Source organism: Phyllobates terribilis, unplaced genomic scaffold, assembly GCF_046119375.1.
Source record: "Phyllobates terribilis strain yellow unplaced genomic scaffold, ASM4611937v1 Scaffold_52__1_contigs__length_9100884, whole genome shotgun sequence".
NCBI lineage: Eukaryota > Metazoa > Chordata > Amphibia > Anura > Dendrobatidae > Phyllobates > Phyllobates terribilis.
The window spans coordinates 3,358,505-3,502,683 of record NW_027362812.1 but is presented as its reverse complement, the minus strand read 5'-3'; the positions used below and the strand labels follow the sequence as shown (position 1 = coordinate 3,502,683).

At 46.9% G+C, this 144,179-nt stretch overlaps 2 protein-coding genes and 1 long non-coding RNA gene across 3 annotated transcripts; all 3 read right to left on the bottom strand.

Annotated features, from left to right (window-relative positions):
* Window positions 1-10,458: 10,458 nt before the first annotated feature.
* On the bottom strand, window positions 10,459-19,749 carry LOC141191741 (PIH1 domain-containing protein 1-like). Its single transcript, XM_073661668.1, has 6 exons — window positions 19,647-19,749; window positions 19,370-19,436; window positions 18,958-19,143; window positions 18,539-18,600; window positions 18,375-18,456; window positions 10,459-10,490 (listed from the first exon to the last, which is right to left on the bottom strand). The coding sequence occupies exons 1-6, from the start codon at window positions 19,725-19,727 to the stop codon at window positions 10,459-10,461; spliced, it is 510 nt and encodes a 169-aa protein (XP_073517769.1). The 5' UTR covers window positions 19,728-19,749.
* A 53,752-nt stretch (window positions 19,750-73,501) lies between these two features.
* LOC141191747 (uncharacterized) lies at window positions 73,502-78,625 on the bottom strand. The gene is made up of 3 exons (XM_073661674.1): window positions 78,351-78,625; window positions 75,080-75,211; window positions 73,502-74,221 (listed from the first exon to the last, which is right to left on the bottom strand). Exons 1-3 carry the CDS (start codon window positions 78,556-78,558, stop codon window positions 73,626-73,628), a joined length of 936 nt encoding a protein of 311 aa, XP_073517775.1. The 5' UTR covers window positions 78,559-78,625; the 3' UTR covers window positions 73,502-73,625.
* Window positions 78,626-78,636: 11 nt separating this feature from the next.
* On the bottom strand, window positions 78,637-124,017 carry LOC141191748 (uncharacterized). Its single transcript, XR_012265454.1, has 3 exons — window positions 123,795-124,017; window positions 116,463-116,630; window positions 78,637-78,750 (listed from the first exon to the last, which is right to left on the bottom strand). It is a non-coding gene; the product is annotated as an uncharacterized lncRNA (long non-coding RNA).
* Window positions 124,018-144,179: the final 20,162 nt, after the last annotated feature.

The window sequence follows — 144,179 nt, the reverse complement described above, 5'->3', positions numbered from 1 at the left end:
GTCCCGCCGTGAAGCACTGGGCATCTGTGCTTGGTTTGAACAGTCATTCTCCGCTGACAGAGTCGTTTACAGAGATCTTCTTTCCCATTCCAACAGCTTGCAAACAACCCACCATGGTATGAAAAAAATAATTATATCATCATCATCCAGTAAATGTGTCACAACTGCCAGCAATTGGCTACTGTGGACACATCAAAGCTGTGATGATAAAAGTTGGCAGAGGAGGACCGGTATCACGAGGTTGGCACAGACTTTTAATAAGGGAAGACTATTGGAAATCACATGAAATGCAAAAAGGTCACAATCCTAAACCACATCTGAGGGTCTCACCACTTTAGGTAAAGAGACTTCAGCCACCAGAAAACTTGGGTGTCCTACAGGAGGTTCCGCCACAATCATGTAATCTGGTTTCACGGGTGAACTGATAAAAAAAGGAAGGAAGCAGTATATTGCAAGGGTACACCATCAATTTATGATCTGTTGGGGTCAATCTCTAATATAATAAAGGGGCACTGATGCTGGTAATGAGGAACAGCCCCTTTCAGGGTCATTCCCTGCACATTGGCATCATGGCCTCCACTGTGCAGCGGAACGACAGCATAGATCCAGCAAAGTGAATGGGCTTAGCTGCAGTTCTCCTGCACAGTGAAAATCCGGGTAGCTGCCCCACACCAGCTTATTCTTTAAAAAGGGCAGCGGGGTTACTTCCAGGCTGCAGCCCCCTTATTCTTGGAGTCCAAGAAGTTGGATATCCTATATCTTTTGTAAGATGGGATTTTAAAAAAAGTAAATGCATGCATTAAACCTCAAAGTAACCCAAACCTTTCAACTTCTGAGATGAGGGACTTGCTTGGAGTTAGCTGGGAGGGTCTGTAGGAAAAAAATAAAGACCATAAAGGCATAATAGTTAAAACAAAAAAAAAAACAATGTCCACATTGTTCTTGCACCATAACAAGCCATTCTGCAACTTCCCCCATCTGTTGGGTTTAACCCATCACCACGAGGAGTGGCGCTCCCCCATCTGTTGGGTGTAACCCATCACCATGAGGAGTGGCGCTCCCCCATCTGTTGGGTGTAACCCATCACCATGAGGAGTGGCGCTGCCGCTTCTGTTGGGTATAACCTATCACCAGGAGGAGTGGCGCTCTTCATACTTTGTGTACCTAGAGGAAATGTGGTATTATAAGACATCCAATCAATTGAATGGCCGACCATGTACTGCATGGATGAGCGAGGAACATCAGAGAAGAAGCCGCCGATGCTCAACAGCAGCCTACTCTGTCGTCTTTTACAGACTGTATGCCATAGACTTGTACCTTAGAGTTGGGACTTACCCCATTATGTTCATTTCCTGAATCATCGGTTTTGATTTGGTTCTGATATTCTGTTCAAAAATGGATCCCAGGAACTTCCGATTTTTCGGCATTTTCCACTCTGAAGGGAAACCATAGATGATTAACAGGGTCGGACTGGAACTGAAACTCAGCTCTGGCATGTGAGAGCACGCAGGCCCGCCCGACGCGCGTTGAATTTGAAATATTTTCGTGAATGATTTGGGTATATGTCACAATAAAAATTGCTGCAAACTGCACTTTATCATCGATAGACAAAAACTGACATAATGTAAAATATAAAACTTCCTTCCAGGAAAATGTTAATTTCTTTCAACTGGAGGGACGGACATATTTGTAATATAGAGCTCCAAGTTCCCAAAAACACTATGTTTGATAGTACCAGGAAAAGCAGGAAAAGTGAATCCTTGCAGATTTGAAGCAGTTTCATGTCTATTCTTTCAGTATTTTTGCAGCGTTTCTAAAGAACGGGAAAAAAAAAATCTAAAAAAAAGCAATATCAAGGGGATTTTCCTGCCGAGCGACAGGTTTTTTGTGCAGAAATGTTCTTCCCTTTCTTTTTTGTTTATATTTTGTGTTATACACTAGTGGCGAAAATTGAGGTAACACCTTCAGTTTTTCACCATCACCAATATTTAATGGAGGATTTCACTGACCTACTTACTTGTACACACGCCCTCTTCTGCCATATGTATTCTATGTTGGTTTATAGTGACCTGAGTGTGATTTAAGACAGATATTGTGCGATTAAAATGCGGTTTTTATATTTTAAAGCCAGTTTGTCATCAGAAGGTAAGCAATTACATGTTTTCGTTCTCAAAGTGTGTAAGCGGTTTCAAGAGACTGGTTCGATAAAGAATAAACCAGGTAGAGAAAGGAAGAAGGCTACAAGTCCTCAGACTGATAGAAGAATTGTTAGAATCGCCCTAAATAACAGGAAATAAACTGATGTCAAGGAGCTTGTCAACACCGGAGTGACAGTGTCTGATCGGACGGTTCGACGACGATTGGTAAATGCGGGGTTAAGAGCCAGAATACCAGGTAAAAAGCCATTTTTGAAAACCTCACAGCGTCAGAAACGTCTGCAGGGGCCAAAGAACATTGTAAATGGACCATTGAACAATGGAGAAATGTTATATGGAGCGATGAGACACGCATATCCATCTTTGGCAGCGACGGTGTCTGCTACGTTCGACGACGACCTGGAGAGGACTGGTTGCCAGAGGGTACAATACCCACCATGAAGCCTCCTCTGAGTGTTATGGTAGGGGGCTGCGTGTCCAGAGATGCAGGTGGTCAGCTGCAGGTAATTGAAGGAACAGTTAATGCTGAAAAGTACATCAAGGAAATCCTTCAGCCTAAACTCATTCCTTCGGCACGTGATGTATTTGGTGAAGGGACACCGTTTATTTTAAGATGGAGCCCCATGCCATACAGCTAAAAAATGTCTCTCTTGGTTCAAGGACAAAATGTCCAGCTATTGAATTGGCCAGGAAACGGCCCAGATCTCAATCCTATTGAGAATCTCTGGGCTCGGCTCAAAAGAGCGGTGTCAAAACAGCGGGCTTCACACAAGCAGGAACTCATTGCAGCCATCATCAAATCATGGCTTCATATCATCACACCATCTGATTTACACAAACTGGTAGATAGCATGCCAAGTAGATGCCAGGCCGTCATCAAGGCCGAGGGCTGTCCAACTGAGTATTAACATTTAGTGTTAGATATGAAAATAGGACAAATCAATGGCTTTTCTCCCACAGTCATCTGAGTGACAATAGTGTCCAATTTGTTGACAAATGAACAAATTTCCTGCTAATATTGTGTTTCTATATGAGATTTTATTTCTACTTAAAAACTTTACTGTGAAATCAAAAACATTCATGAAATTTGTATTTGTATTGGCAAAATGCTAAAAATTCATAAATCTTGGGGGTGTTGCCTCAATTTTGGCCACTAGTGTATAGAGTTCCTCAGTATATTTATATGTTGTCCCCCATCACCTTTTTCATCTCTCCTTACAAGTATGCCTTGTATCTTAGCTAAAACACGGTAGTAAGTAGCATATGAAACCCTTTTATAATAGATAGTGTAGAATCGCTGCATATTTCAGGGTTATGCGCTCCTGAGGACTCATTAGTGCTGCCCTCCTCAGGCGAAACCTGTTTGTGACCTCGTATAATATGGGGCTAGCCGGTCTCACCTACCAGTTTGGGTCACAAACCCTTTTTTATTTGCTTTGATGTTTTACTCATTGTTTATTACTAGTGTTGAGCGAGCACTAAAATGCTCGGGTGCTCGAAGCTCGGGCCGAGCTCGCCGTGATACTCGGGTGCTCGACCCGAGCAACGAGCCCAATGTTAGTCTATGGGAGACTCGAGCATTTTTGCGGTGGCACCCCGGGCAGTCTTTTAAAAGCCTAACAAGTGCCCAAAACGATAGTGACAGTGCACAAATGACATAGGGACAGCATGGGGATCGCCCCAGGAAGCATTTCTGACCCCCAGATCACTGCTGTTAACAACGTGGTCAGAGGTATTAAGCCACTTTTACGGGCTCACAATAAAACGTTCAAAAACGAAAGTGAAGCTTTTTTCCTGTGAAATATGTTAAGGAACATCCTTTCCAGGGAAAAGACTTGTGTATAAGTTAAAATAAATGACCAAAAACAAAAATACTCCTCCACACCTTCGGCTATGTTCACAAGTAGCATTTTTTATGCGTTTTTGCACTTTTGTATTGCTTTCAACTATGACAAATGCATTCACCGTGAAATGTCATTTTAACATTTTACAACCTTATCTGGCCATGTGCTGTGTGACACATGCATAAAGTGCTGAAAAGACAAGGGAACAGCATGGGGAAGACCCCTGGAAGCATCTCTGACTCCCAGGTCACTGTCTAAAAGTGTGCCCATCATAAGTGATCCTTACCGCATCAGAAGATGCAGACTTGCAACTATCCCCATGGAAGTTCTAGTCCCAGGGCAGTGTTCAATTGTACCTCCACCATTCCTTGCAATACAAGCTCAAGTATGCAGCCTGCCACCCACCCACCCCCAGGCTGCAATACCATACTGCTTGCTTGCTTGAACTTGAAATTGGGCCTTTTAGGCATGTGGAGGCGGAATCTGGCCACCACGTCATGGCTGTGTTGGCGGCCTGGAATCCATACTCAGTCCCCAGCCGCCCGGCGGCCGGGTGTCCATACTCGGTCCCCAGCCGCCCCGCGGCCGGGTGTCCACACACGGTCCCCAGCCGCCTGGGGGCAGCCGGGTGTCCATAAACGGTCCCCAACAGCCCCTATTTCTCCTTGGAACATCCCCCCACACACTTTTCTTAGCCCGGCCTGCTTTAGGCAGCATTGGAAAAGCCCACCAGAGAACCAGACTCCTCCGGTGGGCCTTGACTTCTCCATCGGTGGAGTTGAGAGTGCCAAGGTGAGGAGCATGATGATGATGACAGAAGTTAGCATCTGCTATGTTTTCTTTTAATGCAAGTGTAAGTGTGCAGCCTGCCACCCACCCACCCCCAGACTGCAATTCCATACTGCTAGCTTCCATACTGCTAGCTTGCACTTGAAATGGGGCCTTTTAGTTTGGAGGAGGCCGAAGCTGGCCACTACCTCATGGCTGCTTCGGCAGCGAGGTATCCATACTCAGTCCCCAGCCGCCCATATTTGTCCTGGTGTGCCTTATACATAAGATTAAGCATGTATACCAAAACATTACCTGTGCCCTCCCCAGTGCATTTAGTGGGAAGGAGAGCCTATTCCGCTGTAGTGTGTGCATGCCAAACCCCTGTTCATGGTACATGCGAAGATGCCTCCCACCTTGCACCTGTCGTTGCAGACTTGCAACTATCCCCATTCAAGTCCTTGTCCCAGGGCAGTGTTCAATTGTACCTCTCCCATTCCTTGCAATGCAAGCGCAAGTATGCAGCCTGCCACCCACCCACCCCCAGGCTGCAATACCATACTGCTTGCTTGCTTGCACTTTAAATTGGGCCTTTTAGGCATGTGGAGGCGGAATCTGGCCACCACGCCATGGCTGTGTCGGCGGCCTGGTATCCATACTCAGTCCCCAGCCGCCTGGTGGCCGGGTGTCCCCGCTTGCTCCCCAGCCTCCAGGGGGTGGCCGGGTGTCCATACTCGGTCCCCAGCCACCCCTATTTGTACCGGTAACCTTTCCCACACTTTTCTTAGCCTGGCCTGCTTTAGGGCAGCATTGGCCGAGCCCACCGGACTATCAGACTCCTCCGGTGGGCCCTGGCTTCTCCATCAGGGGAGTTGAGAGTGCCAAGGTGAGGAGCATGATGAGGATGATAGAAGTTAGCATCTGCTTTGTTTTGTTGTAATGCAAGCGCATGTATGTAGTAGCGGCTAGGCCTGAGGAGGTCAGCGTTTTGGCGCATATCCTACCTCCTCCGAGGATTGCTGGATGTTTTCCTGCTACTATCCAAGTTCTATGACTCTCGTTAAAACAAAGCTTCAAGTGATAAATGATGGATGAGGTAGTGGCAAAGGAGAAAGAGCAGGAGGAACAGGGACCATTCACATCAATATCAGGCCAGTCAACCAGATATGTCTTGTAGGATATGTTTCTGTAACAAAAGGAGCGGTTCGGCTACACAGTTATAGGGCATACAGTGAGTGCAATGCCTACCAAAAATTTTCGAGGCACTCCAATGCCCCTTGGAAATGACATGGAGGTCAGAGGGCGTTAACTAAACCTTTTTTTTCCATTTATAGCAACTGGGTCTCCTGTGCACTGTTGGCCTAAGCAGTGAATGGAAGGCTTTCCAAAAATTATGAGGTACTGCAATGTCCCTTACAAGAGCCATGTGTGGCACCCCAGGGGTCTGGTCACCACAGTAATAGAGATTACGTCGGAGAGCAAGTGGGAGGTTTCCTGGTCAGGATCCCTTAAACATGCAACATCCTCCTGCCCCAGTCCTGGGAGGGGAGAATTCTGCCCTTATAAACTGGATCTGGGGCGGGGTTTAGTGAGTCAGAGAACAGTCAGAGTCAGAGTGAGAGCAAGGGAAAGTAACAGCAAGGAGCTCTGTAGGAGCTAGGAGCTAAAGACCAGGGGCTGGAAGCTGAGCAGAGCTCGCCCTGGCAGAAGACAATAGGAACCGGACACAGGAGTCCGAAGCTGTGAGGACTTATATATCCAGCAGCAGAAACCACCCGGCAGGGGATTTCAGGTCCTCTGGCCATAGAAGCCCGGAGGCTCAGTCACAAGCAAGGGACCAGCACCGCCTTCGTGGAGCGGAGGCTAACAGAAGGCCCCAAGTCACCAGCCATATGGGTGAGCACTACAAGGTACACTCAGGGACGTGGGCTACTTCTACCCGCTTACAGCAAGGTAGCCAGGAAGAGTGCAGACAGACGGGGAGGCCTACAACTCCACCTGGCCAGGGGAACTCCTGCTTGCTCACAGACTGACCAGGCCTCTTATGCTAGCCAGTACTCCCGGGAGGGTCTACCTTATAATCATCAGTAAAGACCCTGAACTGCACTGCAAAGACTCTAAGTCGTTCCTGCTGCGCTCGTGCACCATCACCCCCATCATCCACACTCACTGCCCTGAGGCTATACTCCTCCCGAGGGGAGTTATCCCATTCTATGCTGCGCGCACAACAACAGCCTCAGCGGACTGCCTCGCAGCGGTGGTACTCCCTGACCGCAATCCACGGGTGGCGCAGTCGGACAATTAACCTCAAAACCTAAGAAAGACTGCCACTGGTTTGACCAGCCTGAGCCACGGGACCGGGTCACTGCCACGGAGACTACAGACCCCAGAGACCCGGCACCGGGTATCCCACACACGTGTGCACACGGCCCAGGGGGCGAGTCACATGCAGTACAGCATATTACAAACATAAGTCCCATTATTGGGGAGTGGGTGTCCCATAGTATTTGCTTATACTTTCCAAGCAAAAGCTGCCAAAAATTAGGACGGAGCAACTTGCAATGCCTCTTACAAGAGCCATGCAGTACAGCATATTACAAACATAAGTCCCATTATTCGGGAGTGGGTGTCCCATAGTATTTGCTTATGCCTTGCAAGCAAAAGCTGCCAAAAATAAGGACGGAGGAACTTGCAATGCTGGCACCCTGGTGGTATAGTGGTGGTGGAGGCTGAGGATAAGGAGAAGAAGATAAAACAGCCGAAACGAGGAAGCGTATACCTATGTGTGGGTGTGAAGCGGTGCATGTGAATACACCTCCCGAAATAACACAGTGGATTTGACTTTATGTTACTCTGCTGTCATTTGGTGGTGATGAGAAGTCTGGCCCAATCCAGCCCTTGTTCATTTTGATAAGGGTCAGCTTGTCAGCATTGTCAGTTGACAGGCGAGTGCGCTTATGAGTTATAATTCCCCCAGCGGCACTAAAAACACGCTCCGATAACACGCTAGCGGCAGGGCAGGCCAGGACCTCCAAGGCGTACAGAGCGAGTTCATTCCAAGTGTCCAGCTTGGATACCCAATAATTAAAAGGCACAGAGGAATCACGGAGGACGCTGGTACGATCGGCAAGGTACTCCCTCACCATCTTTTGAAACTTTCCACTGCTTGTGAGAGTACCCCCGCGCCTCAGGGCCTGTAAGCTGGGCGGGTGTCAGAAAACTGTCCCAGAACGTTGACAGTGTTCCCCTGCCTCTGCTGGATTGGAGTTGCATCTCTCTCGCCTGTACGCCTTGGTTGGTCAACGAACTGTGACCTCTGCCGCTAGCGTGTTCAGATGGGAATTTTTTTAAGAGTTCTGCAGCAAGGGCCTTCTGGTACTGCCCCATTTTTGTAGACCTCTCCACCTCAGGAATAAGAGAGTGAAAGTTCTCCGTGTAGCGGGGGTCTACAAGTGTCACCAACCAGTAATGACTGTCACCCAACATTTTGACAACGCGAGGGTCACGGTTAAGGCAGCATAACATAAAGTCAGCCATGCGTGCCAGACTGGTAATGGGCAAGATTTCCGTGTCCTCACCAAGATGACGACTGACCATGCTCTCCTGCTCCTCCTCCTCTTCCTCCTCCCCCCTGTCCTCAGGCCACCCACGCTGAACCGACGGTATGACACTTGTACAGGTACTACCGTCTACAACGCATGATAGCAGCTCCTGTTCTTCCTCCTCCTCCTCCTCCTCTCCCTCATTGTCCCCCAATGCATGTTGGGATGAGATGAGGCTGTGCTGTGTGTAATCGCCCGCTATGGCTTCTTGATCCATCTCATCATACTCTGGCTGCAATGCCTCCTCTTTAATTCTCTGCAGAGAGCGTTGCAAAAGACAGACAAGTGGGATGCTGACACTAATGATGGCGTCATCGCCACTCACCATCTTGGTGGCCTCCTCAAAGTTTGTCAGGATGGTACATAGTCAGACATCCAGGTCCACTCCTGAGGTCTTATGTGTGGAGTCTGACCTCAATATCGACGGCCTTGTTGCAGCTGGTACTCCACAACTGCTCTCTTCTGCTCACAAATCCTTTGCAACATGTGGAGGGTAGAGTTCCAACGTGTGGGGACATCACACATCAGTCGGTGTGCCGGAAGCTGCAAACGCTGCTGCAACAAAGCAAGGGCGGCGGAAGCTGTAGCCGACTTGCGAAAATGAGCTGACAGGCGGCGTACTTTCACGAGCAGATCTGGCAACTCGGGGTCCGATTTAAGAAACCGCTGAACCACGAGGTTAAGCACATGAGCCAGGCATGGTACGTGTGTGATCTCACCTCGCCTCAGAGCCGCCACCAGGTTACGGCCATTGTCACACACGACCATGCCGGGATGTAGGTTCAGCGGTCTCAGCCACAGATCTGCCTGCTCTTTCACAGCTGTCCACAACTCACAAGCAGTGTGAGGTTTATCACCTAAGCTTATGAGTTTCAGCACAGCCTGTTGCCGCTTGGCGGAGGCAGTACTGCAATGCTTCCAGCTTGTAACTGATGTGGTGATATCTGAGATGGAGGCTGAACATGAGGAGGATGCGCAGGAGGAGGAGGATGCGCAGGAGCTGTACACTGTGGGGGCAACTCTGACTGACATAGGGCCAGCAATCCTCGGTGTGGGGAGGATGTGTTCCGTCCCAAGGTCCGACTGGGTCCCGGCTTCTACTATGTTTACCCAGTGTGCCGTCAGGGAGATGTACCGATTGCGGTAGGATTCCGTCTCCATCAGCCTAAAAGGCAGCATTTCCAATGCAAGCAGTCGTGAAATGTGCGAATTTAGGACTGTGGCCTGTGGGGCGTTAGCTGCGAATTTCCGCTTTCGTTCAAAGGTCTGGGATATGGACAATTGAACGCTGCGGTGGGACGTGGACGTTGATGCTGTTTCTTGAGAAACTGCCATAACAAGTGAAGACTGAGAGGAGGGGGCATCTTTACATGCAGTATGGACAGGGGATTGCCTTGCACGCACAACAGTGGAAGAAGCAGTGGTGACATCCGCAGACACTGGTCGTGGACCCTGGGTTTCGCCCCACAAAGTCGGGTGCTTTGCTGCCATGTGCCTGATCATGCTGGTGGTGGTCAGGCTGGTAGTTTTGTCACCCCTGCTGATGCTGGCATGGCAGGTGGAACATATGGCCTTTTTGGGGTTATCAGCAGTCTTTAAAAAAATTCCAGACTCTGGAAGACCTACCGCTTGTACTGGCAACGTCCCTTGTGTTGGTGTTACGGGGAAAGGTTGCCTGTCTTCTGTCTGTGGCCACCACACTGCTTCTTCCTGCCTGTTGGGGTACTCTGCCTCCCTCCCCCTGTGTGCTGCTGGCCTCACTCTGCATGTCCTCCTTCCACGTTGGGTCAGTTACTAGATCATCCACCACCTCCTCCTCTTCCACTTGCGCACCACGATCCTCCTCCTCACTTCCTGGCAATTGTGTCTCGTCATCGTCCACCTCTTGTGACAGATTGCCAACGTCGACTTCCTGTGGCCGTGGCTGTTCAAATATTTGGGCATCGCAACATGGGATCTCCTCTTCCACCACTTCAAGCGTATCAGGCGAGGGGCCCAAATATGGAAATGGTCCAGTGAACAGCTCTTCAGAGTGTCCAAGTGTGGGATCACTTGCTGTCTGAAAAATATACAAGACCCAGCACCACCTTATGATAAGACATACACCTGTGCCAAAGTCCCTGAGAAATAAATGGGAGAAAAAAAGCAAAGGGTAGAGCAGGCACCAAGCATAGTAAATAATCAAATATAGAGGCAGTGTATTGAAAACATTGTAGAAATTTTATTATAGAAAAGACATACAGCACCACTTAATTAAAAAGTACAATTAAAAAACATATAAGACAAGAAAAAACAAAAAAACGCATGGACAAAAATAATTTTTTGTTTTTTCTTGTCTTATATGTTTTTTTACATACAGTTATTGTTTACTGGGGTATACCACACTTTTTTAAATAGAGATATTTGCAGCTGAACAGTGAGCGACACACTCAAACTGTTTTTTTTTTAGATACCAAAGGCCCAAAACTGGATAGTACAGCGATTTGACCCGTGGAACTGCGAAACCACACTGGGATGTCGGGCCTACACAAGACTATTTTCAACAGATATATTTTTGTGTCATAGAATGGTAGAATTGGAAGGGACCTCCTGGGTCATCTGGTCCAACCCCCTGCTCAAAGCAGGATTCACTAGATCATCTCAGACAGATGTCTGTCCAGCCTCTGTTTGAAGACGTCCATTGAAGGGGAACTCACCACCTCTCGTGGCAGCCTGTTCCACTCATTAATCACCCTAACTGTCAAAAAGTTTTTTCTAATATCTAATCTGTGTCTCCTCCCATTTAGTTTCATCCCATTGCTTCTAGTCTTTCCTTGTGCAAATGAGAATAAAGATGATCCTTCTACAATGTGACAGCCCTTGACATATTTGTAGACAGCTATTAAGTCTCCTCTCAGTCTTCTTTTTTGCAAGCTAAACATTCCCAAATCCTGCAACCGTTCCTCATAGGACATGGTTTGCAGACCAGTCACCATTCTGGTCGCTCTTCTCTGAACTTGCTCCAGTTTGTCTATGTCTTTTTTAAAATGTGGTGCCCAAAACTGTACACAGTATTCCAGATGAGGTCTGACCAAAGAGGAGTAAAGACCGATAATGACTTCACGTGATCTAGACTGTATGCTTCTGTTAATACATCCCAGAATTGTATTTTCCTTGTTTGCTGCTGCATCACACTGTTGACTCATGTTCAGTCTATGATCTATTAGTATACCTAAGTCTTTTTCACATGTACTGTTGCTTAGCTCTATTCCTCCCATTCTGTATATGCTTTTTTCATTTTTATTGCCCAGATGTAGTACTTTGCATTTTTCCCTGTTAAAAACCATTCTGTTGGTTGCTGCCCACTGCTCCAGTTTATTTAGGTCTTTTTGAATCCTCTCTTTCTCTTCTCTAGTATTAGCTATCCCTCCTAGCTTTGTGTCATCAGCAAATTTAATCAGTTTACCCTCAATTCCTTCATCTAAATCATTGATAAAGATGTTGAACAATACAGGTCCCAGGACGGAGCCCTGTGGTACCCCACTTGAGACATTCATCCAGCTGGATGTGAAGCCATTTACAACCACCCTTTGAGTCCGATCACTAAGCCAGTTATGAATCCACCTAACAGTTGCCTGGTCCATTGCATACTTGGTCATTTTTACAATAAGGATGGTGTGAGATACTTTGTCAAATGCTTTGCTGAAGTCAAGATATACTATATCTACAGCATTTCCCTGATCCACCCAGTCAGTGATTCTGTCATAGAAGGAAATTAAGTTAGTCTGACATGACTTGTTAGTTACAAACCCATGCTGACTCTGGTTAATCACTTCATTCTTATCCATGTACTTACATACATGTTGTTTAATAATTTGTTCAAAGATCTTTCCTGGTATAGAAGTCAGACTCACCGGCCTATAGTTCCCTGGGTCCACCTTCTTCCCCTTTTTGAAGATAGGAACAACATTTGCTCTTTTCCAGTCTTCTGGGACTTCTCCTGTTCTCCAAGAATTTTCAAAGATTATGGAGAGTGGTTCTAAAATTTCTTCTACGATCTCCTTCAGTACTCTGGGGTGTAATTCATCTGGACCTGGAGACTTGAACTCATTTATGTTAGCTAAATATTCCCTCACAATCTTTCTGTTTACAGATAACTTGGATTCCTCTATTCCTTTAAAAGGACAGTGAAGATCAGTTGATGTTACATTTTCTTTCTGAGAGAAAACAGATGCAAAATAGGAATTAAAAAGTTCGGCCTTCTCAACATCCTCTCTTACCATTTCTCCATTTTCATCCTGTAAAAATCCTATAGCATCTTTGACTTTTCTTTTACTTTTGACATACCCCAAAATCCTTTTTTATTGCTTTTGACATCTCTTGCAAGCCTTAATTCATTGTCAGCTTTAGCTAACCTGATACGTGCCCTGCAGGATCTGCAGACTGCATTATAATCTTCTTTAGATATGCCTCCCTCTTTCCATTTAATAAACATTTCTTTCTTTCTTTTTAGCATGTGTTTAAGTTCTGTGTTCATCCATCCTGGTTTCCTTAAATGCTTCCCATTCTTCCTACTTTTCGGGATTGTTAACGATTGTGCTTTGAGAATCTCATTTTTAAAAATTTCCCATCCTTCCTGGACATTTTTGTCCCTAAGGACATCCAGCCATTGGATCCCTCCTATTCTCTTTCTGAGTCTCTTAAAATCTGCCTTTCTAAAATCTAACCTTGAAGTTTGAGTCTTCACATGTCTTCCTCCTCTAGTTATCCAAAATTCTATAATAGCATGATCGCTGCCTCCTAGGGTCCCAGCCACCTTTACCTCCTCAACCATTTCCTCCCTGTTTATAAGGATTAGATCCAAAGTAGCAGATCCCCTTGTTTTCTCCCCTACCTTTTGGAAGATAAAGTTGTCAGCAAGAGAGGATAAGAATTTGCTTGACCTGTTAGTTTTACTTGAGAGAGATTCCCAACAAATGTCTGGATAGTTGAAATCTCCCATGACCACTACGTCATATTTTTTGGAGAACTTGGTCATTTGATACATAAAGAGTTCATCCATATCTTCAGCTTGCCCAGGTGGCCTGTAGTAAATGCCTACAATGGTGTCCTTTCCGTTGTTCTCTCCTTGTATTCTTACCCAAACAGTTTCCACAGTACTCCCAGTCTCTGAAGCTTCAATCTCTGTGCAGATATATGCTTTTCTAACATACAATGCAACACCTCCTCCTCGTTTATCAAGTCTGTTTCTTGCAAATAAGTTGTATCCTTTTAGCCTTTTATTCCAATCATGTGTATCGTCCCACCAAGTTTCAGTGATTCCAATGACATCATATTCCTTTTCCTGCATTAGTAGTTCCAATTCTCCTTGTTTGTTGCCCATGCTTTGTGCATTTGTATAAAAACATTTTAGTTTGTGATTGGTTTCTCTTCCTCCCATATTTTTATTATTTAAATTGTTTTGTCTTTGTTCTTCCTTTCCACTTCCAGTAGCAGAGATCTCAATAGTATTTGTCAGCTGTATGGCTTTTTCTGGCCTTATGCTTCCCTTCCCACATTGTTCTAGTTTAAAGCTCTTCTGATGAGTGTAGCAAGGCGACTTCCAAATACATGTTTTCCAGTCTTCGTAAGGTGCACCCCATCTCTAGCAAGTAGTCCATCGTATAGGTAATTCATTCCGTGATCCAGAAATCCAAATCCTTGTTGACGGCACCATCGACGTAGCCAGTTGTTCACCTGTAGAATCTTATTCCACCTCATTGTTCCATGGCCATCCACTGGGAGGATGGATGAGAAGACCACCTGCGCTCCCAATTCTTTCACTTTCTTGCCTAAGTCTTCAAAGTCACTGCAGATGGTTTCCAGGTCCTTTCTTGCGGTGTCATTTGTCCCCACATGTATTAGCAGGAATGGGTAGTGATCTGTAGGTCTGAAAAGTCTTGATATCCTGTCAGACACATCTTTAATTTTTGCTCCTGGAAGACAGCACATTTCTCTTGAGGTTATGTCTGGTCTGCAGATAGCGGCCTCTGTTCCTCTTAACAGGGAATCCCCCATGACCACCACTCTCCGTTTTTTCTTCACAACATTCTTCTTTCTCCATCCAGGAGGATTCTGAGGGCTTACAAGGTTATTCATTGCTGGCAAAGTCTTATTTTGCTGTATTTCTTCATGGTTCTCCTGCGTGAGAGCCTGGTACTGGTTCCTGAGCAGTATGGGTGCTGACTGCCTCTCGATCCTCCTGCTTCTGTGGGTCACATGCTTCCATTCCTCTGTTTCGTCAGGTGCAGTTCGAATTTCTTCTCTTTCTGAATCATGAAGAGATAATTCTGCTCTGTCACAACAGTCAGGAGACACTACTGTTTTTCTTTACGGAAAAAAACTACCAAAAGCTGAATAATAGAGATTTTTTACCATGGGATGGCAAAACCACAGTTATTGTTTACTGGGGTATACCACACTTTTTTAAATAGAGATATTTGCGGCTGAACAGTGAGCGACACACTCAAACTGTTTTTTTTTTTAGATACAAATGGCCCAAAGTGGATAATACAGAGGTTTGAACCGTGGAAGTGCAAAACAACACTTCTGTTTCTCTAGCCTACACCAGACTATTTTCAACAGTTATATTTGTGTCTGAAAAATCAGAGACACGCTTTTTTTTGGGGGGGTGGGGGGGGACGGGGACACACCAAAAGGTTAATAAGACGGGTATTTGTACAGTGTGAAGGAGAAAAAAAAAAGGAGGATTTAGATGAAAAAAAAAAGGATTTTTCCTGGCCCCCGACACCTGGTGCTAAGTCCAGCAATATCAGCAACAGGAGCACACAGGACTGTAATGCAGCGTTTGCTGGTATAACCACTGTGTCTCCTATACAGCCTTCCTGCCTGGTATCTGGGATGGATATTAGTCCTGAAAAGGACTGTTTGTTTGTTCTGGCAGCCTTTACAGACCCTACACTAACTATTTTGCAGTTTATATCTCTCCCTAAATCAGCAGCGCTGTCCCTACACTGTCTAATCCGGAGCGACTGTGTCCAAGATGGCGGCGCCCCATTTTAAATACTCGAGGTGACGCTGTGCGGCCAGCCAATCACTGTAATGCCCACAACCAACATGGCTGCGGCATTACAGTGACTGGCTGGCAATCCCTGCATGTTCATTGGCTCTGTAAAGAGCACCAAACATGCAGGGCGGAGACCCGAGCTCCCGCCCGAGTAACCCGGAAATGCTCGGTGCTCGCCGAACATCCCGAGTAGCGTGATGCTCGGGCGAGTACCGAGCAGTGTCGAGCATGTTCGCTCAACACTATTTATTACGTTTACACCCAAAATCTCTCCTAATCCTGGAGATCAAACCTATGAAAGCAATTTATGAATGATCGTAACACCTCTATGAAGGGTAATTATCATCGCCTTCATAAATATACATTTATATGTATAAATACATATGAGGTCAATGCATAGTACTGGCACATGACTTATCACTTTCCAGGACCTTACAAAGCACCAGGAACATTCATAACAAGCGGAGGTGAAGCGATTCTGGCAACTTAATAGGAAAGTATTCTTTACAGTTAGAGCAGTCAGACTGTGGAATGCCAACCACAAGATATAGTAATGGCAGATAGTATAACAGCATTTATAGAAGGGCTGGATACTTTTTTAACAAAACATGACATTGTGGGTTATAAATAATCTAGTAATAGAAAATGTATAACTTTGGAGATAGACCTAGGACATTAAAGTTCAAACTTTTTCAACCTATGTAACTATGCAAGTATGCAGAATGCACATTAGGAAAATGCTTGAAATGCAATTCCCTATAATATTATTTTACAAGTAATTTCCTCTTAACTTTCTGCTTTGTAAAGTGCTAGTTATAAGCCCAATCTATGGATCTAAAAAGTGCAAAACACTCCTAAAACACTTGTACGTATGTTCTATAATCTGTATTTCTTATGGTGCCTAAGGGAAGCCGTAATGATAAGACTCCTGCTTGGTAACAAGTGCAGTTATTTGCCTCCATAATGAAAGTGAATTACAAATGATGAAAGGGTTAATACTTGGACCCTGCATCAGTAATAGCCCTTGTAGTAACCATGACAACTATTGTGAGGGCATAAACAAGTGTCATAAAGAAGATTCCATAAAAGAATGCCGCGCTGCCACGATCAGCGCCATTATTGATGATGCGCCTGAGGACCTTGAGCTTGACCACCCCACGTAATGTGCCAACGTTGGTGTAATTTGGAGGTTCTGGCAGGGAAAGGGGTTGTCTTCTTAGACACCCCGGGGGGAAGGGAATGTAACAGAGGGGGGGGTCCCCAAAACAAGATCCCCTTCTGTTACTATGTACAAATAGCTGCTCTTCTTTGGGAGTTCATGGATGGATCCTTGACTTTAATGGGTGATAAATTGGGAGGGGGAGGGGATATTCTTCCTAAGAGGGGTTATCCATAATGAGCAACCCCTGTAACCAAGTACCCAACTTCTTGAGAGACGGAGCTGGATCTGTAAGGGAGAAGTGGTAGATCCACCTGGGAAATCAGATCAACTAAATTCGTTCCAGCAATAAATGTGGTGACAGATATCGCAGCCAGATCTCTCCCACATCCAGTTTATCACATTAATAGTCTATATTTGTTATGTCGTTCCCTGTAAATATGTAGAAATTCTAAAACTCCGTCATATATCGGCACTAACTCTCTAAGACCAAGGGAAGGGCAGCCCTCCAGCCATGGTTCCCTAGAGGTTTCCTCCACAGGGGGTTTTCCTCTCCTGAGCGCTGCAGGGTGACTCTTCGTGAGTCGAGGGTTGTGCCATTTTCGGTGTCATGTAAATTTAAATAAAGTTGAGAACATTTGACACCTAATTGCAATGCTTTGTGTATTTATTTTGTATGTGTCTGATTTATTTTGTTTGGGAGTCGGGGTCCATCACACTTCACTGAGTCATACGTCTGGACATCTGCCGCCAGCAGTTTTGCCCCAGGGGTTGCCCCTGCTCTGGGGAGTTTGATGGAGCAGAGAAGACAAGAATTACAGCACTCATCCTCAGAATAAGGACTTCTATTACAGTACTACAAGCAGCTTCCTCACCTCATTCAAACAGTGAGTATTTTGGGCTCTAATTTACATCAGTATTTGTAAGCTGAAAACCAGAGGGGAACAAACACAGTGAAAAATAGTAACTGAAACACTTTCACCTCTTCTGTTTTGGATCCACTCCTGGCGTCTGCTAACAAATACTGATGCAAAATATCGCCATGGAAGTGCCCTAAATTCTTACGGACTGATTTGACTGTTTGAGTTGCAGTCAAGCAACAGAGGTTGCAAGCGTTAAAGGAGTAATCTGGTATCAAAAACCCCTGTCCCCCTTGCCATTTTTCTCTATCCTGAACCTGTGCTGCCTGCCCCGATCTCAGATTGTCTGACCTAGTCCTTGTCTTCGCTCTCCTGTGTCTGGTACCCTGGTACCTCCGGAATGCTGCTGCAGTCCAGGGGACTGCACTGAAGTGGTACCTGGTGTCTACCGGCGGCCCAGTCTAGCCTCACCACCAGAGGTTCTAGTGGAGACCCAATAGACATCTAGTCACAACCCTCCCGTGGGGCAGTGGGTCCATATCCACCAGCGCTACACCCACATAGCAAATGTGGTACCAATATTCAAGAAGGGGATAACATCTGAGCCTGGAATTTATAGGCCGGTAAGTTTAACTTGTACTGTGGGCAACATCTTTGAGGGTTTTCTAAGAGATACTAACCTGGAGCACCTCAATAAGATTAACTAATCTGCAAACTAATCTGAAAAGATTCTATGGGGAGGTAAGTTCTAGGTTGGACCAGGGAAACTTAGTGGATGTTGTCTATCTGGACTTTTCAAAGGCATTTGATACGGTGCCATACAACAGGTTGGTACATAAAAATGTTCAATATATTATATGGTAAACTTGCTCCACGAAAGAACAAGTCCTTGTGTGGTCGATGGAAAAATCAAGGAAAATATCAGTGATGCGGTCGTTACCTCTTGACAGCTCCATTTCGTACTTGTTCTCTAGTCCCTCCATGGCCACGGTGATAAAAAATTCCCTGAAAAGCTCATTATTCTAATAAAAAAAAATACAAAGTAAGGAGCTGACACAAAGGAGAGCAGACAGCTCGTATGTCGGAATAAGCAATTGCAGTTACCTTAATTTTCTCAAAGAAGGTGCCATTAATCACTATGTCGTACGCCGTACAGCCGCCTCCACCTGTAGGACAAAGTGCACCAGGACTTAGATACTTTGCGGTGCCGACTCAATCCATTGACCTTAGTAGGGCTGCTATGAATAAGTGGTATAAGTTCTTAAAGGGGAATCCAAGTATTGGACAATCCCTTTAAGTCCTAAATCTAAACCAAAAAAAGTTCAAAAGTCAACAACAAGATGTCAAACTTTATTCCGCAGACTGGAAGTGGACCTACCAGAACCTGTGGAGATGGCACCTTTGACCATTGAGGATTAGTAAGTTGTAATACTTGCTATTTTAACCCCTTTAAGGATATCTCTGGACTACCCCTTTAAAAAGAGACGCGCTGTATTAAAAAAACAAACAAAAAAAAAACGTACTATTATCAACTTCAACGTGGGGCTCTCCAAGGCTCATGGGGACTCGATAGCCGGAGGGATCATCAGATTCCAGGATGCTGACTAACTCCTGCTCCGTCAGGTCCGGGGCCGCTGGGATCTGGTTTGACTTGCAGATGTTAATAAAGATTTTGGTATTTTTGGATGTGCGAGTTTTAATGCAGAAACCTAACACAGAAATAAAAACAAAAAGTGAACAAAAACACAATAAAATCGGCAAAAGCCAAGCAGCATTTACATGTAATCAACTGTATAAGAAAAAACGATGTGACCCCCCACGTTGGTTGCATCATGTGACCGTTGCAGTCAATAAGACCCCACTGCCCCACTGTGGTATCTGTCACATAATATGCACAAAGTAATCTGGATAATAATCAGAGGACGCCCATCTCACCAGGCTGGGGTCTGATCTGTCTGCTTTCTGGTAAGTTCGGTATTCTGCTCTGTATCTCCTGTTTGGCCTGAAATGAGGCAACAAGTGAGAATCAGTGAGTAACATGAACAGGATGGTTCTGCAAACTGATTTTTCCTGCAACAAAATAGTACAACTGTGAGGGGTCTAAAGCCAACAATACACATTAGGTAAATGTTGGAGACTGCCGCGCTCCCGGCAGCTGACGGAGGAGACATTCACCCGGTGATTGCTGGCCTCTCCAATTCATCTTTCGTACCTTCATCAGCATCTGTTCATACAGCGCTTCCGCCATGTTTGTGTTCAGTTCTGCAGAGAGCAGCGACTTGTCAGACTCCATTTTTTCGGTCAAAGACAGAAGCTCAGGGATCTTGTTTTATAAGAGAAAACCTGAAAAATGAAAATATGTATTAATCTTCTCCACAGACAACGACAAGGGGAGAGTGCGGGAGCCCGACGGCCCGCGGCACGAGGGGGTGCGGGAGCCCGACAGCCCACGGCACGAGGGGATGCGGGAGCCCGACAGCCCACGGCACGAGGGGGTGCGGGAGCCCGACAGCCCACGGCACGAGGGGGTGCGGGAGCCCGACAGCCCACGGCACGAGGGGGTGCGGGAGCCCGACAGCCCACGGCACGAGGGGGTGCGGGAGCCCGACAGCCCACGGCACGAGGGGGTGCGGGAGCCCGACAGCCCACGACACCAGGGGGTGCGGGAGCCTGACAGCCCACGACACTAGGGGGTGCGGGAGCCCGACAGCCCACGGCACGAGGGGGTGCGGGAGCCCGACAGCCCACGACACCAGGGGGTGCGGGAGCCCAACAGCCCACGGCACGAGGGGGTGCGGGAGCCCGACAGCCCACGGCACGAAGGGGTGCGGGAGCCCGACAGCCCACGACACCAGGGGGTGCGGGAGCCTGACAGCCCACGACACGAGGGGGTGCGGGAGCCCGACAGCCCACGACACCAGGGGGTGCGGGAGCCCGACAGCCCACGGCACCAGGGGGTGCGGGAGCCCGACAGCCCACGACACCAGGGGGTGCGGGAGCCCGACAGCCCACGACACCAGGGGGTGCGGGAGCCCGACAGCCCACGACACCAGGGGGTGCGGGAGCCCGACAGCCCACGACACCAGGGGGTGCGGGAGCCCGACAGCCCACGACACCAGGGGGTGCGAGACCCTGACAATATTGCGAGTGGGATTCTGCACACCTACAGCTAGCTACTTATTGTCCTGAATGTAGTAATCACCTTGGCACATTCCCATCTTCTTACCTGTAGTACATACGCCAAACACCACTACTCTGACTACAATCACCCAGCTACAGCGTCACCACGCCTCAGCAACAGGAGAGCGTCTAGATTGGAGTTGATTTCTTGAGGGGGAGGAGTCATGACATCACCAGAAGGGGCGGGGCCGTCTCAGTACAGTGGACACTATTCCACCTGCAGCTGCAGTAGTGTGCACATTGTGCCGGAACAGGAGGACTGGTGATGAGGAGCTCGTGTTCAGCGTTGTGCTGTGAGGACTGAGGCGGGGAGAACTGACCATGTGAATAAATGCTGTGCTGGCATAAAGGGGGGTGGTGTGAGGGGCATCCAGGGGGCTGTGTGGGTGGTGTGAGGGGGCCAGGGGTGGAACACACACACACACACACCTGATATATCACGTGACATGTCACATGATCCCCTGTGATAGATCATGTGATAGTTCATGTGAAATTAATTTGGCACAATATTAATTATAATAATTTTTTTTAGGCTGTGTGCCCACTATGCGTTTTTTAAGCGTTTCCGCGGTGGCAATTCCGCTGCAGAAACGCTTAAAAACGCTTGGTAGAAGGCCTGCCATGTTCCCCAATGATAATCCGCATGTGCTGTGCACATGCTGCGGAAATTTCCACTGCGGATTACCATTGCGGAAAAATCCGCAGCACTACCAATTATTTTGCGGAAGCGCGGCGTTTTCGCCGCCATTGACTTGCATTGGAACACATGGAATCCGCATGACTGCATCTGTACATGCGGATTCCATGCGTTTCAATGTGCGGATGGTACCCGGGTTTGGAGAAGAGGAGACTCTCCTCCGGACCCGGGTACCATAGAACCTGTAAAAAAAGAATAAAATAAAAAATAAATATTATACTTACCTTCTGATGGCCCACGGTGTCTTTATCCGATGCGTCCTGGCTTGCCGGCAGCTCGCGATGGTCTGAAAAGGACCTGCCGTGACGTCATTTAGTCATGTGACGGGTCACGCGACCGCTGACGTCGGCAGGCCATCAGAAGGTAATTATATATTTATTTTTTACCATTCTTTTATGGTCACACTATATAAATCCATGCCGGTTGCATGTATTTATATAGTGTGACCAAGTTGTCAAGCACTTTTCAAGTGATGCTAAAATCGCTTGGAAAGCGCTTGTCAACCCGCATGCGGAAATGCACGTGAAGAACGCTTCACATCAGCAAGTCCCTGGCAGGAAAAACGCATGTACAATCCACATGCGTTTTTTCTGCCAGGGAGATGAGGAAACGCTCAAAAAAAATCCGGAGAATTTCTGCATCGTGGGCACATAGCCTTACATTAATTGTATGACTCAATATTGAGCACACGTAACCATCTATACACAGCTGGAGGCCGCACGTAGCCATCTATACACAGCAGGAGGCCGCACGTAGCCATCTATACACAGCGGGAGGCCGCACGTAGCCATCTATACACAGCGGGAGGCCGCACGTAGCCATCTATACACAGCGGGAGGCCGCACGTAGCCATCTATACACAGCGGGAGGCCGCACGTAGCCATCTATACACAGTGGGAGGCCGCACGTAGCCATCTATGCACAGCGGGAGACCACACGTAGCCATCTATACACAGCGGGAGGACGCACGTAGCCATCTATACACAGCGGGAGGCCTCACGTAGCCATCTATACACAGCGGGAGGCCACGCGGCGCCATCTATACACAGCGGGAGGCCGCATGGCGCCACCTATACACAGCGGGAGGCCGCATGGTGCCCCCCCCAGAGACAGCGGGAGGCCGCACAGCGCCATCTATACACGGCGGGAGGCCCACGGCGCCCCCCCCCAGAGACAGCAGGAGGCCGCACGGCGCCATCTATACATAGCGGGAGGCCGCACAGCGCCCCCCCACAGAGACAGCAGGAGGCCGCACAGCGACATCTATACTCAGCAGGAGGCCGCACGGCGCCCCCAACCCGAGACAGCAGGAGGCACGGCGCCATCTATACTCAGCAGGAGGCCGCACAGCGCCACCTATACACAGCAGGAGGCTGCACGGCGCCACCTATATACAGCGGGAGGCCGCACGGCGCCACCTATACACAGCAGGAGGCCGCACGGCGCCACCTATACATAGCGGGAGGCCGCACGGCGCCACCTATACACAGCGGGAGGCCGCACGGCGCCACCTATACACAGCGGGTGGCGCCACCTATACACAGCAGCAGGCAGCACGGCGCCACCTATACACAGCGGGAGGGCGCACGGCGTTACCTATAAACAGCGGAAGGCCGCACGATGCCATCTATACACAGGGGGCCGCACAATGCCATCTATACACAGCGGGAGGCCGCACGGTGCCATCTATACACGCGGGAGGCTGCACGGTGCCATCTATACATAGCGGGAGGCCGCATGGCGCCCCCCCCAGAGACAGCAGGAGGCCGCACGGTGCCATCTATACACAGAGGGAGGCTGCACGGCGCCCCCCCCAGAGACAGCAGGAGGCCGCACGGCGCCATCTATACACAGCGGGAGGCCGCACGTAGCCATCTATACACAGCGGGAGGCCGCACGTAGCCATCTATACACAGTGGGAGGCCGCACGTAGCCATCTATACACAGCGGGAGACCACACGTAGCCATCTATACACAGCGGGAGGACGCACGTAGCCATCTATACACAGCGGGAGGCCTCACGTAGCCATCTATACACAGCGGGAGGCCGCACGGCGCCATCTATACACAGCGGGAGGCCGCATGGCGCCACCTATACACAGCGGGAGGCCGCATGGTGCCCCCCCCAGAGACAGCGGGAGGCCGCACAGCGCCATCTATACACGGCGGGAGGCCCACGGCGCCCCCCCCCAGAGACAGCAGGAGGCCGCACGGCGCCATCTATACATAGCGGGAGGCCGCACAGCGCCCCCCCACAGAGACAGCAGGAGGCCGCACAGCGACATCTATACTCAGCAGGAGGCCGCACGGCGCCCCCGACCCCAGAGACAGCAGGAGGCCGCACGGCGCCATCTATACTCAGCAGGAGGCCGCACAGCGCCACCTATACACAGCAGGAGGCTGCACGGCGCCACCTATATACAGCGGGAGGCCGCACGGCGCCACCTATACACAGCAGGAGGCCGCACGGCGCCACCTATACATAGCGGGAGGCCGCACGGCGCCACCTATACACAGCGGGAGGCCGCACGGCGCCACCTATACACAGCGGGTGGCGCCACCTATACACAGCAGCAGGCAGCACGGCGCCACCTATACACAGCGGGAGGGCGCACGGCGTTACCTATAAACAGCGGAAGGCCGCACGATGCCATCTATACACAGGGGGCCGCACAATGCCATCTATACACAGCGGGAGGCCGCACGGCGCCATCTATACACGCGGGAGGCTGCACGGTGCCATCTATACACAGCGGGAGGCCGCATGGCGCCCCCCCCAGAGACAGCAGGAGGCCGCACGGTGCCATCTATACACAGAGGGAGGCTGCACGGCGCCCCCCCCAGAGACAGCAGGAGGCCGCACGGCGCCATCTATACACAGCGGGAGGCCACACGGCGCCCCCCCCAGAGACAGCAGGAGGCCGCACGGCGCCATCTATACTCAGCAGGAGGCCGCACGCAGTCACACACACACAAACATATACAGACATATACATACACGCATAAACACATTTGAAACACAAAAATACATATAAACAGACATCACACAATGACATCTGCCTGCACACACACACACACACATACATACATATACACACACACACACACACTCACCATCCCCCGACTCGCCTCCAGCTCTTTTCCGGTGCAGCACTGAAGGCCGGGTGCGCACTGCGTGACGTCACAGCTAGGAGACACGACCGCGCACAGGGCCGTGTCTCCTAGCAGTGATGCGGCCGGGCCAGCACAGGGAAGTTAACTGCTGCAGTGCTGGCCCGGCCAAAGAATATATATATATATAACCTATACTCGTTATCCATCATTATAAATTAAGAAGATTTTCCACTTTATCCGATATATCCACACTCAATCAGTAGATTAGATGTCTGCTGAAGAGGCGATACGCATGAACGTCTCCATGTCATCCTCCCCGACTGTATCTATATGTGCCCCGTGACCCCCGATCATGTGTCTCCATCACGTGCTCGCAGCGTCACAGGTGACATGTCGCCGTAGTTGCCTCGTAGCGTTGTGTATCGCGCCGCGCCTCCTCAGCACCCATTGGTTGGTGGAGACATACCCCCATCCCGATTAGCTATAGTTGGCCGTTTAACTCTTAGCTCTTTCCGAATGATGCCACCCCCTGACGAAGACAAGAAGCCGAAACATATGTCGGGTGGACGCCATTCAGGAGTGGGATCTGCATCTGCTATAGCGTGAGTACAATGCACATGTGGTCACCTTTTTTAAAAACGCTTAAAGTGGATACAAATACAGATCTGTCAACAGCACATATGCCCAAGTCAGTGCACTACTCTCTACAGGATTCACACCGACCTCCAAATAATAAGGGACCAGCCCTTGTATATATACATATACAGGTGCATCTCACTAAATTAGAATATCATCAAAAAGTTAATTTATTTCAGTTCTTCAATACAAAAAAGTGAAACTCGTATAGCCATAATCATCAGCATTAACAGAAATAAACAATAACTGTTTGATTATATTCTAATTTAGTGAGAAACACCTGTATTTGTTCACATATGAGATATATAATTTATGTAGATTTATTCTTTGGAGGCACTTGCACTTTATGTAAAGTTTATGATAATGAAACAATCATATGTACAGATATATCTAACTAATGATATGTATATATATTTTTATATACTGGATTAATTTGTGGCTTGATTCTCTGTATTATCCCTTTGCTGTTCTAATCATGATCCATTCCCACTGGTGTTAATTGTAATTCCTGTCTCGACGTCCTCTTTGCGTATAGTTTTTAATTCCCCCCTTTTTCTGCATTTCCTCCTCTTCCACCTGGTTATCAATATAATAATTATTAGCATCACCCACATGCCTGGACTCTTCTGGTCGATGTCTCCTTTCTGCTATACACTAGAGTGGTATACTATGTGCACAGATACATGGAGAGCCATATACTTCTCAGGAGGTGCGCAGCGTCCACCTCCTCACCGCACAGGCCCACAAGCTCCTCTCCGGCAGGAAGAAGATGCATTCAGGCGGCTCCTACCACTGCAGCAGACGGCAGTGCACAAGTATACAGGGTGCAGTGTGGATGTGTCTGCACCACTGGGATGTGGCCGACCTGCATATATACATATGCCCCTCTGCAGGGGATACTGGCCGACCGGAGGATCGGGAAAACCCCCGGGTCCCGCCCCCTACCCCCCTGGGCCCTGTACAGAGAACAGAGGACCACCCGGTTCGCAGCACTGCCGATATGATTAGTGATGGGCCCTCTGCCTCCTCTGCGCAGTGCGACACTGCCGGCGCGTGCGCAGGAGGTCAGTCTCAGGGTGATGACGTCATCGCCCTGGGACTGCTTTCTGTGCGCGCTGTGGAGTACGGACCCTGCGTCGCTCCAGGCAGCGGCTGCAGCTCATCTCGACGCGTGAGTATGAAACGGGGAGGGGAGGGAGGAAGGGATAGGGGGGAGGGGTGACTGGGAGGACCCCTGGCCGGGGCTGGCAGTAAATACTACTGGGCAATGGGCATGATTATCATCATGCCCATTGCCTAGCATGTCCTGCTGCCAGCCTCTGGTTACTGGTACTATGCCTAGCAGCATGTACTACCACCAGGGGCTGGCAGGACATGCTGGGTGGGCATGATAGTACCAAGGGGGCTGGCAGGACATGCTGGATGGGCATGATAGTACCAAGTAGGCTGGCAGGACATACTAGGCATGAATCATGCCTGCCTAGTGTGTCTTGCCAGCCTCTGTGGTACATCATGCCCACCCGGCATGTTCTGCCAGCCACTGGTGGTGTGGTAGTCAGGGCCGGCGTCAGCACCCAGCGCACCTGGGCAAGTGCCGGGGCCCTGAGCAGGCAGGGGGCCCACTCGCCGTCGGGCTCCCCGCCGGGCTATGGGTGGAGAAGAGCGGTGCCACCACCCACCCTTCTCCCCCGCTTGCTCAGGGCCCCGGCAGCCGGATACTTATCTCTCCTCGTGCCTCCGCAGATCCGCTGTCTTCCTGCTGTGCGCTCCCTGTGACATCTCAGGTCAGAGGGTGCGGTGACGTCTTTACACCGCGCCCTCCCCTGAGCCGTCACAGGCAGCGCAGAGCGGGAAGACGCCGGCGACGCTGGAGTACAGACCTGAGCAGCGGCAGCAGGTGAGGAGGAGGGAGGTGAGTATTTGATTATTATTTTTTTAATGTATGGAGGCATGGGGCATCATATGGGGGGTGACAGCCTGCATGGGGCATTATATGGGGGGGGTAACAGCCTGCATGGGGCATTATATGGGGGGTTAACAGCCTGCATGGGCCATTATATGGGGGGTGATATCCTGCATGGGGCATTATATGGGGGAGGTGACATCCTGCATGGGGCATTATATGGGGGGTGACATCCTTCATGGTGCATTTTAAAGAGGGGGTGACCTCTTGCATTGACCATCATAAAGAGGGGGGGTGACATCCTGCATTGGGCATTATAAAGAGGGGGGGTGACATCCTGCATTGGGCATTATAAAGAGGGGGGGGTGACATCCTGCATGGGGTATTATATGGGGGATGGAAGGGACATCCTGCATGGGCATTATATGGGGGGGACTTCCTGCATGGGGCATTATATGGGGGGAAGTGACATCCTGCATGGGGCATTACATGGGGGGGGGACATCCTGCATGGGGCATTATATGGGAGAAGTGACATCCTTCATGGGGCATTATATGGGGGGGGACCTCCTGCATGGGGCATTATAAGGGGGGGTGGACATCCTGCATGGGGCATTATATGGGGGGGTTGACATCCTGCATGGGGCATTATATGGGGGGGAAGGGACATCCTGCATGGGGCATTATAAGGGGGGGGACAGCCTGCAAAGGGCATTATGTGGGGGGAACAGCCTGCATGGAGCTTTATATGGGGACCAGTATCCTGTATGGAGCATTTTATGGGGGCCAGTATACTGTGTGGAGCGATTCGCCGGTTTCTGAGCTATTGTAGAATTTACAATAGATATCACTCATGTAATATAAGAAGTGAAATCTTTGCATTGTACTATACTTATATTTCTCTGCAGTATCTGTGCATCATGAATCGTGGTATGTGTTAAAAGGGGCCCACTGAGACTCTTTCGCCCGGGGCCAAGAAAAACCTGGAGCCGGCCCTTTGTGGTACTATCATGCTAGTACTACTACCACCAGTGGCTGGCTGGCAGGACATGCCGTGTGGGAATGATAGTACCACAGAGGCTGGCAAGACATGCAAGGCATGAATCATGCCCAGCATGTCCTGCCAGCCACTGGTGGTACCATCATGCATGCCCATTGCCCAGCCACTGGTGGTGTGGTACTATCATGCTAGTACTAACACCAGTGGCTGGCTGGCAGGACATGCCATGTGAGCTTGAATGCTAGTACCACATAGTTACATAGTTAGTAAAGCCGAATAAAGACTTGCGTCCATCAAGTTCGACCTGTTAGTTCTGTAATTGCTAAAGTTGATCCAGAGGAGGGCAAAAACCCCAAATGATTTGGCCAATCTTCACCTGAGGAAAAATTCCCTCCCGACTCTGAAACCAGCAGTCAGAATAAATCCCTGTATCAACCTACTATTTTATTCTATTTTTAAGTATATGCTGAAATCTGCTTGGTATCTAGAAATGCATCCAGTCCCCGCTTGAACTGGTGTAGTGAATCCGACATTACCGTCTCCTCACTCAGTGAATTCCATATTCTCACTGCTCTTACCGTAAAGAACCCCTTCCTATGCTGGTGCTGAAACCTTTTCTCTTCCAGTCTTAGTGAGTGCCCTCTTGTTACCGTAATATCCCTCCTTTTGAACAAATCCCGGGCAAGGTCTCTATACTGTCCCCTAACATATTTGTACACATTTATTATGTCCCCCCTCAACCTTCTCTTTTCCAGGCTGAATAGTCCTAGTTTTGCCAACCTCTCTGGGTATTGCAGTCCCTCCATTCCCCTTATTAATTTTGTTGCCCTCCTTTGTACCTTTTCAAGCTCATTTATATCCTTTCTATATATTGGGGCCCATAACTGAGCACAGTATTCCAAGTGTGGTCTGACCAGTGCTTTGTACAGTGGAAGAACAATGTTCTCATCCTTTGCAGCTATACCTCTTCTGATACATCCCATTACCCTGTTTGCCCTTACAGCAGCGGCCTGACTTTGGGCACTCCAATTTAGTTTGCTATCAATCAAGATGCCCAAGTCCTTCTCCATCTCTGAATTCCCCAATGGTTTCCCATTCAGTGAGTACTGGTAACTTCCATTTTTCCTTCCCATATGTATGACCTTACATTTCTCCTCGTTAAACCTCATTTGCCATTTAATGCTCCACCTACCCAGCTTATCCAAATCCCTCTGTAGGTCATCACTATCCTCTTTTGTATTAATTGTTTTACATAACTTTGTGTCATCTGCAAATATTGATATTTTACTATTTATCCCGTTGACTATGTCATTAATAAAGATATTAAATAACATTGGGCCTAGTACAGACCCCTGTGGTACCCCACTAGTGACGCTTACCCAATCTGAGTATATTCCATTTATAACCACCCTCTGCCTTCTATCCTTTAGCCAGTTAGCTACCCACTTGCAGACATTTTCCCCCAGCCCCATCATTCTCATTTTGTATACCAACCTATTATGTGGCACGCTATCGAACGCTTTTGAGAAGTCGAGATACACGACATCCACTGGTTCCCCCTGATCTACTCGAGAACTAACCTCCTCGTAGAAGTCAATCAGGTTTGTTTGGCAGGAGCGATTCCTCATGAATCCATGTTGGTTCGGGGTTAATAGATTATTAGCATCAAGATGCTCCATGATTGCCTCATTAATAAAGCCTTCAAAAATTTTGCCCACAACGGACGTCAGACTCACCGGCAGATAGTTTCCGGCGTCACTTTTTGCTCCCTTTTTGAATATTGGCACTACATTCGCCTGTCGCCAATCAAGTGGTACAGACCCAGTCTCAACAGAGTCCTTAAATATAAGATATAACGGTCTGTCTATCACATTACTTAGTTCCCTTAGTACCCGTGGGTGTATGCCATCAGGTCCTGGTGATTTGTTTATTTTAATGTTACTGAGGCGTTTCTGTACCCCAGCTTGGGTTAGATTTGTCATACTTAGTGGAGGATTAAGTTTGTCACTTCTCATTTCGCCTGTTAGTTCTTTTTCCTTTGTGAAAGTTGACGAAAAAAATTTATTTAATAGATTAGCTTTATCCTCATCTTTCTCTATGATTTTGCCTTCATCACTTTTTATCGGTCCAATATTATTCGATTTAATCCTTTTACTATTTATATACGTAAAGAACAGTTTGGGATTTGATCTACTTTCCCTAGCAATACGTCTCTCTGTTTCCTCCTTTGCTATTTTTATTTGTTTTTTGCAGGTTCTCGTTTTTTCCTTGTAACATATTAGTGCCTCCTTGCTGTTTTCCTGTTTTAATCTCTTGAATGCCTCTTTTTTGCTATTTAACGCCCCTTTTACGTTCTTGTTCAACCATATTGGTTTCCTCTTATTTCTGGCCCTTTTATTCCCATACGGTATATACCTCTCGCACTGAGTATTCAGAATTCTTTTGAAGGTTTCCCATTTACTATTCGTATTTCCTTGATTAAGAACTTTGTCCCAGTCAATAAGTTGAAGGTTTTCTTTCAGCTGATCAAACTTCGCCCTCCTAAAGTTTAATGTTTTAGTTGTTCCCTTATTGATAACCCTACTGAAGGGCATTTTGAAATTGATAATATTATGATCGCTATTTCCTAGGTGCCCCCCTATCTGTACCTCAGTTATTCTATCAGGCCTATTAGTCAATATTAAGTCCAACACTGCCTTCCCTCTCGTTGGTTCCTGCACTAGTTGGGAGAGATAATTATCCTTGATATTTGTCAAGAACCTTTTTCCTTTCTGCGATCTACAGGTTTCTGTTTCCCAGTCAATATCCGGGTAGTTGAAGTCCCCCATTACAATCACCTCATTATGTTTTGCTACTTTGTCTATTTGTCCTAATAGCAGTTTCTCATTCTCCTCTGTTATATTAGGTGGCTTATAGCAGACCCCCAGTAATATTTTATTATTATTTTTTGCCCCCTCTATCTCTACCCACATGGACTCGACCCCCTCTTCTCCCTCTCCTATATCTTTAATAAAAAAAACATTAGTCTTCCCTTAGTCTGGGCTTTAGACGTGACCTTACATATAAGCAGACTCCTCCGCCCTTCCCCTGTTTCCGGTCCCTTCTAAATAAACTATAATCTGTTAAATTTACCGCCCAGTCTTAGCTATCGTCTAGCCAAGTCTCTGTTATACCTACGATGTCATACCTCTCCTCCGATATAAGCGCCCGCAGCTCATCCGCCTTATTGGTCAGGCTTCTTGCGTTGGTCAGCATGCAAGATAAAACTTTGGGGTTATTTAGCATCCTATTCTTCTCTAACGATCTAACTGTACTATCCCCACCCCCCTCTCCACCCTCATTATATTCACTTCTCCCCTTCCCCCTTGCTTGCCTCACATCCCACCTATTTCCTTGGTTTCCCCCCCCGTCTCTAGTTTAAAAACTCCTCCAACCTATTAGCCATCTTCTTCCCCAGCACCGCTGCACCCTCCCCATTGAGGTGCAGCCCGTCCCTACGGTAGAGCCTGTAGCCGACAGCGAAGTCGGCCCAGTTCTCCATGAACCCAAACCCTTCTGCCTTGCACCAACTCTTTAGCCACTTATTCACCTCCCTAACCTCCTGTTGGCGCTCCTGTGTGGCTCGCGGGATTGGTAGTATTTCTGAGAAAACTACCTTGGAGGTCCTTGCCCTAAGCTTCCTACCTAGATCCCTGAAATCATTTTTAAGGACCCTCCATCTATCACTCACTTTGTCATTGGTGCCAATGTGGACCATGACCGCTGGGTCTTAGCCAGCCCCACCCAGTAACCTGTCAACCCGATCCGCGATGTGCCGGACTCGAGCGCCAGGGAGGCAGCACACCGTTCGGCGATCCCGGTCTTTGTGACAGATTGCCCTGTCTGTCCCCCTAATAATAGAGTCACCCACTACCAGGACCTGTCTAGCCTGCCCTACACTTCCCCCTTCCCCCTCATTACTGGAGCATACACTCCCCCGGCGGTCAGAGGATCTGTCGTGCTCCAATAATGCCGGTTCTGAACCAGCCTTCCTATACTTCTTCCCTCTATCCCTTCTAACTGTTACCCAGCTCCCTGCCTGTTCAGCCTGCACTTCCCCACTAAGCTCCACCCCCAGTGTTGACCCATTGAGTGTCTGCTCGGTGAGCAGCAAACTCCGTTCCATGTTGTCGATGCTCCTCAGTACCGCTATCTGAGCACTTAGATCCAGGATTTGGGCTTCCAAGTGCACGATATGCTCACATCTCTCGCAGCAGTATGGATCCCTGAGCGGTAGCTCAGGGAATGCATACATTGCGCAAGATGTACACTGCACGGCTCCGGCCAACATGGACGTCATTCTAAATATGGGGATACAGTCAGTATATATGTACAAGTACAAAACACAATTATTTATATATAGGTGTATGGACGGGGATCAATTAGGGATGTGCAAGTGTATCGATTAGATATCGGCGCGGGATCAGTTAAGTATGGACGGGGGATCAATTAAGTATCAATTAAGTATGGACGGGGGATCAGCTGAGTGGGTCAGGTGGATTAATTAAGTATGGACGGTGTGTCAATTAACTATGGACTGGGATCAATAAGTATGGACTGGGGAAATAATTAATTGTGGACTAGGGAATCAATCAATTAATTATGGACAGGGGGTTTAATTAAATAGGATGGGGGTAAAGCAAATAAATAGGTATGGACGGTGGGTCAATTAACTAAGGACTGGGGATCAATAAGTATCAATAATATCAATAAATATGGACTGGGGAAATAATTAATTGTGGTCTGGGGAATCAATCAATTAATTATGGACAGGGGTTAATTAAATATGGTGGGGGATAAGGCAAATAGATAGGGACTGGGGATGAGTAAAAGTGGACAAGGGGAATCTATTAAATAGGACAAGGGGGATCAATCAATTATGGGCTGGGGGGGTCAATCATTTAAATGTGGTCAGGGGGATCACTTTAATATGGAAGGGGGGTGGTCGGGGATCAATTAAATGAGGACGGGGGGGTCAATTTAATGTGGTCAGAGGGATCAGTTAAATATGGACGGGGGTGTTCAGGGGAATCAATTTAAATATGGACGGGGGTGATCAATTAAATATGGACGGGGGGGTAATCAATTAAATATGGACTAGGGAATACAATACAATTACAATACAGATACAAATACAATACAGTACAGTACACACTTGGGTTCAGTAGGGCCGCTTATCGCGGCCTCCTGCCCCTCACTCACCTCCTCTAGGGACGCTGCACGCTATCACAGCGCGCTTGTCCCTCCGGTCGCCTCTTACCGGTCCTCCTGATCACCTCCTGGTCACCACCACCTGGCACCCTCCGCTGGCCGGCACTGCACGCTGCCACAGCGCTCTCTTGCGCTCGTCCCCCCGGTCGCCTCCTACTGGTCCTCCCGGTCCGCTCGGTCACCTCCGCCTGGCTCTCCTGCCAGCCACAGAGGCTGGCAGTACATACTGGGCAATGGGCATGATAGTACCACCAGTAGACTGACTAGGCGGTCTCCAGGGCTCCCTCTCCCCTTCTCGCTGCTGTTAGGCTGGGTTAACATTGCGTTTATGCTGTGCGTTACAACGGATCCGTTGTAAATCAGCGCAGACGCAATGTACCGTAGACTTGCATTGCAAAAATAGGCATGTGTTTGAAAGTATGCATTATTTGCAACGCACAGGAAAACATGGTCGGCGGCTGGAGGCCAGCTGAGCACTTCTCTGACAACTGGGTTCTAGTGTCATTCTGTGCCTGCTCATCTCTGTCAGCAGGCATATTTGTCTAATGGCAAAGATGTAGCAGAGCTGGAGACAGAAGATCCGTGGATTACGTCAGAGCCAGGATTTTGTTTTTAATTAAAGATGGAGTCCCTACATGTGTTTTGTGTTTTATTTTTATTAAAAAAAAATTCTGTGTTGTGTTTTTTTTTCTGTTTACTAGAAATTCATGGTGGCCATGTCTAGTTTGGCGTGACGCCATGAATTTCAGGCTTAGTGCTAGCTGATAATGCAAAGCTGGTACTAACCCCAGTATTACCCAGCGTGCCACCCCCCACCAGGGCCGTTGGAAGAGCCGGATAAAGTGCCTGGAAATGGCGCTACGATGAATGCGCCAATTCCAGGGGTGGCTGCGGGCTGCCGTTTTCAGCGTGGGGGGCCCAGAATGCTTGGGCCTTACCATGCTGAGAATCCCAGCCCCCAGCTGCCTGGTTTTACCAGACTGACGATCAAAATATGGCGGAAGCCCACGCATTTTTTTTTTAAATTATTTTTTTAAATAAAAAAAACATTGGGCTTTCCTGACTTTTGATCGCCAGTCAAGGTAAAACCAGGCAGATAAAGCAGACAGCTACGGGCTGCCACCTCTATCTGCGCTGAGAATCAAAATTTCTGCGGAGCGCTATGTCATTTTTGTTTTATTATTTATATATTTTCATACTTCTATATGTGTGACAGTCCCAACAGCCAATCACAGACGCTGACACAGAGAATGGGCGTCTGTGATTGGCTGCTTGAGTAACCTGAAAGCAGCCCATACATAGTACCATACTAGAATGTATGGGCTGATTGTACATTACTCAAACAGCCAATCACAGAAGCCCATCCTCTTTGACAGCATCTGCGATTGGCTGTTGGGTCTGTCACATATAGAAGTGTGAAAAGAAATTTTTAAAAACGATGTAGCACTCCACAGAATTTTTGATTCTCACCGCAGATAAAGCAGACAGCTACGTACTGCCACCCCCAGCTGCCTGGCTTTACCTTGGCTGGCGATGAAAAGACAGAGAAGCCAAATATTTGTTTTAAACTTACTTAACTTTTTTTTTCCCGCCATATGTTGATCGCCAGCCAGATAAAACCATGCAGCTGGGGGCTGGGATTCTCAGCATGGTAAGACCCAAGCGTTCTTGGCCCTCCACGCTGAAAATCGCAGCCCACAGCCACCCCTGAAAATGGCGCATTCATCATGGCACCATTTCCTAGGTGCTTTACCCGGCCCTTCCAGCGGCCCTGGTGGTAAGTGGCACCCTGGGTAATAATAGGGTTAGTACCAGGCCAGCTTTGCATTATCAGCTGGTACTAAGCCCGAAATTCATGGTTTCACGCCAAATTAGACATAGCCACCATCAATTTCTAGTAAACAGAAAAAAAAGACAGATTTTTTTTTTTTAATTAAAAATAAAACACATTTAGGGACTCCATCTTTAATAAAGAAAAATCCTCACTCCAACGTAATCCATAGGTCTTCTGTCTTCATCTCTGTTAGATCTTTGCCATCAGACAAATATGTCTGCTGACAGATGAGCCGGCACAGAATGACACTGGAGCACTGTTACTGTGTAGTGCAGTGCTATGTTGCTTTTTTGTCATTTCATGCAGTGTAGAAATCTTGGGAAAAGTGTGGATTGTGCTCTGGAAGTGATCAGTTATAGCTAACTATGTTATTTTCTGCAGAGATAAGTCCTGCATAGAAGATGTGACATATCGGTCTGCAGTTAAAGAACTTCACCTAGAGACATCACTGGTGAGTAGGTGTATTACCTATACACACACACACACACTGACACTATATACAGAGCTCCTGTGCATAATGTCACTGCTGATCCCTGTATTACCTATACACACACACACTGACACTATATACAGAGCTCCTGTGCATAATGTCACTGGTGATCACTGTATTACCTGTACACTGACACTATATACAGAGCTCCTGTGCATAATGTCACTGGTGATCACTGTATTACCTGTACACTGACACTATATACAGAGCTCCTGTGCATAATGTCACTGGTGATCCCTGTATTACCTGTACACTGACACCATATACAGAGCTCCTGTGCATAATGTCACTGGTGTTCCCTGTATTACCTGTACACTGACACTATATACAGAGCTCCTGTGCATAATGTCACTGGTGATCACTGTATTACCTGTACACTGACACTATATACAGAGCTCCTGTGCATAATGTCACTGGTGATCCCTGTATTACCTGTACACTGACACTATATACAGAGCTCCTGTGCATAATGTCACTGGTGATCCCTGTATTACCTCTACACTGACACTATATACAGAGCTCCTGTGCATAATGTCACTGGTGATCCCTGTATTACCTCTACACTAACACTATATACAGAGCTCCTGTGTATAATGTCACTGGTGATCACTATATTACCTGTACACTGACACTATATACAGAGCTCCTGTGCATAATGTCACTGGTGATCACTGTATTACCTGTACACTGACACTATATACAGAGCTCCTGTGTATAATGTCACTGGTGATCCATGTATTACCTATACACACACACACTGACACTATATACAGAGCTCCTGTGCATAATGTCACTGGTGATCCCTGTATTACCTGTACACTGACACCATACACAGAGCTCCTGTGTATAATGTCACAGGTGATCACTGTATTACCTGTACACTGACACTATATACAGAGCTCCTGTGCATAATGTCACTGGTGATCACTGTATTACCTGTACACTGACACTATATACAGAGCTCCTGTGTTTAATGTCACAGGTGATCACTGTATTACCTGTACACTGACACTATACACAGAGCTCCTGTGTGTAATGTCACTGATAATCTCTACATTATCTGTACACTGACTCTATATACAGAGCTTTTTACATTTTCATTATCAGTCACTATCTGGTGCCATTATGTGCCATGGTCATGGCGTGGCGGTATTTGTCCCTTGTATGTGGTATTATTCAGACAGTCACTATGTTGTGCTAATATGTGGTCTTATCATGGTGTGGCAGTATATATACCTTGTACTTGGTAGTATTTGATCACTATGTGGTGGTATGTGTTCTGGTCATGGTGTGGCGGTATTTCTCTCTTCTATATGGTATTATTAGTCTAGGTATAGTGGATTGTTGTCAGTCATTTGTTTTTTCGGATATTAAGAATGGGAACATTCTTTATTTGCAATACATATTAAATACTTGGATGTTTAACCTCTCCCTGTGTTGTGACTACTACACAGCAGCAGAGATTTATTGGTTAATAAAGTTGATTCATTTTGAAAGAGTTTGTGGACTTATGTTATTCCTATATACGGTAACTGCATGGTGCTGGTGGGCCCCAAGATTGATTTTTTCCTGGTGGGCCCCAGGTACTCCAGTCCGGCGCTGGTCCCAGTTACCTCCTCATCTGTCCTGCTGCCGGCTGGGAGTCCTGTACAGTGCAGCATGTAGTGTGATGTGAATGCCACACTATGGAGATGCTGCTCCTACTACTGCCAAGTGAGGATCTCACCTCCCCAGTATGGTGCCCTCAGGAGCTCCCACAGGGCATCACAGGCCTTAGTATGAAGCAATTCCACAAGTCTTCTAGTATTGCTTCATACTAAGGCCTGTGATGCCCTGTGAGAGCTCCCTGAGGAGGTGAGAGCCTCACCTCATACGGCCCCATGATCTCTATGTACGATCCCTGACTGGGCCCCATGATCTCTATGTACGATCCCTGACTGGGCCCCATGATCTCTATGTACGCCGCTGACTCGGCCCCATGATCTCTATGTACGCCGCTGACTGGGCCCCATGATCTCTATGTACGCCGCTGACTGGGACCCATGATCTCTATGTACGATCCCTGACTGGGCCCCATGATCTCTATGTACACCGCTGACTGGGCCCCATGATCTCTATGTACACAGCTGACTGGGCCCCATGATCTCTATGTACGCCGCTGACTGGGCCCCATGATCTCTATGTATGCCGCTGACTGGGCCCCATGATCTCTATGTATGCCGCTGACTGGGCCCCATGATCTCTATGTACGCCGCTGACGGGGCCCCATGATCTCTATGTACGCCGCTGACGGGGCCCCATGATCTCTATGTACACTGCTGACTGGTCCCCATGATCTCTATGTACGCCCCTAACCTGATTGGCCCCATGATTTCTATATACGCCCCTGACTGGACCACATGATTTCTATGTACGATCCCTGACTGGGCCCCATAATCTCTGATCTCTCTCATGATTTTTTTTTTTTTTATTAAAGATGGAGTCCCTAAATGTATTTTGTGTTTTATTTTTACTGTGTAGTGCGGCACTATGTTGCTTTTTTGTCTTTTCATGCAGTGTAGAAATCTTGGGAAAAGTGTGGATTGTGCTCTGGAAGTGATTAGTTATAGCTAACTATGTTATTTTCTGCAGATATAAGTCCTGTATAGAAGATGTGATATATCGGTCTGCAGATAAAGAACTTCACCTAGAGACATCACTGGTGAGTATGTGTATTACCTATACACACACACTGACACTATATACAGAGCTCCTGTGTATAATGTCACTGGTGATCACTGTATTACCTGTACACTATATACCGAGCTCCTGTGTATAATATCAATGGTGATCATTGCATTACCTGTACACTGACACAATAAATAGAGCTCCTGTGTATAATGTCACTGGTGATCACTGTATTACCTGTACACTATATGCAGAGCTCCTGTGTATAATATCAATGGTGATCATTGCATTACCTATACACTGACACTATATACAGAGCTCCTGTGTATAATGTCACTAGTGATGACTGTATAACCTGTACACTATATACAGAACTCCTGTGTATAATGTCACTGGTGATCACTGTATAACCTGTACACTGACCCAATATACTGAGCTTTTTTACATTTTTATTATTTTAGCATTATTTGTCACTATGTGGTGGCATTATGTGCTTTGGTCATGACATGACGATATTTGTCCCTTGTATGTGGTATTATTCAGTCACTATGTGGTGGTAATATGTGGTCTCATGGTGTCAGTATTTATACCTTGTATCTGGTAGCATTTGATCACTATGTGGTGGTATTATGTGCTTTGGTCATGGTGTGGCGGTATTTGTGCCTTGTATGTGGCATTATTTGGGCACTATGTGGTGGTAATATGTGATCTGGTCACGGTGTGGTGGTATTTCTGCCTTCTATCTGGTAATATTGGTCTTGGTAGAGTGGATTGTGGTTGGTCATTTGTTTTATCTGATATCAATAAGGGGAAACCTCTTTATTTCCAATAGATATTAAATACTTAGATGTTTAACCCCTCCCTGTCCTGTGACTATTACACAGCAGCAGAGATGCAGTTACAGAGGATCACCAGAGAAAGCAAGTTGGCATTTGGTGAGATTTTCACCTCTGTATTTATAAGACAAAACCAGGAGTGGGTGAGAAATGCATAAAACATGACCTCGGATTGCTCCACTCCTGGTTTTGTCTTACAAATACTGAGGTAAAAATCTCACCAAATACTCAAAGTGCCACAATCTTCTGACAGTGCGGATTCCACCAATAAATAAGTGATCACCTTCCCAACCTGTGCATCGCTGAGAACTTGTTTTCACCAATAAAAACCCTTTAATGCAAACTACAGTAATTGTACATCGCAGTTCTGGTGAGCGCACAGTGATGGGCAGGAGCCGCCAGTATAATGGGTATAACGGCTAACACGTATTTGCAAATAGCTGAAGGGTGGGTGGGCCCTGGTGGGCCCCAGACACCCCAGTCCGGCTCTGCCCCCGACCCAGTCCGCCCCTGATTTGTCACGCACGGACCCGAAGCGACTGTGCACTGCGATACACACATCCTGTTGAAATTTGTGCTGGCGTTTACAAGCCCCAACCCCCCCTGGGCCCGGTCGCAGTGACTGCCACTGCGACCGCGGACATTACGCCCCTGGCTACGTGAATCATATGTCCCATTTTGGTGCTCCTCACCATTTGCATGGCACAGTCATGCATGCTTCTCTATCACCATAGCATGCTGCAAACAATCAGGATGGCTTCTGCTACATCTCTATATAAAAAGATAGTACATCTGTATTTCTATGATACGTAGAGTGGATGGAAATCATACATCTTGCTAATATTTATTATATTACATTCATGTGATGCTCTGTAGTAACAATGTAAATTAAATTGGCGACTTAGTGCAGTTCTATTACTATTAGTAAATGTGGGACCTTGTGTTCCACAGAATATCTGAATATTGCCTGAATATTTAATCTCAGCTAATGTTCATTTATCTCTTAAATATCATTGGTCAGATGCTGATCACATGACCAGTGGTGGTGCATGCATGATGATTCCATATGAAGTGCACTGAGTGACAGTTGGAAGTGACAGTTGGAATTGACCAACAACAGTGGAGGAGATGTCGGCTAAATCTAAGCAAAGCAATAATATGGATATAAAAGAGGAGGAGATTGTGGTGAGCAGAGAAAGAGTGAAGACACGAAGACCTTCCCATGACACATCTGATGATGAGAGGAAGTCTTCAGTCAACAGGACAAAACCACCAGTCCAGAAGAAAGAAGAAGTAGAGGAGAACGTGGTGAGGAGAGAAGCAGCGAAGAGACTAAGACCTTCCCATGACACATCTGATGATGAGAGGAGGTCTTCAGTCAACAGGACAAAACAACCAGTCCAGAAGAAAGAAGAAGTAGAGGAGAACGTGGTGAGGAGAGAAGGAGCGAAGAGACTAAGACCTTCCCATGACACATCTGATGATGAGAGGAAGTCTTCAGTCAACAGGACAAAACAACCAGTCCAGAAGAAAGAAGAAGTGGAAGAAAAGGAGGAGGTAGAAAGTCAGAAGATGGGAGCCAAGAAGAGAGGAGCCATCTTCATCTCATCAGGGGACAAAAAGGAGAAGAAAAGAAAAAGGATTACATTAGGACAGAAACCCATGGATCTAAAGCAGAAGGCTGAAGAAGCTGAAGGAAGCAGCGGTGTTCGGCCAACCGGCTCCAAAAGCACAGTCTCTGATACCATCAAGAGGAGATTATTATTCCATCAAGTGCTTGGCCGGGGATGCTATGGAACGGTCCTGCTGGCGGAAGATTCATCTACCCGCAAACATTTTGCTGTTAAGATCATCGGCAAAAGAGCCCTGCTTGCTGACGGTGATGAGCGTGTGATGGTGGAGCGACGGGTTTTACAGCTGGCATCTGGGAGCCCCTTCCTTGTCCACGCAGACTTTGCATTCCAGACCAAGGTACAGTATTGATTGCTCGATATTAGGAAATGTCACACGTACCACACACTGCTCTGCCTCATGGACCCCACTGATATCATCTTACATTTCATTATAGCATGTCCCAAGGTAACCGCAGACAATAAGATGAATGTGATGACTATACACATGGGATATTGTGGCCCCTACTGTAATCAATAACATTTATGGCGGGGCTTGGTACATTGGGAATCATTTATTAAAACAGCCTTTTTACTTATCCCAGCCAATCACAGAACAGCTTTTACTTTTCCAGGTCAGTTAAAACAACCTTAGCTGAGCTCTAATTGGTTAGTATGGGCAACTAGTTTTCTAGTGAGCAGATTTATTAATGAGGCCCAATGTACCCCGCTCTATAAATGATTGAAAATATTAGATGTCATCATAGAGGTCAATGAACTGTAGAAAATCACTTGCCCGGACCTCATGTTTCTAATTGGGTGACTGGTAATATCTGTATAATTTACAGCATTAGCTGGGCATTATCTTGTGTGTAGGCATCATCGCCATGTAGTAGTCTCTAGCTCATTTCTTTGACACTGTAGAATGTTACATATTATTATCTTGTATAGACATGGGATTTCAGAATAGATTAAAGGTATTTGTTATTTTTTGTTATTTCCTGGATGACATTGTATTTTGTGTATACCATGTGGGGGACCCTGTGTACACTATATGTCAGGGCTATTGACTTTTGTGCACTTTATATACAATTTGAGAATGTGTTAATATTTTTGTATACAAGTATTATCTGTATCTTAAAGGGTTTTTTTAATTAATGTTGGGACATTTTTATGCACGTGCATCTACTTGTTTTTCATTGCCATGTTTTCTATGTATAAATATACTGGAATAAAGTACAAAATCCACTGTCTTGGAGTGAAATTTCTTCTAACCTCACCAACTAATGAAAAAGATGGTATCATATTGAGCAGGGGCGAGGTGGGCCAGAGGGGCACATGCCCTCCAAGCCGGTGGCCAAGCAGCTGCTTCTTTACAGACTGCAGGGCGGCCCTGTATCTTTCATTGTGTACATGTGCCAGCTGGGCATCTGCAGCCCAGAACAGCCGGCACAGGCCACGTTCTTATGCCTGCCGGAGAGAAGCTTCAGCCGCTGAGCAGTACGAGAGGGCAGACATCTTTGATTCTTGTAAGGCCACGACCCCACTATCAGTATTTGGTCAGTATTCGATCAGTATTTTTTCACAGGAGTGGGAGACAAAACCAGGAGTTGGTGATAAATGCAGAATTGGTGACTTGTTTCTATTATACCTTTTCTCTGATTGTTACTGACCTGGTTTTGGCTCCCACCCCTGAGAAAATATACTGCTAGTGGGGCCGTGACCTTAGCCTGAGCTCCGGATAGTGGTCAGGACAGGAGATTTATACTTTTTGTAGAGTGTGGAAGTGGCAGGATGCTGCTCACCTCCTGACAAGTCCAGGGCCAGATCCTGAATGTTATCTATGGTCGCTCTGCTGAGGGTCAGAAAGATTTATTGTAGCAGATGGACCCTTCAAGCAGGTTGGGGTCGTGCTGTCAGTGTGAGATCATCGGCTCTCGATCTGTATGAATGTTCAAATCACATCGGACCTGAGATCGAGACACTTCAGACCTTACTATACAGACCCCTGCCCCAGACTGATCCTGCACCAGCTACAGGGCCAGAGCCGGCATAACCACCCATTGCACCAGGGCAAGTGCCAGGGCCCTGGGCAAGAGGGGGGCCCCACTCACAGTTGGGGACACTGGAACGCTATTGGGCCTGAGAGTTGGGGGGGCCGGGTAACCCCCCCCCCCTCCCCGTGCTTTACGGTGTTTGAAATACTCACCTCTCGTCATACCCTGCTGGCCGCAGGTCCAGTCTCTTCTGCGTCTTCTGACTCTGTGACGTCTCAGTGTTGAAGAGACAGGACCTGTAGCCAGCAGGGTATGAGGAGAGGTGAGTATTTTATTTATTTTTTATGTATGGAGCCCATTCTCTATGGAGCATTATATGGGGCCCATTCTCTATGGAGCATTATATGGGGCCCATTCTCTATGGAGCATTATATGGGGCCCATTATTCTGCATGGAGTAATATATGGGGTCAATTATGGTGTAATGAGCATTATATGGGGTTCATTATTGTGTATAGAGCATTTTATGGGGCCTATTATTCTTTATGGAACATTATATGGGGTCCATTATTCAGTATGGAGCCCATTCTGTATAGAGGACTATGTGGTGCCCATAATACTGTATGGAGTACTATGTAGTGCCCATAATACTGTATGGAGGACTATGTGGTGTCCATAATACTGTATGGAGGACTATGTGGTGCCCATAATACTGTATGGAATACTATGTAGTGCCCATAATACTGTTTGGAGGACTATAATGTACAGTCTAAAATGAAAACTTTTGAATCCCCACTTGACACGCCCCATGCACTGTGAGGATTCGCAGGTTTCTGAGCTATTATAGAATTTACAATAGATATCACTCATGTAATGTAAGAAGTACCGTATTTTTCGGACTATAAGATGCACCAGACCATAAGACGCACCTAGGTTTTAGAGGAGGAAAATAAAAAAATAAAAATTTAAGCCAAAAATGTGTTCATGATGCACTTTTAAGGGGGAGGGGGTCTTCTTCTGACACTGGTATAGGGGTAATGTCCCCCAATTCTGACAATATCCCCCATCCTGGTATATATGCCCCCCCCCTTCCTTTTATACGTGGTCCCCATCCTGGTATGCATGGAACCCCTCATCTCTATCCCGGTATGCATGGCACCCCTCATCCCTATCCCGGTATGCATGGCACCCCTCATCCCTATCCCGGTATGCATGGCACCCTTCATCCCTGTCCCGATATGCATGGCACCCCTCATCCCTGTCCCGGTATGCATGGCTCCCCTCATCCCTGTCCCGGTATGCATGGCTCCCCTCATCCCTGTCCCGGTATGCATGGCACCCCTCATCCCTGTCCCAGTATGCATGACACCCCACATCCCTGTCCCTGTATGCATGGCACCCCTCATCCCTGTCCCGGTATACATGGCACCCCTCATCCTTATCCTGGTATAGTGGTATGCATGGCACCCCTCATCGCTGTCCTGGTATGTATGGCACCCCTCATGCCTGTCCCGGTATGCATGGCACCCCTAATCCCCATCATGCTGCATATGGCCCCCTCAGCGTTACCCTGGTATGCATGGTACCCCTCATCCCTGTCCCTGTATGCATGACACCCCTCATCCCTGTCCCGGTATGCATGGCACCCCTCATCCCTGTCCTGGTATGCATGGCACCCCTCATCCCTGTCCCGGTATGCATGGCACCCCTCATCCCTGTCCCAGTATGCATGGCACCCCTCATCCCTGTCCCAGTATGCATGGCACCCCTCATCCCTGTCCCGGTATGCATGGCACCCCTCATCCCTGTCCCGGTATGCATGGCACCCCTCATCCTTATCCTGGTATAGTGGTATGCATGGCACCCCTCATCGCTGTCCTGGTATGTATGGCACCTCTAATCCCCATCATGCTGCACATGGCCCCCTCAGCGTTACCTTGGTATGTATGGCCCCCTTAGCGTTACCCTGGTATGTATGGCCCCCTCAGCATTACCCTGGTATGTATGGCCCCCTCAGCATTACCCTGGTATGTATGGCCCCCTCAGCGTTACCCTGGTATGTATTGCCCCCTCTTCCTTATCCTGGTATGCATGGTCCCCCTAATCCCCATCATGCTGCACATAAAAGAAAATAAACACTGATACTCACCTTTCTTCTCTCCTCCAGCGCTGCGTCCTGTCTGCCCGTACTGATCTCTCCATGTGAGCCGCGCATGACATCACTGCCATACGTGGCTCACAAGGAGAGATCAGCTGCCAGAAGTCACTGCTCCCCATGCCGGGACTGTGTGCGCTGGGAGCAGTGACTTCACTCTCCTTCATAGCCGGCACACACCGTAGCCGCGCTGCGGCTCCTGCTACTGCCGGGCTATCGCGTGTGCCCGCTTATTAAAGGGCATGAATATTCACCCCCTCACCATGCCCATGGACGTGGAGAGAGGTTGAATATTCATGCCCTTTAACAGCGGGCACAGGCGATTCTGGCAGGAGCCACAGCGCGGCTACACTGTGTGCTGCTAATAAGGAGCATGAATATTCATTTTCTTTAGCAGCGGGGACAGTGTAGGCTGCAGCGGGCGGCTGCTGCCTCCTGTGCCCCGCTCCTCTACCGCTCCCCCCACACACCACATATATATACCCCCCCCCAACATTTGGACTATAAAACGCACCCCCCATTTTCCTCCAAAATTTTGGAGGGAAAAAAGTGCGTCTTATAGTCCGAAAAATACTGTAAGTGAAATTTTTGGCATTGTACTATATCTATATTTCTCTGCCTTATCTGTGCATCATGAATTGTGGTATGTGTTAAAGGGGCCACTGAGACTCTTTTGAGCCTACGAAAACCTGGAGCCGGCCCTGTGCAGGACGTCACAGATTATATCTATACTGCCATCTATACAATGTGATGTCTGGTAGTCGGTGCAGGATCAGTCCAGGGCATATATGATCTAATGTCAGTGCACAATAAAGTACATGCTGTACATTGCTGACATACTGTGACTACAGACATCAGATCTTATACAGTATATATATTGCTGTATGTATATACATGTATATGACTGTAGATACCACCAAAATGAAACAATAGGTGCTTATTGATACTAAAATAAATATTGCAAAAATTAAAAGACAATTCTACAGAGTATAACAATGGAGGACCTCAAGTCACCAACACATGAGTATCACATATATAGAGACAGTAGTGAATATATATATACTAGATGGTGGCACGATTCAAACGCATCGGGTATTCTAGAATATGTATGCGGTACACCGGGCGCAATCAGCACAGCGGTGTTTAAATTTGGCGCCAATATCGCTTATTGGTCCCGGCTGCGACCAATCAGTGAATTGTATTAGTGAGGATCGGGGAGCGGCGCTGCGGGAGATGACCGGCTGCTCGCAGCAGAAGTATCCCGACCGGCGGCGCCGCTCCCTGGTCCTCCCTTCACACTTGCCGTCGGGAGATCAGCGGCCCTAGCCTCTGATCTCCTGACTTTAGCCGCATGGAGGTCAGCGGCGCTGCCGGTCGGGGTACTTCGGCTGCATCGCCGCTGACCTCTGTGAAGAGCGGTGTTTAAATTTGGCGCCAATATCGCTGATTGGTCACTGCCGACGGCCGCGAACAATCAGCGATATTGTCGCCAAGTTTAAACACCGTTGTGCTGATTGGTCTCGGCCGCCGGCCCCGACCAATCAGCGATATTGGCGCCAATTTAAACACCGCTGTGCTGATTGGCGCAGAGCAGTGTTTAGACTTGGCGCCAATATAGCTGATTGGTCGCGGCCGTCGGCAGCGACCAATCAGTGTCATATTAGTGTGGGCCTGGGAGCGGCGCTGCTTATGCGGGTACTTCCGCTGCTAGCAGCTGGGAGATGATCGACTGCTCGCAGCAGAAGCATCCCGACCGGCGGCGCCGCCGCTCCCCGGTCCTCCCTTCACACTTACCGTCGGGAGATCAGCGGTCCTAGCCGCTGATCTCCCGACGGTAGCCGCGTGGAGGTCAGCGGCGCCGCCGGTCAGGGTAGTTCTGCTGCGATCAGCCGGGAGATGACCGGCTAGCGCCGGTCATCTCCCGGCTGCATCGCCGCTGACCTTCGTGCGGCAGATGAGCCGCTAACGCCTGCCATCTTTTTTCTGACATCCCGCGTCGCTGATTGGCCGCGGCCGAACCAATCAGCGACGCGGGATTTTCTAGACAGACAGACAGACGGGATAAGACAATTATATATATTGGATATATGCCTATAACATGGTTGCCAAAAAAAATCCTAATGATTGCACGCATATGTAGCACAATGTGAATGTTAATCTATATATATAATCGTCTTATCCCGTCTGTGTGTCTGTCTGTCCAGGAAATCCCGCGTCGCTCATTGGTCCGCCAGCGGCCAATCAGCGCCGCGGGATTTCTGAAAAAAGATGGCGGCCGTTAGCGGCTCATTTGCGGGACGGAGCTCAGCGGCGATGCAGCCGGTAGATGTCCGGCGCGTGGCGCTCATCTCCCGGCCGGTACCAGCAGAAGGAACCCGACCGCCGGACCCATCTGCGGGACTGAGATGCATCCGGGAGATGAGCGGCGCGAGGCGCTCATCTCCCGGCCGGTATCAGCGGAAGGACCGCCGGCGCCGCTGACCTCCATGCGGAAGGGAGGACCGGGGAGCGGCGCTGCGGGTCGGGATACTTCTCCTGCGAGCGCCCGCTATGTCCCGGGTTCTCGCAGCGTAAGTAGCCGAACAGGCAGCGCCGCTCCCCGGTCCTCACCAAGACGATTCGATGATTGGTCGCGGTCTTCGGACCCGACCAATCACTGATCTTAGCGCAAAACTTAAACACCGCTGTGCTGATTGGTCGCCGACGCTGCCCGCGACCAATCACCGATTTGGGCACCAAATTTAAATATCGGCCGCGACCAATCAGCACAGCGGTGTTTAAATGTGGAGCCAAGATCGGTGATTGGTCGCGGCCGATATTTAAATTTGGCGCCCAAATCGGTGATTGGTCGCGGGCCAAGACAGCGACCAATCACCGATTTGTGCGCCAGATTTAAATAGCGGCCGCGACCAATTGGATGTCAGCGGCGCTGCCTGTGCGGGTACTCCCGCTCCGAGAACCTGGGACATGAGCGGGCGCTCGGAGCAGAAGTATCCGGACCCGCAGCGCCGCTCCCCGGTCCTCCCTTCACACCCTAGCCGCTGATGTCCCCACAGTATCCGCATGGTGTTACAAAGGTCCGGACATTTGTGTTAAAAATCGCTGATTGGTCGCCGCCGCTGCCCGCGACCAATCACCGATTTGGGCGCCAAATTTAAATATCGGCCGCGACCAATCAGCACAGCGGTGTTTAAATGTGGAGCCAAGATCGGTGATTGGTCGCGGCCGATATTTAAATTTGGCGCCCAAATCGGTGATTGGTCGCGGGCAGCGCCAGCGACCAATCACTGATTTTTAACACAAATGTCCGGATCTTTGTAACACCATGCGGATACTGTGGGGACATCAGCGGCTAGGGTGTGAAGGGAGGACCGGGGAGCGGCGCTGCGGGTCGGGATACTTCTGCTGCGAGCGCCCGCTCATGTCCCGGGTTCTCGCAGCGGAAGTATCCGCACAGGCAGCGCCGCTGACATCCATGCGGCTAGGGTGTGAAGGGAGGACCGGGGAGCGGCACTGACATCCAATTGGTCTCGGCCGCTATTTAAAAGTGCCGCATAAATCGGTGATTGGTCGCTGTCTTGGCCCGCGACCAATCACGGATCTTGCCGCAAAAGTTAAACACTACGGTGCTGATTGGTCTCGGGCAGCGTCCGCGACCAATCACCGATTTGGGCGCCACATTCAAATATCGGCCGCGACCAATCACCGATCTTGGCTCCACATTTAAACACCGCTGTGCTGATTGGTCGCGGACGCTATTTAAATGTGGCGCCAAAATCGATGATTGGTCGCGCCCTACGTCGGCGACCAATCAGCACAGCGGTCTTTAAATGTGGAGCCAAGATCGGTGATTGGTCGCGGCCGATATTTAAATTTGGCGCCCAAATCGGTGATTGGTCACGGGCAGCGCCAGCGACCAATCAGCGATTTTTAACACAAATGTCCAGACCTTTGTAACACCATGCAGATACTGTGGTGACATCAGCGGCTAGGGTGTGAAGGGAGGACCGGGGAGCGGCGCTGCGGGTCGGGATACTTCTGCTGCGAGCAGTCGCTCATGTCCCGGGTTCTCGCAGCGGAAGTACCCACACAGGCTGCGGCGCTCCCCGGTCCTCACTAATACAATTCCGCTCCCCGCTCCTCACCAATACGATTAGCTGATTGGTCGCGTGCGGAGAGCGTGACCAATCAGTGATCTTGGCGCTAAAGTTAAACACCGCTCTGCTGATTGGTCGCGGCCGCTGCCCGCGACCAATCACCGATTTGGGCGCCACATTTAAATAGCGGCCGCGACCAATCACTGATCTTGCCGCCACATTTAAACACTGCTGTGCTAATTGGTCGCGGATGCCAGCCGCAACCAATCAGCGACCTTGGCTCCAAATTTAAACAACGCTCTGCTGATTGGTCGCGGATGCCGGACGCGTCCAATCAGCAAGATTGGCGCCAAATTTAAACAACGCTCTGCTGATTGGTTGCGGAGTCCAGCCGCGACCAATCAACGAGATTGGCGCCAAATTTAATCAACGCTCTGCTGATTGATCGCGGTCGCTGGCCGAGATCAATCAGCAGTATTGGCGCAAAATTTAAACACCGCTCTGCTGATTGGTCGCGGTTGTCGGCCGTGACCAGTCAGCAGTATTGGCGCCAAATTTAAACCTCACTCTGCTGATTGGTCGCAACCACCGGCCACGACCAATCTTCGTTTTTTGTGGCAAATTTAAACAACGCTCTGCTGATTGGTCGCGGTCGCTTGCCGCGACCCATTAGCAGTATTGGGGCCAAATTTAAACCCCGCTCTGCTGATTGGTCGCGGTCGCCGGCCGCGACCCATCAGCATTATTGGTGCCAAATTTAAACCCCGCTCTGCTGATTGGTCGCGGCCGCCGGCCGCGAACAATCAACGATTTTGGCGCCAAATTTAAACAACGCTCTGCTGATTCATCGCGGTCGCTGGCCGAGATCAATCAGCAGTATTGGCGCAAAATTTAAACACCGCTCTGCTGATTGGTTGCGGTTGTCGGCCGTGACCAGTCAGCAGTATTGGCGACAAATTTAAACCTCACTCTGCTAATTGGTCGCAACCACCGGCCGCGACCAATCTTCGTTTTTTGTGCCAAATTTAAACAATGCTCTGCTGATTGGTCGCGGTCGCTTGCCGCGACCAATTAGCAGTATTGGGGCCAAATTTAAACACCTCCCTCTTTGCTGATTGGTCGCGGTCGCGACTAATCAGCGATTTTGGCGCCAAATTTCAACCCCGCTCTGCATCGCTCTGCTGATTGGTCGCGGTCGCCGGCCGCGACCAATCAGCAGTATTGTCGCCAAATTTAAACACCTCTTTGCTGATTGGTCGCGGTCGCGACTAATCAGCGATTTTGGTGCCAAATTTAAACACGCTCTCCAGTCCTCACTACCACGGTTCGCCGATTGGTCGCGACCGCCGCCTGCGACCAATCAGCGCTTTTGGCCCAAAATTTAAACACCGCTTTGCCGATTGGTTGCGGCCACCAGCCTCGACCAATCAGCGAGATTGGTGCCAAATTTAAACACCGCTCTGCTGATTGGTCGCGGCCGCCATCCGCGACCAATCAGCGATTTTGGCGCCAAATTTAAACAACGCTCTGCTGATTGGTCGGCGGTCGCGACCAATCAGCAGTATCGGCGCCAAATTTAAAAACCGCTCTGCTGATTGGTCGCGACTAATCAGCGATTTTGGTGCCAAATTTAAACACGCTCTCCAGTTCTCACTAACACGGTTCGCTGATTGGTCGCGGTCGCCGCCCGTGACCAATCTCCGATATTGCCGCCAAATTTAAACACCGCTTTGCTGATTGGTCGCGGCCGCCATCCGCGGCCAATCAGCGATTTTGGCGCCAAATTTAAACAACGCTCTGCATCGCTCTGCTGATTGGTCGCGGTCGGCGGTCGCGACCAATCAGCAGTATCGGCGCCAAATTTAAAAACCGCTCTACTGATTGGTCGCGACTAATCAGCGATTTTGGTGCCAAATTTAAACACGCTCTCCAGTTCTCACTAACACGGTTCGCTGATTGGTCGCGGTCGCCGCCCGTGACCAATCTCCGATATTGCCGCCAAATTTAAACACCGCTTTGCTGATTGGTCGCGGTTGCCAAACGCGACCAATCAGCGATTTTGGCACCAAATTTAAACACCGCTCTGCTAATTGCGCCCGGTCGGCCGCATACATATTCTAGAATACCCGATGCGTTAGAATCGGGCCACCATCTAGTCTATATATAGTTGACAATAACCAAGGGGAAATGTAAGTGTTTTTAGAACTACTAAGAAGATAGCTTCTTACACTCACAAGCCCAAGTGAGTACACATATATAGTATATAATATTAAACTCTGTAAAGAATCTCCTATAAAATAATACATTCAAAATGGAGGAGCAGTAGTTACAAGGCAACTTAAATGTCCAAGTGAGTAAATGTGGGATGTGGTCCTATGTGCACCAATGTACCTTTCGTCCTTGCTTCATCAGGGGCCCCCAAAACATCCATTTTGGATGTTTTATTTTATAGGAGATTCCTTATAGAGCTTAATATTATATACTATATATGTGTACCCACTTGGGCTTGTGAGTCTATTGTGGTATAGCGACAAGCTCGGCTGTATGCGTAGGTAAAACACAAGATACTGTCTCTTTAAATTCTCAGGTTAGTTTATTTAGCAGTCATAAACTACCGTTGAGTCCATAAATAAAAACACAGCCCATTCAGCTAAAGAGACAAAACAAAATGCAAAACTTTCAGAACTTTCAGCAGAGTCCTTATCTCGGCCAAGGTCTGGCCACTCAAAATTAGCTACACACAGGTTCATCACAGCATGTGCTAGCTCCTTCCTGGAACAAAGTTTCCCCAGGTACTGAACACACCTGAGTGTCAGGGCTGACTGTTTAAAGCCCAGACACTCCCCTGATTGGAAGGATGGTGGATAACGTTCCTCCCTACACTTTCGTTATCCACTGAAAACAGTCCCTTGTAAATGTGGTTCTATTAACTCTCTCTGCACCTACTTGTGCATGAGAACTTGCATGTTTTCACATCACTGAGTCTAAGAGTCTCCGCGACACATACCTCCCTTCTGACACACTACCAGTGACTTTGTCACACTATGAAGATATCCTTTTAGTAGTTCTACAGACGCTTACATTTCCCCTTAGTTAATGTCAATTATATAGATTAACATTCACATTGTGCTACGTATCTGTGCAATCATTAGGATTTTTTATTTTTTGCAACCATATTATAAATATATATATACAGTACAGACCAAAAGTTTGGACACACCTTCTCATTTAAAGATTTTCTGTATTTTCATGACTATGAAAATTGTACATTCACATTGCAGGCTTCAAAACTATGAATTAACACATGTGGAATTATATACTTAACAAAAAAAGTGTGAAACAACTGAAAATATGTCTTATATTCTAGGTTCTTCAAAGTAGCCACCTTTTGCTTTGATGACTGCTTTGCACACTCTTGGCATTCTCTTGATGAGCTTCAAGAGGTAGTCACCGGAAATGGTCTTCCAACAATCTTGAAGGAGTTCCCAGAGATGCTTAGCACTTGTTGGTCCTTTTGCCTTCACTCTGCGGTCCAGCTCACCCCAAACCATCTCGATTGGGTTCAGGTCTGGTGACTGTGGAGGCCAGGTCATCTGGCGTAGCACCCCATCACTCTCCATCTTGGTCAAATAGCCCTTACACAGCCTGGAGGTGTGTTCGGGGTCATTGTCCTATTGAAAAATAAATGATGGTCCAACTGAACGCAAACCGATGGAATAGCATGCCGCTGCAAGATGCTGTGGTAGCCATGCTGGTTCAGTATGCCTTCAATTTTGAATAAATCCCGAACAGTGTCACCAGCAAAGCACCCCCACACCATCACACCTCCTCCTCCATGCTTCACGGTGGGAACCAGGCATGTAGAGTCCATCCGTTCACCTTTTCTGTGTCGCACAAAGACACGGTGGTTGGAACCAAAGATCTCAAATTTGAACTCACCAGACCAAGGCACAGATTTCCACTGGTCTAATGTCCATTGCTTGTGTTCTTTAGCCCAAACAAGTCTCTTCTACTTGTTGCCTGTCCTTAGCAGTGGTTTCCTAGCAGCTATTTTACCATGAGGGCCTGCTGCACAAAGTCTCCTCTTAACAGTTGTTGAAGAGATGTGTCTGCTGCTAGAACTGTGTGGCATTGACCTGGTCTCTAATCTGAGCTGCTGTTACCTGCGATTTCTGAGGCTGGTGACTCGGATAAACTTATCCTCAGAAGCAGAGGTGACTCTTGATATTACTTTCCTGGGGCGGTCCTCATGTGAGCCAGTTTCTTTGTAGCGCTTGATGGTTTTTGCAACTGCACTTGGGGACCCATTCAAAGTTTGCCCAATTTTTCGGACTGACTGACCTTCATTTCTTAAAATAATGATGGCCACTCGTTTTTCTTTACTTAGCTGCTTCTTTCTTGCCATAATACAAATTCTAACAGTCTATTCAGTAGGACTATCAGCTGTGTATCCACCTGACTTCTGCACAACACAACTGATGGTCCCAACCCCATTTATAAGGCAAGAAATCCCACTTATTAAACCTGACAGGGCACACCTGTGAAGTGAAAACCATTTCCGGTGACTACCTCTTGAAGCTCATCAAGAGAATGCCAAGAGTGTGCAAAGCAGTCATCAAAGCAAAAGGTGGCTACTTTGAAGAACCTAGAATATAAGACATATTTTCAGTTATTTCCCACTTTTTTGTTAAGTTTATCATTCCACATGTGTTAATTCATAGTTTTGATGCCTTCAGTGTGAATGTACAATTTTCAAAGTCATGAAAATACAGAAAAATCTTTAAATGAGAAGGTGTGTCCAAACTTTTGGTCTGTACTGTATGTGCTCATTTCTACAGTGGGGAAAATAAGTATTTGATACTTTGCCGATTTTGCAAATTTTCCCACCTACAAAGAATGGAGAGGTCTGTAATTTTTATCGTAGATCACTTCACTTGTGAGAGACAGAATCTAAAAGTAATCCAGAAAATTACTTTGTATGATTTTTACATAATTCATTTGTATATTATTGCATGAAATAAATTTTTATGCAATAGAAAAACAGAACTTAATATTTTGGTACAGAAACTTTTGTTTGCAATTACAGAGGTCAGACGATTCCTGTAGTTCTTGACCAGGTTTGCACGCACTGCAGCAGGGATTTTGGCCCCTTCCCCCATACAGATCTTCTCCAGATCTTTCAGGTTTCGGGGCTGTCACTGGGCAGCATTGAGTTTCAACTCCCTCCAAAGATTTTCTATTGGGTTCAGGTCTGGAGACTGGCTAGGCCACTCCAGGACCTTGAAATGCTTCTTACGGAGCCACACCTTAGTTGCCTGGCTGTATATTTCGGGTCATTGTCCTGCTGAAAGACCCATTCTTGACCTTTCTCAGAATTATCTCATGAGGCGAGATCTTGCATGGAGCCCCAGACTAAGGAAGATTAACAGTCATCAATCTATATAGCTATAATATATGACGCGCCCCCTGGGCCGTGGGGTACTCGGTGCAGGGCCGGTCGGTGCAGGGGAGATGTCACAGTGGCGGTGACCCGGTCCGTGACCCAGGGCGGTCAATATAAGGAGATATTTACAGGGGATATATAGTTTTTATATACAGTTCGTGACGCCATCTGTGGTATGCGGCTATATGGAGCTGCCGCTGCGGAGCAGGTCCTCTGGAGCTGGTGTAAATGCAGCACAGTTGGTTTACCCCTCCACAGGTAGAGCTTAGCTCCAGGGCTGTGCTGAGATGTTATGGATGTTGCTGTTGCAGTTGTAGTGCAGGGGGTGATGGCGCGGCCAGAATAATTCACAGAGATAGTGGGGTGCAGTCTTCAGGGCTTACTCACAGTTGTTTAGTTCCTCAGGTTACACTTTCTGGACTACGACCTCCCACATCGCGCTACTTTCACCAGGCAGGGGTGCAGCAAACTCCCAGGTGTTTCAAGAGTGCCTGACAGGACCCCGTTCTATATGACCTCCTCAGCCGTCTTTCTGCGCTGGCCCTCACCCTTCTTGCCCTGTGCCTCGCCAAACAATGTCCCTAGTCGGTATCCTCGGATCTTTCTGGGCAACCTGGAGTTCCCTGGATCCTATGTGGTTACCTTTTTGGCGACTTGAGTGCGGATGTGGCAACTGCACCCTGAAAGTACAGAAGCCTCCGGTTCCTAGTTGAACTTTGTAATTCTCACTAGTTAGGGGCCGGTCCCCTCTGCGGCTTGATCCCTCCACCGCCTGGCAGATTCGGCATACAGGTGGCCTCCAGCACTGCCCGTACCCCTGGGATCCCTTCCACGCTCCTGGAGCCTTTCTCCTGCTCCTCTCTCTCTCTTTTCAGTCTTGGGCCTCTCTGGCTAGGCCCTCCTCCTGAGCAGAGCTCCTACAGAGCTCCTGCTCCCAACTCTTCCTCTCACTGAAGAACCCTTCTAGATTGTTCCACCTTCTTTTTATATCACTTCTTACTGAGCTCCCCTGATTTACTTCCTCCACCCACACCCACTACATGGTTCCCCCTATTTTCGTTCCCCCCACTCCTGCCCGGGACAGGGCTCTTCAGGGAAGCGACGCATCTTGCCCCTCCTGCTGGTCTGGAGTAGTGTAGTGTTGGATGCAGGTGTTAGGGTCCCGGGCAGCACTCTATCCTTACCTGAGAGTGAGATACCACACCTCTGGGTGAGATGCAGTACCTCTGTGGCGACTGAACCCACTGGGGCGCAACATATACACACATATATAATTCTAGACAATCGTGTTAAAAATGATGGTCGGCTTCCAGAAGAAAAGAGATCTCCCAGACAAGTAAGCAAATGTCCCGGGCACAGCCAAAGTCTACTGAAACCTCTTGAAAAGCTGCTTTTCTAATACTTCTTGTATGAGAACCTGAGATGCTACGTTAACCACTTCGCGCCAGAGCCTGTTTTTGCCTTCGTGACCGAGCCAATTTTTTAAATTCTGACCACTGTCACTTTATGAAGTAATTACTCTGGAACGCTTCAACGGATTCCCCTGATTCTGAGATTGTTTTTTCGTGACATATTGTACTTCATGTTAGTGGTAAAATTTCTTCGATATCACTTGCGTTTATTTGTGAAAAAATCGGAAATTTGGCGAAAATGTTGAAAATTTTGCAATTTTCAAACTTTGAATTTTCATGCCCTTAAATCAGAGAGATATGTCACACAAAATAGTTAATAAATAACATTTCCCACATGTCTACTTCACATCAGCTCAATTTTGGAACCAAATTTTTTTTTTGTTAGGAAGCTATAAGGGTTAAAAGTTGACCAGCGATTTCTCATTTTTACAACAAAATTTACAAAAACATTTTTTTAGGGACCACATCTTATTTGATGTGACTTTGAGGGGCCTTTATACAGAAAATACCCAAAAGTGATACCATTCTAAAAACTGCACCCCTCAAGGTGCTCAAAACCACATTCAAGAAGTTTATTAACCCTTCAGGTGCTTCACAGGAATTTTTGGAATGTGGAAGAAAACAATGAACATTTAACTTTTTATCACAAAAAATTACCTTAGACCCAATATTTTTTAATTTTCGCAAGGGTAACAGGAAAAAATGGACTCCAAAATATGTTGTGGAATTTCTCCTGAGTACGCTGATACCCCATGTTGCATTTGGAGAGCACCTGAGGTGCCTAAACAGAGGAAACCCCCAACAAGTGACCCCATTTTGGAAACTAGACCCCTCAAGGAACTTATCTAGATGTGTGGTGAGCACCTTGAACCCCCAGGGACTTCACAGAATTTTATAATGTTGAAGTGTGAAAATAAAAAAACACATTTTTAACACAAAACTGCTACTTTAGCCTCAAATTTTTAATTTTCACAAGGGCAGCCAGAAAAATGGACCCCAAAATGTGTTGTGCTCTTTCTCCTGAGCACGCTGATACCCCATATGTGGTGCAAAACCACTGTTTGGGCGCACGGCATGGCTTGGAAGGTAAGGAGCGCCATTTGACTTTTGGAATGGAAATTTGGCTGGAATCGACAGCGGACGCCATGTTGCATTTGGAGAGCCCCTGAGGTGCCTAAACAGAGGAAACCCCCAACAAGTGACCGAATTTTACAATCTACTCCTCTGTATAAATTAATCTAGTGGTGGGAAAATAAGTAGATAGGTAAATGGTCACTAATCCCATAGATGAATTCCCAGAGAGGTGTCATTTCCAAAATGGGGTCACTTCCGGGGGGATTCTGCTGTTCTGGCACTTTTCAGAGGCGCTAGGTACCAGAACTAAAGAATCCCCCCTGAAGTGACCCCATTTTGGAAATGACACCCCTCTGGGAATTCATCTATGGGTTTAGTGACCATTTTAACTCAATGGATGATTTCCAGAAACAAGCACACAATGGAAGGTTTAGATTCTGGAGAACCCCCCCCCCCACCCACCCCTGGAAATTAAGTTAGCTCTACTCGAATGTGTCATTCACTAAATGAACCAAATGTTTGAATGACAAAATGGGATACATTTTTACAGTTTAAAAACGTGGTTCTGTGTGGAAGATTTTAAAGCAGTCAGTGATGCATAAGGCTGGCAATGATGGGCATTGTGGGCAATAGTAGCGGGTATCACACCTTATTCCTCTATTAGTACATACACGACATCTTTTCTGGGGCTTCCTTCTCGTTTCCGTTGCTGGAATAAGTGCAATAAAATGTCGCTCAGTGAGTCTTTTCACATCCTCAGATTCTAATGGATGAGCGGGGCTAACACTTTCAAAAACAAGATTTTCAATTACCTTTTCTTGATAATCAAGAAAAGGATCTGAATTTCCTGCTTTCTTGTACAACACAAAAGGATTGTATGTGGCCACCTGAAGCAAATAAATAACCAACTTTTTATACCAGGTATAGGACTTTCTTGATACCTGGCATGGCTGTAGAACCTGGTCTGCAAGGTCCACACCCCCCATGTGTTTGTTGTAGTCAATGACTGCCACAGGTTTTTGCTTCGGAGTGGTGGATCCTAGTTCTACAGTGGCCCTTGTGGCATCTGTGTGGATCGAGCTGAGGACAAAAATATCCCTCTTATCCCTATACTTCAGGGCAAGCAGCTCTCCGTTGCGTACAGCCCCTGACTGCCCCTTTTGGAACTTTTGGTTGACCAATGGTTGTGGAAACCCCTGATGGTTTTTACGAATGGTCCCACAAGCTCCGATGTTGTGTTCAACCAGACTTGCTGGTGTAATAATTGTCCACATATAGATTGTAGCCTTTTTGAAAAAATGGACTTATCAGCTCCCAAACAATTTTTCCAGATGTCCCAAGATAAGTAGGGCATCCTGGTGGGTTTAGTTGGCTGTCTTTCCCCTCATATATGCGAAAAGCGGATGTGTATCCGGTTGAACTTTCGCACATTTTATAGAGCTTTATTCCAAACCTTGCCCTTTTAGATGGGATAAATTGCTTGAGGTGCAGTCTTCCTTTGAATTTTTACAAGGGACTCATCTATAGAAATATTTTGTGTTGGGGTGTAGAGCCTTCAGAATTTTTCTGACAAATTTTCAATGATGGGTCTAATTTTATATAGCCTGTCATGTTCTGGGGTATTTCTGGGCAGGCATTGACTATTGTCGTTAAAATGCCAAAACAGCATGAGCATTTCATAACGGGTCCTAGGAAGAACGACTGAAAACATAGGGGTGGCTTGAACAGGGTGGTTGGACCAGTAGGATCGAATGCTCGGTTTTTTAACAAGCCCCATGGCAAATGTAAGTCCTAAATTTTTTTTGATTTCCGGGACATTAGTTGGTGTCCATAAATTTGCCCTAGCATAGTAAGATCGGGGATTCTGGCTTATGAATTGGGATGCGTATAAATTTGTTTACACGACAATATGCTCTAGCAAGCTGTCTGTAAAAAACAAATTAAAAAAATGAATTGGTCCAAAATCTTCCACCTCCACATTTATACCAGGAATGGCGTTGAAATCAGGGCTGAATGGAGCAGCCGAATCCGAAGCCTCCCATCTGGGAAATGCTAGATCATGTGGCAAAGCCCCTTGTACACTGGCATGCGCCAATTCACTAGTAGCAGGGACAGCGCTTGTACTGGGCAGTGTTCCCTGATTTGGAGATGTTTCTCCAGTAGCGCTATTTGCCCCTATTGTTGTACTGGTCCTTGGGCTTGAGGATGGACCAGAATCACTGCTCATTTCTGAGCTCTCAGTGTCGCCGCTACTAAAGCCCTCAAAATCCACATCTCCATCTGACATTGCACTGTCATCAGTGTCAGAACACAGCAGGGCATTCACCTCCTCTGCGGTATAAGTCTGACGGGCCATTTTATTTGTTTTTATATTTTTTGACTGGACAGGACTGACGGGACTGACCTGACAGGACTGACTGACCCGACAGGACTGACTGACAGGACTGACGGGACTGACCTGCCAGGACTGACTGACCTGACAGGACTGACTGACCTGACAGGACTGACTGACTGACAGGACTGACTAACCCTAACCTAACTCTTACTTTCTTTTTTTTTTTTACTTTCACAGTGGCAAGGCTGACACAGCTCTTGTCACACTGTTTCTCCTCTGCTCTCTCACTGAGATCGGAGGGGAAACCGTGTATTTATCAGGCAGATCGCCTGGGAAAGTTTGTTGCTAAAACAAACTTCCCTAGTGATCTCTCTGATTGGCTGGTGTGACGCTGACATCATCGAGACCTGAGCCAATCAAGTCTCGATGAGGTCAGAGGTCACAGCACCGGGATCCCCTCGCTGCTAAGGTATGTGGGGGTCCCGATCACCGACTGTCACTATCTTTTAAACGCCTCGATCGCTATGGATCGCGGCATCTAGAAGATAGGAGCAGGTTAACATTATGGGGACCTGATCCAATCAGGTCCCCATGATGTCACATGTCAGAGCTATCTCTCTGCACCGGAACCGCAGCGCTTGCAGGACCCTGGGTACAGTGGGCGGTCCTGAACCGGTTAACAGATGGAGCATCATGTCCTTCAGACCACCACTTTTATGGCCTGGTATTATTGTAGCTTGGATTAGGGTATACAACAACCATGCTTTGTGCACTGCAGTCTACACTCGTCCAGTCCAGTCGGGCCTCCCTGACTGTTGGTCAGTAAGATATGTGTAAGTATTTTCTGTATGATATATTATTCTGCTGATACAACTAGTGAGACCTCCGGGCACAAAGATTTCATTCTTTTGTCTGAGTTAAATGCTTTGAAAAACATGATTCAATCCGAGCACCATATCTAAGGAGTCTCGCCACGTGAAGCTAGTTTCATGAAAACGTGCCTCCATTTTTTACTTATTAAAGTGTTGTACAAGGTCTGACCTCGTGTTTTTACCATAAACCAGAATCATTTTATAATAAATCTGCCAGATGCTGCGGGGGAAGAGATACTGGCACCATGCCTGCCCTGTGCATCAGTAATCACAGGACAACCCTATAAATATCTGACATAAAAGGACATTGAACATTAACTGAACAACATGTACAGCAATTCTTTCTATCTCTGTATGCCCCTGAAGAAAATCATTCTACATATCCGCATATTTAAGTGACCCTCCACAGGAGCATCACTATGAACCCTAAGGTGTCATTACAGGGGTCTCATGGTCATCAGCTAGAACATTGAAACAAATGATGGGACATGTGAAATGTAATCCTTCTTACATGGGACATGTAGACCACCTTCCATTTATCCTGCGGCCTATAGTTATACTGAGCTATTCTGTAGTAGGTGTGTAGATATTGTGATCTTTTGGCCACTTTACCTGCATACAAATCTACTTCTGTATTTCTGTGCTCCAGCTCTGTGTGCTGCTTGGTCTGGAATACGTGAGCTGCGGGGACTTTAACACCTTCCTTCTGGAGAAGGGGCGGCTTGACATCCCCAGCGCAAGGTACATTTTATGTTACCTACAAACCTGATCATAACTGTATAGAAATTTCTAGCATTGATCCGTTCACTTCCGTGCTGTATTATCTGCCTTTGGGTTCTGGTGTTTTTAATATAAAAAATACTGTAGATTGCAGCGAAATTAACCAGAACATTGACAGAAATCTGAGTGGCCTCATTATTCTTCAGTGGGATCTGGCAGGATTTGTTGTATGTTCTGCATATGGTCATCTTGTTCTAATCGTCCAGTCAATGTAGATAATATTGGCTGGAAGCAATATCTTTGTGTTTCTTGTCTTCTCCTCGGAAAGTTACACTCATTCATGTCTTTCTGTCAGATTCTATGCCGCTGAACTGGTCTGTGGAATCCAGTACCTCCACTCCAAGGGCGTCATCCACAGAGACCTCAAGCCCGAGAACATCTTGGTGGCTGAAACGGGCCATATTAAGATCACAGATTTCGGTCTCGCAATTGACAACATGCATGGAGACCGAACAGCCACCGAATACGCTGGAACTGCAGGTTACATGGCTCCTGAGGTGGGATAATAGTGCTTTCCTATTTAGTTTTCGCTAAAATTACAGTCCATGGGAATGTTAACATTTTGACCTTTCTGTTCTCTCTTCCATGATAGATTTTTGCTGGCGAGGAGTATAACGCCGGAGTAGACTGGTATTCTCTTGGCGTCATCTTAAAAGATATGGTTACCAGTGAGTGTACGTTCCATCTGACACTCGATGAGGCATCCTCCGGCATTGATGACATCATTAAACAGGTCAGTATAATTCCAGGTTATTAGTACTATGGGTTGTACAATATTCATTTAAATGGTGAAGTTGTGAGAATGTTTTATTGCCTCTACCGCTTACCTTCATGGGTTTTACTTTATTGTTTTTAGCTCCTACAGAAAGATCCAGCCAGACGCTTAGGAGTCCATGGTAACATCCGAGAGCACGTGTTTTTCCAGTGTATTGATTGGGTCTCTGTGGAAGCCCTGAAAGTGTCTCCACCACACATCCCTGTAGTAAGTATATGACCAGATCACATTGCACCTCTGTTAAGTATTAGTTAGCGCTGACACTTAGGCTATGTGCCCACGATGCAGAAATGCTCAGGATTTTTTCCTGAGCGTTTCTGCATCTCCCTGGCAGAAAAAAACGCACGCGGATTGTACATGCGGATCGTACATGCGGATTGTACTTGCGGATCGTACATGCGGATCGTACATGCGGATCGTACATGCGGATCGTACATGCGGATCGTGCATGCGGATCGTACATGCGGATCGTACATGCGGATCGTACATGCGGATTGTACATGCGGATTGTACATGTGGATTGTACATGCGGCTTGTACATGCGTTTTTCCTGCTGGGGACATGCGGAAATGGAGCGTTATTCACTGACATTTCCGCATGCGGATTGTACATGCGGATCGTACATGCGGATCGTACATGCGGATCGTACATGCGGATTGTACATGCGGATTGTACATGCGGATCGTACATGCGGATCGTACATGCGGATCGTACATGCGGATCGTACATGCGGATCGTACATGCGGATCGTACATGCGGATCGTACATGCGGATCGTACATGCGGATTGTACATGCGGATTGTACATGCGGATTGTACATGCGGATCGTACATGCGGATCGTACCTGCGGATTGTACATGTGGATCATACATGCAGATTGTACATGCGCATTGTACATGCGTTTTTCCTGCCAGGGACATGCGGATGTGAAGCGTTCTTCACATGCATTTCCGCATGCGGATTGACAAGCGCTTTCCAAGCGATTTTAGCATCACTTGGAAAGTGCTTGTGACAACTAGGTCACACTATATAAATCCATGCAAACTGCATGGATTTATATAGTGTGACCCGAGAGAGTGGTTAAAAATAAAAAAAACAAATGTATACTTACCCTCCGATGGCCCGCGCTGGCTTGCTTTGCTCGGTGCTGGCACTTTGCAGTGGATTGAAAGACCTGCCGATGTCAGCGTCGCATGACCCGTCACATGTCTCTGACGTCAGCGCAGGTCCTTCAATCCACTGCAAAGTGCCGGGAAGCAAGTAGGAGCGCAGCGCGGGCCGCCGGAAGGTAAATATACATTTATTTTTTATTTTATTCTTTTTTTACAGATTTTTTAATGGTGCCTGGGTCTGGAGGAGAGTCTCCTCTCCTCTAGTCCTGGGTACCATCCACACATTAGAACGCACCAATTACGCAAGTACAGATGCAGTCTTGCGGAATTGGCGCGTTCTAATGCAAGTCAATGGCGGCGATAAACGCAGCATTTCCGCAAAATAATTGGTAGTGCTGCGTTTTTTTCCGTAATGATAATCCTCAGCGGATATTTCCACAGCATGTGCACAGCACATGCGGATTATCATTGCTGCCCTTCTACCATGCGTTTTTAATGCGTTTCCGCGCTGCAAAAACGCTGCAGAAACGCATTAAAAACGCATCGTGGGCACACAGCCTAACATTGGAAAATCAACATCATCCAGAGCTGCTGGTCCTGGTCTGATGGTCCAGATCATTTCATATCATCCTTCTCCAGAACGTTTGAGATTTTGGTAATAATTATTTTTTTGTTTGTTTTATAGCCATCTAAAGCTCATCACCGTTCTCGACCACACCATCTGGAGAAATTAGAAGCAGCAGAGGCCAAAAAGTCACCTCTATCAGCAAAGGACCAGGCCATGTTCAAGGGATTTTCTTTTGTCAACTTGGAAACCCTTGACAAGACACCAGCTCCATAGTCATCAGAGCCAGCTGTCTTCCTCAGCCTCCAGAAGACCTTGAAGAACTGAAGATTGGACATCACTTTGATGATCATCTGAAAGCACTGCTGGAATGAAGATGACCATGGATACGACACTGAGGGACCCAAAACACAGACCCCAAAGATGAAGAAGCCAGACAATGTAATCATGCGCTGGCAGTAAGTATAAGCGCCACAACATCTGCGCTTCACTATACTCATAGGCATGTGCAGAACATTTTACACTAACCGGTAATTGGATTTCCTCTTGCTCATGACAGCTCCATCTTTCGGTGCTGTCTTGGGCTAAGAAGAAATAACATGGTGTGCGATGGCCGGCTATTAAGGGGAGGAAGGAGGCCGGATTTTTTTTTTAACTAACATTGCACATGTCTATGATCATTTTTACCATTACCGGTAGTAAGATTTCCTCACACTCATGAAAGTGCTGTCATGGGTGTTGGGAAGAGGTGTGTGATGGCCGGCTATTAAGGGGAGGAAGGAGGCCGGATTTTTTTTTTTTTTTTAAAAAATGATCAGTTAATAATGAAGATAAGCATAGCAATGACAGAGGATCCCAATATATGACACCAAATACAGAGATGCCAGCAGATCTACTCCTATTCTGGCAGCAAGTATAAGCGCCACAACATCTGCGCTTCATGATACTCATAGGCATGTGCAGAACATTTTACCTTAACTGGTAATTGGATTTCCTCTTGCTCATAACAGCTCCAGTCTTTGGTGCTGTCTTGGGGTAAGAAGAAATAACATGGTGTGCGATGGCCGGCTATTAAGGGGAGGAGGAGGCCAGATTTTTTTTTAACCAACATTGCACATGTCTATGATCATTTTTACCATTAACAGTAGTAAGATGACTTCTGAGACCCAACAACAAAATTTCCCCAAAAAGTCCCATGTAATAACGACAACATACAGAATTTAACCAAAACTCCTTTTAATGGTTAGAGGTCGGTCACAGCCAAAAAGGATGTGCTCAGCGCGTAACTGGTATAAAACCCGGTTAAGGCACTATTGGCCAGCTGAAACGGGTACAAATCCATATTCCACTGCCGGACTCCCGGCGCATATCATACTTCGTACTGGAGAAAAACATCAAGATAGAGCAAATGACTGCTGCTGTGACTTAAATACAGAACAACCAAATAATACCAACAAAACACACTGTACATGGGAAAAAAGGGGAGGGGTGGTGGGAAACGCAGACTGCGGGTCCCATGCTTGTGTGGAGAGAGGCAGGAAGAGGCAGGTGACTAGCCCAGGGGATGGGGGAAGACTCGGTTACCCGGGCCTTTAGCCTTAAGGAGGTCGCGGTGGTCGGCTCCCGGGCCCGTACTCTGGGGTCTCTCTTTAAAAAGGCGTTGATAGATGTTAAGTTTATAAAAGTTCGTGACGCAACCTGTGGCTTCTGGTGAGGATCACCAGCGCTGCGCAGTCCACTGAGGCCGATGATAAGGCAGCTGGATGGTATAGCTCCCCACAGGTGGAGCTAGGCCTCAGGGCAGTGTATGACGGGGTATGCAGGACAAGGAGACTCAGCCGCGTCAGAGCAAGAACAGGGACAGACACGATAGTCACTTCAGTACCTTTTACTGATGGAAATTCAGGCACTCCCCGGAGCACTGTAGGGTGAAGAGTGTATGTCCGGATCCTCCCCAATGAGCGGGTTTTGGGCCTCCTGTTCCTTGCCTCTGCGTAGTAAGTTTCTGACCTGCCTGGAGCTAGGCCTAACTTTGTCTCTGTCCTGCGCTGGCTGTCCTTGTGGTAGGGCCTTCTCTTGGAGTGCACGCTCCCGACCTACGGGGCCTATGTGTCTCCTGGCTCTGGTACGTATCAGCACTTTAGCGATCCTGGGACTTGTAGTTCTCCAGGGATTCCGGTTATATCTTACTGGGTCGGGGATATCCCGGTAAGCTTCGGACCCGGTGTCCGGTAATTTCTTCTTCGGGGTGAGCTAGTTAAGCTCCTCTGCCCCCTATGTACTAACTCTCTCCTCTCGCCTTCGGCCTACTCGGGCCCTCAATAGGCTACTCACACTAACGGCAGCTTGCCGCGCTTCACTGATCTTATGGCGCCGGCACACCTAAGCTCACTATTCTGAGCTACGACTCAACCGGGCTCAACTCTGTATTCAGGCTTGCACTAACTGAACTCTCCAGAGGAATTGCTGAGTCACTGAGCTCCACTGCAGACTGACCTGTTTCTGTGTCTCACTCTGCAGGAACTGACTGCCTGGCTCCACCTTCCCTTCTTTATATATCCCTAACGGGCTCCCTCTGGTGGTCTGAGATGGAAGGTGGAGATGTGTGAATGGTTATGGGGGCCTCTTGTGGAGGAATCCGTCAATACACCCTTCTAGGATCTGTCATACCAAGCACAGCTGGGCTTCACATTCCCCCCTAGTTAATCTCAGCACTCCCGAGCTGAAGTACATTTTATAAAACAATAACAATAGTAAACTTAAGCAATACATGAACAATATTCCCTTTATGGGAGGCACGAATCTTAAACGTTGCATAACAAAACAATTACAGAGTGTCCTCAGAATCCAAGTCTCCTGTGGTGAGGTTCCCAGCAAGGATGTCCATCTCACAAGGTAGAGTACTTTGGTAGTTTTGAGGGACCTGTCCTAAACCTTCTACGTTGGCCCTGGGGTAGCTGCAGGGCATGAAGATCCCGAGTTGGACCTCCAAAAGAGCCACTCCAAACAGGTTTTGCTTCTGAGGTCACCTAAAGGGCACTCCAGGGAGCGCTATTATATATAGTAAGAGTTTTTGGGCTGCACACAGTCCTCAGTCACGAAGTTCTTAGGCAAATAAAGAATTAATGAGAAAAAAGCACAAATGGATAAGCATGCATAAAAATAAACAGTCATGCAGTACATTACAATTTAATATACAATACCCCAGGGGTAACTATATATATTTTCAGAGATTTTTAACTATCTACTGAGTGTACCTAACAGGAGGTTTACCTCTTGTACTACATATTGACCTGCGTAGTGCTGTGGTTGGTGGAGTGTCAGTGTCTGTATCCTCAGTTACTCTACCAGTTCTACATGTAACCATGTTGTAAAACTGCCTTAACCTCTCTCTTGGACTGGCAAGTCTACCATTGGCTGGGCCCTGTTGCTCTGCTCCTGCCGGGGATCCTTCATCCGGGGATACTTCTTGAGCTGGCTCTTCTACAGCACTTACAGGTTTAACTTGCTGTGGAGGGTTTGCTGGCTGTTCATAGAATTGGAGTACTGGAATAATTACTGCACCTCCTATTTGAGGCCAATCCGCTGGGAAGTCTCCTAGGTCAGTGTGGGTCACTGCTTCTTTAGGTTCTTCCTGGGTTGTGAGAGGCACTTTTTCTTGGTGTTTCTGTAAGTCTGGACACAACTTTAGGTGGTCCCTGGACACTGTGGCAGATGTTCTTCCTCCATCACGACTAATTATGCATGTCTTTTTGTTGTTAAACCGTGACGGTAACACAGTGTAGGGGTCTTTTTCCCACTGGTCATCAAGTTTGTGGTTACTTCTTTTTCTTTTTAACACTGTTTCACCTGGTGTGAAAGGTTCTGCGGGTGCGTTTTTGTTGTATTAAACTTCCTGCTTTTCTCTCACCCGAGTAAGACTGTCCTTGACACAAGCTTGTACCCTTCTGTACTGCTCTTGTCTGGTTTTGTCCCAGTCCTCAGTGGTCATATCAGCTTCAGGTTCAACAACACCAAGCTCCAGATCCATGGGCTGCTTTCCTGGCCTTGCCCGCATGAGATATGCCGAAGTGCAGTTGGTGGAACTCACTGGTATATGATTCTACAGATCCACTAGGTCAGGTAGTAGGTCTGGCCACTGGTTTCTCTCCTCAAGTGGTATGGTCTTTAGCAGGTCGATGATAATGTTGTTCATCTTTTCGCAGAGACCGTTTGTTTGCGGGTGATACGGTGTAGCTCTTATATTTTTACACCCGTAGAGATGGCAGAACTCCTTAAACAGCTCAGCCTCAAAGGCCGGGCCCTGGTCCGTCAGCACCTGCTCAGGGTAACCATGGGGTCTGCAGAAATACGCTTGGAACGTCTTTGCTGCTGTCTCTGCCGTCAGGTCTTTGACGGGGGCGACCACCAAGAAACGTGAGTAGTGATCCACCATAGTCAGAGCATAGGAGTACCCTGACCTGCTGGGGGAGAGCTCAACATGGTCCAGGGCCACGATCTCCAGGGGTCGAGTCGTCTTGATGGGTTGCAGGGGTGCCTTCTGGCTGCTGAAGTCTTTCCTTCTTAGGCCGCAGGGTCCACAGTCCCAGCACCACCTCTCAATGGAGCTGCGCATTTCTACCCAGTAGAATCGACATTTCAGCAGGGTCTCTAGCTTTTTCCAACCAAAGTGCCCCGCCTGATCGTGGTAAGCCTCTAATACCATCTGGATGTCTGTCTTAGGGACTACTATCTGCCATACCATCTCATGAGTCTTTGGATTGACGCACCTCCGGCACAGCTTCTCATGGTAGATAAACAGCCGACTTCGCTCATTCCACAGCTGCTTTGCTTGCAGAGACGCATCTTTCTCCAGGGAGGCACCTTCTTGAGTTATCAGCTGTTTGATGCGGCTGACAACCGGGTCGCTATCCTGGGTCTCTTTCCAGCTGTGCTGAGACAGGGGGTTTAACGTTTTTCCACGCTGATTCCTGGAGGCTCGTTGCTCATGGATCATCCCACTTCGATGAAGGGCAGGTAGCTCAATCTCTTCCAGGTCATCCACTTCTTCTTCTGTGTCTGACTGGTGAGGCATCCTAGACAGGGCATCGGCTTTGGCGTTCTTGCGGCCCGCCCGGTATTTGATTGTAAATTGGTAGTTTGACAGCCGAGCCATCCATCGTTGTTCCGGAGCTCTCAACTTAGCTGTTTCAAGATGGGTCAAGGGGTTGTTATCAGTAAAGGCAGTGAACTTGCTGGAAGCCAGATAGTGCTTGAATCTTTCAGTGATGGCCCAGACCAAGTCCAGGAACTCCAACTTGAAGCTGCTATAGTTCTCTGGGTTCCTCTCAGTCGGGTGGAGCTTCCTACTTGCGTATGCGATCACCTTCTCCTGCCCATTCTGCTTCTGACTTAGAACAGCACCCAGGCCTTCGTTGCTGGCATCTGTATACAGTAGGAACGGTTGGCTGTAGTCAGGGTAGACTAGGATCTCATCACCTGTCAGGATCTCCTTCATCTCCTGAAACGACTCGGCTTGCTCCTTACCCCAGTGGAATGGGGGTTTTTTGCCTTTGGGGGACTGTCCTACCAGGAGGTCTTGCAGAGGAGCTGCTCTCTTAGTGTAGTCCTTTACGAACCTCCGGTAGTATCCTACTAGTCCCAAGAACTGACGCACCTCCTTGAGGTTCTTCGGCTCTGGCCACTTCTGGATGGCTGTGACTTTCTCCGGGTCTGGTGCTTCCCCTTCCGGACTGACAATGTGCCCCAAGTACTGTACCTTTCTCTAGAGTAGGTTGCACTTTGAGGGCTTCAACTTCATCCCATACCGGGACAGTGACTCAAATACCTCTGCCAGGTGTTTCAAGTGGTCCTCGTACGTTCTGGAGTACACAATTACATCGTCCAGGTAAAGTAACACAGTCTCGAAGTTGCGGTGTCCCAGGCAGCACTCCATCAATCTCTGGAACGTTCCGGGGGCATTGCAGAGTCCAAACGGCATGCTGTTGAACTCGCAGAGTCCCATCGGGGTGGTGAAGGCCGTCTTCTCCCGATCCTCCTCAGCCACAGCTACTTGCCAGTACCCACTAGTGAAGTCAAGGGTGGAAAAGTAATTTGCAGACTTTAAGGCAGCTAGGGACTCCTCTATGCGTGGTAAAGGGTATGCATCTTTATGTGTAATGCGATTTACTTGACGGTAATCTACACACATTCTCATGCTCCCGTCCTTGTTCCTAACCAGCACTAGGGGAGCTGCCCAGGGACTACAACTATCCCTTATCACTCCCGCCTTCCTCATGTCATGCAGCATTTCTTTTTCCTTCTGGTAGTGAGCTGGGGGTATAGGCCTATAACGTTCTTTGATTGGGGAATGGTTGCCTGTGGGGGTATGATGTTGAACCCCCTTAACCCTTCCGAAGTCTAGTGGATGTTTACTGAACACCTGCGAGTACTCTTGAACCACCCAGTGTACACCCTGTTTTTGGTGGGTAGGAGTGGTGTCCGACCCAACAGGGAGCGGTTGACACCAATCCTCCACCTGGGTTGCAGGGTCATTATCCTCCACTTCTTCTGGTGAAGTTAAGGACTCCGCCTCATGGATGCAGTTGTTGTTGACAGCATGTAATTTGGCAACAGTGGCATAACGTGGCAGTTTGACCTCATCTTCCCCTAAGTTGAGAAGATGGACGGGCACCCTCCCATTACGTACATCTACCACTCCCCTGGCAGTTAAGAGCGTGGGTCTGTGCTCAGAGCATAGGGGTTCTACTACCGCCTGGTAGCTCTGTCCTCTAAGACCTATGGCAGCTCTTCATCAGATGAGCATTTCACTCATTGGGGAAACGACAATGGGTATGGGGTCTGTTACCCGCACGTTACTGATTTCACCATCTGTTAACTTTACTTGCTGTTGATACATCAGGACGCGGATCTCCCTCTGCAGTGCCCTCCTCTCTCTCGGTCTGGCAGTGTCGGCGATCTGTTGGAGCAAGAACACAACTTCTCCCAAACAGTTACCAACAACGTTAGTGCCCAATACCATATACGGGTTGCTGTCATCAGGGTTATTCTCCACTACAATTAGTCCCTGGTCCTTCAGCTCCACTCTCCCCACCTTTACAGTCACATTCTTAACCCCGAGTAGGTTAAGGAGGAGTCCATTTGAGGCATACACAGACAGATTTGGAGCTGGCGGACGTAGGTCGTCCATGGACCAGAACCTCTTGTAGAGGACTTCAGGCATGATGGTTACCTGAGATCCTGTGTCCAGCAGGGCATGCGTCGGGATCCCGTCCAGTACAATGGACAGGAAAGGTCTTCCTCCGACGAACCTGTTGTACCAGTCTGATGGGCCTGGTGAGTCTACTCCTGGGTGTCGGCCCTCGGACCCAGGGTTTTCTCGTTTAAAGGACAATTCTGGGCGATGTGTCCGGTCTTGCGGCAGCGGTAGCAGGCTGGGTCCTTTGGTGGACGGCGCTAGTCACTGATCCTCGGCGAGGGTGGTGTTGGTCTCCTCCTCCTTCGCATCCAGGGGACATTCTCAGGGCTATCGGCTAACAGGATCTTCCCTCCTTCCTCAGGCTCCGTCCGCAACTGCAGAGCACTCAGCACAGTGGTCAGGGTTTTACTCAACTGACGCACCTCAGAGCGCAGACTGTCCAGTTCTTTAGGGGACGTTGCTGGAACTTTAGCTTCAGCAGCCACCGGGGAAAAGGTGGGTGTTGCAGGTACTGGGGTCGCCCCACCCTGGTAACGTTGGATGGCATTTGTTTCCAGGGGCTGCAGTCCTTTTATAGCCATGTCCTTAAGATTGTCAAAGGTAGCTTCTGGATGATCCAGGGACCACCAACGCACAGTCCTGCTCTCCTCTGGAGACCTCAGTCCCCGGACAAACTGTTCCTTCAGCATTTTGTTCTCATTTTCAACGCTGGTTGGACTAACCTGGTTTAGAGCCCGCAGGGCCCCCTGTAGACGCCAGGCGTAGTCCCGAACATTGTCCTCTGGTTGTTGGGAACAGCTGTAAAACCTCATCTGGAGGTCCGCCTCAGTAAGGTCCTCAAAGACAGTCTGTAGTTTTTGAAATATTGCGGACACTGACTCCTGGTCTGCGGCCGATCATGTTTCCACTTCCCGCTCCGCAGCACCGGTCAGCTGTCCTAATACAACGGCGGCTCTTTGTTTGCCGGTCATGGAGTACATGTCCAAGATACCACATATCTTCCGTTTGAATCCAGACAGGGTATTTGGTTTGCCGTTGTACTGGGGGAGCCACTTTGCTCCAGGAATGTACGGTAAAGTCATAGGAATTACGGGTGTTACAGGCGCTGCTGGTGGAGCGGCGGCTTCGGCCTGCTCATCATCGGGCTGAACTTCAGGGACGTTGACCGGTAGGTTGGCGTTCTGCTGCTTGTCGGACATCTTGGCACCCCCCTAGTTAACCGTGGCCTACCTTCTGTTTTTTTTCTTCCGGTAGGCCGCAGCTCCGCAGGTGACGGTTGTCTTCAGGACCTTGCGTCCTACGTCAGAGCGTTCAGCGATGCTCCTTACAGGAACTGGCGCTTCTAGCTTTGACGTCAAGGCGTGGGGCGTGTCCGGGGCTTAGCGCTCTTTTGAAGGTACGCCCCTTATTTTCCCGCGGTTACGCCCTTCTTCTTGCTCAACGGCCCAACAATGGCGGCAACCTTCACCACAACTTTACGTACACAGTTCAGAATAAAGGCGCACAGTACCCGGTGGCAACGGGCACAACACTCTGTCGTTGCAGCGGGCACGTAATCCTGTTCGTGACGCCAGTTGGAGATGACTAGCCCAGGGGATGGGGGAAGACTCGGTTACCCGGGCCTTTAGCCTTAAGGAGGTCGCGGTGGTCGGCTCCCGGGCCCGTACTCTGGGGTCTCTCTTTAAAAAGGCGTTGATAGATGTTAAGTTTATAAAAGTTCGTGACGCCACCTGTGGCTTCTGGTGAGGATCACCAGCGCTGCGCAGTCCACTGAGGCCAATGATAAGGCAGCTGGATGGTATAGCTCCCACAGATGGAGCTAGGCCTCAGGGCAGTGTATGACGGGGTATGCAGGACAGAGAGACTCAGCCGCGTCAGAGCAAGAACAGGGACAGACACGATAGTCACTTCAGTACCTTTTACTGATGGAAATTCAGGCACTCCCCGGAGCAATGTAGGGTGAAGGGTGTATGTCCGGATCCTCCCCAATGAGCGGGTTTTGGGCCTCCTGTTCCTTGCCTCTGCTTAGTAAGTTTCTGACCTGCCTGAAGCTAGGCCTAACTTTGTCTCTGTCCTGCGCTGGCTGTCCTTGTGGTAGGGCCTTCTCTTGGAGTGCACTCTCCCGACCTACGGGGCCTATGTGTCTCCTGGCTCTGGTACGTATCAGCCCTTTAGCGATCCTGGGACTTGTAGTTCTCCAGGGATTCCGGTTATATCTTACTGGGTCGTGGATATCCCGGTAAGCTTCGGACCCGGTGTCCGGTAAATTCTTCTTCGGGGTGAGCTAGTTAAGCTCCTCTGCCCCCTATGTACTAACTCTCTCTACTCGCCTTCGGCCTACTCGGGCCCTCAATAGGCTACTCGCACTAACGGCAGCTTGCCGCGCTTCACCGATCTTATGGCGCCGGCACACCTAAGCTCACTATTCTGAGCTACGACTCAACCGGGCTCAACTCTGTATTCAGGCTTGCACTAACTGAACTCTCCAGAGGAATTGCGGAGTCACTGAGCTCCACTGCAGACTGCCCTGTTTCTGTGTCTCACTCTGCAGGAACTGACTGCCTGGCTCCACCTTCCCTTCTTTATATATCCCTAACAGCTCCCTCTGGTGGTCTGAGGTGGAAGGTGGAGATGTGTGAATGGTTATGGGGGCCTCTTGTGGAGGAATCCGTCAATACACCCTTCTAGGATCTGTGATACCAAGCACAGCTGGGCTTCACACAGGGTCTGGACTTATAAAGAGGGGAAGAGGGAGGAAGAAGAGGATTATTGGGTGAAAGCCAGGAGGAGAGGAGAAAAAGAACATGGGACACACAATTTAACCCCTTCAGCAGGGCACAGCAGTCAAGGGGCATTCAATTAAAGATTGACGTGCCCTGCAGACTGCTGAGACCCAACAACAATATTTCCTCAAAAAGTCCCATGGAATAACGACAACACACAGATCTTAACCAAAACTCCTTTTAATGGGTAGAAGTCGGTCACAGCCAAAAAGGACATGCTCAGTATTTAACCGGTATAAAACTTGGTTAAGGCACTATTGGCCAGCTGAAACGGGTGCAAATCCATATGCCACAGCTGGACTCCCAGCGCAAGTCAGACTTCGTCCCGGAAAAAAACATCAAGATGGAGAAAATGACCGCTAAGGAGGAGCGGAGTATTTATACTGCGCTCCGCCCCCCACCCATTTGGTAAAAAGCTTGTTCTATGCTATCCTGGAGACCGGAGAGAAAAATATCCAGCCCTATTTCCGTCAGATGGACTCCATCGGGTAGCATAAGACTGGAATTGTCTCCCTCAAGTTGGTGATGCCTCATGACCACTCCGGCCTTAAAACGGATAAAGCGGGACAAGCGGGCATTAAGCGTGCGCACAGAACGTTCAACTGCCGCCACATCTCTCGCGCCCTGCCATGCAACACGTGACATGACCTCTGACCAAATCAGAGTAAGCTCTGGAAAAAGTCTGTGGAATTTATCCACGTCGGAGCGCATGATTGTGAGGAGTTCCGCTAGGTGAAAGGAGCAGAGATCATTCCCGCCCGCATGCAGGACTAGAATTAAGGGAGAGGAAGCAGTCTGAGCTATCCGCACCACCTCGGGAAGAACCTGAGGCCAGGTCAAGCCTCTTATTCCTCTCAAAAAAACGTTGATGCCGTGGAACCCAAGACCTCTGCCACCTGGTCGACGTTCTGCTCTTTGGGATGCCCAGAAGATGTAAGAGTGGCCCAGTATCCTCACTGTGTGTTTTACACCATCTATGAAGAGATAATAAAGTTAGTGAAGCAATAAATTCGGTCTGATGTATCTTGCAAAACAGGAGGAACGCCATCTACCAATGTGCTGGATCTCGGAGTTAGGCAAACCAGCACGGGCTGCTTCGGTAGCAGCTGCTATCCTAAAGGAGTACGTACCAAATACCTTGAGAGGAAGGCCTACGAAAGCTAAACATTTCCAAAAAAACTAGATTGAAATTGAAAAACCGTAAGAGGAGAACCATCCTCATGTGAGAAAAAGGAGTCACCAGATCGCCAGAATGATAAGTAATTATTAACAAGGGTTAAAGGACAAATAGGACCGGGGATGGTAAGAAGGGGAACCCATGAACAAATACCGGACGGGTCAATTTTCGATTTCCGAAAGTGGATACGGAGACCTCGGTCACAGGGAGTGATACCATCATACTGGAGTCCTCCTGAAGTGCGCTTGGATGGGGACACCAATTCACTAATGCGCAAAGCACCAAACCAAAAAACGCGAGTCAAAAAGCGGCAGAGAGTAGAGCAGACTTGAAAGGAGAAGAGCGGACAGCGGGAGTGGGTTGATTAGGCGGGTAAGTAAACTGAAAGAAATGGGCCGTCTGTTCTCCTGACGAGTGTGCTCCCTCCTCCAATCCATAATAGCCTGCCGAATGATGAAAACCTTAGTAACATCGTTCCAACCTAAGAGGCGAAAATAAACACCGAGATCAGATAGGCGGTTCTGTGCAACGGCTCCTGAAACACCCATGCTACGCAAGTAAAGTAAATATTCGATTGTGACCTCCAGACGGGCAGCGTCGGATGCTGCTGCTGATCTATCCCCAAATAGGTTATGCCACTCATTCCATGCCTTACCGTAAGAACGCCATGTAGATGAGGCCACTGAAGATCTCACCAACTCCATCAATCTTTCTCTACCACCTCCCACATGAGGGATGGGCATGGATGCCCCTCTGGTTTGGCTGCGGGGAAACATTCCCGGAATTTCTGCCAATCGAAACGAGAAAGAGAATCAGCAATGACATTATTTGTACCCGGAACATGGCGGGCTTAAAACCAGATGTTTAAACGTAAGCATTTTAATACCAGGAATCTGAGTAATTTGATAACCAGGGGAGATGAGGATGACAAGTGATTTATGGCGTGTACAATACTCATATTGTCAGTCCAATAACAGATCCGTTTATCCCTGAGGGATGGGCCCCATAAAGAAATGGCTGTGATGATAGGAAATAACTCTAACCAAGTAAGGTTTTTAACCCAGCCCTCAGTGCGCCAAGATTCCGGCCAAGGTTCGGCACACCATTGGTCTCCAAAAATGACACTGAAACCAGTAGATCCAGCGGCATCGGAAAAAAGGGAGAGATCCTCATTAGTCAATTCCGATGACTAAAAGAATGTATATCCATTATAGGACAAGAGGAACTCCTTCCCAACCAGCAAGTCTGCTTTCAAAGGAGGTTTTATCCGAATTCTATGATGGGGAAGCTTGATGCTTTTGGTCGAGAGGGATAAACGTCTGGAAAAATTCTCCCCATAGGCATTACTGTGCAAGCAAAGTTAAGGAGGCCTAGCATGGACTGCATTTGACATAGTGTTACTTTGAGGACAGAACAAAATCCTTCAATCTGGGACAGCAATTTTGAATTTTTTTCTGAGGGAAGGCGAAAAACCATGGCAACGGAATGAATCTCAATTCCTAAAAAGGATAGCGAAGTAGTAGCAAAAGTTTTTCCACTGGATAAGGGAACGCCAAAATACGACGCGAAAAAAATAAAATTGTCCAGCAAAAATTGACAGGACCTGGAATCTGGTGGTCCCACAAAAAGAAAATCGTCAAGATAATGGATTATAGCGGAGGAACCTGTTTCATACTTAACCACCCATTCTAGGAAAGAACCAAATAATTCAAAATAATAGCAAGAGATGGAACAACCCATGGGAAGGCAGGTAGATCTCACATCACCGTTACTTTCTGAGTAGCAACGTCTTCGGAAAGTTTATGAAGCTACATTTACAGAAAACATTGGTCCACTGGCTTTACTAAATGCCATCTACAAATTCGAGCTTCAAGATTTGGAGAGGTGTGTATTGTAAGAATTTTTATCACCCAACCACTTTGAGTAGCAGAAGGAGAGATAGCATTAGCAAACTCTCAAGAACTATCTGCATTCTACAATGACGGAACAACGGTTAAACAGCCGAGCCCTTCTGTCAATTGAACATGAGCTCGCCAGACACCTGAATATTAAAGACCTGATTAAGGATTTTTCTAACCAGCAGGTAAAACGACTGCTTGTTCCATACATGTAAATTTGCATCTTCACATCTTCTACATGTAGCCAGTTTTACATTAGTGTGTTATTGCCATGTATGTTCCCCTGTATTATGGATGAGTGTCCTAGCCTGACTGCGGGATTACTGACCCAAAGTCCTAGTATTAGACAGATGTAACAGATCGGATAGTAATGTTTCAGTTCTGAGACCTGCACCTGACTGACCCTGCGATGCACTATCCGTACCCCAGATGGGAATACCCATTTAATATTAGGGCTCAGTTTTTAGGATAGAGCGCACTATTGTTTGTTGTTCTTGAATTTATGGAAATACATCTTTATTATTATGGTTCATTTCCTTAGATCGTGTGCAAAACTGTTTGTTGTTTTAATATGTTTTCTGACCTCACAAAATGACCTTATTTTCATTGTATTAATTGGTTATACGTTTTGTCTTTGTTTTGTTACATTATAATTTTGCACTTTACATAATTGACCAAAGGATTTAACTAAATGACTCTTATGAAAAATAGATTTAATTAGCGAAATGTTTAGTGGGAATGTTTTACAAAACTTTTATGTTAAGGGCATTGACCGTGTTCTGGTTATTCTTAACCAATGTGTGTGTGAGATGAATAAAAGGCCCTTAATGCAGAAATTCAACATAGAAATATAGTCTATTTCCCATATTTCGTATTTAGTGCCGAAGTTCAAGAAAGACCATAATACTAAGTGCCTTATCATCATCTCAAACACATTGGTAAAGAATAACCAGAAAATTGCCAATCCTTTTAATCATAGTTTAACTTTTTGGAAGAATTTACTTTAAAGTTTGTCACCCCTTATATCATAAATAATAAATAAACAGAAATTGCTTTTCTAATAGAATAACACGTCCAGAAGAGATTCCTTTTCAGCAGTCACCTCATTATCATAGCCAGCAGGATTACAATGAGAGATAACAGAATCCACCATTCACATTAGGTCGTGTCACAGCTCACCTCTTCCCCTTTCCTGCACAATGACATCTGCATGTCACTAAACATGAGAACATGTATAGAAAACTCTCCCTAGGAATTAGACTCCCATATTTTGTCTTGTGATATATATACATCCATATGTCTATTGTTCATATCTCCAAACAGGCAAGACAGCAGATTTCCATAAATGTACAGAAAACAGGATACAATAATCTGAAGTCAGAAATACAGATTATAAAAAAATTATCACAATCTGGTTTCAATTAGTTTAAAAAATGTACGTCACTCATTCCCTTAAAGAAAAATAAGCAAAATATACCTAAAAAGAATATTGGATAGTTTAAGAAATGTTTAATAGGTTAGAGTAGAGTAGGGCCCTGCCAAAAGAGTCTACCTTGTCGTGGTGGCAGGCTTAAAAAATCTTTTGGCCAAAACAAAAGCTGATGGCTGTGTATGTGATATGGTGTTCGATGGGAACTGTTTATGTGTGATTGGTGAAACCGAGGTGCAGAAGCAGAGTTTTTCCAAGAGTGGGAGGTGGGACGGTGGAAAGTTTGAGGGGTGGAGGCGGGGCTGGTGTGGAGTCTCAAGGGTGCCCGGAAATGTTGCCAGTATGGGGTGCTGAAATTCCTGGTGGCAGCCCTGCTTCAGTATGTAGCAAAAATCACAGTCTCCTACTCTCCACAGGCATGTGTTCAAAGGAGTATGTTACGGATCCGGGTGGTGGAACCTCTGTGCTGCGGTGCAAGGAGGGACCAGAGGGGCGTAAGTAGCTGTCAACTCGGACTGACCAAGGTCATACGGCGGCTCAATCGACTCCGTGACCAGGGAAGACCGAGCAGAGAGACCAGGTGCTACTCTGGGACCAACCTTGTATGAGAGCAGGTGACTCCCACGGGTCAGAAGGCAGGAACTGACCGGTACAGCAGATGAGCACGGCAGGCAGGCTGACGGGTGATCCGGGTAGGCAGACTGGCAGACACGGCAGATAACAAGCAGGAGCCTCCAGATAAGCTGACTGGTAGGCACGGTAGGTAACAGGCAGGTGCTTCCAGGTAAGCAGGCGGGCAAGGCCCATAGACAGACTGGCGGACTTGACTGTAGACAGACTGTCGGGCTGGAGAGTAGACAAGCTGGCGGACTGGACTAGTAGTCAGGCTGGACTTGTAGTCAGGTTGGCGGGCTGGACTTGTAGTCAGGCTGGCGGGCTGGACTTGTAGTCAAGCTGGCGGGCTGGACTGGTAGTCAGGCTGGCAGCAGGACCTGAGGGCTGAAGCAGAGTTTAACACACAAAGCTACAACCTTGCATGGGCACCTCCATCTTGGAGGAGGTGCCTTTTATATGAGAGGTCCTCCGGTCATTGGCCGGGGACTCCTTAGGACGGCGTGCGCGGCCCCTTTAAGAGGGCGCCCTAAGCACAATGCCCGGGAAGCTGCGCACCGGCAGAAGCAGGAGCGCCGGAGGACGCCGGGAGGGGAGCGCGGCGGTAAGAGGGACGGCGTCTCTGCCTGTCAAGGCGCAGAGACACCGATACTACAGAGTATTGTCATGACAAGCAGTGGGGTGTTCAGAAAACCTCAAGCTGTCATGACAACCCTTTGGCACCCCACAATCATGATGCAGGGACAGTTAGAACAGTGTGCCCCACCTGGACCAGTCGCTGTAAATTCTGCCATCACAGATAGTTAGCGGCATATAACAGGTTAACGGTCGCTTCCCTCCACTCGCATCTGTTAGAGGCAGATGATGGCTGAATAATGCAGCCATCATTTGTCGGCTCAGTTCCCAAGTCCACATCAAAGAACGGGACCTGGGATTTGTTATTTTTTTCTATAAACCGTTTTGGTTTTTACTTTTTTTACTTTAGTTCCTTTACAGAATGTGAACCTGGTTGAGCTTTATTGCACGATGCTGCGAGGCATGATTTACAATTACAGCTGTGGGGGCCATTGTGTGAGTTGGTTGACTAAAAGAGCCCCCTACCTTTATTTGACAACCTAGATGCCACTGATACTATAGGTTGCGGCATCAAAGGCGTTAATTAAAGATAACAGCTAGGATCAAAGACATTGACTGCTCAGTTCCTGCAGGAGCCCCTCAGTGATCCAGCTGGAATGGTGCCAGCACCTCCGGTGCGTATAGCTCCTATTATTTTACTTTGTGGAAACATATTGATTGAGAAGGGTTGGTCCTAGTAGTGAACATCAGAGAGAGACTTGCGGCCTAGCCGGAAAACCCAGTGATCCCCGCTAGGGCCAGAGCTTCATAGAGAACTTACATGGAAACTCACACGACTGGGCACACCACCTTTGTGAAGAGAACATTAACGTTAAATAGTGAAAGACTTTCTCTGCTATCCCAAGCTTACTGTTATTAGTTCTACTGTTGATTTGCCTTGTTACTAACACTTTACAGTTTAAAGTATATACCGTATATACTCGAGTATAAGCCAACTGTTTCCGCACACTGAACTCATCATCTTTCCTTCATCTCGCATATCTTCCCCACCTGATCTTTCTATCACAATAAATGACATCACACTTTCCCCGGTCCCCGGAGTAACCCCTGACTCTGCCCTGTCCTTCAAACCCCACATCCAAGCTCTTGCCACCTCCTGTGGCCTCCAGCTCAAAAGTATTCCCAGAATCCATCCTTTCCTCAACCCTCAATCTATTAAACTGCTTGTTCATGCCCTCATCATCTCCCGCCTCGACTACTGCAACACCCTCCTCTGTGGCCTACCTGCTAACACTCTCGCACCCCTCCAGTCCATCCCCAACTCTGCTGCTCGACTGGTTCATCTCTCGCCTCACTATTCCTCTGCTACCCCCCTTTGCAAATACCTTCACATGCTAATAATAATAATAAAAAGTAATTTTTCATTTAACTTTGCATGAAGCCCTGTGGGTTATACAAAATTTCTGAATACGGTTTTGAATATTTTGAGGTGTATACATGACATATAGATCCCTCAAAATCTTTTCAAATGTGTAGATGGTCCTGAAAAACTGAGGGATGGGACATTTCATTGGCATACAAAATTCAAAGTACAAAAATGAGACTTTTTCTAAATATTTATCAAATTTCCGATATTTTTTATATAAATGTCTATCATATTGACCTAAATTTACCACGAACGTAAACTACAATGTGTCAAGAAAAAAATTATTACCACATAAAATGGCACATATTAGTTTAAAAAATTTGGCTTGGTCAGGAAAGTAAAAAGTACCTTAAGTGGGAAGGGGTTAAAGAGTTATTCCCAATATATGTAATAACTCTGAAGTGGAGCAGACTCCACAATACAAACTGTTTATTTTATTAAAATAAATACATTTCTTAGACCTGATGAGGCTTGTTTGGTTGCATTAAAAATCCACTTGCTTTTGAGCCGAAACATTGGCACCTGTTCACACGGGCCAATAAATACACCATTTTTTATGTAATTTTCTATTAAGTGCTACCATCTTTTTTGCTTACTTATATGCCGACACTGGGGTATCGTGTGCCGGGACCCTTGGAGCTCTCACCGCCATAAAACCTGAACGGCCATGCAGTCCCTCCGCCTCTTATGGGACGTGCTGGTGAAGGTGCGTACGCAATGACATCATCGCGTACGCGTCTGCATAGAGCGCCAAGATGCCAGTACAGAAGTGCAGCTGCAGGGGATTATATGAGAGGTAAGTATCAATTTATTTATTTTTAATAGAATTAATTAAATGGTCTTGGGGGAGAGCTCATGATGAACTGGGAGTGGAGGTTGGGGAAAGCACTTGGAGAATAGGGAGTGGGGGAAGGGGAGAGCACATGATGAATTGGGAGTGGGGGGGGAGAGAGCACATGGTGAATTGGGGGTGGGGAGAGCAAATGATGATTTTGGAGTGGGGGTGGGGAGAGCTCATGATGAACTGAGAGTCGGGGTGGGGAGAGCACATGGAGAATTGGAAGTGGGGGGTGAGGAGAGCACAAGGTGAACTGGAATTAAGGGGTGGGGAGAGCACATGGTGAACTGGGAGTGGGGGGTGGGGAGAGCACATGGTGAATTGGGAGTGAGGAGTGGATAGAGCACATTATTAATTGGGGGTGGGGAGAGCACATGGTGGGTGGGGAGAGCAAATTATGAATTGAAGGTGGGGGGTGGAGAGAGCAAATGGTGAATTGCGAGTGGGGGATGGGGAGAGCACATGGTGAATTGGGGGTGGGGAGAGCAGATAATGATCTGGGGGGTGGGGAGAGTACATGGTGAATTGGAAGTGGGGGGTGGGGAGAGCATATGCTGAATGGGGGGGTGAGGAGAGCAAATGATGAATTGGGAGTGGTTGGGGAGAGCAAATGATTAATTGAGAGAGGTGAGTGGGGAGAGCAAATTGTGAATTGGGAGTGTGGAGAGCACATGGTGAATTGGGGGTGGGGAGAGCAAATGATGAAGTGGGGGTGGGGAGAGCAAATGGTGAATTGGGGGTGGGGAGAGCAAACGGTGAATTGGGAGTGGTGGGTGGGGAGAGCAAATGGTGCATTGGGAGTGGGGGTGGGGAGAGCTAATGGTAAATTGGGAGTGGGGAGAGAAAATGGTCAATTGGGAGGGAGCGGTAGTGAGAGCTAATGGTGAATTGGGAGTGTGGAGTGCACATGATGAATTGGGGGTGGGAAGAGCAAATGGTGAATTGGGAATAGGGGGTGGGGAGAACTAATGGTGAATGGAGCAAATAGTGAGTGGGGGGTGGGGAGAGCAAACGTTGAATTGGAAGTGGGGGTAGAGAGCAGATGGTGAATTAGGAGTGCGGGTGGGGAGAGCAAATGGTGAATTGGGAGTGGAGGGTGGGGTGAGCAAATGGTGAATTGGGAGTGGAGGGTGGGGAGAACAAATGGTGAATTGGGAGTGGGGAGAGCAAATGATGAGTTGGGAGTGGGGAGAGCAAATGGTGAATGGGGAGTGGGGATGGGGGGAGCAAATGGTGAATTGGGAGTGGGGGGTGGGGAGAGCTAGTGGTGAATTTGGAGTGGGGAGAGCTAATGGTGAATTTGGAGTGGGGAGAGCAAATGTTGAATGGGGGGTGGGGAGAGCTAATGGTGAATTGGGAGTGGGGGAGAGCAAATAATGAATTGGGAGTGGGGGAGAGCAAATGATGAATTGGGAGTGGGGGAGAATAAATGATTATGAATACAGGTTGGGAGAGAGCATGAACATGACATAATGAATTGGAGTGGAGGGGTTCATGTAAATATAATGAATTGGGGGAGCGGAAGGTACAGAGTGGGGGGTGTTGAGGATGCAGGAGTGTGACTGGTAATGAATTGGGAAAGAGTACAGGTGCTATTTAATTTATATATTTATTGGGTGGAGAAAGTGGCTATTTACAGTTAGTGGGGGGGGCCGTGGTGGATTACAATTTGTATTTGGAATGGTGGGTTGCATAATAACTAATTATATATTAATGGTGGGTGCACATCTGTATTCAGCTGCGTAATGTAGAAATTGGGGAATGTGCTCTAGATAACTGTGTGCTATTTTATGCAGAGACGAGTCCTGGCTGGAAGAAGTGAGGTCGGTCTGCGCTGGATGAAAGTGAAAAAAAGCGAAGATGAAGGACTTCAACTAGAGACGTCACTTGTGAGTCAGTGTGTTCTCTGTACAATGACACTATATACTAATGTGCAGAGCTCCTGTGTATGTCACTGGTGATCACTGTATTACCTGTACACTATACACTATATGGAGAGCTCCTGTGCATAATGTCACTGGTGATCACTGTATTACCTGTACACTATATACACAGCTCCTATGTATAATGTCACTGGTGATCACTGTATTACCTGTACACTGACCCTATATACAGAGCTCCTGTGTATAATGTCACTGGTGATCACTGTATTACCTGTACACTATATACACAGCTCCTATGTATAATGTCACTGGTGATCACTGTATTACCTGTACACTGACACTATATACAGAGCTCCTGTGTATAATGTCACTGGTGATCACTGTACACCGTCTACTATGTAGAGAGCTCCTGTGTATAATGGCACTTATGGTAATATTAGTATTTTTTTTTTTTTTTATTAATGATCAGTATTGTATTATTTGGTCACTATGTGGTGGTAATATGTGGTCCGGTCATGGTGTGGCGGTATTTGTCCCTTACACTGTGTGCAGAATTATTAGGCAAGTTGTATTTTAGAGGATTATTTTTATTATTGATCAACAACTATGTTCTCAATCAACCCAAAAGACTCATAAATATCCAAGCTTAATATTTTTGGAAGTTGGAGTGTTTTTTTTTTAGATTTGGCTATCTTAGGAGGATATCTGTGTGTGCAGGTAACTATTACTGTGCAGAATTATTAGGCAACTTAATAAAAACCAAATATAATCCTATGTCAGTTGTTTATTTTCACCAGGTAAACCAATATCAGTGCACAAAATTTAGAAATAAACATTTCTGACATGCAAAAACAAAAACCAAAAAAATTAGTGATCATTATAGCCACCTTTCTTTATGATGACACTCAACAGCCTTCCATCCATAGATTCTGTCTGTTGCTTGATATGTTTTCGATCAACATTGCGTGCAGCAGCCACCACAGCCTCCCAGACACTGTTCCGAGAGGTGTACTGTTTTCACTCCCTGTAGATCTCACATTTTATGATGGACCACAGGTTCTCTATGGGGTTCAGATCAGATGAACAAGGGGGCCATGTCATTATTTTTTCTTCTTTTAGACCTTTACTGGCCAGCCACGCTGTGGAGTAGTTGGATGCATGTGAGGGAGCATTGTCCTGCATTTAAATCATGTTTTTTTTGAACGATACCGACTTCTTCCTGTACCACTGCTTGAAGAAGTTGTCTTCCAGAAAGTGGCAGTAGGTCTGAGAGTTGAGCTTCACTCCATCCTCAACCCGAAAAGGTCCCATAAGTTCATCTTTGATTATATCAGCCCATACCAGTACCCCACCTCCACCTTGCTGGCGTCTGAGTCGAAGTGGAGCTCTCTGCCCTTTACTGATCCAGCCTCTGGCCCATCCATCTGGCCCATCAAGAGTCACTCTCATTTCATCAGTCCATAAAACCTTTGAAAAATCAGTCTTAAGATATTTCTTGGCCCATTCTTGACATTTTATCTTATGTTTCTTGTTCAAAGGTGGTCGTTTTTCAGCCTTCCTTACCTTGGCCATGTCCCTGAGTATCGCACACCTTGTGCTTTTTGATACTCCAGTAACGTTGCAGCTCTGAAATATGGCAAAGCTGGTGGCGAATGGCATCTTGGCAGCTTCACGCTTGATTTTCGTCAATTCATGGGCAGTTATTTTGCGCCTTTTTTGGCCAACACGCTTCTTGCGACCCTGTTGGCTATTTGCCATGAAACGCTTGATTGTTCGGTGATCACGCTTCAAAAGTATGGAAATTTCAAGATTGCTGCATCCCTCTGCAAGACATCTCACAATTTTGGACTTTTCAGAGCCCGTCAAATCTCTCTTCTGACCCATTTTGCCAAAGGAAAGGAAGTTGCCTAATAATTAAGCACACCTTATATAGGGTGTTGATGTCATTAGTCAACACCTCTCCTCATTACAGAGATGCACATCACCAGATTTACTTAATTGGTAGTTGGCTCTCAAGCCTATGCAGCTTGGAGTAGGACAACATGTATAAAAATTATCATGTGATCAAAATACTTATTTGCCTAATAATTCTGCACACAGTGTATATGTGGTATTATTTGGTGACCATTTGGTGGTAATATGTGGTCTGGCCATGGTGTGGCGGTATTTTTTCCTTGTATGTGGTATTATTTGATCACTATGTGGTGGTAATATGTGGTCTGGCCATGGTGTGGCGGTATTTTTTCCTTGTATGTGCTATTATTTGATCACTATGTGGTGGTAATATGTGGTCTGGTCATGGTGTGGCAGTATACCTTGTATGTGGTATTATTTGGTGACTATGTGATGGTAAATTGTGGTCCGGCTATGGTGTGATGGTTTTTGTTCCTTGAATGTGATATTATTAGTCATTTTAAAAAATGTATGTGACACATTCCTTTAAAGAAAAAGAAATAAAAATATACCTAAAAAGAGTATTGGATATTTTAAGAAAGGTTTAATAGGTTAGAGTAAAGTAGGGCCCAGCCAAAAGAGTCTAACTTGTCGTGGTGGTTGATTAAAAAAATCTTTTGGCCAAAACAAAAGTTGCTGGCTATGTATGTGATATATGGTTGAGTGGGAACTGTAAATCTGTGATTGGTGAGGGCGTGGTGCAGAAGTGGAGTTTTTCCAATATTTGGTGGTGGGACTGTGGAAGTTTCGAGGGGTGGAGGTGGAGCTGGGGTGGAGCCTGGGCGGAGTCTCAAGGGAGCTTGAAAATGTTGCCAATATTGGGCCCTGAAATTCCTGGTGGCAGCCCTCTATCTATCTGTCTATCTAAATAACAAAGTAAGGCTATGTGTGTTATGATCTGCAAGAAGAAATAAGGAAAGATAGGGGAAAGCTGTCCCTACAGTAAGACTAAGCTGAATCCCTACGATGTAGCGGGCTGCCTGTTCCTAGTCAACAGACCCACTTTTTTCTTCGGCTAGTCTGAACGAAGACCTATAGAATTAAGGAAGGGCTCCTAAAGAACTAAGGACTGGGACAAAAATGGGACACTTCCTAAACAGAAATTGTTGTAGAACACAAAAGACAAATTGACAAAAAGTACTAGAGGTCCAAGAGGACCAAGCAAACTGACAGAGCTAGGCACCGAAGCACCAGGCTAGCAAAACAGTCAAACAACACTGAAGTCCAGCAAAGCCAGAAGGGCAGAGCTGGAATATATAGGCAGGTGGTCACGTGGCCACAAAACACAAGATAGCAAAAACTAACAGGAGGGTTCTAACAGAACCCCCTCTTCTATGAGGATCCTCCTGATCCTCCAGGCCCAGGCCTTTGAGGAAACCTCCTGTGGAAAGCTTTAACTAGCCTAGGAGCAGAGACATCATCCGTCCTTACCCAGGAGTAGTCTTCGGGACCGAAACCCTTCCAGGAGACAAGATACTGTAATTTCCCTCTATGCCATCTAGAATTCAAAATACGAGAAATTTCATATTCGCCGTCTTCCACCACAGGAGGAACTGTGACAGTGGCGTCCCTATTAGATACGTCAGCCTTTTTCAAGAAGGAAACATGAAATACAGGATTAATCTTCCAGGAAGTAGGGACATCCAACCTAACAGCAGGTGGGTTAACAACCTGAAGCACTTTAAATGGACCCACAAACTTAGGACCCAGTTTTTTAGAGGGAATCCTCAAACGCAGGTTCTTCAAGGACAACCAAACCATGTCACCCACAGTAAACAAAACCTCTTTACGTTTCCTGTCAAAATACTTCTTGGACTTTTTGTTAGCCTCTTGAAGGTTACAACGTACATTAGTCCAAACTCTCTCTAAATCACCGGAAAAATTCTCCTCCTCCGGCACCGCCGACCCCAATTTGGAGAAAGAACCAAAAGACGGATGTCTCCCAGTACAACAAAAAAAAAGGAGAACACCCAGCAGAGGAGGATGTATGACTGTTAAGAGCAAATTCTGCGAGAAGCAGAAACTCCGACCACACCTCTTGATTGTCCGCCACAAAGCAACGCAAAAACTGCTCAACATCCTGGTTCTTTCTTTCAGTCTGTCCATTAGACTCAGGATGATAACCAGACGAAAATGACAAATGGACTCCCAACCTGCACAAAAAGCACGCCAAAAGCAAGCCACAAACTGAGGTCCTCTATCAGAAACAATATCCGTGGGAACACCATGGAGCTTGACAATCTCCTTAACAAATGCCTTAGCGAGTGTCTTGGCGCAGGGCAACTTAATGAATGGAACCAAATGACACATCTTACTAAAACGGTCCACGACCACCCAGATGACAGTAAAACCCTCGGACACAGGAAGATCAGTAATAAAATCCATAGTGAGATGCGTCCAAGGCGCACTAGGAACATCCAGAAGGCAAAGCAACCCCGCAGCAGGAGTATGTGAAGCCTTTGACCTAGCGCACACAGTACACTGACACACTCACTTGATGACTTCCTTCTGCCATCCAGGCCACCAAAAACTGCGACTGATCAGTCTCTTAGTCTCCGAAATTCCTGGATGACCTGCCAACAGAGACTCATGACACTCCACAAACAAATCTCTCCTAAAGGCTCCAGGCACGAACAACCTCCCATGGGGAGTGTTAGATGGAGCATCATCTTGAGCTTTCAGAATCCCATTCTCCAAAACAGAGTCCAAAGCCGCCACCACAACTCCTTTCTGTAAAATGCTCTCCTCCTCCTCGGCACCGACCGTAGGAGAGAAGCTGCGAGATAAAGCATTGGCTTTAACATTCTTAGTACCAGGGAAATAGGTAACAGAAAAATGAAACCGAGAAAAAAAAAGTGCCCACCTAGCTTGACGGGCATTCAAGCGCTTGGCAGCATCCAGATAAATCAAATTCTTATGATCTGTGAAAACCTGAATAGGAAATCTAGCGCCTTCCAAAAAATGACGCCAATGTTCAAACGCGAGTTTAATAGCCAGCAGCTCCCGATTTCCAACATCATAATTCAGTTCGGTTTCCGAAAAAATTTTCGAAAAGAAGGCACAAGGATGTACTCCACCCTTGTTCTCCTGAGACAAAACTGCTCCGACCCCCACCGATGAAGCATCGACCTCGACCAAAAAAGGCTTGGTCTCATCAGTCTGCATAAGGATAGGGGCAGAACTGAACCTCTCTTTGAGATACTCAAAAACTTCAATGGCCTCAGTAGTCCACTGGGCCGTATTCGCACCTTTCCTGGTGAGATCGGTTAGAGGTTTAACAATTACAGAAAAATTCTTAATGAATTTCCTGTAATAATTGGCAAAACCCAAAAATCTCTGTATAGATTTCAAACCAATAGGCCTAGGCCATTCCTGCACAGCCTGAACCTTCACAGGGTCCATCTCAAAGCAATCGCTGGAGACAATGTAGCCCAAAAAACAAATTTTCTGCACAGCAAACTCACATTTCTCCAGATTAGCAAAGAGTGAAATATCACCCAATAACTGCAAAACTTCACGTACACTCTGCCAATGGGACTCCAGATCTGGTGAATAAATCAAAATGTCATCCAAATACACAACCACATTCTTACCAATCAGAGGTCTCAGGATGTCATTAATAGGGTTCTGAAAAAATGCAGGTGCATTGGTAAGACCAAAAGGCATCACCAGATTTTCAAAATGACCTACCGGAGTGTTAAAAGCAGTTTTCCATTCATCACCCTCCTTCACACGTAACAAATTGTATGCCCCCCGGAGATCAATTTTGGAGAACCACTTGTCTCCCACTAACTGGTTAAACAAGTCAGGAATTAACGGTAACGGGTAGGAATTGCGTACGGTAATCTTATTTCACGAAAATCCAGACATGGACATAAACCGCCGTCCTTTTTTTTAACAAAGAAGAATCCGACTGCCACAGGCGACTTAGAAGGTCTAATGTGACTAGCAACCAGGCTAGTCTCTTTGTACTCCTCCAAGGCCTTTCTTTCAGGGATAGTCAGTTTAAACAAGCGACTTTTGGGAAGAGTAGCACCCAGAACAAACTCAATGGCGCAATCATAATCCCTATGAGGAGGTAAAACTTGCGACTCCTCCAAAAAAACCCTCCAAAAATCTTGAATAGGTACAGGTAATTCCACTTTTTCCACAGCCGCAGAGCGACCATTACAACATTTATCATAGCACTTCGGACTCCAAAACTTAATCACATTAGTAGACCAGTCCAATAAAGGATTGTGCAGTTTTAACCAAGGCAATCCTAGAACAACTGGAGAGGGTAAATTATCCAAAACAACCAAGTCCAAAATTTCTTGGTGAACTCCATTGATAGTGCGAGAAAATACTGCAACCTTGTGAGTAATACAGTTCAAAGGAGTGTTATCAATTGCAACCACAGAAATAAGTGATGACAAAGGTTTGGATTTCAATTTAAGGTTTTCCAAAAACCCTTTATCAATCACATTAAGTGCTGAACCACAATCCACAAATACCTGAAATTCAATCAAATCTCCCTGCAGAGTAGTACTCCCAGAAAGAAATACTCTTGCAGAGCATAAACAAGCTATACGGGCGTAACTGACCTTTTTTTTTCTTTACTTAAATGACGCTCACAATACTTAATCAAATGGTCACCTTTACCACAATAAAGACACAATCCCTCAGCGAATCTCCAGTCTTTTTCCTGAGAGTGGAGTGACATCTCCCCAACCTCCATCGGTTCCCCGCCGTCAGTGCAGATTTTCTGGGGACTAGGACCTGACATTACAGGAGTCTTTACGTCATTGAGCCTGCACCTCAGTCTCCTGTCTATACGAACAGCTAACTGCATAGCCTCCTGCAGAGTCTCAGGTGCAGGGAATGCAATTAGCAAATCCTTAACCCTTTCACTCAGACCAGCAAGAAATAAACATCTAAGCGCCGAATCATTCCACTTAACTTCTGAAGCCCATCTCCTGATGTGTGTGAAATAATTTTCAACATCATCAGACCCCTGATTCAAACGTCTAAGTTCTGATTCAGCAGATGAGATTCGATCAGGATCGTCATATAATAGCCCCATAGCAGAAAAAAATTCTTCAACAGAATTTAAACACGGATCATTAGGCTGGAGGGAAAAGGCCCAACCCTGTGGTTCTTTGCGCAAAAGTGACATAATAAAACCAATGCGCTGTGATTCATTCCCAGAGGAACTTGGTCTCAAACGAAAATATAACAAATAAGCATTTTTAAAGGAAAAAAATCTTGCTGTTTACCATAAAAAACATCAGGCAGTCCTACCTTTGGTTCCACAAAATGCGCTCCAGGACAGCTACTCACGTGTTGCTGAAGCTCGGCCACCTCCAGAGACAATCCTTGCACGCGTTGAGCCAACTCCTGGACGGAAACCATACTGATCCCTGAATTTCTTTCCTTTTAGTTTTTTTTTTGGGCTGGACTTACTGTTGTGATCTGCAAGAAGAACTAAGGAAAGATAGGGGAAAGCTGTCCCTACAGTAAGACTAAGCTGAATCCCTACGATGTAGCGGGCTGCCTGTTCCTAGTGAACAGACCCACCTTCGTCCTCGGCTAGTCTGAACGAAGACCTATAGAATTAAGGTAGGGGTCCCTAAAGAACTAAGGACTGGGACAAAAATGGGACACCTCCTAAACAGAAATTGTTGTAGAACACAAAAGACAAACTGACAAAAAGTACTAGAGGTCCAAGAGGACCAAGCAAACAGAGAAAGGCACAGAAGCACCAGGCTAGCAAAACAGTCAAACAACACTGAAGTCCAGCAAAGCCAGAAGGGAGGAGCTGGAATATATAGGTAGATCGTCACGTGACTGCAAAACACAAGATAGCAAAAACTAACAGGAGGGTTCTAACAATGTGCCCACGATGCAGAAATGCTCCGGATTTTTCCTGAGCGTTTCTGCATCTCCCCTGGCAGAAAAAACGCATGTGGATTGTACGTGCGGATTGTACATGCGGATTGTACATGCGGATTGTACATGCGTTTTTCCTGCCAGGGACATGCGGATGTGAAGCGTTCTTCACATGCATTTCCGCATGCGGTTTGACAAGTGCTTTCCAAGCGATTTTAGCATCACTTGGAAAGTGCTTGACAACTTGGTCACACTATATAAATCCATGCAACCAGCATGGATTTATATAGTGTGACCCAAGAGAATGTCAAAAAATAAATATTTACTTACCTTCTGATGGCCCCCGGTGTCTAGCTTCACCGTCCCGGCTGCCGGCAGATCATGTTACACTGAAGGACCTGCCGACGTCAGTGTCGCGTGACCCGTCACATGACTATGACGTCAGCGCAATTCCTTCAGTCCATCGAACTGCCGGCATGAGAGGAGGAGCTCATCGGGGGCCGCCAGAAGGTAAAAAATAAATATATACTTATTTTATTCATTTTTTTTTACAATTTTCTATGGTACAAGGGTCCGGAGGAGAGTCTCCTCTTCTCTAGACCTGGGTACGATCCACACATTAGAACGCATGGAATGCGCATCTACATATACAGTGATGCGTAATCCATGCGATCTAATGCAAGTAAATGGCGGCGAAAACGCAGCACTTCCGCAAAATAATTGGTAGTGCTGCGTTTTTTTCCGCAATGATAATCCGCAGTGGAAATTTCCGCAGCATGTGCACAGCACATGCGGATTATCATTGGGGACCATGGCAGGCCTTCTACCATGCGTTTTTTAAGCGTTTCTGCAGCGTTTTTGCTGCTGCGGAAAAGTTTAAAAATGCATCGTGGGCACACATCCTTATGGAGACCAATCTCTGTGATGGGGGAAGGGCACTAAAATAGTGTATGTCCTACACAACAAACTACCTGCTTGAAGACTGAAGACCGGGACACAGAGACACCGAATACAAGAGACACAAGCAGTGTCTGACTGGTGCCAGAGACCCCCACTGTCCAACTTTAGGGCCCCACTTCTCAACTACATGCAAATGTGACATTATCCTCAATCACAAATTTATATAACCATGAACTGGGTAGATTGGTAAATGAATAAGATGCTACCTTTGTCTGCACATAGTGAGTAAAGTTTATTGTGCCAAGTACTGCTCATATAAAAGGGTGGTGGCCACTCTGCACAGGGGTCCACTGGAGGATTCTCCTGTCGGCCAGTCCAAGCCTGAGCACAGAGCTGGCACAAAAATGCTCCCATCCCATCCAAAGTTCTGGCCAGAAGTGGTCTTCAAGGAAGAATTGTAATCAAAAACAATATCTTAGTCATAGAAACAAGGGTGCCGAAAAATGTCAGCCTTGGCTATGGACTAATGAGCAAAAATGTGAAATATTTGCCGTTCACAGAAGACAGTTAGTTTGTCAAAGGGCTGGAGAGTGGAACAATATAGAGGGTCTGCAAGCAACAATGAAGTATGGTGAAGGTGTAAGGGACGAGACAAGGGGTTCCTCGTTGTGTGCACATATTACGGATTCAGCTGATGGCACCTTCAGACTATGTTCTGCCACAGTTGGTGAGACACTGGGACTCTTTAACTCCGCAAAGAAGAAGACAGACATGTTTCCGAAAATAAACTCTCATTTACTAGGTCTGGAAAAAATGTACAATGGGTAGCAGGAATAATGCTTTAAACTTTCATCTGTATAGTATGACAGAGGTTCACATTTGATGGTTGAGGACGGTGGCGCAATACTTGTGTAGAACTTTGCAAATGAACAACAAGCTCCACCGAGGGCCTTCATATTCCCAGTACAGGGCTACATGGGTCGATGTATTGCGCTGTGACCATTGTACCAGCCTGACTGATCCCATATTTCTTCACAAAGACCTCCAGGTCTGGCTAACACTGAGACTAGCTTTAAAATGATTTATTTTTCAGTGGGTGCCCCAACTTGCCTTTGGTATGGAGTACTGCTGCCACTGTTACTTGAATGCTGAAATGTATTCCCTAGTATGTCTGTGACGCGCCCCTGGGCCTGTGTCGCGCAGCGTTGCGCACGCGGGAGCTTACCCGGAGCCGGATCTGTTGAGGGTTGTAGTCTCGTGGCGGTGATCCGGTCCGTGCCCAGGGAGTCAGACTAAGCGGCGATGTTTTAGCAGTAGATGTTAGATGACTACGCCACCCGTTGAGTGCAGCCAGGGAGCTGCTGCTGCAGGGCAGACCGCTGAGGCCGGTGGTAGGATTGTGCAGCGTGATAGTATAACCCCCAACGGGAGGGGTATGGCCTCAGGGCAGCCGACGTGGATGATGGGGGTAGCAGGAACCACTCGGAGACGGTACTGTGTAGTTCAGGGTCTTTACTGGTGACAAAGATAGACCCTCCCGGAGTACTGGCTAGCGATTGGGGCCTGGTCAGTCCTTGAGCAGATGGGATCTCCCCTGGCCAGGCGGAGTTGTAGGCCTCCCAAACTAACTGTACTCTTCTGGCTACCTTGCTAGAGGCGGGTAAAAGTAGCCCACGTCCCTGAGTGTGCCGTGTGGTGCTCACCCGTATGGCCGGTGACTCGGGGCCTTCTAGTAGCTTCCGCTCCACGATGGCGGTGCTGGTCCCATGCGTGTGACCGTGCCTTCAGGTTTCTTGGCCAGAGGACCTGGAATCCCCTGCCTGACGGATTCTGCTGCTGGGCAGGAGTTAGTCCCCACAGCCTCGGACTCCGGGTCCGGTAAGAAATCTTCTCAGTCAGGGCGAGCTCTGCAGCTGCCAGCCCCTGACTCCTTGTACACTGCTCCCACAGAGCTCCTGTTGTTTCTTCCTATATTTGCTTCTTTTCTCTGCTTCTTCTCTACTCACTAACCCTGCCTCAGCCCCAGGTTTATATAGGGGAAGTTCTTCCCCTCCCAGGACTGGGCAGGAGGTGTGGCATGCATAGGATCCCTGACCAAGAGACCTCCCACCTGCTCTCAGACGTAATATCTCTATCACTGTGGCAACCAGACCCCTGGGGTGTCACATTCCCCCCTAGTGAAATTTAGTACTCCGGGACTAAACATATTTTTAGAAAAACATAACAAGGTATAAACAATAATAATACAATAAGAAAAACACATAAAGATGGTTACGGCGTGTCCGCAACCGGGTGCAGTTTTGAAGAAAACAAAGGTGTCCATTTCACCAAAACAGGGAGACGTAACCAGGTAGGGGTCTGTCTTGCCCCGAGTCCTTAACAGTCTCTAGTCCATCCTGGGTTACGCTCCAACTAATTGTACAAGGATTCCCGGAAGATCCACCAAGGACTCCTAAAAATAACTAGAAACACAAAATTATACACAAGCAACAATACACAGGTAAACATAAATAAAACAATTTATACACTTTAAATCCTCCAGCGTGCGGGTAACTGGCCTCTAGTGGCTCTGGTGGACCTACGGAGCTGACTGTCTGGCCCCGAACTACAGGGTGTAGGAGCTGTCAAGGGTAAACTGGGCAGCTGTCTACGAGTTCCCTGGCTCACTAGGGATATGGCAGGCTCACTGCAAGCAGAGGATTGATCCTCCTGGTCTGCGGGTGTGGGGTCTTCTGCCTCCTGGACCGGCTGTTCTTCCAGCTCTACCCGTTGCTCCGTAGGTGCTTGGGATGACGGTTGGAGGAAGGTGAGTACGGGTACCACAACTGCACCATTGACTTGAGTCCAAGACCGAGGGAAGTCCCCGAGCACAGTACTAACCATATCTTCCCTTTCCTCTACGGGTCGATGGTCTTCTTGTTCCTCTTCAGGGTTCCTCAGTTGTTCGGGACACTTCTTCAGGTGGTCCCGGGATACAATGGCTGTGGTTTCCCCTCCGTCTTTACTGATGGTACAGACCTTCGGGTTATCGTGGCTTGAGGGCAGTACGGTGTACGGGTCCTTCTCCCACTGGTCGTCCAACTTGTGGAGCCGTCTTTTCCTCTTTAAGACCTGCTCTCCGGGTACCAGGGGAACGGCGGGAGCATATTGGTTGTAAGTTTTCTCTTGTCTTTCCCTAGCCTGACAGAGACTTCGCTCCACGCTCTCCTGTACTTTCCGGTTCTGGTGAAGTGTCCTCGGGTGTCAGGACTCCCATTTCCAGGTCAACAGGTAACTTACCAGGTCTCGCCCTCATTAGGTAAGCCGGGGTACAGTTGGTGGAACCTACCGGGATGTGGTTGTATAGGTCCACCAGATCGGGCAACTTCTCAGGCCACAGACTGCGTTCTTCCAGAGGCAACGTTTTTAGAAGATCCATTACCACCTGGTTCATTTTTTCACAAAGTCCATTAGTTTGCGGATGGTAGGGTGTCGTCCTTATCTTCCGGCAGCCATACAGATTGCAAAATTCCTGGAAGACCTCCGCTTCAAAGGCAGGTCCCTGGTCCGTCAGCACTTGGTCCGGGTACCCGTGTGGACGGCAGAAGTGCTGCTGGAAGGCTCTAGCTGCTGTTTGAGCCGTTAAGTCCTTGACGGGGACGACAACCAAGAACCGGGAGTAATGATCCACGATGGTTAACGCGTAGACGTAGCCACTTCTGCTTGGGGTCAGCTTTACATGATCCAAGGCTACCAGTTCCAACGGTTGCCGGGTGACGATGGACTGCAGGGGAGTCTTCTGGCTGGCACGGTCCTTCCTTCTCAGGTTGCACGGGCCACAGTCTCTGCACCACTTCTCGATGGTTCCCCTCATGCCTACCCAGTGGAACCGCTCGCGCAGCAGGAACTCCAGCTTCTTCCACCCGAAGTGTCCAGCTCCGTCGTGGTATGCCTCCATCACCATGGCTGCGTCTCTTCGTGGCACCACTACTTGCCAGAGTAATTCATGCGTCCGGGAGTTAACCATTCTGCGGCACAACTTCCCTTTGTAAAGGAACAGTCGACTCTTCTCTGCCCATAGTTGTTTGGCTTCCTCCGGAGCGTCTGATTCAAGGCGAGCCTCCGGCCGAGTCAGCATCTCCTTCACCAGTCGGACGGCAGGGTCGCTGTCTTGCGTTTCTGCCCAGTTGTAGTGGGGTAAGGGGTTCAACGTAGCAGCCTGCTTACTCCTTACCCGGTGGGAATACTGGATAGTCCCATGACGGTGGAACGCAGGGAGTTCAACTTCTTCCAGTCCCTCCGGATCTTCTCCTCCGTCCGGCAGGTTGGGCATCCTGGACAGGGCGTCCGTGTTGGTATTGGAGCGTCCTGCCCGGTATTTGATTGTGAACTCGTAGTTGGACAGACGGGCCATCCACCTCTGCTCCAGGGCACCGAGTCTTGCCGTGTCCAGGTGTGTCAACGGGTTGTTATCCGTGTACACGGTGAACCGGGAAGAAGCGAGGTAATGCTTAAAGCGCTCGGTGACTGCCCATACCACGGCCAGGAACTCTAGCTTAAATGAGCTGTAATTCTCGGGGTTCCTTTCGGTGGGTCGCAGTTTTCGGCTGGCGTAGGCGATTACTCGTTCTTTCCCCTGCTGAATCTGGGACAGTACGGCTCCTAGCCCGATGTTACTGGCGTCGGTGTAGAGGATAAAGGGCTGGCTATAATCCGGGTACGCCAGGATTTCATCCCCCGTGAGGGCCATCTTCAGCTGGCGGAAGGACTCTTCTTCCAGCTCCTCCCATTTGAAGGGCGGCTTCTGGTTCTTGGCCTTCCGGGACTGGCCTATCAGGAGGTCCTGCATAGGTGCTGCCTTTCTGGTGAAACCGGGAATAAACCTTCGGTAGTAGCCTACCAACCCGAGGAACTGCCGCACTTCTTTTACGCTGGAGGGGCTTGGCCATTCCTTAATTGCGGTGATCTTATCAGGGTCGGGAGCCACTCCGTCAGCGCTCACCACGTGTCCCAGGTACTGCACCTTTGGTTTCAGGAGGTGACACTTGGAGGGTTTCACCTTTAGGCCGTAACTCGCCAGAGCTTCGAACACCTCCGCCAGGTGTTTCAGGTGGTCCTCATAAGTCTTAGAATATACGATGACATCGTCCAGGTACAACAGGACCGTCTCGAAGTTTCTGTGGCCCAGACAGCACTCCATTAATCGTTGGAAGGTTCCTGGTGCGTTGCAGAGTCCGAACGGCATGCAGGTGAACTCACTAAGTCCCATCGGGGTGGTGAATGCAGTCTTCTCCCGGTCCGCCTCTGCTACAGGAACCTGCCAGTACCCGCTAGTGAGATCCAAGGTAGAGAAGAAGTTAGCAGATCTTAAAGCAGCCAATGACTCCTCTATCCTTGGTAAGGGGTACGCATCCTTGTGTGTGATACGGTTGATTTTCCGGTAATCTACACACATCCTCATGGTGTTGTCTTTCTTTCGGACTAAGACTAGTGGAGCTGCCCAGGGGCTACAGCTATCCCTGATCACCCCAGCCTCCTTCATGTCTCTAAGCATCCCCTTAGCGTGTTGGTAGTGGGCAGGGGGTACGGGTCGATACCTCTCTTTTATAGGAGGATGGTCTCCCGTGGGGATGTGGTGTTCTACCCCCTTGACTCGCCCGAAGTCTAACGGGTGTTTACTAAACACTCTCTCGTACTCTTGAACCACCCGATAGACTCCTTGTTTCTGGTGTGAGGGAGTGGAGTCAGTACCTAGATGTAGTTGCTGACACCAGTCCTCCATGTTTTTCTTAGAGCCGTTACCTTCCTCCGGGTGAGATGGAGGCAAGGGTTCCACAGATTGTATAGAATTTTGGTTAATGGTATATAATTTGGCTAGCGTGGCATACCGGGGCAGGTACACTTCCCTCTCCCCGATATTTATTATGCGAACGGGCACCCTCCCATGGCGTACATCAACCACCCCCCGGGCTGTCAAAATGGTGGGCCTACTGTCTGAGTAAACTGGTTCTACCATTGCCTGGTAATCCCTACCTCTCAGACCAATAGCTGCCCGGCACCAAATCATCATTTCACTTTTTGGGGGCATGGCAATAGGAAAAGGGTCACACATTCTTACACTACCAATCTCACCGCCGGAGAGTTCCACCTGTTGCCGTCGCATCAGTGCCCGGATCTCTTTCTGGAGCACCCGCTGCTCGCCGGCGCTGGCGTTCTTGGCAACCTGCTGTAGAAGGAAAATCACCTCTGCAAGACAATTTTCAATTACATTAGTTCCCAGAGTTATTTTTGGGTGACTCTCATGTTTGTCAATATCTACAATGATCAGTCCCTGTGCTGCCAGTTCGACTCTTCCGATTTTGATGGTCACCTCTTTAAATCCGATCTGTGGCACGGGCTGGCCATTGCTGGCGATGATACTCAAGTCGTCGTCAGGGTAGCGGGTAATATCCGAGTCATTCCAGTACTGCTTAAAGAGCACGTACGGGATGGTGGTGACCTGTGACCCGGTGTCCAGTAGGGCACTCATGGGAATGCCATCCAGTACCACAGGCAAGACTGGACGTCCTCCCACATATCTGTCGCGCCAGTTCGATGGGCCTGGTGATCTTTTTCCTGGGGGTTGGCCCTCTACCCCAGGTTGTGCCCGTTTAAAGAACAGTACCTTGCCATATGTCCGGGTTGATTGCAGCGGCGGCAGATGGGTCGTCCGTCCTCGCTGTATCGGTCACTGGGTCTTCCTCTGGCCGGTGGGGTCCTCCTTGGTCGACGCCACGGGATGTCCTCCGGTCCGGATGCCAGCTGGATCTTCCCTGGGGTGGAAGCCTGTAAAGACTGCACAGTTCGGGTTAGCGCAGCAACGCTCTTAGCTAGCTCTTGGACCTGATGGTGTAGGTCTGGAGCCGGGTCATTGTCCAAAGCCTGCGCATCAGCTCCCACAGGCCCCGCCGACAAGGGCGCCGCCTCCTGGTGGTAAGTGATAGCAGGGCGCCTGTGGGTCACAACGCCACCCGGTGCCGGTTCTCGGAGCACCCGGATGGCTCTGTCCTTGAACTGTGCAAAGCCCAGATGGGGATCCTGTAAGGCCATTGCCCGCAACTGGGTTCGGTGGGTATTACAATATAGTCCCTCTATAAACTGTTCGGTCAACAGCCTGTCCTCGTTTCCCACTCCATCAGGGTCGGTCTGCTTAATGGCCCTCAGGGCCTCTTGTAGGTTTAGTGCATAGTCCCTTATACTCTCATGCGCTCGCTGCTTGCACCCGTAGAATCTAAGCTTAATCTCGGCTGAGGTGCGGGTATCAAAGGTGTCCTTCAGCCGGGTTAGTATCCCTGCGACAGTATTCCTCCCAGGTGGCCAGGATTTTACTTCCCTTTTGGCTGCCCCGGTTAGTTGGGCCACCAGGATGCTCACTTTTTGCTCTTCTGTGAGGGGGTACACCTGGAAGAGGCTATCCAGCTTTTCTCTAAAGTCATGCAGGGTATGTGACTCCCCTGAGTACTGGGGTAGCCAAGCTGCTCCCGGGATATAGGGCATGGTGAAGGGCATAACTGCAGCAGCGGTAGCGCTGGCAGGGGTTGAGGCAGTGAAGCTCTCCTCCGTATCCGACATCTTCCTCCCCCCTAGTGGACCGTGGCCTACCTTGCGATGATCCTCTTCCGTAGGCCGCGGCTCCGCAGTGGATCGTCAGGGTTGAGGACCTTCCGTCGCGCTCTTGTGACGTCGGCGTCTGCTGGGCTCCTTCCAGGACCTTACGCAACGTCCGGACGTGAGGCGGGGCTTCAGTTCTCGCGCGCTTTCGGAGTCCACGCCCCCTCTTCTTCCCGCGCGGCGTCCTCAAGATGGCGTCCAATGGCGGGAAAACTCCACGGATGGCGGGAAGAAGGCAGAAGATGGCGCCGGATGGCGGGAAACTTCACCGATGGCGGGAAGAAGGCTGAAGATGGCGCCGGAAGGTAAGTTTGAAAAGTCTCTTTTTCAGGCACGCAGTACCCGGTGGTTGCGGGCACGAGATCCTGCCGACTACGCCAAAGTTGACGCGCCCCTGGGCCTGTGTCGCGCAGCGTTGCGCACGCGGGAGCTTACCCGGAGCCGGATCTGTTGAGGGTTGTAGTCTCGTGGCGGTGATCCGGTCCGTGCCCAGGGAGTCAGACTAAGCGGCGATGTTTTAGCAGTAGATGTTAGATGACTACGCCACCCGTTGAGTGCAGCCAGGGAGCTGCTGCTGCAGGGCAGACCGCTGAGGCCGGTGGTAGGATTGTGCAGCGTGATAGTATAACCCCCAACGGGAGGGGTATGGCCTCAGGGCAGCCGACGTGGATGATGGGGGTAGCAGGAACCACTCGGAGACGGTACTGTGTAGTTCAGGGTCTTTACTGGTGACAAAGATAGACCCTCCTGGAGTACTGGCTAGCGATTGGGGCCTGGTCAGTCCTTGAGCAGATGGAATCTCCCCTGGCCAGGCGGAGTTGTAGGCCTCCCAAACTAACTGTACTCTTCTGGCTACCTTGCTAGAGGCGGGTAAAAGTAGCCCACGTCCCTGAGTGTGCCGTGTGGTGCTCACCCGTATGGCCGGTGACTCGGGGCCTTCTAGTAGCTTCCGCTCCACGATGGCGGTGCTGGTCCCATGCGTGTGACCGTGCCTTCAGGTTTCTTGGCCAGAGGACCTGGAATCCCCTGCCTGACGGATTCTGCTGCTGGGCAGGAGTTAGTCCCCACAGCCTCGGACTCCGGGTCCGGTAAGAAATCTTCTCGGTCAGGGCGAGCTCTGCAGCTGCCAGCCCCTGACTCCTTGTACACTGCTCCCACAGAGCTCCTGTTGTTTCTTCCTATATTTGCTTCTTTTCTCTGCTTCTTCTCTACTCACTAACCCTGCCTCAGCCCCAGGTTTATATAGGGGAAGTTCTTCCCCTCCCAGGACTGGGCAGGAGGTGTGGCATGCATAGGATCCCTGACCAAGAGACCTCCCACCTGCTCTCAGACGTAATATCTCTATCACTGTGGCAACCAGACCCCTGGGGTGTCACATTTGCTCTTCGCAAACGCAAAATTATGGCTAGATCCGATTGAAGTTGTCCTTTCTTCTCTGCAGCTCTACTCAGACTCTCTATTAAAACAGGAACTAACTCCTGGTGCCCACTTACTCCTCCCCAAACTATGGGCTGGCCCTACAGTTAACCATGTCCACCCCTGTACAGAGGAAAACTGGAGCCTACATAAGGATAAAACACATAAAACCACAGGTCACACTAACTATACAGTCAGGAGTCTTCAGAGAGGGTGTTCAGACATCTTTTACACCAGGGGTCCTCAAACTTTTTAAACAGGGGGCCAGTTCACGGTCCCTCAGACCATTGGAGGGCCGGAATATAGTTTTTAAAAAAAACTATGAACAAATTACTATGCACACTGCACATATCTTATTTTGTAGTTAAAAAACAATACAGGAACAAATACAATATTTAAATGAAGAACAAGTAAAGTTAAATCAACCGGTATTTCAATAGGTAGGTAACTGTGCCCAATAGGCAGCATAGGTCCTCAATAGGCATGTAAATGTCCCCAATAGGCAGCATAGGTCCTCAATAGGCAGGTAAATATCCCCAATAAGCAGCATAGGTCCCCAATAGGCAGGTAAATGTCCCCAATAGGCAGCATAGGTCCCCAATAGGCAGGTAAATATCCCCAATAAGCAGCATAGGTCCCCAATAGGCAGGTAAATGTCCCCAATAGGCAGCATAGGTCCTCAATAGGCAGGTAAATATCCCCAATAGGCAGGTAAATATCCCCAATAGGCAGCATAGGTCCCCAATAGGCAGGTAAATGTACCCAATAGCCAGCATAGGTCCCCAATAGGCAGGTAAATGTCCCCAATAGGCAGGTAAATGTTCCCAATAGGCAGCATAGGTCCCCAATAGGCAGGTAAATGTCCCAAATAGGCAGGTAAATGATTCCAATAGGCAGCATAGGTCCCCAATAGGCAGGTAAATGTCCCAAACAGGCAGGTAAATGTACCCAATAGGCAGCATAGGTCCCCAATAGGCAGGTAAATGTCCCCAATAGGCAGGTAAATGTTCCCAATAGCCAGCATAGGTCCCCAATAGGCAGGTAAATGTCCCAAACAGGCAGGTAAATGTACCCAATAGGCAGCATAGGTCCCCAATAGGCAGGTAAATGTCCCCAATAGGCAGGTAAATGTTCCCAATAGCCAGCATAGGTCCCCAATAGGCAGGTAAATGTCCCAAATAGGCAGGTAAATGTTTCCAATAGGCAACATAGGTCCCCAATAGGCAGGTAAATGTCCCAAATAGGCAGGTAAATGTCCCAAATAGGCAGCATAGGTCCCCAATAGGCAGGTAAATGTCCCCAATAGGCAGCATAGGTCCTCAATAGGCAGGCTGTTTCCCCCTTATAATGCCCTATGCAGGCTGTTCCCCCCTTATTATGCCCCATGCAGGATTTCCCTTTCTCCCACCATATAATGCCCCGTGCAAGATATCACCCCCCTGTCTTTATAATGCCCCATTCAGGATGTCACTCCCCCATATAATGCCCCATGCTGGATGTCACCCCCCATATAATGCCCCATGCAGCATGTCACCCCCCCATATAATGTCCCATTCAGGATGTCACCCCCCCATATAATGCCCCATTCAGGATGTCACCCCCCCATATAATGCCCCATGCAGCATGTCACCCCCCCATATAATGCCCCATGCAGCATGTCACCCCCCCCCATATAATGCCCCGTTCAGGATGTCACCCCCCCCATATAATGCCCCGTTCAGGATGTCACCCCCCCCCATATAATGCCACAGGCAGGATGTCACCCCCCCATATAATGCCACAGGCAGGATGTCACCCCTAATATTATGTCCCATGCCTCCATACATTAAAAAAAAAAATCCAATACTCACCTCCCTCCTTGCCTGCTGCCGCTGCTCAGGTCCGGACTCCAGTGTCGCGGCAGTGACGTCCCGCACTGCGCTCCCTGTGACGGCTCAGGGGAGGGCGCGGTGTAAAGACGTCACCGCACCCTCTGACCTGAGACGTCACAGGGAGCGCAGACCAGGAAGACAGCGGATCTGCGGAGGCACGGGGAGAGGTAAGTATCGGGCTGCCGGGGCTCTGAGCAAGCGGGAGGAAGGGCGGGCGCTGACACCGCTCTCCTCTGCCCACAGCCCGGCGGGCCGGATAAAAGTCCTCCGCGGGCCGCATGTGGCCCGCGGGCCGTAGCTTGAGGACCCCTGTTCTACACCATTACAGAGGGACCTAGCATATTTGGAACTCCAGTTCAACAAATGGAGTTGGGGATTTGGTCATCATGAATGGTGTCTTCAATGCAGAGAAATATAGCAGATAATTATTAGTGTTGAGCGAGTATGTCCTGTTAACACTTTTGGCGAGTATGACAACTTTAATACATGTGAGGAATGTGTAATAAATAGACATTCCTTACATGTACTAAAGCTGTCAAACAGTCGCAAATTATGCACACGGGAGTGATTTAAACATAACACCGAGCAGCTGTAACTACTCGGTGCTCGGCCCAAGCATACTCGCCGAAAGGGTTAACAGAACATACTCGCTCAACACTAATAATTATCCATCATGCAATACCATCAGTTAAGCGTCTGACTGGCTCTAAATTTATTATTCAGCAGTGTTATGCGCTAACGCAGAAAGACCCAGGAAGACTGGCACCAAACCAGCAAATCCGCAGGGACAGACGCACTTGGCGCAAGCTGCCCAGCTAGGTGAGCTCTTTAGGACCGGGAACACTTTTCACTCAGCTCCCAGTGATGGAAGGGGGACTTTGGCAGAGCCTTCCCAGGCCCACTGTCGCCAGCCAGCTGGGGTCTGGTGACACGGCCGGTGCCTAGTCAAGAACCAGGTGGGTACCTCTATAAGAACACCTAGTAAAAATTAAAAGGGAAAGAGAGGACTCCTAAGACAAAACACTGGAAAGATAACAGCTAATAATGATAGCACCCCTCACCACCACAGCACATTGAAACTGTAATAAACAGCAAAGGACTGAGCAGGGAACAGGTTTAAATAGCCCGCCTAATGATCAGGTGTTGAATACCTCTCAATCATCCCAAGACAACCACTCCCTGCTAACTTGCACAGCAGCTTGGACCCAATCCCACCACTGCCTAGTGCCAGACACCGCAGTATCGTGTGTTGCCTGGCAATCAGGGGAACACAGCATCCCATGTTAACCGGGCATTATATCAGCGGGAGATACGGCATCCCGCGTCCTCACAAATCCTACTACTCCAGAGCGCGATGCTCCATAAGATTGAGGCGGTTTTCCTGCATGCGTAGTAGCTTCGCCTGCAGAGTCAGGACAATGGTGGCCCCTGCAAACCGGAGTAGCGTAGCACTGGACTTGATCCATTCTCAGGTGGGAGCACAGAACCACAATTCCTAACAAGTAGGACAATGACTCCAAACATAAAGCCAATGTGACTAAGTACTATCTACAGTATAAAAAAGAACAACGAACCTGGAAGTGATGATATGGCCCCCACAGAACACTGATCTCAAAATCATCAAGTCAGTCTTGGATTACATAGAGAGACAGAAGTATTTTTGTCCAAGCCTACATCCACAGAAGATCTGTGGTTATTTTTTAGTGAGCCAAGATATTGGGAACAGTCTCCTTGTTGAGGTCCTTCACAAAACTGTATGCAAGTGTACCTGATGCTTTGATGTTGTTTTGCAGCAGTTTTCCATACCTGTTTAAAAATATTGCACAGTACTGTATGTACCCATTTGACTGACTGGTTATAGCTGCATGCAGTGGCGTAACTAGAGTCGTATGGGCCCAAGTGCAAGATCTGGACCGGGTCCCCCTTCTATCTTGAATAAATTATTATATTATATTATATTATATTATATTATATATATATATATATATATATATGCGCGTCCTCCATCCTGGTATATACTGTATATCACTCATCCTGGTATATATGTCCCTCATCCTGGCCCCATCCTGGTATTTATATCGCCCATTCTGGTATATGTCCCTTATCCCGGGCCCATTCTGGTATATACAGTATATCCCTCATCCTGGTACATTTTCCCCATTCTGCTACTGTTCTTTAATGTATAGAAGAAAATAAACTATGCTCATCAGGGGCGTACATAAAAGTCACGGGGCTCCAAAGAAGAAGTATAATGGACATCTCATAGTCCTTTATATTGTATAATACATCCCATAGTCCTCCATATAATACACTGCACAGCCCATAGTCATCCATATTAGTATAATACACAGCCCATATCCTTCATATAATATAATACACAGCCATTAGTCCTCCATAAAGTATAATGTACAGCCCATAGTCATCCATGTAGTATAGTGCACCCCATAGTCATCCATAAATTATATAGAATCATAGAATCATAGAATGGTAGAGTTGGAGGGGACCTCCTGGGTCATCTGGTCCAACCCCCTGCTCAAAGCAGGATTCACTAAATCATCTCAGACAGATTTCTGTCCAGCCTCTGTTTGAAGACGTCCATTGAAGGGGAACTCAACACCTCTCCTGGCAGCCTGTTCCACTCATTAATCACCCTAACTGTCAAAAAGTTTTTTCTAATATCTAATCTGTGTCTCCTCCCATTTAGTTTCATCCCATTGCTTCTAGTCTTTCCTTGTGCAAATGAGAATAAAGATGATCCTTCTACAATGTGACAGCCCTTGACATATTTGTAGACAGCTATTAAGTCTCCTCTCAGTCTTCTTTTTTGCAAGCTAAACATTCCCAAATCCTGCAACCGTTCCTCATAGGACATGGTTTGCAGACCAGTCACCATTCTGGTCGCTCTTCTCTGAACTTGCTCCAGTTTGTCTATGTCTTTTTTAAAATGTGGTGCCCAAAACTGTACACAGTATTCCAGATGAGGTCTGACCAAAGAGGAGTAAAGACCGATAATGACTTCACGTGATCTAGACTGTATGCTTCTGTTAATACATCCCAGAATTGTATTTGCCTTTTTTGCTGCTGCATCACACTGTTGACTCATGTTCAGTCTATGATCTATTAGTATACCTAAGTCTTTTTCACATGTACTGTTGCTTAGCTCTATTCCTCCCATTCTGTATATGCTTTTTTCATTTTTATTGCCCAGATGTAGTACTTTGTATTTTTCCCTGTTAAAAACCATTCTGTTGGTTGCTGCCCACTGCTCCAATTTATTTAGGTCTTTTTGAATCTTCCCTCTCTCTTCTCTAGTATTAGCTATCCCTCCTAGCTTTGTGTCATCAGCAAATTTAATCAGTTTACCCTCAATTCCTTCATCTAAATCATTGATAAAGATGTTGAACAATACAGGTCCCAGGACGGAGCCCTGTGGTACCCCACTTGAGACATTCATCCAGCTGGATGTGAAGCCATTTACAACCACCCTTTGAGTCCGATCACTAAGCCAGTTATGAATCCACCTAACAGTTGCCTGGTCCATTGCATACTTGGTCATTTTTTCAATAAGGATGGTGTTTTTTTTCAATAAGGATATTGCACAATCCATAGTCATTCATAACGTATAATGCACAGCCCATAGTCATCCATGTACTATAATGCACCCCCATAGTCATCCATAAAATATAATGCACCCCATAGTCATCCATAAAACATAATGCACCCTATAGTCATCCATAAATTATAATGCACAGCCCATAATCATCCATGTACTATAATGCAGCCCCATAGTCATCCATAAAGTATAATGCATCTCCATAGTCATCCATGTAGTAGTGTGGCGCCCCTGAGGGTTTGGTCGCCACAGAGGTACTGCTCCTCACCCAGAGGTGTGGTGTCTCCCTTCTCTCAGGTAAGGAGGGAGTGCTGCATGGAACCCCAACACCTACATCCAACACTACACTACCCCAGGCCAGCAGGAGGGGCAAGACGCAATGTAGTTTTCTGCTGAGCCCTGACCCTGGCTGGGGTGGGGGGAACCCAAAGTTAGGGGGAACCAGTAGTGGGTGTGGGTGAAGGAAGTAGTTTATGGGAGCACTCATACAGTAGATATATAAAAAGGTAGACATCTTAACAAGAGCAGGAAGTTGAGGAGTGTGGTTCAGAGGAACAGTCTGGGAGCAGAGTCTCTGTAGGAGCTCCGCTCCACTTCAAGGGCCCAGGACTGAGGCCCAGGAGGGGAGCAGGGAGTAAGCTCTGTTCTGTAGAAGGGATCCTAGGGGAGTACGGCGAGTGCAGGCGCCACCCGTACACCCCGAACCTGCCAAGTGTCAGGAGGATCTAGGCTGCAAGAAGGGGACCGGCCCCTGGCCCAGTCATGCAGCTTCAGGCCTCGGCTGGAAAAACCTGAGGCTTCTGACTTCTATAGCCAGGAGCCAAACCCCCACTTCAATCCGAGTAAGGTCAAGCAGGTCTGTGCAACTCCGACGGACAGGGCGGACCTCGCAGCCACCCGAACAGGATTCACAGTGGGAAGCGCAGGGCAGGAGGGAGTAAGACCCAGCGTGAAGTCAGTCTAGAGAGGTACATAAGAAAGTGGGGTTCTGCCAGGTACACCCAAACTGCCTGAGGAAAGATGGAACCCCTGCCCGGTGAACGCGGCGCGACGCGGGAGGCTTGCACCAGTACAGTGCACCTGTGGACTGTCTAAGAACTGTGAGTAAATCTTGGATGACTGCACTGAGCTGCCTCCGCTCCTTTCTTTCGCCGGTGCCATTTGCCTCCCTGCACTACAACGCCCAGCGCACCTCCATTTATTCTACACTGCCCTGAGGCCTGCTCCACCTGTGGGGAGCCATTCCATCTGAAGCTGCCCTATCATTGTTAAATGGTTAATTATGGAAATTCATTTGGAATGTTAAATAATTAATAATCGATAATCATTTTTCTTAAATCTGAGTTCTATGCCTCAGCCATCGTGTCTAGTTGACATGCGCTATTTGTGTGTGTATTTTTAGTTCACTACCATATGTAGAACAGGTGTGCCATACGACTGGCTATAAAAGCCCATGGTACAGAAAGGGGGGCTCTCTTGCTCTGCCCACCCCACAAGAAGAATCTTCATGCTGAGAAGCAGATGACATGTAGGCTTGGACACGTGCTGGACAAAGACATGATTTACCAGCCAGGATCCAAGGAAAGATGGGTGAATCTCAACCATTAAGCTAATTATGGACAAATGGACAATTACTTTATAACTAATTATTGTATGTACCTGCTGCAATCTGATTCTTTTTAATGGACAATCCAAGAATAAATCGATACATTTTTTTATAAGAATATCGTGATATTGATACTTTGAGAAGTCCTCAGTAGGAAAAATAATACAGAGAAGAGTATTATTTTACAATGGTGAGCCAGCCAGTCCTGTTTTTCGTTTTTTTTTTAATTAAGTGAATTTCTTCCGTGAACAAGGGGGGAAGTCCTGACGAGCTGAACAGCTGTTGTTCACGTGTCAGTAAATTCACTAATTTGTCACGAGAAGCAGAAAGGATCTATAGACTGAGGTACTAACAAGGAACAGAATCACACAGGAAAAGAATCAGACGAACTGAAGACAGGATGTGCTGATAAAGAGAAGCTAAGGAATCTTAAGGTAAGCAAAATATGGATATAATTTCTTCTTTTGCTAAACAAAGTAATATTAATTTCAAAGTTAATGTAGGAGATGATATAGAAGTTTTGTGGCTCAGTTTATACAAAGAATGTGAATTGCAGAATTTACAGTTCACTTCTAAATTGGTAAATAGAGACAAACAGAAATTGAGAAATATTCTACATTTGGTAGATTTTTTTCATAGTCTTGTGTTAGAGATTTCTAAGCAGAAAAATAGTGTAGAAATGTCAGATGGTGATACTGATTCTGACTGTAATGTGGAAAATAAACAAGAAATAAGACACGTGTCTGTAACTGAAGGTGACCTTGGGTCTGACCAAGAGATGGACATACAGAAACCTGACATGGGAGGAGACATGACTGACATACGAGAAACCGACATACTAGGTGATGTGGGAGGAGACGTGAGTGACGTAGGAGGAGCGGACGTACAAGAGCCACTAAAAATATCAGAGAATTCAGGAATTACCCAGGCTCAACTGCAAATTAAAATGAGGAAAAATTTGCTGAAATTATACAAAATCATGCCAAAATATGATGTCAAAATCCATGCCTGTAGAAATTCAGAGACATTTGAGAGCTTCTCTGATAAGTTTGATTTATCCAATGAGGAGAGGAATCAATTATTTAAAATATGGATTCCTGTGACATTGTCCAGACGTTTACATTTAATGCCCTGTGAAAATGACTCTCCTAATGGATGGGAAAATGATTCGGACAGATTAAGATATTTGATTTATTGTGTCACAAAGGATTTTCCCAACATAGAAGATCTGCAGAAACTAAGGATTGGTAGGAAGGAATGTACATATACATTCATGTCCATATTTGAACGGTTGTACAAAGCTCTCATCAAAAATGGAAAAGTACAACATATGATAAAAAGTTTTGTACAAAAATTCAAATTCCTAGATCCAGTATCTAGAGTTATAGCGTCACAAAAAGAATCCCTATTCAAATGTGTGCAGTTGCTGGATTCTGTTAGGAAACATGAGAATCGTGAAAAGGAAAAAAATCAAGTTAATTTTATAAAACCAGGAAAGGTAAAATCTTATCAAAAGCCAATATCAAACTCTCCTAGACTGAGTCATCCCCATAGTGAACTCTATCAAATACGCAGGAGATTTCATATCTGTTATAAGCCATATCAGCCAGTGCAAAGGTCCATCTCTTCACAGAATGAGTTAATTCTCAGTCAGAACTGTGATTCTCTAAAAAGGAAAATGGCCGAAACTGATGGACAGAGTCAGGTGAGACGACCGGCTCACAGTGACGTCATGGAATGTGGACAGAAGGACAGGCAGTTCTCTGAGGTTTTGAAGGATAGAAAAATGTCTTTCCTAAATAGGGCGTTCCTGGAGATATTTGAGAGAGACAGAAGATTTGGTTTAGGGAGTGGCTAAGGAAAAACTGTAATTATAATGTAGCATAGAAGTGTTACAATGTCTCAATATTTATTTATAATCTTATACAGTAAAATTGTAGTTACATAGTTTCTACCGTGTTTCCCCGAAAGTAAGGCCCCCCCGAAAGTAAGGCAGGGTGGGGGGTTTCGGGGGGTCCGCCAATGTAGGGCACCCCCCGATTGTAAGGCAGGGTAGCGGCGGGGGGGGGGCGGGGAATGTAAGGCTGATTGGCCGATCAGCCTGTTCGTCACAGGCTCCGTACCGTAGTCCCTGCTGGCCACCAGCCCGAGCTGTGATTGGCCAGTCAGCCGGCTCGCAGCTGATTGGCCGAATCAGCTGCGACGTCACCGCCTACAGGCTCGCTCCGATTGGTCCAGCTTCCCCGGCATCCGAATCGTCAGCCCGGCACCGCAGAGGAGATCGAAACAGAAGGAAAGTAACGGTAAGTTCCGAAACTCTCTCTGTGTGTGTGTGTGTGTGTGTGTCTGTGTGTGTGTGTGTGTGTGTACGGTATGTGTACGGTATGTGTATGGGTGCCGTATGGGGCTGTATGTGTCAGTGTGTGTACGGTACCGGTACGATATGTGTGTGGGTGCCGTGTGGGGCTGTACCGGTACCGTATGTGTCAGTATGTGTGGTGGCAGAGTGGGGGGCAGAACCACTGTATGGGGATGCTGCAGGGGGGAGGATGGGGAGGGTTGCCGGACTGTTAATAAATGTTAATTTTATTGTTAAAAAAAATTGTCGTCATTTTTTTTCCCAATGTAAGGCCTCCCCCGAAAGTAAGGCAGGGTGGGACTTTTGGGGGTAAAATTAATGTAAGACAGGGCCTTACTTTCGGGGAAACACGGTAGTAGTTCATGTATGTATATATATATACACTTGTCTAAGTAGAGATTGTGTATAATTGTATTTATATATATGTTTATAAAATATATATATATATTAATTAATAAATTAGAACTTCATATATAAATTTAAGTAACAATATTTTGAATTACATTAGAACCAACCAATATATGTATAAGATATTTAAATAATTCTGTTTCTGTATGAATTTGATATTTAATTTTATTTTCTTATATTTCCTTAGAGTTTTCATTCCAAAGCAGGATTTGATCAAACAACTCTAAAATGGATTTATTTCTTTATTCACACAGGAAGCTGAAAATTGCATGATTTATGTGTAACATTAATTAATTAATATTTTCTGTGCATGAAGTGTTCGTGCAAATTAAAGTAGCTTTACAGCATGACGTGTGACAGCTGCGGCCTTTGAACTTTGAGCTAATAGTATAGATCCTATTCATTCTATTTTCAGCTGATGTAACTTAAGACCGGGCAGCCAGTGAAAAAAGAATCTATAAGGCTGAGTTCACACGATGCGTATTTCATGTGTTTCCGCAGCGTTTTTGCAGTTGCGTAAACGCCGCGGAAACGCATGAAAAACGCATGGTAGAAGGGAAGCAATGTTCCCCAATTGAAATCCGCATGTACTGTGCCCATGATGCGGATTTTTCCGCAGCGTAAACGCTGCGCTCAAAAATCCGCAGCATGTCATTTAATTTTGCGGAAACGCGGCGTTTTCGCCGCCATTGACTTGCATTAGAACGCGCCAATTCCGCAAGACTGCATCTGTACTTGCGTAATTGGTGCGTTCTAATATGCGGATGGTACCCGGGTGTGGAGGAGAGGAGAGTCTCATCCACACCCAGGTACCATTAAAAAAGCTGTAAAAACAAGAATAAAATGAAAAATATATATATACTTACCATCTGTCGGCCCGCGCAGCGCTCCTGCTTGCTTCCCGGCACTTGCAGTGAGTTGTAGGACCTGCGGTGACGTCAGAGTCATGTGACGGGTCACGTGACGCTGACGTCGGCAGGTCTTTCAATTCAAAGTTGCCGGCAGCCGGGAGAACGGAGTGAGCAGGACAGCGCGGGCCATCGGAGGTAAGTATATACACTCTCTAGGGTCACACTGTATAAATCCATGCTGTTTGCATGGATTTATATAGTGTGACCTAGTTGTCAAGCACTTTCCAAGAGATGCTAAAATCACCAGTAAAGCGCTTGTCAATCTGCATGCGGAAACGCATGTGAATCTGCATGTGGATCCGCATGTATTCTGCAGGAAAAACGCATTTCTGCATGCGTTTTTTCTGCCAGGGAGATGCAGAAATGATGCAGAAATTTTCTGCTTCATTTCTGCATCGTGTGCACATAGCCAAACAAGAGGTTTTTTTTTCAAGTATCTGAAATTTCAGCAACTTACTCTCATATTATATAATATGTACTTGGGGAATATTCAAAGAATATTAAGATATTTAATTGATATGACAATGCGCATTAATAAATTGGGATACAACAATTTTGGGTTAAATATATATATATCTAAAACTTCATATGTGGAATGTTTGAGTTGAACAGATCTGTGAATGTCAGAGTGAAGGTGACAGATGAGTAAATCAGCAGCTGCTAAGTGTGATTGATGTGACAGAGGCCTCGTACGTTTGTATGTTTGGAAAAAAAAAATGTTTCTTTATGTGAAGGTACAAAAATATATTTAATTCTGAAAAAAAATTATAATACATAATTAGGTATTATCTACATATATATATACTTCTATATTTCTTTAATAATTATTATTTCTTGATTTAACTAATAGTGGATAAGAGCAACCACACATCAAATGGTTTACAAAGCAAATTTATATTTAGAATAATTTTCCACATGATAATATTCTTGAATAACTATGATATTATTTTTAATGGTTACCTAAATAGGTACACACCTCTCTGTAGACAAATCTATGCTACTCATCGATATGAAATTTATGCAAAATGTTCATAGAAGAATAATTATTTTTAATTTGGTTCTGATATATACATAAATTTTATAAAATAATATTTTTTGGTATTAAAGGGGAAAATGTGTTTTTGATCCTGATTACATAATCACTTTTGATCAATACTTATTTTTTCACACATTTTAATAAAGAAGAAACAATAATAGAATCATAGAATCATAGAATGGTAGAGTTGGAAGGGACCTCCTGGGTCATCTGGTCCAACCCCCTGCTCAAAGCAGGATTCACTAGATCATCTCAGACAGATGTCTGTCCAGCCTCTGTTTGAAGACGTCCATTGAAGGGGAACTCACCACCTCTCGTGGCAGCCTGTTCCACTCATTAATCACCCTAACTGTCAAAAAGTTATAAGGTACAATGGTATAATTAAGAAGGGTATTACATGCAAAGTTGCATAGTTTAATAATTTTTTGGTGATACAAGGTTATGACAAATATGAAATCATCCAGATAATGGAAATATAAAGGTATTTTTTATGGAGAATATAATTACTCTTCATTTGTCATTAACATATGAAGGCCTTATTTTTATTTTCATTTTTACATTTTTATTCTTACTTATTTTCTTATTTTTCCATTTTTCAGTTTTAATTTTCAATTTTTGATTTTAATTCAGTTCAATATTTCAACTGAGAAAACACATTAATATTTAATGGGGTAATGTCTAGTACAAAGAATATTGCTTCATTAAATATAATGATGATATGAATTAATATAAGAAAAATGTTTACATTTTCTGAGTAAACACAACAATTCATTCATTCATTCTTACATTCATATATTTATTCATTTTAGTTCAGCAGTATACATTCTTTGGTATTATTGGTTTAATAAAGATATAAACACTTGTTGTTTCAAAACACACTGACACCTATGGGTTGGAAAAGGCAATTACACCTATGACATAAAAATGTTCTATCACATGAAGAACTTGATTAATAATGAATTATTATCTATTATTGTTTATTATTCCAAACATAATTTATTTTAATATTTTGATAATAATTAGATGGATATTATTGATTGCTATGGTACGCTGTGATATTATAGGTTAGGAAAGTTGCCAGATTTGGTATCAGATTAGGGAATGAAGACTTCAATCAAGACATCGCAATTATGAATTCTATCTTAATAAAGACTTTCATATTTATAAATCAAAGAGACTCTCAGAGGTTACAAGAAGACGCAACCGATATCCGGAAGTCTCAGAAGGTAACAGGTGTGAATGCTGAGTGATAATAGACTGTGTCAGATACAATTCACACCACTGATCACCGGGACGGCAGAGGACGATGATCCTATATGAACTGTGTTGTGTTCAAGTTTCATCACGTTCCAGTGGTTTCTTATCACCTGCAACGCTTCAATGAAAGCTGGTGAACAGGTAATACCTGGCATATGTGTCCTGTATATAAAGGACTGAGTACTGGTTATGGGGCTATATAAAGCAGGGAAGTGTCAAGTTAACCCTTGCTTTACTGACCAAAGACGTCACATCTGTTCCAAAAGTGACATGAGACCAGTGCAGATGACACGGGGAAGATTCCAGAACTATCCAACGTCAGTCCAGGTGACATCACACAGATATTAAAGCTACATTTCATCCATAGACTTTGTTTTCTTATCAGTTGACACACATGATCTTTCTAATAAAGAGTACAGTTTATGGACTGCACAATGATGAATACAATTATGGACTGTACAATATCTACACGCTGTCATTTATTTCAAAGGAGTTTTCATCTAAAGACTGTTATAAAAGAACCAAGAAGAAGACGAGACGACGACCCGATGACATCAGATGATGACGATTGGACCCGCGATTACTTCAATTTAGATATAGGGAAGTATAATTATACATATTAAATGAATATTAGTCACGGCTTACCATAACATGAATTCACATCATTATATAACAATAATCAGATATTGATATTATTATTATTATTATTATGGAAATTTAATGATATTGCCAAGGAAGAAGGAAAGAAAAAATGATTGTTATCCTAATGATAAACCTGTCTTCTTTTGAGGATTTTTCAGTCCTTTTTATCCTCAAAAAGGGGGGAATGTTAAATAATTAATAATCGATAATCATTTTTCTTAAATCTGAGTTCTATGCATCAGCCATCGTGTCTAGTTGACATGCGCTATTTGTGTGTGTATTTTTGGTTCACCACCATATGTAGAACAGGTGTCCATACGACTGGCTATAAAAGCCCATGGTATAGAAAGGGGGGGCTCTCTTGCTCTTCCCACCCCACAAGACACAGAATCTTCATGCTGAGAAGTATCTGACATGTAGGCCTGGACACGTGCTGGATAAAGACATGATTTACCAGCCAGGATCCAAGGAAAGATGGGTGAATCTCAACAATTAAGCTAATTATGGACAAATGGACAATTACTTTATAACTAATTATTGTATGTACCTGCTGCAATCTGATTCTTTTTAATGGACAATCCAAGAATAAATAGATACATTTTTTTATAAGAATATCGTGATATTGATACTTTGAGAAGTCCTCAGTAGAAAAAATAATACAGAAAGAGTATTATTTTACAGCCGCGCATGACGTCACTGCCATGCGCGGCTGACATGGAAAGATCAGCTCCCGGAAGTCACTCCCATGCCGGGTCTGTGTGTGCGGGGAGCAGTGACTTCACTCTCCTTCATAGCCGGCACACAGCTTAGCCGTGCTGCGGCTCCTGCTGCTGCCGGGCTATAGCGTGTGCCCGCTTATTAAAGGACATGAATATTCACCCCCTCCCCACGCCCATGGGCGTGGAGAGAGGTTGAATATTCAAGCCCTTTAATAGCGGGCACAGGCGATTCCGGCAGCAGCAGGAGCCGCAGTGCGGCTACACTGTGTGCTGCTATTAAGGAGCATGAATATTCAGTGCTCCCCATGCCCCATGGGCGTGGGGAGCAGTGAATATTAATTTGCTGTAGCAGCGGGGACAGTGTAGGCTGCAGCGGGCGGCCGCTGCCTCCTGTGCCCCGCTCCTCCACCGCTACCCCCACACCCCACATATATATATATATATATATATATACACACCCCCCCCCAACATTCGGACTATAAGATGCACCCCCCATTTTCCACCAAAATTTTGGAGGAAAAAAGTGCGTCTTATAGTCTGAAAAATACGGTAGATTATTAAATTAAATAGAGATTTAGGATTAAATCAGTGTAGGGTGCGGACAACCCCTTTAAATTGTTAATTGAAATAAAAACAGTTCCCCGTTGTATTAATAAGGCAGTGATTCCAACTGTATTACCACTGGGAGACCCCCAACTCACACTCCTATTTCCCGAGTGCCTTCCACGCCAAGCTTGGTTATGGAGGCTTTGGATTACCATCCATACTGTTCAGCACAGATCATGCTTCTTATGTCTTCATCGATCCCCCAGAACACAACCCTGCATTACCGCGTCCTTCAGGCTTTGTCCAATTATTTTCTCCAAATTTGTTTGCCGATCAGTGGCAAGAGGCTGTTGAGCTACTCAGTCTCCTTGTTTCTTTGGAAAATTGGCACACTCTTGCATATAACAGTAGAGAATGGCCAAATCTTACGGAGACACTGGTAGATCGCAACGAAACATGGAGAGAGCAGATGTTCAGCAGTGAACTTGGAGTCTCCCTCCTCTATGAAGCTTTGCCGTACACATCTGACTTACTCCTGAGGACTTCTCGTAATTCACATGTGCAAAAATAGTTCAATCCACAACTAAAACGCTGGAACCAACTCGTGGAAAACTGGATAAAGATAGATAAAAGGCACATTACCTGTGGGTAGCCCAAGTGTGAAGTAATTGTCAGGTCCAGGATTGAACTGGGCGATGCGATTACTTAGGTATTTTGCTGCCCATTCGCTGGCCAGGGCATAGTCATCAAGAATCACCAGCCGCATGATTGTGCCCACAAGCTCTCGCCTGGCAGCATGTGGCTAACAAACTGAAAAGAGAAGCGATACACAAGATAAGAGGTGACACAATAATATACAAAAGAGATAACACAATAATACACAGTCGTCAAGTTTGGAGACTGAAACACATTCTGGCTTTCATAAAGTTTGCTGCTTCAGTTTTTATAGTGTCAATTTGCATTAACTGTAGATTGTTATGAAGAATGATCAGATGAATTGTTAAAAAAAAAAAAAATGCATATTAATTTTTTCCCAAAGAAATTACTTAACCACAAAACCCTATCACTACACTATGTGTGCTGGAGCCTGCTTCTCCGGGTCCTACATCACCAAAGCTTGGCACTTCGGGGACACATACCTCCCGTCCACGACCTGTCCGGCAGCAACCTTACATACCCCCCCTCTGCCCAAAGCAGGGGGGGCTTGGCACCTTCTGCCACCATACAATAGATACACAAAAGGTATAACGCAGTGTTTCCCAAACCCCATCCTCACAGACCCCACAGGTCGTATTTTCAGGATTTCCTTAGTATTACAAAGGTGACTGAAGTATCATCAAGGCATCAGGAATTCTCTCACCTGTGTAATACTAAGGAGATTCTGAAAACATGACCTATGGGGGTCCGTAAGGATGAGGTTTGGGAAACACTGCTATAACAGAACAAAACTAAAAATAACCAGTCCATACAGCACGGCATCAGCCGTTTAAATGTAGTGCTTTTCTCGGCCTCCAGCAGACTGAGCAGCACATGCAAGGTTTGCTCACCTTGCACAACACACAGCACCACTGAGACAGGCGCAGCTGTCTTAAATCAGCCTTCCAAGACCTGGACTGGAGGTAAGTGAGCAGCTATTTCCCCCCAACTCTTTCAGCTGCTCTTAAAACCCGGCCCTTTAATCCGGGCCCATTAACTCCCTCCCAGCACTATGTGTTCTGGAGCCTGCTTCTCCATGTCCTACATCACCAAAGTTTGGTACTTCGGGGACACATACCTCCCGTCCACGACCTGTCTGGCAGCCACCTTACAGTGTGCTGCACTGAGTTAGACCAGAAATGAACCAGAAGATACCTGAAGGTAACTGCACAGCCAGAGTAAAAAATGTTTCTCTTTGTTTTCACTCTCACCCCTATAGTCCTACACGTTCTACTAACCCTTCTAATCCCTACACCTAGTAATGAACTGGTCATCTCTCCCTCCATCTCACCTCCTCCTCAGATCTGTTCCTCAACATACAATCCTCTGTCTCTAAACACAGACAGCCACCTCACGCTCGCTCCTTCTGCTCCTCACTGCTGGCGATATCTCTCCAAATCATGGCCCTCCTCACCACATCCCCACAGTCACTTCTACCTCTCATCCACAATCTATCAAATTTCCGCAACATTTCTAACCCTATACCCATTGCCCATCCCCAGCTTCCCCAATCCCACTAACAGGAGCTCTATGGAATGCTCTCTCCGTCTGCAACAAACTTTTCATTACTAACAAACTTTCCTTCCTTGGCATCAATGGTACCTGACTCACCCCCTCTGACATGGCCTCTCCAGCTGCACTTTCATACGTTGGATTCCACCTTTCCCACACCCCTCGCCCCATCGGCAAGCATGGCAAAGGAGTTTGTTTTCTCCTGTCAGATAACTGTACTCTGCTGCCCGACTAATCCACCTGTCCCCCCCACTATTCCCTGGCCTCTCCCCTCTGTCAATCCCTTCACTGGCTCCCCATTATCCAGAGACTCCAGATGAAAACCCTAACCATGACATACCAAGCCATCCACAACCTGTCTCCTCCATATAACTGTGACTTAGTGTCCTGGTACTTACCTGCACGCAACCTCCAATCCTCACAAGATCTCCTTCTCTACTCCCCTCTTATCTCCTCTTCCCACAATCGCACGCAAGATTTCTCCCATGCATCCCCCTACTCTAGAACTCTCTACCCCAATATATCAGACTGTTGCCAACCGTGGAAACCTTCAAAAGGAAGCTGAAGATCCACTTCTTCTGACAAGCCTACAATCTGCAGTAACCACCGCTCCATCATACCACTGCACGACCAGCTCTACCCTCACCTACTGTATCCTCACCCATTCATTGTAGACTGTAAGCCCTCGCGGGCAGGGTCCTCGCTCCTCCTGTACCAGTCGGTGATTCGTTTTTGTTCAAGATTATTGTACTTGTTTTTTGCTATGTATATCCCTTTTCACATGTAAAGCTCCATGTAATAAATGGCACTATAAAAAATAATAACTTAATAGGGGGAGGTTAATTTGCTGTGGAGACTTCAGGACTCCGAAAAAAGTCCAGCAAGTCCCTGTATCACTTCCTACATAGGATTCAGCTATGGAATTGGTTCAACACCAGTGCAGAGCTTGCTCAAGAATGGCAGCAGGCGGGCGTCAGTGCATCTGTACACACCGTGAGGAGAAGGATTTTGGAGGCTGTGCTGGTGTCAAGTAGGGCAGCAAAGAAACCACTTTTCTCCATGAAAAAGATGAAGAACAGGATTATAAAATGCAGTAAACTACAGTGATTGGATTACAGAGGACTGGGGTAAAGTTATTTCCCTGATGAAGGCCCCCTTCAAACTGTTAGGGACATATGGAAGAATGAATGTCCGGAGAAGAAAAGCTGAGTGCTACTTTGAGTCCTGTGTTATGCCAACAGTAAAGCACCCGAGACGAGTCATGTGTGGAGTTATCCATCATCAAAAGGGAGTGGGCTCACTCACAATTTTGCCTAAGAACACTGCAGGAGCATTTTTGGTGATTAACAATGCATATATCAGCATGACGGAGAATATGTCACAAGGCAAAAGTGACAACTAAGTGTCTGGGTAACATTGACATTTTGGGTTCATGGCCAGTAAACTCTCCAGATCTCAATTCGATTGTGGTCACTCCTCAAAAAGCGGGTGGACAAACAGAAATGTATGTAGTGAGCTCCTAGCACTGATTAGACAAAAATTGTCCATCGTCAGTCAGGATTTGGCCCAGCAGCCGATATCCAGCTGCCAAGGCGAAGGGAACGAGTCTTGAAAAATAAGGGTCAACACTGAATATTGAATCTTTCCATAAACTTGATGTATTTGTCAATAAAAGTGTAAAACTTATAAAATGCTGATAATTGTACTACAGTAACCACAGAAACATCTGACTAAAAGATCTAAAAACACTGAAGTGAACACCAAAATTTGTATCAGTCACAAGACTTTTGGCCAGAACTGTACATAAAGTGACACAAAACAAGATACAAGACATAGGTCAAAAAAAATTCTCCATCTTCTTCGTTCCGTCAATCCGTGAAAAATGGGACTGCACTCAGATGTCATCTGAGTGCAGTGCGATCTTTTCGAAGGACTCATTAACTTGCATGGCCGAACGTGATCCGAATATTAGATGAAACTCAAGCATAGTGATTTTTGTCCTCGGACAGACTGTCTATGGGGCCGTGCACATGTGCGATTTTTCTCCTTGGACAAACACTGGTCACAGTGCGATTCAATGTTTTGTCAGATCGCACTCCGACCGAAAACACTGCTATCTGCACCTGCCTTAACATTGCAACGCTAACAATAGTAATCTCAGCAAGGACTGCTGGGAGATTTCAGCTCAGAAGCCTGCAGATCTCTGAACGCAGCTCTAGACTATCACTGGCTGTAACTCAGGATTAGTAATCGATACGTTTTTCGAAAGTTACACAATAAACTATAATAAATTACTCTCATGTGAACACAAATTCTAAAGGAGAACTCCAACACTAAGATATTAACTTAAGGAGGAATTCACACATCCGTGGTGGGATCCGAGGACCCGGCCCGGCTCTCCGGACCTGATCAGTGCCACATCTATTCCTAGGAGGTAATCACAGATCAGCACTGGTGACCCAGCGGTTGTCAGATCTGAGCTCGCTCCGTGGAGCACAGATGTGTGAATTCAGCCTTACAGAAGTTGTCCCAGAGTAGAAAGCCAGAGCTGTTGGATTACAGCGCCACCCCTAGGTACAGGCTGTGTGTGGCATTACAGCTCAGCACCTGTCACGTCACTAGACCGGAGCTGTAGTACCAGACACAACCTGGGGCCAGGACTGGCGCTCTGTGTTCCTTTTTCTCATGGACAAACCCTGTGCAGAAAAATACAGAATCCAGGAACCTCCAAACATGGCAGACATCGCCAAGTTCTAACAGTGCATAATGGGCGCAGCTCCAGCCATACTGTCAGTGACTGGAAACCTGGTTTATAGTCCAACTGCTGACAGGTGAGAGGCTGCGGCCCCCTGTAATCCCCGGCTCTGACCCGTCACCGACCATTGCTGCAGGGGACTAACCACATCCACAGGAAGCCAGGGTGCCCCCCCCCGGACTGAGACTGCCCCCCCCGGGAGCTCAGTGTGGGGTGCGCAGTCATCCGCCATGTCTCCCCAATACTCAGCAGCCTCACCACCCACAACTCGCTCTGCAGCCTCCTCCCTGGTAAACGCTAGAATGTATGGGCTCCTTCCAGGTATGACGTAGTTTGCGGGGGCGTGTCCTGACTGCATTATGGGCGTGTTCTAGTTTAGCACCAGACGCCAGAGATTCATGCAGAAAGTGATACGGTGAAGCTTCAGGAGGAGGTCAGTGCTGGGCTCTGGGGGATGCTGCTTGCTTTGGGTGGTCTGTGGGGCTGGTGGGGGCATGTTCTGGGTATTCTGGGGGGATGTTGCACGTGTGTGTGTGTGTCTTTCCTAAATTCCTAAACACCCACCGGAAAACTAAGGCGCCCGCGAGTTGCGGGGTGAATTGGCAACTCGGGGGTGTACTTATTTCCTCTGTGGGTAGGTCACAATTTTTTTTTTTACCGTCCAAGATCCATCTTGGCAAAAGTATGGTGGTAATTTCTGCCCTTCTGGACATTGGGGCGGGGTTTATTTTGATCGACGCTAGGTTCGATCAGGACCTCAAACCTCATAAATTTTCTGGCTCAACACCCATAATCGCCATTGACTCTGCACCCTTGAGCTAGGGGTATTTTACTCTTGTCGCTCGTGTGCTACATCTGCAGGTAGGGGCCTTGCACTCTAAATTTATTGACTGTTATGTGCTAGAGGGCTTGCCCTCTCCTGTGGTCCTTGGACTACCTTGGTTTACGCTGCACAATCCTGTGGTAGGTTGTGTGCCCACTATGCGTCTTTTAAGCGTTTCCGCAGCGGCAATTCCATTGCAGAAACGCTTAAACGCTTGGTAGAAGGTCTGCAATGTTCCCCAATGATAATCCCCATGTGCTGTGCACATGCTGCGGAAATTTCCGCTGCGCATTATCAGTGCGGAAAAATCCGCAGCACTACCAATTATTTTGCGTAATCGCAACGTTTTCGCCTCCATTGAATGGCTTAATATCCGCATGACTACATGTGCACATGCGGATATTAAGCGATTCAACGTGTGGATGGTACCCGGGTCTGGAGAAGAAGAGACTCTCCTCAAGACCCGGGTACCATGGTACCTGTAGTAAAAAAAAAAAAAAAAAAAAAAAAAGAAAAGAAAAAAATACATTATTCTTACCTTCTGATGGCCCCCTGTCTTTTCTCCGCTGCGCCCAGTCTCTTGTACGGCTCGTCAGCGGTCGCGTGATCTGTCACATGACTAAATGACGTCATGGAAGGTCCTTTCACACCACCGTGAGCCGTACAAGAGACCAGGGGCCATCAGAAGGTAAGTAAAATGTTTTTGTTTTTTGTTTTTTTTACCATTTTTAATCTTTTTTCTTCAACTATTAACTTGGTCACACTATATAAATCCATGCTGGTTGCACGTATTTATATAGTGTGACCAAGTTGTCAAGCACTTTCCAAGTGATGCTAAAATCGCTTGGAAAGCGCTTGACAACCCGCATGCGGAAATGCATGTGAAGAACGCTTCACTTACGCTTGTCCCTGGCAGGAAAAACACATGTAAAATCCGCATGCATTTTTTTCTGCCAGGGAGATGCAGAAACGCTCAGGAAAAATCCAGAGCATTTCTGCATCGTGGGCACTTAGCCGTAGACTGGCAGACTCGGGAGGTGGTAAAATGGAGCGAGTATTGCCAAGAACACTGCTTGGTCACTCGGATAGCCACGGTGGGTCTGATTTTAGGAATGTGTTTTCTGAACAGGGGAGTCAAGAACTTCCTCCCCATCATCCTTATGATTGCGTCGGCAATATTATTCCTGGGGCCAAGCTACCAAAAAAACAGGTTATATAATATCTCTGGTTCAGAGAGGCAGGCCATGAAAAACTAGATCACTGAAAGTCTACCAAAGGGCCATAAGACTTTCTTCATCTCCCGTTGCAGTGGGGTTTTTCTTTGTCAAAAAACAAACAAACTAGGGGTTGTGCCCCTGCCTTGATTTTTGCGAGTTTAATCAGATTAAGGTCTGGGATGCATATCCTCTCCCTCTCATCCCAGACCTCTTTAGAAAACCATTTGGCTCCTACAATTTGATTAAACTAGACCTCAGGGTGGCTTATAATCTCATTCACATTGAGGAGATGAGTGGAAGACGGCCTTCAATACTCCTGAGGGGCACTATGAAAACCTTGTGATGGCATTTGGGTTGACTAATGCTCCCATTTTTACTCATCTGGCAGGTAGATCACAACAAACCCATCTTGATGACATAATGGTAGACTCCATACTAAATAAGGAGGGAGTCACTGACTGTGGTGGCCCCTCCCTGGGCCGTGGCGATTGGTGACCCCCCCTTCTCTGCCCCTTACTGACCAGTGATCCTGAAGCCCCCGGAAGGATCCAATGAAGCGAAAGGGACGGCTGCTGCAAGCCGTCCCCTGGATACATAAACACCGGGACATCCCACGTTACTTCCTTTCTTTGCTGGTCCCGGAGTCGAATGTCATGGAGATTTCAGGATCAGGTCAGATTGCTGAGGCCCTCCAGGCTGGGTTTGCACAGGGGGGCGAGCGCTGGTTACAGGCTCTCATGTCGGGGCTCAGCGCTCATCCCCCTGGCCCCAAGCTCTAAATCCCCAGATCACCCTGCCCCTGGCCCTCAACCCCTTATGGGAACATCATATTCCCCAGTCCCAGTCCCCTCACCACTTGGGCCTACTCACTCCAATTGCCCACGATACAACGGTCCCCTCCACGGCGGTCGGGTCATCTGGAACGGGGGGCTGCATTACTTCCGCGGCCTGGTCCCGATCCCCATCCTCACCTGACCGCCGCATCCGCACAACTTTACAGTGTTCATCGGGCCACTCAACCCGGCACGGGACGGCAGGTGGCTGCGGTAGTGCTGCAGGCGCGCGCTGACTCGGGGAAGCGGGCAGACGTGGCGGTCCGGAAGCGGGCGCGCGACTCCACTAGGCCGAAGAGGCATGTTGGGGGAGGCGGAGCTGGAGGGCAGGAAGCGCTCGATGCGCATGTGCGGGGCGCATGTCCGCCTCACGTGACCCCGCAGGTCACGCCCCCCAGTCCAGAAAGCTGCGGGGCGGAGCAGGAAGCTGAAGCTAGTGCGGCAGTGGACCCTGCGCCTCACTCACAGCGGGCGCAGGGCTCCACTGCACTAATAAATGAGTGCGGGCTGTCTTCCATGTCGGCGGCGGGCACAGAGGGGATTCAGGTCTCCTGCCTGCCGCCGGCGCTGGAGACAGCATAGAGCCTGTTGTTCCCCACCCCTGTTAACACTCCCGTCCCGCATCCTGCCGAGGAGCGCCCTGGAGGGCGGAGGTCCAGCAGGCACTCCCGTCCTCCAGAGCGCTTTAGGCACAGCACCCCGCAGCCTCACAGAAGAAGCTGCGGGCCACTTAGTAACCATTCCCCGCCCCCTCAACACACAGCAGGGGCTGTGGCAGAGCAGAGCTCCAGACAGGAATCCTCTGCCGGGGGCTGTGCTCTGCCTCCCCCCCAAACAATCCCCCACAGAAAAACTCCTATTAAAAATAAAAGAAAAAGTTCCCAAAACAGAACACGTGACACTACACATCCAGGGGACATTGCGGCCCTGTAATCACCGCAGCCCATCCAGCGCCCAGTCACAGTATCAATACCCCACTGATGGACACGATACGGAGCCTAAACACTTCAGCGACCATCCTCGCCTCCCCCATATACCCCTATAATAGCGCAGCGACGCACGCGCTTGACACCGCTATAGCATTGCCCTGGCCACAAATAGCACCGACATGTCCCGGTGGGACACATGTAAACTGCGCAGAACCCCCCATACACCCTCAGGGACACAGAGACTCCAGGCGTACTCACTCTAGGCGAACTCGCTGTAGTTCCTCCGACGACAGATCTATGCCATCGCACACAAGTCACCGGCGAAGGAAGCGGACATCTCAAGCAAAGCGGAGATCGGCATCCCACAGGAGGGGTCACAGGTCGCAGTCCTCAAGGTGGCGCTCACCATCCTCTGCATCAGAGATGTCGAGCGCATCGTCGAGCCCCAACAGCCGCTTGCACCGATCCCGTCCTCCCGGGGACAGAAACTATACAATAGCACCCTCCAGAGCTTACAGTCTGCACGATACAACGATTTCACGCAGGTCTACGAGCACAGGCACGCCGCTCACCCCGAGCGAGACAGGTGTCAGAGTCCCTCCACACATCGGAGTCCCTCCTCCAGCCGCAGGAATGGGTGCGTGCAATATAAGTATAACTGAAATGGGAAATAGTAACACCAACTTAATAGCGGCCCTTAAGGCCATAGTCGAACAACTATCCGCGCCACCAGGCGCTATACATAATTCTACTAAAAGAACTCCACCATTAGCCAGCATACACAAGGACACATTCTTTTGCGGGAAAAGCCCATTGGGCTCACACATAGACGAGGAAACCAGAATTAAAATATGGAATAATGACTGCATCGACATTTGGTCACTTGTAACCGCTGACCAACATACTATAGACAAAGAGAAAAGGATAGCCGACAGACCATTCGACAGAAACAGACAAAAGGTTGCAATGACGATGAGTAACTGGTTACAGGCGTTTTCTGTGCTGGGTTCATCATGGGCCAAAAGCATCCGGAACGCTGCTCGGAACTATTCATATACCAGGATAGGGTGTATAACTCGTACAAAGCCCACGGCGGTTCAGCATGGTGGCGCTACGATGAAGAGTTCCGGAGGTGGTTGGCCCTGCAACCACAGTTAGGCTGGGGGGTAAAAGCTACAGACGTATGGTTGCGATGAATGCTGTCACAGAAACACCATCCCTTTCCAACAACGGCTACTGGACAACAGACAACAGCAGGCCAAAATTCAGTGGTAGTACGTAGACCAGGGGCCAGCTGGCAGTACAATGAGGGACACTGTCGTTTCTACGCCTTATGCAGATACAAACATGAATGCTCAGCCTGCGGTGCAGCCCACCCCGCGGCAAGATGTTCTCGTCCCACAAGCAAATTATCAATTAAACTCCCACAGTCAGAATCCAAGGACCCCGGTGAGCGTAAACGCGATGGGCCCCTGGCTAGACCAATATCCTAAGAAAGACGCAGCGGGACAGTTACGTTTTGGTTTCACATACGGTATTTTTCATCCCTTTCAAACTTAATAAATCGCCCACCTTTGCAAATAACCTTAAATCTGCAAAAGAGCACCCTGAAATACTTAGGCAAAAAATACAAAAAGAAGTAGCTCTAGGCAGAGTGGCGGGCCCTTTCCCAACACCACCATTCAGTAACCTAAGAGTTTCCCCTCTGGGAATAATCCCCAAAAAAGAGCCAGGTTCATTCCGGCTTATCCATCATTTATCTTACCCAAAAGGAGAGTCTGTAAATGACGGTATTTTGTCTGAAGACGCCTCGGTCTCCTACGCGTCGTTCGACAGAGCAGTAATGTTAGTACGCGATGCGGGGCCCGGAGCGCTGCTCGCTAAATCCGACATAGAATCCGCCTTTCGCCTACTACCGGTGCACCCAGATTGCTACCACCTGCTGGGATGCCAAGTGGACGATGAATACTTCTACGACACTTGCCTCCCAATGGGTTGTTCAATATCTTGTTATTACATCGAACTATTCAGTTCCTTCCTAGAATGGGTGTTGAGGTATGAAACCGGCAATAGGTCCGTCACACATTACCTAGATGACTTCCTATTCGTCGCACCCAAAGACTCATATCAATGCCAATCATTTCTTAACGAATTCACAAACATCTCTCGACGGTTCGGAGTCCCATTATGCCCTACAAAAACCATAGGCCCCACAACAAAGCTATCGTTCTTAGGCATCGAAATCGACACCACAGCAAGGTTATTCCACCTCCCAACAGAAAAAATACAAAAAACACTACACCTCGAGTGATTTTGCACAGTACGGAAAGTAACACTACAACAGATGCAAGTGTTACTAGGCCTCCTCGTGTTCGCGAGCCAGGTGATGCCAGTCGGAAGGGTTTTTTCTCGTCGTTTATACCTTGCAACAAAACGTGCATTAAAACCGAGTCATAGAATCAGAATCAGCAGGCAGCTTCGGGCGGACTTAGAGGTGTGGAAAACATACTTACAATCATTCAATGGTCACACGTTATTTATGTCAGCAGAACAGTCCAACATTGAACTAACATTATTCACCGGGGCAGCAGAAGTGGGCGGATATGCAGCGATACTAGATAACCAGTGGTGCACAGGCTTATGGCCTCCGTATTGGTCTGAACAAGGGTTAACAAAAAAACAGACACTCCTGGAACTTTTCCCAATAGTGGTAGCCATAGAAATATCGGGCACGTACCTAGCGAACAAAAATATACGCTTCATAACAAATAACACCAGCCTAGCGCACTGCATTAATAAGATGGCATCATCGTTTCTCCCAGTGCTAGGCCTACTACGCCGGCTAGCATTCCTGTGCCTAAAACACAATGTATGGGTCCGCGCTAGCCACAATGTGGAGGGGGGATCTAACGCTGCTGCTAACGCTTTATCACAATTCAATTGGCAGGTTTTCAGAGAGCGCCTCCCCAAAGCCCACCCGTCGGGCACCAGTTGCCCACCCTCCCCATGGGATCTAGTGGCGAACAGCTGATGCCATTAATCAGAGCGTCAGTCGCCCCGTCAATGTGGAAAGCATACGGTAAGGCATGGGAAGACTGGACACGACTAGTAGCAGGCAGACTGGTTGACCAATGTGAACAAGCCAGACTAGATGTAACCATAGAATTTCTCCACCAGCTAATAATGAGGGGAATATCAGGGGCGTCAGCGCAGCGGTGGCGGACCGGAGTAGCATTTCATTTCCAACTACTGAATTGGGGAGATGTGACAAAAAGATTCATCATCAGTCAAGCCTTAAAAGGGTGGAAAAGAGGTCAGACAAGTCAGGAGTGCAGACATCCCGTGTCACTAAATCTGCTCTCAAAAATCATATCCCTAACACCATTAACATGCCACTCACAATTTGAAGCAACACTACTGTCTACTGCATTTGTGATCGCCTTTTTCGGGGCACTACGCATAAGCGAATTAGTCCCTCGATCCAAAATCACCACCAGTGGAGGCTTATTACACCAGGACGTAGTCATAGCCAATAATGCAATACGCCTACGCATACGCAAATCCAAAACAGACCCAACGGGCAAGGGCACTTGGGTGCTTCTAAAACCCACAAACAGTACACTGTGTCCGGTAACAATAGAAAAAACATATGCAGCCATCAGGCCACAAAGTAATTTCTTCCTATCACACATTGATGGAACGCCATTATCAAGATACCAGTTCCAATTTATATTTAATAAATGCCTAACATCAGCAGGGAACCACCCCAAAGATTACGGGACACACTCATTCCGCATAGGCACGGCCACGGAAGCAGCTAGAGCAGGACTGTCTGGAAGTGCAGAGGATAGGCAGATGGCGATCCGTGTGTTTTGCGAGATACATAAGACCGGACTTGTTATCCTAACGTGGTTTGTTTCTTTTACAGGTGACGATAAGCCAACAGTGTGGGTGATAGGACACTCGTACATATACTGGGCAGAAAAAAGGGCGACAGTCCGCCCAGGCGGGAGGAATATGGGGTTTCATGACACATATTTCAACTGGAGAGGTATTAGAGGCCTGCGATGGCCACAGGTACTAATGGAGGTAATCAACATAGGGAGAGAAGCAACAGGTCCGGTTATCTTAGTTATACACGCCGGGGGGAACGACTTCGGTCATTACAAGAGCGCATAACTAATGGCAATAATGAAGCTAGACACTGAGCGCTTCAGAGCATTTTTTAGTAAACTAACTATAATATGGTTAGAGATTGTGCCGAGAACGGTATGGCGAGGTGCGCGAGACAGTGCAGCCATCGAACGGACAAGGCGGCTAATAAATATTCGGATGGCAAAATTTGTAAAGGAAAGAGGTGGTGTAGTGATAAGACACCGAGAACTGGAAGGAGATAAAGCTGGCCTCATACGGCCCGACGGTGTTCATTTTACGGATATTGGACTGGACATATTCCTGTCAGGACTCCAGGACGGAGTGGAGCAAGCGTTAATGATGATGGGTGGGGGTCGGAGTCCTGCATACGAGTACGCAGGATCCTCCTTGGCCTGAAATAGAAAGGACATGTTGGAAAGTTACTCTTGTTGGCCAACTTGCCGGTGTGGAGACACAGGGCATGCTGCAACAAGCGGAATTATTTTTGGAAATAAAATGCCTTTCTAATGGAATGAGTTAAAGAGTTAATAAAGCTGTGACCTATCCTCACCCATCCAGTTGTAAGAGTTACATTATTGTATTGTTAAGGAAGGGGTGGCGGTAGGGGGCCTGAGCGTCGGGGTTTGGTTGGGGGTCCCCACAGTCTAATTTATTCACCTCGTATCACATCAGGTACATGTCAGGCAGGTCTTACAGATACTCAAAGATAATACATTTCTCTGGTTTGACAAATAATTTATGTTCTCCATCAAGAGGTCCCTTTTTTGGGTTATTTCTTATCATTCACTGTTTTTGCATGGATCTGGCAAAAGTCCAGACGGTACTGGATTGTTATTATATTCAGGACTTAAAGGTGTTACAAAGTTTTTTGGGTTTTGCCAGCTGCTACTGTAAGTTCATCAAAAACTTTTTGGTAGTGGCCAAACCTCTGATGAACGATTTTGCCAAATAATAAACTCTTAATTTTTTTTTTCTATTTTTCTTTCCATTCTTGTACCTAAACACAATCCAGCTAAGTTTTAAAATTGAAATGAAGCCCCTGTACCCCCCTCTCTAGGTGCTTCTGTACCAACTCCTCCCTGGTCCAGGACAGTCTCTGTATCACGGCCTCCATCAATAACCTATTGACACATGATTGTGGCAGCCCTCACGTGCTGGTATATCACGCTGCCAATAGAAATGGGAAGCGGCACAGAAATCACAAAATAAAGGCAGTGTTTGTGGTAATGCAAGAATCCAACAAGCAGAGTAGTCCACACGTCGTACAACAGCCCAACATGGATGATGAAAAGCAGTGACCAGCCCAGGGGATGGGGATGACTCGGTACCCGGGCCTTTGCCTGGCCTTGGGGATGTCGCGGTGGTCGGCTCCCGGGCCCGTACCCTGGGGTCACTCTTTAAAAGGGTGGTTGTTTGTTAATTTTATGAACGTTAATGACGCCACCTGTGGTTTCTGATGATAATCACCAGCGCTGCGGCAGTCCACTGAGGCCGGTGATAAGGTTGCTCGATGGTATAGCTCCCCACAGGCGGAGCTAGGCCTCTGGGCAGCGTATGCAAGGGGAATGCAGGACAGGCGAGACCCAGCCGGGTCAGAGCAAGAACGGGGACGGACACGGTAGTCACTTCAGTACCTTTTACTGATGGAAAGTCAGGCACATCCCGGAGCACTGTAGGGTGAAGGGTGCATATCAGGATCCTCCCCAATGAGCGGGTGTAGGGCCTCCTGTTTCTTGCCTCTGCATAGTAAGTTTCTGACCTGCCTGGAGCTAGGCCTAACTTTGTCTCTGTCCTGCGCTGGCTGACCTTGTGGTAGGGCCGTTTCTTGGAGTACACGCTCCTCAGCTTGCGGGGCCTATGTGTCTCCCGGCTCTGTTACGTATCAGCACTCTAACGATCCTGGGACCTGTAGTTCTCCAGGGATTCCGGTTATGTCTTACTGGGTCGTAGAGATCCCGCTAAGCTTCAGACCTGGTGTCCGGTAAATTCTTCGGGGTGAGCTAATTAAGCTCCTCTGCCCCCTATGTATTCACTCTCCACTCACCTTTGGTCCCGCTCGGGCCCTCACTAGGCAACACACACTGCAGCCGGGACACTGCTCTTCTTCGCCGCTCTCAGAGCGTCGGCACACTCCTAGCTCTCTATCCTGAGCTGAGTTCTAGTCTGGAATCACTCTACAGACTGTACTGAACTCTTTCTGCAGGAACTGCTAGGCTCTGGCTCGACTGCACTGAGTCCTTCTGTGTCTGAGCAGGAAACTGCTGAATCACTTTCTGGGCTGCCTGGCTCCACCTTCCCTTTATATATCCCTAACGGGCTGCCTCTGGTGGTCTGAGGTGGAAGGTGGAGGTGTGTAAATGCTTATGAGGGCGTCTTGTGGAGGAATCCATCAATGCACACTTATAGGATCTGTGATACCAAGCGCAGCTGGGCGTCACAGCAGCGAACGTCGCGTCTTCAGGCGTCTGTGTAAGAACATCACATTTTTGTTTTCCTCCCTGAATAAGCACCAAATGGAATAGCTGAATGCCAGGATACAGAGACCGGCGGGGGGCAGGGAGGCGCTGTCCGCTGGATTTTGTGCTGGTTTCACAAGCGGTCACCCTGCAGTTTTCTCTGAATTTGCTGTGGAGACTTTTCACAACACATCTAATAATTGTGAACCTTCCACCTCACATGTTTATTATCTTGTCAGCTGGGCGGAATGAAAGCCGGACAAGAATGATCCTTATTACATATAATGGCTGCACTGAGCGATGGGGAAAAGCCGCAGAGGTCTGAGAGCAGAAGGGCAGAGGGGTTTCCTCTTCCTCATAGAAGAAAGTCTACAGGGACCAGTACAGAAGCCGGTGCAGAAGGGGAGACAAGGGCTGAGCCACTTACACAGACAGAAAGCTGAGGAGAGGAGGACATGTTATTACTCCAGGATCCGCTCCATTCCTTCCCTATGTGGCATTCAAGCCCTGAGCTCGGCTTTTCTGGAGCCCCATAGAGAATGAATGGAGCTGCAGTTGATCCCTGACTTTCCACTCCTTCCCGATCAGACAATGGTTCGCAGCGGTCAGACCCCACAATCAGTAAGTGATTACCGAGCCTGTGGATAAGTGATAACTTGTTTTCTTCAGACATCCCCTTTAAGCAATGGAGCATGGCAGCAGAGAAGGTGGGAGAAGGCGCTGGTTACAGGGGAGACTTTACCTCTGGAGGCCGCATATAGGACATGTGAGGGGCGGACACTTCCCGTATTCATCATTACTGAGCCCCCGCTCTGTACGGCTCTTACCTGAGCTGCAGGAGACGCAGCAGTTACTAATCAGCCGCTCTCCGTTCACTTGCAGCCGTCCGAGCTCTGCTGTGCCTGTTAGGGGTGAAGTTCGGGTCCTAGGAGGCATCGTCTATGCAGCCTGCACAGCAGATCACAGCCCGGGCACCACGTCTCTGGGTAAATCTCCACCTTTTGAGTTACTTCTTGTGCAGCAGCCCCATGCAAGTTGCTCCGCTCTCCTCGGCCAGCTCCTGCTGAAGACTGAGCTCCTCTGCCCAATCTAGGAGCTCAATAGCCCTGATCACGTCAGTGGTAGCACAGCACTGCTGGATCAGATTTACAAATGGCAAACTAATCAGCTCTAGGCATTTCTAATATGTGCAGAGCAGGCGACAAAAGTCTCACCGGCGTCCTCATAGACCTTTGCTCAGCCGGGGTCTAATAGGAGCAGTTAGATGGCCGTCATGGGGTCCATTGTTAGATCTCGGCTGCCATAGAAACTCATCGGCACCATGATCGCGCCTCCCTCTCCTGTCTAAAGTGCCTAAATGCTGTGGAAGCCCCCTACTGTGTCATACAGTGGATTAAATTGCCAGGGTCAGGGTTGGCTCCACTGTCGGTGGCTGAGGCAGGAGCAGGAATGTGTTATACAGCCACACTTCTGCCGCAGATCTTGTAAGAGCCCTGACAGGACCTGCCTGATGATAATGTGTCCTATAGAGCGGGTCCTGGTACCGGACTGCCCTGTACATATTCACCACTAGCTGGGAACCAGTTACTAACAAGGTCTAGTTTCAGATGTGTTTCCAGGATCTGTAGTTGTCAGCATTTTATCCTTAAGGCCAAGTTATAATATCACTGTAACACTCTCACCCTGTACCTGTATACCTGCCCTGTGTGCTGCACAAAAGTATATAACAAAGTGTGTGTGTACACAGATATCTATCTCCTGAATGGAATTACTGCTAGATCTCCTGTACATAGAAATATGAGGTTCTTAGCGCACATTTTGAGCAAATTGTGCGAGCCCATCTGCCAACGTCAAGGCGACCTCTTCAGATGGGTCCCTACACTAACACTACACTAACTTAGTAACTGGGACTAGTTTTTTTATTATTACCACCATTTTTACTATTTATTATTATTGCATTAATCCAATTAATTGTAACTGTTATAAAACTAATTAAAAAAATTAAATTCTATTTTTTTTTATTAATCTTGTGATTCTAATAATGGTATTACTAAAATCCCTATGCCTAAAGCTGTTGATCCAGAAGAAGGCAAAAACCCCAGGACACCTAACGCCAATTTGTGTCACGGGAAAAATTCCTTCTTGACCCCGGGAAAAGGCGATCAGTCCTAGGACCCTGGATCAAACCTAATAATGTTATTACAAGTTAAATATTACACTAATTATTGTACTACTGGAGTTATTTTAATTTGTTTTTATAAATCTAACTATTTGATATGGTTATTATTAACATTGTGCTATCTTATTATAGTATTACTCTTCTTTCCTATCACTACTAATACTGCCCTATACCTACAGTGTTGATCCAGAAGAAGGCAAAAACCCCAGGACACCTTCAGCCAATTTGTGTCACAGGGAAAAAATTCCTTCTTGACCCCGAGAAAAGGCGATCAGTCCTAGAACCCTGGATCAAACCTAATTATGTTACTAGTTATGTAATTACTATTACTGTACTAAATGTACTACTATAGTTGTTTTTAATATATTTTTTTTTATATATTTTGTCTTATGTCCTGCTTTCTTATTAAAGTACTACTCTAACTTTTCTATAACTATTTAATATTACTGTATTGATTAAACTACGTCTATAATTATTTTTATTTACTCTTTGTTCTTTCTATAGATATAACTAGTTTATATTTATTATTAATAATAATAATAACCCGCTATCTTATTACGGTATTATTCTTCTTTCCTATTGCTACTAATACTACCCTATTCCTAGAGTGTTGATCCAAAAGAAGGCAAAAACCTCAGGACACCTTCAGCCAATTTGTGTCACAGCGGAAAAATTCCTTCTTGACCCCGAGAAAAGGCGATCAGTCCTAGAACCCTGGATCACACTGCTATTCTACCTACTACTATTACTACTGTTATTTTATTACTTTCTTACTATTATCACTAGTATTATTACTCAAATTACACTAATACTGATATACTGCCACTATATTACTACTATCCTGCTATTATTACTTTGGTGGATTTATACTTACCAGCCGGTATTGCCGTATGATGTTATCGGCAGAGAGGTCCCAGCAGGATGGTCCACATGATGTTCCTCTTTCCTCTCAAATACCGGTTGATGTAATGGCGGACTTTGTTCTGGTTCTGCTTCTTCCTTTTTGTTGTAGGATCGATTGTTGTCTTTTCTGGCCTTTGGCCATCCCTTTCCCCCTAGGGATCTTAAGGTGCAGTTCTGTCCTTTTCGGTCTCCTCTTCGGTTTCCTCTTCAGTGGGTCTCCCCTTCGGTCTCCTCTTCGGTGGGTCTCCTCTTCGGTGGGGCTCCTCTTCGGTGGGTCTCCTCTTGGGTCTCCTCTTCGGTGGGTCTCCTCTTCGGTGGGTCTCCTCTTCGGTAGGTCTCCTCTTGGGTCTCCTCTTCGGTGGGGTCTCCTCTTCGGTGGGTCTCCTCTTCGGTGGGGCTCCTCTTCGGTGGGTCTCCTCTTCGGTGGGTCTCCTCTTCGGTGGGTCTCCTCTTGGGTCTCCTCTTCGGTGGGTCTCCTCTTCGGTGGGTCTCCTCTTCGGTGGGCCTCCTCTTCGGTGGGTCTCCTCTTCGGTGGGCCTCCTCTTCGGTCTCCTCTTCGGTGGGTCTCCTCTTGGGTCTCCTCTTCGGTGGGGTCTCCTCTTCGGTGGGTCTCCTCTTCGGTGGGTCTCCTCTTCGGTGGGGTCTCCTCTTCGGTGGGGTCTCCTCTTCGGTGGGTCTCCTCTTGGGTCTCCTCTTCGGTGGGTCTCCTCTTGGGTCTCCTCTTCGGTGGGGTCTCCTCTTCGGTGGGTCTCCTCTTGGGTCTCCTCTTGCACTGAAGTCTAAAATATGGTGTTAAATTGTCCTGTTCTGCCGGAGGCCGGGGGAGGAGTGCGGCGACAGAGCTCCGCGCTGTCCGGCGCCATTTTGCTGAAGACACACTGTAAATGTGTCTTCAGTAAAATGGCGCCGGATAGCGCTATGCGCACGCGCCGATCCGACGTCTCACTCCGCCCCCGGTCTCCGCTGAAGAGAGGCGCCGCGGCAACGCTCTTCCCGGTCAGGTAAGTAAGTATGGCGCCGGAGATCACAGTGTGCGTTCAGTGCCTACGCATACAGCGATCTCCGACGCCATACACCTCCTCTTACCTGTAACGGCTGGATGCGGTCTTCTGCCTGGAGCCAGACTGCGCGTCACGCATGCGCAGTCTATCGAGGCTTCGGACAGAGACCCGCATCCCCGGTTATATTATAGATATATATATATATATATATATATACACTACCGTCCAAAAGTTTGGGGTCACCCAGACAATGTTGTGTTTTCCATGAAAACTCATACTTTAATTTATCAAATGAGTTGCAAAATGATTAGAAAATATAGTCCAGACATTGACAAGGTTAGAAATAATGATTTTTATTATAAAGAATAATTTTCTCCTTCAAACTTTGCTTTCGTCACAGAATGCTCCTTTGCAGCAATTACAGCATTGCTGACCTTTGGCATTCTAGCTGTTAATTTGCTGAGGTAATCTTGAGAAATTTCCCCCCATGCTTCCTGAAGCCCCTCCACAAGTTGGATTGGCTTGATGGGCACTTTTTGCGTACCATACGGTCAAACTGCTCCCACAACAGCTCAATGGGGTTGAGATCTGGTGACTGCGCTGGCCACTCCATTACAGACAGAATACCAGCTGCCTGCTTCTTCCCTGCATGCATAATTTGGAGGTGTGCTTTGGGTCATTGTCCTGTTGTAGGATGAAATTGGCTCCAATCAAGCGCTGTCCACAGGGTATGGCATGGCGTTGCAAAATGAAGTGATAGCCTTCCTTTCTCAAAATCCCATTTACCTTGTACAAATCTCCCACTTTACCAGCAACCCCAGACCATCACATTACCTCCACCATGCTTGACAGATGGCGTCAGGCACTCTTCCAGCATCTTTTCAGTAGTTCTGCTTCTCACAAATGTTCTTCTGTGTGATCCAAACACCTCAAACTTTGATTCGTCTGTCCATAAAACTTTTTTCCAATCTTCCTCTGTCCAATGTCTGTGTTCTTTTGCCCATAAAAATATTTTCCTTTTATTAGCCAGTCTCAGATATGGCTTTTTCTTTGCCACTTTGCCCTGAAGGCCAGCATCCCGGAGTGGCCTCTTCACTGTAGACGTTGACACTGGCGTTTTGCGTGTACTATTTAATGAAGCTGCCAGTTGAGGAGCTGTGAGGCGTCGATTTCTCAAACTAGAGACTCTAATGTACTTGTCTTGTTGCTCAGTTGTGCAGCGGGGCCTCACATTACTCTTTCTACTCTGGTTAGAGCCTGTTTGTGCTCTCCTCTGAAGGGAGTAGTACACACTGTTGTAGGAAATCTTCAGTTTCTTGGCAAGTTCTCGCATGGAATAGCCTTCATTTCTAAGAACAAGAATAGACTGTTGAGTTTCACATGAAAGTTCTCTTTTTCTGGCCACTTTGAGAGTTTCATAGAACAAACAAATGTAATGCTCCAGATTCTCAACTAGCTCAAAGGAAGGTCAATTTTATAGCTTCTCAAATCAGCCAAACCATTTTCAGCTGGGCTAACATACTTCTGCAAGGGTTTTCTAGGGTTTTCTAAACATCCATTAGCCTTCTTACACAGTTAGCAAACACAATGTACCATTAAAACACTGGAGTGGTGGTTGTTGGAAATGGGCCTCAATACACCTATGTAGATCTTGCAATAAAAACAAGACGTTTGCAGCTAGAATAGTCATTTACCACATTAACAATGTATAGAGTGTATTTCTGATTCATTTAATGTTAGCTTCATTGAAAAAAATGTGCTTTTCTTTCAAAAATAATGAAATTTCTAAATGACCCCAAACTTTTGAACGGTAGTGTATATATATATTTATGAACCAGATAAACCTGACCAGCACCTCCTAGTGTGAACTGGTGCCAGCTCCTCTAACTATAAAATATATTAAAAAATAATGCAGCAGCGCTCCATATGGCCAAGATATGTCTTAACAATGAAAATATTGGATCTAGACTGTTTTTTTGCTCAGTAACAAGTACTTACAAAAAATAAAGGTTTTTAGCTCATAAATTGGCCAATTCATGTGTGCCCATCAACCATGGCAAGGTAACCTCCCCCTGATGGGTAACTACTCTGCCTTACATGCCACTTTCGGGCTACAAGCCTACAACTAAACGGACAATCGTCTTTTTCTGGGCTAAATACATCTACATTTAGAGGGCAAGTAGAACTGTTTATACATCACCAGCTGGTTACTGGGAGGAGTGCAGAATCAGCAAGAGGCAGTTACACCCCCTTATAACAATATGAGCCAATTTATGCGCTAAAAACCTTTGTTTTTTTGTAAGTACTTGTTCCTGAGCAAAAAACAGTCTAGATCCAATATTTTCATTGTTAAGACGTATCTTGGCCATATGGAGCCATGCTGCATTATTTTTTAATATATATATATATATATATATATATATATATAACATTTTTTTTCTCTGCCGTATCTGTGCATCCTGAATGGTGGTATGTGTTAAAAGGGCCACTGAGACTCTTTCTCCTGGGCCCCACGAAAACCTGGAGCCGGCCCTGGTTGGAAAGCAATGATGGAGCGTCATGTGACACTCCCTCTCCCATCATTCCTCCTCTGCGTCTGACGCAGCGGCATGATGACGCTCCACGCTCTGTCAGACAGTGGAGCTGGCAGCTGCGGAGGTGATGACAGACGCGCTGCAGAGACTGAAGCAGCGGGGAGCGAGGAGCGGTAAGTATGTATTTATTTATAAATCAGTGTGTACTGATAATACTGGAGGACTGGGGGCTGCATTTTACCCTATGGGGGGCTGCATTATACTGTGTACAGGACCATAACGAGTGTCTTATACTTTGTGGAGGACCATGGTGAGTGCATTATACTGTGTGGAGGACCATGGCGAGTGCATTATACTGTGTGGAGGACCATGGCGAGTGCATTATACTGTGTGGAGGACCATGGCGAGTGCGTTATACTGTGTGGAGGACCATGACAAGTGCATTATACTATGTGGAGTGTGGAGAGGTGTGGGGTCATTATAATGTATATAGGCCCATTATACAGCATGGGGGGCTGTGTGGTGGTCACAGTTGGGGGATCATGCTGTGTTGGGGGTCACCATACTTTGACTTGGGAGTTGGTGGGGTACGGTAGGGGTCCAGTAGGGATCATTATACTGTGTATGTGGAGGAATTCACCATGGGGGTATCATACTGTGTTTGGGGGGCACTTTTGTTGGCATCATACTTTAAGGGGGCATGGGGCAATGAAAGAGGAATCTAGTAAGGGCACTAAAGCCCCGATGGCAGCGCTGGTCCAAGGTGTTGTTTTCAGATGAAAGTAAATTTTGCATTTCATTTGGAAATCAAGATCCAGAGTCTGGAGGAAGAGAGGAAAGTCCACAATCTCAGCTCTAACACTGACTTGTATTGTAACGTAACAGCGTCTTCCCAGCAGCAAACTCCAGACAGCGCTCAGGTCGCTTCTTTTAGTCTCTTGGCGTTTTTAGGAATTTGAAGTGGTTAAAAGACGTTCAGAAGTCGGAACATGAGCAAAGCAAGTGGCTTTACATGGAGATGAAGATGTTCTTTCTTTTGGACATTGGTTGGGAGGTTTTCCAGGCAGTTTCTGCAGAGGAATCCGCCTGAGAAGATGTTGTGTGCACAGAGCCCTCAGTTACATTTTCTGCATTGTATGGATTCCCATAGGATTGTTTTTATTTGGTAACAATATGGCGGTATTATTCAGTCTTTGGTCTTGTTATTCAGTCACAGCATAGTGGTATTATTCAGTCTATGTATGATGGTTCTCCAATCCCAGCAAGGTGGCGGTGATATGATGGGACTATATACTCATTGTATGGGTGTGTGGTGCTGTTATTAGGAAGTGATATAGCGGTATTATTCTGTCTCTGTATAGGAATAATATTTAGTCTCAGCATTTATTACTATGTGCTCCAGAAGACCAGATGATTAGGACACAATCCCCACCACTGACCACCAGGACCAGGCTGCTCGCTGGGGGGATCAGACTTCTGGAAATTGTACAACTGGTGCCAATTATTATTACATTATTATAACTAGTGATCAGTTATAGACAATAGTTTTATTATTCAGGTTCTCCTTTGTTATTACTGACTGATTAGCATTGCGCCTGACTAGACATGACCTTCCCATACGGATAATTGTTATAAATGGCCTGTAATCAGGGGGCATTTATGACCAGTGCCTGGGGCAGCATGACCTGTGAATACGGCCCTGGGGATCACTGCATTCGGAGGAATTACATAACAATATATGGATCCATTTCATCCTATTATCCCTTGTGGAAATTGCAAACTTGGGCTAACACAGTATTTCAGTGGAAAATATTTATTTTTTGTTTTCACATCTAATTGTTATAAAGTTTTGTGAATCATCTGTGGGTTAAAAATACTCAGCGCACAGCTAGAAGAATTCCTTCCGGGGTCTAGTTTCCAAAATGGCGTCACTTGTGGGTTGTTTCTGCTGTTTTGGCATGTCAGGGGGTCTTCACATGTGAGACAGCATTCACAATCTATTCCAGTCCAAAATCCAATAGCGCTCTTTCCTCTCCCAGCCCGGCCGTCTGCTCCCACTGCAGTTTTTGACCGCACAGGGGTCATCATTACGTTCGGGAGAAATTGTGTAACAAATTATGGGGTCCGTGTTCTCCTATTATCCCCTGTGAAAATTACAAATTTGGTACTAAAACAACATTACAGCCATCACTCACATTGCTGAGAGTGGCGGTTGTGAGCACGGCCTGGCACTGACTGCACTGCATAGCCGGCTGTCAGTCAGTGCCGGGGCATGCTTACAGCTGCTGCTCTCAGTCCTGTGAGCGGTGACAATAATTGCTCTGGGCCATGTCTGAATGACTGAAAGATGGCGTCTCCTAGGATAAATAAAGTTAATTTTCTCTCGGGTGCCACACTTACTGTCCAGCGGTTGGGCACCTTCCTAAAGCTATTAACCTGCAGATTAACCCTATATGTTCAGGTTTATAGCGTTATCAGACATAAAAGTTTCCCTTTAAGGAAGCATTATTTTGAGGCTGCCCCTTAGGTCGGGGGTGCAGCTCCCATCTGGTGGCAGGGATGACCCATCAGGATAAAGAAGATTTTGTGTAGCCCCTGTTCCCACAGACCATCTTGCATGCAGCTTTCTCCTTTGAAAACAATGTGAGCTACAGGAATAGACAAGTAATCTGCTTTTTAATAATGTTGTAATACAATTCTTTATTCCAATGATGAGAGCACACGTTCAGGAGTTGTGCTGTAATGCTTGTCTCCTCTTCTCCATCATCATCATCAGAGCAGGGGCGACCCCCGGGGCATAATATGCTTACTACGTCCTGTGCGGCCGGCAGATGTCCAGCCGTATGTGATGGACCCCAACCCCCAAATAAAATGAATCAGACAGAAGCACACAAAATAAATACACAAAGCATTGCAATTAGGTGTCAAATAGTCAGAATTTTATTTAAATTTACATGACACCGAAAATGGCACAACCCCCGACTCACGAAGAGTCACCCTCCAGCACTCAGGAGAGGAAAACCCCCTGTGGAGGAAACCTCTAGGGAACCATGGCTGGAGGGCTGCCCTTCCCTTGGGCTTAGAGAGTTAGTGCCGATATATAACAGGTGGAACTGCAGAGTTTTACAATTTGTACATTTATCCAGATTTACAGAGATCGACATAACAAATGTAGATGATAAATGTGATAAAGTGGATGTTGGAGAGATCCAGCTGCGATATCTTCCACCATATTGATTGCTAGAACGAATTTGGTTGATCTGATTGCGCAGGTGGATCGACCATCTCTCTGACAGGAGAATTTCACCTACAAGTGAGATCGGACAACACCTGAATCCAGGAAGGAGATCTCTGCTTATTTACTGGATATTCTATGTGTTCCCACCTTTGTCCAATGAAGGCCTGTAAAGGAGGAATATGGCAGCACAGTGTAATTGACGAGGATAACAATACAAACACACAATTCACAACAACTTTCACAATCAGCGTTTGGACAACCACGCACATGAAGACATGTGACCCACAGAATTAAGACAAGAGAAACGATAAGACAATAGACAAAAGTTCCCTCGTATTCCTAGACCTGAAGTGCTGAGATAAAGTCTATCGACACCGTCTCTTTATATCCAGAGACGTTCCCGTTCTTAAAATCAGGTATTCAGAACACCACCGTCGCGGACTCTACTAACTCCACAGTGATCGTGACGAGGTCTCGCTCAACCGCCACAGGTTTAACCCTGCGTTCACTTTTGAAACGTGGAGGTTTCAGTCACTCTGTGTTATTATAAGAAGTATACATAGAACAATACAGATTGTATTCTGTAAGACGACAAGAAATATCATCCATGGGATCAGGTGCCGTGTACCTTGGTGTTTACACAGTTATAATAACCTATCAATTGTCTTCAGTCCACAAATGACCGTCAACCGCACCTAACTGGACTCCCTTATACACTCAGGATTTTATATCTAATCCTCATACATTCACTCTAGAGATCATTCAAGGAGCCTCATGTGTCTACAGAAAACATACATTTTATGTCTTTGATTTTACGATATTAAAAGACAAATGACAATGACACGATTGACAAAAGACAAAATTCAACAAAATACCGGCATACACATAAATATATAACAACAAAATACCGGCATATACATAAATATATAACAACAAAATACCGGCATATACATATATACATAAATATATAACAACAAAATACCGGCGTATACATATATACATAAATATATAACAACAAAATACCGGCGTATACATATATACATAAATATATAACAACAAAATACCAGCGTATACATATATACATAAATATATAACAACAAAATACCGGCGTATACATATATACATAAATATATAACAACAAAATACCGGCATATACATATGTACATAAATATATAACAACAAAATACCGGCATATACATATATACATAAATATATAACAACAAAATACCGGCGTATACATATATACATAAATATATAACAACAAAATACCGGCGTATACATATATACATAAATATATAACAACAAAATACCGGCGTATACATATATACATAAATATATAACAACAAAATACCGGCGTATACATATATACATAAATATATAACAACAAAATACCGGCGTATACATATATACATAAATATATAACAACAAAATACCGGCGTATACATATATACATAAATATATAACAACAAAATACCGGCGTATACATATATACATAAATATATAACAACAAAATACCGGCGTATACATATATACATAAATATATAACAACAACATACTGGCATATCATATAAACATAAATATATAACAACAAAATACTGGCGTATACATATATACATATATATATAACAACAAAATACCGGCGTATACATATATACATAAATATATAACAACAAAATACCGGCGTATACATAAATATATAACAACAAAATACCGGCATATACATATATACATAAATATATAACAACAAAATACCGGCATATACATATATACATAAATATATAACAACAAAATACCGGCGTATACATAAATATATAACAACAAAATACCGGCGTATGCATATATACATAAATATATAACAACAAAATACCGGCATATACATATATACATAAATATATAACAACAAAATACCGGCGTATACATAAATATATAACAACAAAATACCGGCGTATGCATATATACATAAATATATAACAACAAAATACCGGCGTATGCATATATACATAAATATATAACAACAAAATACCGGCGTATACATATATACATAAATATATAACAACAAAATACCGGCGTATACATAAATACATAAATATATAACAACAAAATACCGGCGTATACATATATACATAAATATATAACAACAAAATACCGGCGTATACATATATACATAAATATATAACAACAAAATACCGGCGTATACATATATACATAAATATATAACAACAAAATACCGGCGTATACATATATACATAAATATATAACAACAAAATACCAGCGTATACATATATACATAAATATATAACAACAAAATACCGGCGTATACATATATACATAAATATATAACAACAAAATACCGGCGTATACATAAATACATAAATATATAACAACAAAATACCGGCATATATATATGTTTTTCTGGGCCCCGGGCGAAAGAGTCTCAGTGGGCCCCTTTAACACATACCACGATTCATGATGCAGAGATACAGCAGAGAAATATATATATATAGTACAATGCAAAGATTTCACTTCTTACATTACATGAGCGATATCTATTGTAAATTCCACAATAGCTCAGAAACCGGCGAATCGCTCCACACAGAATACTGTCCCCCATATAACGCTCCATACAGAATACTGGCCCCCATATAAGGCCCCATACGGAATACTGGCCCCCATATAACGCTCCATACAGAATACTGGCCCCCATATAAGGCCCCATACGGAATACTGGCCCCCATATAACGCTCCACACAGAATACTGGCCCCCATATAAGGCCCCATACGGAATACTGGCCCCCATATAAGGCTCCATACGGAATACTGGCCCCCATATAAGGCTCCATACGGAATACTGGCCCCCATATAAGGCTCCATACGGAATACTGGCCCCCATATAAGGCTCCATACGGAATACTGGCCCCCATATAAGGCCCCATACGGAATACTGGCCCCCATATAAGGCTCCATACGGAATACTGGCCCCCATATAAGGCCCCATACGGAATACTGGCCCCCATATAACGCTCCATACAGAATACTGGCCCCCATATAAGGCCCCATACGGAATACTGGCCCCCATATAAGGCCCCATACGGAATACTGGCCCCCATATAAGGCTCCATACGGAATAC

Bases quoted from the DNA above. Each gene is read 5' to 3' on its own strand.
- LOC141191741 (XM_073661668.1), bottom strand. From the start codon at position 19,727: ATGGAGTCTGACAAGTCGCTGCTCTCTGCAGAACTGAACACAAACATG. The intron at 19,144-19,369 runs GTGAGATGGGCG...TTTCTGTGTTAG, and splicing joins ACAGATCAGACCCCAGCCTG to GTTTCTGCATTAAAACTCGC. The intron at 10,491-18,374 runs GTAACGACCGCA...TTTATTTCTCAG, and splicing joins CGAAATGGAGCTGTCAAGAG to GGACTTTGGCACAGGTGTAT.
- LOC141191747 (XM_073661674.1), bottom strand. From the start codon at position 78,558: ATGGGCCTTGCCCGCCTGCTTACCTGGAAGCACCTGCCTGTTACCTAC. The intron at 75,212-78,350 runs GTTGGTCCCAGA...TTCGATTGGCAG, and splicing joins GTCACCTGCTCTCATACAAG to AAATTCCGGGAATGTTTCCC. The intron at 74,222-75,079 runs GTAAGGCATGGA...ATCTCTTCATAG, and splicing joins ATCTACATGGCGTTCTTACG to ATGGTGTAAAACACACAGTG.